Here is a 144,179-nt window from a genome sequence, read left to right as displayed (position 1 = left end):
GAAACATAACCCAAAAATCCTTTGTCTCTTCTAATAGTAAGCAATATTTTTCCGCCAAATCTTTGTCTCCGCCTTTTCCTATGTGCATATGGTAATGAAATTTCCATCCTAATATCTTTTTCGCATTTGTTTCTCTTGTGAACGTTGTAAAGTTCTATACCGTCTCCCTTAATTATCTTGTATCTTGTTCCTTCACCTCACCTTGGGTCTCCCCGTTTTCCTTCTTCCTGATACTTCGCAGCTTTACAATTTGCTTTCACACATAATCGTCAATTCATCCATTTACATCTGCCAGTCGTCTCAGTCTTCCGTATTGAAAAAATCTTGTTCAAGGATCCCTCTTTAACAATAACAGTTAAATTATATAAGTACCTAGTATTTATATATACTCGAAGTTTATTCAGCACAAAGTATGTGTTCCTATACAATGTCCGACCTTTGTAAGTGTTCAATGACTTCTGGTTGCAAATAATTGTATTTTTTAGACCACTTTTTTGATACTCCCGGACAACACAATACACGATACCTTGCGACAACTTTTTCCAAAGAAACTTTGCAATACGTTTGTGGCGATTACGTATTTAATTATATTCTACAGTGTAAATTTTATAATATTAGCATAATTTCTTGAATATTTCGTGTATTAAATAGGTTTGTTAAACATTTCCAATTTTTGTGTTACTGTAAATTAGTTAGTCATATCTGGATTATCTTAAGTGTGGAGATAAATAATTTCCAAACTTTACAATCAGTAATTCCAATGATCAAAAAATACGATAATTACATTTGTATTGCTGTCTACGTTAACATTCACACACTTTTAATATGATGTTAATATGGAAACGGACGCGTGAGCCAGGATTTGAGGAATGTCTGGGGTTTAGATTAGAGTTGTCATAAAGAGTACAAATGGATGTCAATTGTATTTAATTGTCGTTTCGGAACAAAATTAGTAATTTTGCTAATATAGACCTAAATAAATACGTTAAACACCTCAGGTAAAAGTCAAAAGGAGTATTGAACTTATCTGAATTACATAATATGGTATATTATAAAACAATTTGGGGACCGTTATTTTGACTTAAAAAAATACTTAAAATTATGTTAGAACTAAAAATTACAGTTCAAATTACTTTTATTGGCAAAGGAAATTAAATTTTTGAAAGCATATTAAAGGTTTCCTGGCTAATGTTCTTTTTGATCATTCTCCCACAAAGCAAAGTTTTTCTGAGCACTGTACTATATATTACTACGTATTTAAATTATTATTTTCACAATGAAGGAGACTTGGCAAGGAATGCAATTCTGATTTTTAATTTAATTACTTTAAAGTAATAATAGTAATGGCCAAATCATATTTGTCAATATATTTCTGTAAAAGTCTACTTATTATTACACTAATAATCACAGAAAATTAATATTAATGTTACAGGTATAGTTCAATGAATACTTTTATTTAAATCAATTGTATGGTGGAGTTTACAACATTATTTTTTTAAATATATTTAGATTAAACTACCTTTCTATTTTGCTTCTGGTACAGATGTGGCAAAATTTCGATTACGGTTTTATACTACTGGGGTTAAATTATAAATAGTAAAATGTGATTACACAATACAAATAGTAATTTCCACTTACGAGCTCACCAATCTTAGAAAGTAGTTATGTACTTTATAAATTATATAGAAAACATGCGATGCTGTTAATATTACTTAGTATGTAGTATGTATGTACTATATTGTATATTGTATGTATATTATGATTTAGTATGTATATTGACATTACATATACAAAAATAACGATTTCGTAATTTATAACTTATGAATGTAAACATCTAAGCAAAAATCGTGTAAGAGCATGTGAGTTTTTGAAATTAAAATTTTGAGAATTATGGAACTGTTAAAAAGCGAATACAACGAAAACTATTAATAAAATTCTGAATTAATTTAGTCCAGATCATTATGGCGTTTTATTTTCTTTTGTTTGTTTCGGATGCTCCATATAATATGGGATCAATAAAATATAACCTAATCGATATGAAATTTTGTTTTAGTATTTAACTGCCCTATTTCTTTGCATTTCGTTAGATTTTAATTATTTACAATCATGAGAAATTATGTCTTCTTTTAGTTAGTGAAAAGAATATAGGTCTCAAATGTTGTTCAATATCTAACCTGGAACATATCTTCTGAATTATAATTTGACAGATTTTTACTCAAAGAATTATAAGTATTAATATTTAATTTAAGTATTATTTCGGTTTTAGTATTTGTTTTACCTGATAAAAGGATGGCCCAACTTAAATGTATTATTATTATTATTATTATTATTATTATTATTATTATTATTATTATTATTATTATTATTATTACTATGTTACTATTATTATTGCGAATCTCATATGAGGCTTCTACTCCCATTACGAAATAAATCATATTGTCTACAAACCACAAAACCAGTACAATGGGTTTAAACTCTTCCTTTCTCAGACTTCCTATTATATCTACAGCTTCTCATCGAAAATTGGATTAACCTCCTCAGCGGATTCGTACAGCATACTGCATATTGTACATAAGTATGATTTAGGGATACTCATTGATTTAGTCGATATAAAATTATAATTATTGTTCATCAATATTTATTTTAGACCTTTAAGGCCCTTTATAATGAAAACTTTAAAAATATATCATCTACATATAATTTTCAAAATGTACACTATAAAGTACATTTTTTGCTGTAGCATTTATATATAGAGAAATGACCAATTTCAGAACGCTGTACTAAATTTTCCATAAGAAATCACTTTTCGCGGAATTCACAGAAAGAAATTCTTTTTTGTTTAGACACAAATGTATTTCGTATTCTTGACAAAGAAAGTGAGACCTGAATTTTCCGTATGCTTGATATTTGCAATGGGTTAGTTCATCCTGACTATCATGAGTAGGATGATGCTCTATTTTCTCTACTTTCACACTTCGTCAGTGAACTTTGTGGTGGACAAACACCATGTGACTGGATTTTCTCGGGGATCTCCCCTTTTCTCCCACTTTTCAATCGACCAATTTCTCCATTTCTCATCATCACCGTCTGCTTTAACCTAGCCGGCATATTTGTGGGACGTAAAATTGAAAGATTTATTTTTTTTATTTTTACGTGTGTTGAAACCAGAATCCAACAAAAAAATACCCTGCACGGAATTGAACTTCTGTAGGTAAAATTTACACTATGGTGTGCACGGCTATTGTCAAATATGTTTTAACGCAAACAAAAATAATATGAGTGTTATTTGACACATACCATTCAAAATTAGTATTCCGCAATACACAAACGAGCAATTGTTTATTTTGTCATTCCTGTTTATTCAATAAAAACACAGTTTAGAACACAAGGATTGTACAATTTGCACAAAGAGCAGACCGTACCACATTAGTAGTTCAATGACTGACAATAAGTTGTAACACTGTCTATGCACTATCTTCAATGAACACCAAAAACTGCAATTAAATGTGCACAAATGCATTGGGGTGACTGTTGAGTGGTTTTCATTGTTAAAACCTATAGTTGAAAACTATGTACAGTGTACTGTACATTTTCCTTCAGTGAGTGTCAAAAGACAAATTAAATTTGGCACGGAGAAGTTAAAATTAAATCTTATAGGTCAACAACTGTGAGATATAGGGAGAAAGGTGAGGTTTTGCTTATATGGATTCAACATCTCAACAATATATTCCATTTTGCTCAATAATTAAGGTGGAAGTTATAGTTGAAATAATGGTTCCATAACATATCAGAAAGCTGTTATAGTTCCAGAATGAGGCAAGAAATCTAATTTCCTCTTTAAATGTTAAGAATCATCTTAAATATTCAGATATATGTGAAGTACTTTAAAATGCTTTTAGTGTGTGCTGACTTATTTTTGTGTTTAGTAGTTTGCGCTAGATTTGTAACAAAGAAAAGAAATCACGCACTTTTCCATTGAGACTAAAGAAAACAGTCCTCTTCTTGTCTTGAGCATATAGCACTTCTAGAAGCTTTTTATAAATGAAAATGATATGTGCATACTTTATTTCGATTTCTGGACATTGAAAAATATAATTAATACCACATATTTTCTTACCAAAATTCCTTAAGTTGCATATATCTAGCACCGTCTACATTAATATTTCTTGCATTAATTCCAAGTTTGATTGGATATTTATAATATGTAAGATTAAATTCTGGTATAAATAATGGATCCAATGGACCAATCTCGTGCTCTTCGTCACCTACGTAATTGGAGAAAGAAATAAAATAATTGTAATTAATTATTGCATTTAAATGATATCAATATCTAAAGAACGTATTTTTATTTTGTCCCCTTGAAACTTATACCAAGAGTGTTATTTCGAAAGATGTGTAAAAGAATTATGCACAGAAGTATACTGTAACTTACCTCTGTCAAACACCAGGTAGTACAGAATGACTTAAACGAACCGCTATCAATTACTGTAGAGATATGTAGTTGTACGTAATCTTCTTTGCCCCTTGTAACTTAAAAACGAAGCACTTCTGTACTAGAACAATGTTCTGAATTAAAGATCTCCGACCAAACATAATAATCCCTGTAGTCGACACCCTTATCATTTTTAACGAATTGTTTGTAGGACCAAGGTAGTGTGTCCCCAAAAATTATACAACTACAGGCTCGTGGCGTGTTACTTAATAAGATATATTTTGGTTCAGAGATGCTTCCTTAAACATAAAGGTATCCTTTCTTACATTGACTTTTCCCAATCTCTCAGTGCGGCTTGACAATTTCCTATCGAAATATGGCGTCAGGAGTTGCATATAGATGAGGTATCAACCAGAGCTCTAAAATCTTACCAATATGGAGGTTGCTGTTAAAATTGCCTTGGATAGGGACTAAATGATTTTGTACCTTGTAGCAAATGGTGCTTCACACAATTGTACTGACCATTTCCCTCACTGGGAACCCCACCATCATACTATGAAGTTCAATAATACAAGCTGGTAGACTGCGCTCACCACGGCATCGTCGTATGCGCATACGGACATCAGTGTGCGATAGATAGAAACGGGACTCGTCCTAAAACACCACATTTGCCACCCGGCATGATGATCTTCGCATGATCATATCTACCCATTGCATTTCTGGTTTTCTGTCAAGGAAGTTGTCGCAGTAGCATGCGAGTGAGACTTCACCAAATGACGTCAAACAGTTGAATCAGACATAGAAATCCAGTAATAGTCCACGTGCATTGATGCAACACTGTTTATACAGCCTTCCGGTCCCCAATGTACACCCGGATAAGTTGCCTGTCATTCCGTGGGGTGGTCACATTCTGTGATCTACTTAAGGTCATGGCTCTGTTGGATTCTCATGTGCCCACTGCTTCAAGAAACGCATCACTATCGTCTCAGCATGCCCTATACGAGCACCAATTTGGCTGTTAGACAAACCCACTTCCTACTAACTGATCATTCAAAATCTCCTCTACGTTTATTGCGCTCTTTGATGTTCACCAGGTATACTTCACTTGGCTACTGGGGTGTCGCAGGAAACAGCGGATAGTAGTTAATCTAAGTAGAAACACGTAGGAAAGTGCCAGTATGCCTTGTCGAAGAAGTGCTATGCAAATAATTGTAACATAGGAGATAATCACTCTGAAGGAAAGCTCGAAAACAAAAAGATGTATTATACGGGAACATGTCCTTTATAGGTCGCATACTTGCACAGATGTTATGATGTACCACTACGATCAAAGACGCTTACTAACCGTGGACGCCATCCATCTGAATTTTTAATCACTTCCTCTTGCAACATTCTCACACATATTACCAAGGTACTGATTTGTAAGAGCCATTCGTCATATATATGTTATCACCATGGAACACTTTGTGTATATATATGGGTGTGTGTATGAATGTGTGACTGTGTGTGTTTTTGTGGTATTGCAATTTTGACACGCTATTGTTGAACGTTTCCTCGATTCAGAAGAATCAGACCATGTGTTCACTTAGAGGTACATCGATTGATAACCAGACAAAGATTTACCATTTAAACAAGAAATGCGTCTTTGTGACTAGTTACACATATCTTGTACCACTTCGAACATAGTACAATTGTTTTCTTAGATATCATCGTTTCTTAAACTCAAGGTCAAGACACATTTCTTGTTGTATTTATTGTTTCATGTGTAATCTTTCGATTTTCATCATATTTACTTAAAATTTGAATTTAAAGAACATAACCTGTATAACGATAGATTATTGTGTAAACAAACTTTGAGTTACGTCCTCTTTACTTCAAACTTACCTCTACAAGTTGTGTAACGATTAAGTTTTGTTTAGAGAGGTCTGTGTTCCGTTCTCTTCGTTAAGAATTTATGTTTAAGCTCTGTACGCTATGAAAGTTTGATTTTTGCTTAGAAACCAATTTGATATTTCGAGCTATGTTCAACAATATGATTTTTTGCAATATAGACCATAAATTTCATTGTCAGCAGGACCGTAACTTGTGGGAGACAGGGGGAAAACTGCCCTCTAGAATAGCTTCCCATCGTTTATGGGGGGCCGATTTTAAGACAAATTTTCTTACTCCATATACGATACGAACACGAAATCATAAATGAAGTATCAAACGGGTTCACTATATTATATATACAAAACAGCACACAAAAGGTAAATAAATCAAAATTCAATTGTGGGCTAATTTCGATATATATTAGGGGCGCTTAAAATATTTACTCCTACGGCTTTGAGATTTGACAAATTTTCTGAGAGCCAGAATAGCAATTTGCATTCCCATTAGAGTTTTTAGAGCCATCTGTTGAAATCAGCCATATTCCAAAATCTATTTCTGACGCATTTCAAATTTTCAGTTCACAGGCTAACTTGTGTTGTGCTTTTATTTGAGTCTAAGTCATTCATTTCTCAATTACGTACTACAATTTTACTTTTACCCTTCATATATATATATCAGAATGTATGGGGTTGACAATATGCATTCAGTGATGTTGCGTAAAATAACATAAAAGATGCATATGAACCTACAAGAAAAATGGCGCATAATTTCGTAGCAAGTGCTGTCAACAAACTCGATAAATTCGTCGCCACACACCAGGAACGAAGTTTGGAGCTTGTGCGCCATAATCACTTAAAGAAAGTCACAACTACACATAGGCAGTCCATGAATTTTGAATCCATGCAAGGTTTAAGTCATATAAATTCTCAAAAGGTCATAAATAAATTGATTCTTGAAAAATATGCATAACGAAAACATTGATGCCAATAAGCAATAAATGTCTGCGGCGCTCGATATCAAAATTAGAAGTAGGATAGAGAGAGTAATGGAGAGAATGACTACACCAGGAAGGACAAATAATCATTTCACGCTGCATAGAATTCTCGTTTTAGATAGAAAAGGGAAAGTCGAAAGGTAGTACTGGTGATCAGAATATCATTAAAGGAATATGATTTGATCAAAATCATCACTCACAATGTCATTGAAGAGCGCAGTAACTTATCAAACAACAATAAATACAACCTACAATGTAGGCAATTCCCTTGTCCCATTGGCTTTTCTACTCTTTGAAGTGTAAGCACATGCTATTACTACACGACTAAAAAATTGCAAATATGTTACTTGAGTTGATATTCGCATGTCTCTCCCATCAGCAAGACTATTAAAGCCACCTAGGTCTGACTTAATGTGAAATTCAAACCACATGTTCTATTATCGGAAATATAATTCTGGTTTTCTAGACCAAAGATGCGTACGCTTTCGGGAAGTAATAAAGTATAATTTATATACTAAAAAGCATATAAATTAACCTATAAACCGAGCATTCACTAATTACTTGAACTTTGCTGTGACTTTCTCTCTTTGTGTTTGTATTCTAAGGCCATACCTCATTAATTCGCTCAACTTAATAATGTCTTTAAATGAGAGTTCCCATCCTGCCTGAATTGTAAAAAAAAAAAAAAAAAAAAAAAAAATCTCCAAAGCATTATTAACTGTTATAATTCATGTTACCACCTATAACGTGGTCCACGTGTACCATGAGATTATTTATGTTATTTTGCCGAAATGATCAGTTGTTCCTCCAGGTATAATCTGTGTGGCGTGACTAACGAGGAAACGGTCTCAAGTGTAAACAACCAATTTGGCTGGGAACCGGATATGTGTTACGGGAGACCAAAGTATTTTGGCATTTGGGCCCATACGTAGAAATTTCCGAAATAAGGGGCCCTAAAGTGCCCCCACATGCTATAACTAGGAAGCGAATGACGTTACTTGTGCACAACCGATTTGGCTGAGGTCCGGATATGTGTTACGGGAGAGCAAAGTAGGAAACATGTAGTTTGGCGTTTGGGCCCATACGCAGAAATTTCCGAAATACGGGGCCCCAAAGTGCCCCTACATGCCATAACTAGGAAGCGAATAACGTTATTTGTACATAACCGATTCGGCTGGGGTCCGGATATGTGTTATGGGAGACCAAAGTAGGAGACACGGATTTTGGCGTTTGGGCCCATACGCAGAAATTTCCGAAATACGGGGCCCCAAAGTGCCCCCATATGCTATAACTAGGAAGCGAATGACGTTACTTGTACACAACCGATTTGGCTGGGGTCCGCATATGTGTTACGGGAGACCAAAGTAGGAGACACGTATTTTGGCGTTTGGACTCATACGCAGAAATTTCGGAAATACGGGCCTCAAAGTGCCCCTACATGCTATAACTAGGAAGCGAATGACTTTACTTGTACACAACCGATTTGCCTGAGGTCCGAATATGGCTATTATAAGCCCAAGTCGAACAGATGTAGTTTTTTTTTTCAACCGAACCTGACAGGCCGACAAATTTTACTTCCGCCACACTGCCCGGTATCCTGACCACACACGCCGTATCAATTAAATATTAATGTTCTCTCTCTTGCACAAAAGTGTTAGGCCCAGTTTCCACACATCCTAGCCATAGAAATACAGGCGAAAATCGCAAACATTCTTTTGCTCCGTTGACACCCTCGTGGTCAGCAGATCCACCCTCGACGGCTCGTGCCAGCTGAACATTTGTTCAGAATTGCATGGGTACTAAATATGCCAACTTCATGGCCTTGTTGAGAATCTAGCAATATGGGACCATGTATATTCGACGTTCCTTTTTCTGGGACCTAAAAACAAACACAAGTCACATACTTTTGCATATATATTAACATCTTATTCCAAGCCAAGCCAACATTCCGTACCAGTAACGTTATTCGCTTCCTAGTTATAGCATGTAGGGGAAATTTACGGCCCCGTATTTCGGAAATTTCTATGTATGGGCCCAAACTCAAAATAATTTGGTCTCCCGTAACACATATCCGGACCCCAGCTAAATCGGTTGTGTACAAGTAACGTCATTCGCTTCCTAGTTATGGCATGTAGGGGCACTTTGGGACCCCGTATTTCGGAAATTTCTGCGTTTGGGCCCAAACGCCAAACTACATGTTTCCTACTTTGGTCTCCCGTAACACATATCCGGACCCCAGCCAAATCAGTTGTGTACAAGTAACGTCATTCGCTTCCTAGTTATAGCATGTGGGAACACTTTGGGTTCCCCGTATTTCTGAAATTTCTGCGTATGGGCCCAAACGCTAGAATACGTGTGTCCTAATTTGGTCTCCCGTAACACATATCCGGACTCCAGCCAAATCGGTTGTGTACAAGTAACGTCATTCGCTTCCTAGTTATGGCATGTGGGGGCACTTTGGGGCCCCGTATTTCGGAAATTTCTGCGTATGGGCCCAAACGCCAAAACACGTGTCTCCTACTTTGGTCTCCCGTAACATATATAAAGACCCCAGCCAAATCGGTTGTTTACACTTGAGACCGTTTCCTAGTAAGATATACTACGACAATATTCTGTCAAAATAGTAGACGTTTTTCCCAGTGTTGTTAGTTATCCAAGCAAAGTTTCTATATGGTATATGCATTCTGTCACTACTAGCGATATTGTGTTATTGTCACATTATTCCCTGCCGACTGCAATTAAGGTTTCACTTGGCATTCCCAGTAAACTCTTCAAGTCTGACTGCATTCTTAACTTCAGAAAATAATGTACACTTCAAAACTGTCACTTTTAGGATAGTCTAACCGTATATTTTTTTACAGAGTTATGATTTACTTGTTCCATTGTTTCTTGTGTTCGAATACTGCTTGTTGTGATGAATTTTCCCACTGTTATCTGAAACTAAGCAAAATTGTTAAGGTGTTTCTATTATTCTAATAGTTGTATAATTCAACTTTGATGTAAACTCTTTACCGACGAAATGCAATTTTAATCGGATATACTTTAACGAGCAAGAGTTTAATGCAACCTGTAAAAATATTATAAATTAACTGTGATTTTACTAGCGAATTGTTTGGTGTTTCTATAGTGGTTTAATTTATCTACGTCTTCTGCGAACATTTTAATAATCTTGTATAACGTTGCAAGGAAAGAAATTATGTTACATTAATTACAAAACGAAGGTGGGCAAAGCAGATGCCTCACAGTACCCTTAAATTAGAGAAGGTTAACTTAAAGCTTGGAAAGTTATGAAGTACATTGTATTTATAATAGATCGATAGGACTAATACAAGATTTCAATGTATACCATATTTATACTTACCGTTAAGCGTGTTCTTAGCAAAGTCACGGATCATTTGTTTCACGCAGTTATTGAGGTCCGAATCATCTCTGTAACATGGTGTAAGCCACGAAGCTAAATCCATGAAAGCAAACACAATTAATGTATAATTGTTATCAACATATAAGTATATACACAATAGATTAAATTACTTTTTGTAATTGTATTTGATACAACAAAAAAACAGTTATGGTTTCTGTGGATGTTTCATTTTCGGTTTCTACAAAATAAATGAAAGAAATAATGCTAGACAATCAAGAACTACTCAAAAATAAACAACCAGTATTTCACAGAGATTTCTTTTCGATATGATATGAGCATCTCTCATAGGATGTTGTGTTGAATACAGGATTTCCATTTACGTTTGTTTACATTCTGCAGAAATCCAAATTGCTGCTTCTTTTGTTATTTAGAAACTATAATAATCCAGGATATTTATCTAACCTCTTGGTTGTAATTGCTTTACAATGTGGTCTAGAATATTTCCCTCTTATCAGAAACATATTATGTTGAATATATTTACCAGTCACTTACTTTCTTGGTTTTATTATTGTTCCTGGTAATTACTAGTCTTACTCAGAGACAATCGTCATTCCTTTTCTGCTTCGTTGCTGGATATTCATGATTATATTACTGATATCTAAAGTTTGTTCCTTGATAGACTCATCCTATCAATGTGCAACTTAAGTACAGCCAGAATTTTTATAATGTTCAAAGTTTCAATATTTCCGAACATATAGGGCATTTGATGCCAGTCTACTGGAGGTATAGTACTACAAGTCAAATTATCATTTAATATTTCAATCATCTAATTCATCAAGATAATACACCTACTGTATAAATGTAAAACTAAACTAGTTAACTTGATACTCTTATACTTCGAATAGATGGTTAATAGAGAAGAAGGGTCATATTCGTGGCAAATTGAAGTCTCTCCTTTAACCAAAAAGACTCAATTCAGCATATCTTACCTTTTATGATCTGTGAAAATCGGTATTTAAATCGGTCATTGTACAAATATTGAATGATTTTCGTCTTTGACGGTACATTCTGGATGCTATGAATATATATTTTCTTGTAACATTGAACCGATTGCTGGAAAACTTGGTCGTTATCTAATGTTCTTTTATTCTATGTTGAAAATGTTGAAACCGAAATAGTAAATTGGAACCGTTTTCAATTGAAAGAGAGACATAATAAGAGAGATTTAAAAAGCCATTCTGGAAACCTGAATCGATTTGGAAAAAAACGCATTTCGATATCTCTTAACGTTTTTATCACTAAATGTTTTTGTTAAAACCATACGTAGTATCATACACGTTCTGTTCTGATAGAGTCATTACATAGTAATATTTTTTTGGAGACGCTGAATTGATTAGAAAAAGGTTCCCGAAATATACTGTTGTTTTCGTGTTCCTTAAAGTGAACTGTTGACATAAGAAATGTCTAATTTGAACCACTTCTTGATTGACAAAATGGCTAACGGAAGAAATGATATCTATTCTTGGACGGATAAATCGTCTTCAACAAGTTCTCTATATCTCTTGCCGCGTTTGTTCTAATATTTGTCGAGATAAGGAGAGATGGAAGTGTAAATTCCTCTTATAAGACTATTGAAAGTTTTTCCTTGAATAGTTTGGAATTCTAATGGTGGTAATAATAATAATAATAATAATAATAATAATAATAATAATAATAATAATAATAATAATAATAATAATAATAATAATAATAATTAGTGAATATATTTTGACATTGCAAACATACTTCCGACTATGCTAATACAATACTCAAGCTTCAAGTAAAGCATGTACGTACAACTGCTGGTAGCAATAGAGTAATAGCATCAGATAGAACATGTTTCTCTGACGCTGAATCAGTGTCCAAAACACATTACTTTGTATTACTAATTTTGCTCTACGTCAAGAAAAACTGAAATCAAAACCGTTTATATCATCCACTTACGGTATGAATAGCCGGATTAAGGAGAAGATAGAACATATTCTTAGAATCCTGAATCGATTGTATATAACTGAACTGCTTCCCGACATCTTTAGCAGTTTTTGTTTTCAAAAAAACTGAAATCATTATTTCTACCAAATTGAACCACTTCTTGTAAAACTAAATTTTCGGATTTTGATTATATATACATATATATACTTGAGACCCTGTATCATTCCAGCAGCCGTTTGCCGCTTATTTTAACAATTTTTGTTCTATGTCGATAAATTTTGGATCTATAAACGGTAAGTTTGAAACGCATATGATTTGAAGAGAGGGTTGACGGAAACACTGAAACATATTCTTGACAACCTGAATCGATACCACAAACAACATCTCGACATCTCTTACCGTTTTTGTATAGGAGGTAATATTGATATAATATTGATGATCTTGTAAATTATATAGTAAATTCAATTTATAAACTATGCAATCGATTTGGATATTACTTTGGATACGAAACTATTGTTTCGTAAATGTCTTCAGCTCATTGCTTCTAAACCTAAGAGAAACAGACACTTATTAAATGCCAGTGTAGATACTTTACTCCCTTAATACTTGTAATGTTCAATTCCCATGTAATGTGCTTCTTCACTTTGAATATGTAACTATTATATGAAGTTGTAAATCAAAGTGTTTTGCGATCCCAACTTCCGAATACATGGAATATGATAATATAAGCTTAGATATATACACGCAGACTTAAGCTTATTAACCCTTAATAATCGCCGAAGTCTTTTCTATATAAAATTATATTTAGGTTTTATTTAGATTATTTTATTTCGTTTAGAGTTCCTTACTGTGGTACCGGGAAATTTACGCCTTTTCTAGGTAATAGGTTATTTTCAAAATCTTCGATTTATAACTATATAGACGCAATTAATAAATTACATTCCACTTTAGATCTATTCCAGGATTAATTTTCTATCAATTCTTCAAATTTTTAAAACATTGTAATCTCGTTACGATTCGGTGCTTTTAATATGTGTATATCTTTGTATTGCTGTCTGTTGGTCGATGGTGTCAAATTCAAGTTACAAAATGTTACAAATGGTGGGGAAAGAAGCAATATATCATTAGGGGCATAAACAGTGCAACAGCATGCGGTCCCAAAAAGCTTAGAGAAACTAATGCCTGAATGACACATTGGTTGCTGAAATAGAGCGGTAGGGACACTGTGCAAGGAATTCCTCGAAGCAGAATGTGTACTGACTGACGGGTGGAAAATGGATGCACAAAACGAAAAACGGTCAACGATGCATGTGCCATACATAACCCGAACAACCTATTGTGGTCAGTGGCTCTCCTGCTGTGGCCAAGGGGAACTTGCCCCAACAGGAAACTTGTTCTCTGAAAGAAACAAAAACGTGTACTAAAGTACATTGGTAATGTGCGAAAGGTGTTACCTAACCATAATGCAGTATGCCCTTCCGCTCCCCTGACCACCGCTGTCAATGCTCAGGATTTTTTGTGAATATTCTCTAATTTTTTTTTCGTTTGTGAGTCAGTGCCATGAGAAAATCGGTTCCTACCGGTCCGACGTGGCAATACGTCGAGAGTTGTACTTTAAGACTAACTTGCGTCTATGTAATACTGTATTCCGTGCGAAATGGTTGGTAAAAGTAACTGGGAAGGTCATTTAATATTTTTACCATCCCGACCTTAACTTGGAGGAAATAAGAGACACCTTGTGGCAGGATGATTGGACCAGAAATTTCACCCTTCCGAATGCAATCACAATCAGACCCAAAAGAGATGCGGAACTACAACAACAAAGTAAAATACATCCACCCTCATCGTGTTACGAAAAATGACACTGAGCAGTCTACTACCGCGGCACACGGATTCGCTGCATTCCGTTACGAAAATTATAGTTCATTCTTAGTGCTTCGTAAACATTTGTGTAAAACAGTGTTACGAATTGTTGTTCTAAACGCTTACGTGTTATTCAGGATTCCATGCCACAAGGGCCCGGACAAAAGGGAGGACAGAAAGGCCCGAGTCAAAACGGCCCCGCGTCAAAAGGGCTCCGGTCAAAACGACTCCGCGACAAAAGAGCCCGAGTCAAAAGGGCCTCACGCCAAAAGAGCCCCGCGTCAAAAAGCCCCAGCGAAAAAAGTCTTGAGTGTAAAGGGCCCGGGTAGAAATGGTCCCACGGCCAGAAAACCTGAAATCAAAACAGGAGTGGAAATCAAAGATGCACGAGGGGATAGTGCCACCTTAGAAAATAGAAGTGACTGTCCAACGGAAGGAAGAATATCAGTTGTTATAAGAGACGAAAAGGAAACTTGAATGGTGATCTTAATTTTGTTTGGTTGCTGTTTGTTCTGTAACAATCCCTATTGCTTAAGTCGGTTCTCGATGAAAGTTTGCTTTCAACCGCTTCTCTCTGAGTTTGTAGACGTGCGAGACTCGAGTTTGATTCCCGGCAATATCTCATGTGGTTCGAATTCCACGTTAATCAGTAGATCCACATCTTATACAGCCTCGCTGCTGAAAGGGACGCTAAAGTGAAAATCATATCGTATCATGTCTCTGAGTTTGTATGCTCGAGACATAGCCCAATCAGAGTGTCTATTAATGACAGTTCTCTTAGTTCTAAAATTCAATTTCTGCCCCTGAATCAGAGTAGAAAAAAGACGTATTATATGAATAATATTATCTTGAAAACGTTTCTTTAATTTTGTTGTAAGAATATACACATTTATCTCAATACAGGGTTAGTCAAAAGTATTTGGACAGAACACTAATAACGGCACGAATGGACGGAGGAAAATGAAATGTTGCTATTGGTATTATTGATAAAACTGCATTGTCTTGGAGTGTGATCACCGCGGAAGCCATTTTGAATTACACTATATTGCAGATCGCACATTTTTAATGGAAAAGTTATGATTTTACACTTCAGTTTATGCTTTATATTTCCGCTAATGAGAATGTGAACTCATTTTTGACATATTATAATTTGTTTATGAGACAGGGTGTTTGAAATATGTATTTAATAGAAAAAAGTATCATGACAGGGCAGTAACAAAGAGACAAATGGACGAAGGAAAAGTAAATGCAACAGGTTGGTATTTATATTAAAATTGAGTTAAATGATCATGGCACCCAGCTTGAATTCCGCATATTATACACCACAAAATACTTTCAAATAGACAGGGGTACTTGTGTCACATAGATTTAAGCTATAATCTTGCTACAAACCATAATCTGAATTAAGGATGCACACGAGACACGATTTGAGGCTGACTCATCTAAAACAATGTACTGTAAATATGATGCCTCGAATTGAAAAATGTGCAGTTCTCTACTGGAAGAGCTTTGTCTCGACTCGAATTTTCTCAGGAAAATTCTGTCTCTATTCGTCTCGTGTGGATCCCTATCTGAGTCGACTTTTGGCCGACCTCTATTCATTTACGCAATAGTGTGTGTGCTAAGTTTCACATTTGTTTCGAGTAGAAGAAAGTATTTAGACAAGCAACTAATAAATAGTACTTCATTGTGTTCTTAACGTTTCTGTTCGTTTGCTTGCGTTTGCAAAATATTGAGAAGTTACCACATATATATAAAATATTTCAATAGTAAGTATATTTCTGATTAATTGTTACTCTACGACTATAAAGCAATAGAATGCTTTTAATGTGCAGTTTCGAATATTTGGTAGAGCTCAACAACTTCGTTCAAATAGTAGTGGGTTATAACGTTGTATTTTTCTGATCAGTGTATTGTACCATGTAGAGTTAATACGGGAAGGACATAATGGTAGAATTGCTAGAAATAGACCATGTATTACCCAAATTAAGAAATATAGGATACTTAAATTTTCTAGAGCTTTTGCAAATAAACCTGGAAACTGATGGGAATGTGTTTTATCGACGAATTTAAGTTAAACCTGCATGAATATGATGGTAGAATTATAGTTTCTCGACAAGTAAATACAGAAATAAATGTCTTGAACTTCAAGCCTACTTCAAAATACAGAGAAGGAAATGTAATGGTTTGGATTATATATGTTCACCAGACGTTGGAGAGTTAGTGTGTATTGATGGGATTCTGGTAAAAGAAAAATACTTTAACGTTCTTAGAAGAACTTCTAATTTTATCAAGATATTGATCCCAAACAAAGTATATATTGTAAAGAAAAGACTGCTTTACAACTGCCCAAAACTGCGCGAAACCCCAGCCCAAAGCGCCGGCTTTTATCCCATTGAGAATCTTTGGAAGAAGTTGCAACGTAAGATCAATATATACGGGTTAATGTGAAAGAAGGTTTCAGAAAAGCATAACGTACAGATTGGAACAATCCACACTACACCACGAAAATTGTAACAACGATGCCGAAATGCTTAAAGAAAGTTATACATCGTTGTGTGTTTGCTACTAAATACTAACTGTATTAACCTGGAGGTATAAAATAATTTTAGAGGACATTTTGTAGTAGTTTGTTTAATAATATCTGAATATTTATGTGATCAACAGTGTCCACATACCCATTCAATGTAGTTTTTGCAACAACACCATTGCAACATTTGCTTTTCGTCCGCCACATTATTATTTTATTGCCCTGATACTTTCGTCTACTACACTAATGTCAAACATAGCACATATTCCTCGTAAGAGAATGATGATTGGTAAAGAAAGAATCATTTTCTCGTTTGTGGAAAAATTCAATCCTAAATTGATGTGCTAAACATACTCTTTTCAATTTAAAAATATTATGTGATATTCAATATGGCGGAATCCAAGATGGCTGTCATTATGTACACGCCCTCACTCAGTACAGTTTTCGCATCAACACATCTGCAACCTTTTACTTTTCAACGTCTACGTGTCTCTTTGCCTGTCCAGATACTTTGGTCTACTAAATACAAATGCCAAACGTAGCACCCTATCTTGGAAACGAATGACGATAGATTTTTAAAGAAAGAGTTCTTTTTCTCATCTGCGGGAACATTCTAGCCTAAATTGGTGTGTCAAACCCACCTCTTTCCATTCAAAAATATTGTGTGATATCAAATATCGCTGAATCTAAAGTATTTGCCATGAAGTCCATACACCATTCAATGTGTTTTCGCATGAATGCCCTTCTGCAATATTTACTTTTCCTCCGTCCAAGCGTATTGTTATTACTAGTCAACAGTAACATTTTTACTAACCCTATATTTTTTCCACATGTGTGTTCTTTCAACACAAGTAAACAGGGATGTCCTCGTAATATTTTCATCTAATAAATATTTTTATACTTCTGAAATTTTGCAGGCTATACCTCAGATTTCTTCACGTGGGACCTTTTTGTCCCGGCGCCCTTATGACGGGGGCTCTTCTGACCAGGGTCCTTTGACTCACGCCCTTATGACTGGGACCCTTTTGAGTACGACCTTTCTGTCCTGGCCCTTTTGTTCGGGCCCTTCTGGCGTGACACCGGTTATAGGATAGGAAGACATCATATACAGAGGTACAACAGTTATTTAATGCTACATTTTCCGAACGTAACCCAATTTCGAAGTCAACTGCCTAAGAGACCATTCAATGTTTTGCAGAAAGGCAGCATATGCGACCCGGAAGGCCGACATAATGTAGCAATTTAGCATTTTCTTAGAATTTACAATCTTTTGTGGAAATTCCGCATTCATTGATAACCAGAGTTGCTAACAAGCTAGGTGTTTCCCAGAGTTCAGCGCAATGAATTTTTGGACGCTATGGGCTTTATGTAAAGTCATTCTGAAGTACCATACTAAAGAGTTCGATTATAATATGTTTCCTGCAATAGTCAAACCTTTAGTATGACGCTCATCATACGTCAAAACGATTCTGCATAAGGCGGTATAAGTTTAAACCCTAGGAGAATGCGTTTAGTGAATGAAATAACTGAAGACGACTTTGATCACCGCATTGAATTTTGCGAAGTAATGATACGAAATATCGATGACAACAATATTGTCGTAAATGACATGGTATTCTCTGGTAACTTTCAGACTTTCAGTTTAACGTTCCAATTTATTCCCTTTAGGATGACGATGATTAAAACAGGTGAATGATGATGAAAGAACGGGTGAGATAAAAGGAAAACGAGGGTATTCCGGGAAAACTCACGGATACAATATTGTCCACCACAAACTTAGTTGGCCGGGAATCGAATCAGTAGTCCTACAAACCAGAGCTCAGCGTTCTACCAGTGAACCACCGTGTCCCTCCCTCCGGTATTCTTTGATGAAGCGATATTTACCTTATATGGTCTGGTGAACCGAAAAAATTATCAGTATTGGAGCGATGGAAACACACATTAATGGGATGTTATTTCCAAGAACAGAAGTGCAGAATCTACTGACAGAAATAAACTACAATCTTAAACTACAATCTTAATAATATTGGACTACAAAGAGGAAATACAAATATATTGAGATTATTATTACTATTATTATTATTATTATTATTATTATCGAATTGAAAATTCAATGGTGCATCTGAAATCAGGTAAAAGATCAGAGAAAAACACGTATAGGAAACAAGCGGTAAGAAATGTGTGAAGTATTAAGGGCTTGCGTTGAGGGTACAAGCTAAACATGATTGAGAGCCACTGATATACGATATTGCATTGAGGACGACTTAGTACTTACGAAAAGTACTTACTTAACATGAATCCTCACAAAGAAAAATCTTTATATCTTGTCGATTAAATTTATATATATATATATATATATATATATATATATATATATATATATATATATGTGTGTGTGTGTGTGTATGTGTATATGTGTGTGAGTGATTTGCGTCTAAAAGGGCCAATGTCACTTTTTGCAAAAAAATGAGATGTTCGTCAAATTTTAACGCCTGTAAATGAATATTTTCTTTTGCAAGAAAAGCAATTGTTAATATGAATAGTATATATACTCCGAACTACTTCGTGTTGACATTAGTCCATTTAGTCCCAAGTCGCATATATATAAAGTGTGTGAACTTACATTGAAAAATTCTGACTACTTTTATCTGTTTTCAAATTCCTTCAACTTATATTTGACATAAGATTATTATCATTTTTGCTTAACTTTGCAAATGCCAAATACGATTGACATTTGTCTCAAACTGCTTACGCGGATTGCAAATTAAAATTGTGAGCCAAACCAGGAAGCTAGTTCTCTAAACGTCTTTGAACATACTTCTGTACAATAGTACGTACTCGAGTTGCAGTTACTCTGTATTTTTCTGCCGGTGGCCAATACTTGTCTAGCAACTTCTATTAATTTGACCAACAGAGTGCTCCTTTAACCGTGTATATTCAACGATAACCGTTTCCGATAAGATAAAATTCGTTCGCCATATCATTTTATGATAAAATTACGCGCATCTCTTTACTGTAATAATAATAATAATAACACAATTTCAATATCAATTACGTAAACAATACGTTCGAGTAAAGAAAAAATAAATGTCACGCTGGGATTCGAACCCGGGTCACTGAAATGACAGTTCTCTGCTTTCACACTTGACACAAAGATGAGAAAATAAACTAGTAGCTAAACTAAACAATATTTCTACACGTGTTGATGCAATTCAAAGAATGCGAAATTAATGTCTGCCGGTTTTTACAGTGAGTCTAGAGTCTAGAAGTTACAGTGAGGAAGAATTGCTCTAATGTAAATCGGGACCAGTTACAAACGATGAAGAAGCCTCATTATGAAGAACGCTTCGCGATATTTTCCTCATTGACGAAGGTCTATATCATTCGTTTTTGAGTTACAGAAGGAAACCTTGAGTAAGTCATTGTGGCACTCATAAGGTACGTCTCCTTGTACGAGTATTAGTACGAGTATTTGTCTATAGTCTTCGTGCAATGCTTTCAACTAGCTAATAGTTTAGGTGGAAGATGAAGTGAAGAGGTAGGTAAGTGTTTAGCCCATTGAACTTCTATTCGGCGGACCCGCGTCCAAATCATGGTCAGGTTCTAACTTTTTCAAATATTTCAATTTCAATTTCAATACATACTCAGTGTGACAAGCAATATTTTCTCTCCTCCAGAAAAAGAAACATGTTGTAATTACGAGAATTGGAGAAGGTCTCTCAATGAAGGCAATCATTTACTAACTTATTTCCAGCAGTTGTTCTAGATTTGATATTTTCATCTACTTTCAAGCATTTTCTGATTAATTTGTGATCAGTGTTTTATTTTTTGAATATAGAGTATATAGTGAAATAATACATTACATACACAACAATATTGAGATTAACATATGATGTTCATTGGACAACACGCTCTGAATCACACAAGTTCATCTCAGAATGGGGAAATGTTTTGTGTGTCATCTACTCACAATTTTACTTGCATAAAGACTGGACTCTGTGCTTCCAACTGCTGTCAGTGCCGAGAAAAGTTCCCCTTAAATTGGGTTGCATCTGTCTAGGCTTTCTCACAACTGCAAATTACCTGGACCCCAAGTTATGGAATTAGAGCACTTAGGGGGGAGATACTTTTTGGTTGGGTGATCAAAGATTTTCCTAACATGAGTAACTCTCTCTGCTGTTGATCTAAGATATTCCAAGTAATTTTTCCTCCTTCTTTTTCTTTCCTTCTTTCCTTTTATTTCCTACTCCCGAATTTTGCGCCACTTTACTTCGGCAGCAAGGACCGTTGCCCCTTCTCACCCGCAACAAGACACGGCACTTATCAATACCTACCTGCAAAACTTTTCTCTGTTCACATCAATCGTAACTGGGCTGTCGTAATAAATTTGACTAACACTGTATACAGATCCACATGTACGTTCTTTCACCACAAATCAGGTGGTGTCCACTGAATACTGTTAATCTAATTAGCATTTTTATATTTCTCATGCTTTCAGGCTATATCTCAGGCTTTTTTGACGTGGGGACCCTTTATCGCGGGGTCCGTTTGATTCGGGCCCTTTTTGCGCAGGGCATTTTTGACTCGGGCTCTTTTTGCGCATGGCATTTTTGACTCTCGCCCTTTTGCAGGGGCTTTTTTAACGCAGGGCCCTTTCGACTCGGGCCTTTATGACTGGGGTCTTTTGATGCAGGGCCTTTTTGACTCGGGCATTTATGACCGGGGCTCTTTTGATGCGGGGCCCTTTTGACGCGTGGCCGTTTTGACTCGGGCCTTCTGACGTAACGCCGTTATTTTTCAAAACATATTATGATCCAAACTGGCAAATCCTATTTCGACAAACCTTCGTGTCGCTGCTTGCGCTTGAGTTCCGCTAGGGTCCCTTAACGTAAGGTCAGGTGTTATGAATGAGTGCATGTTATACTAGAGAGCTAGCCCAGTGTTAAATTTCCTGCGAATTATTCTTGTTCCAGCTTCAAATAACGATTTGGGGTATATGGTTTAATTGAGCCAAGTAATACAGGTGTTGTATTAGAGTGTTCCAGTGGTGAAGTAAATTTATATTTTTCCGTGTATAATATACGGATGTAGTAATAAAGTACTGAATCTGTAAGAGGAAGTCACGTTTCCAGTTGTTAGGAAGTGTAAAACAAAGAAAAAGCAGACTACTTCACCCAAGAGCTTGCTTATATGCATATCATACTTGTATGGCGATACACTTCAAATAACCGTGCAACAAGTCGTTTTCATTACTCTCGGTTTCCAAATAGGTGGTACTTTCAAATACTTAAATAATTGCTTTACGTCTGTTCGGTGTGTACGTGGTCAAAAGACAGTAGCAGTATTTACGAACTTGTGGGTTGAACTGTGGAGTGCTTATTCATCGGGAATATATTCTACTGGGACACTGTCCTTGCTCCTTATATCTGATATTACTATATTTGTGGGTTTTCATGTTTGACGTTAGGTATATTGACCAGTATCAATTGTCCGTAGAATGCGTGCGGCTTGACACTTATGTCACGAAAATAGATGAAGATATAGTCAGGTGTACTGGGTCATATTTTCACTATTATGCTTTGTCAAAGTGAATATTAAAATTTACATCACAACTTGTGGGTTTCTGCAACATTTTCCTCCATCGTTTATCGGAGGATAAACCAATACAGCGTAGTCTGCTCTTCGCACAGGTATTCGTAGAATGCTGCTTTTAGATACGACTGTCTCTGTTCCCCTTTTACCACCTATGATAATTATGTTCATTTCTCTTACCGTACTGCTATATTCTGTAGTATAAACCGAAGTTTTCGCGGCCAAGGTTCTCGCTCTGTAATGTTTTCGGCCAAACTCATTGGCATTGACAGTGGTTTTCTAGGAGTGTGATAGGAAGGGTTTTGGTTGGGTAACATATTGCTCACATTATCAATTTTCTTCAGTATATTGTTTTTCGTTCCGAAAACTAGTTTCACTTTACGTCAACGTTCCCTACTGATTACGCTCGGTAGTTCCGGTTGTATATTGTACGTGAGTAGATTGGGACACTTGCTGCCGTTTTTGGAACCGATTTCGGATTTTTTTTGTAACAAGATGTAGTAACTTTTGTTGTCTTCTATGACCCTGTTTCGAATGGTAAAATAAGAGTGTGGGGTATGTACTCGTTCTCTTTTATGACTACTTTTTTAACCCTTATGTAACATAGCAGAGACTACTTACATATATTTTCGCAATACCCCTATATAATGTAGCAGAGCGGATAAAATAGTATCGCTTTTTCAACCCTTATGTAAATAGCAAAAATGACATAACACAATGAAAAGAGATTACAACCAATATCTAATACAGCAGAGAATACAGAATACTATCAACCAGTTGCAGGGGTGTACTCCTGCGCTTTAATCAGCCTCTATGTCACATACAACAAACTAAACAAGCATTCTTCAAGTACTACATGCCCCAAAAGTACTGACAATCCGGGTAGAAGGTCAAGTATTTAAACCCGAATAACTTGTAAACAGAGCCCCGTATTGAGATATCATTTTCACATTCAGCAATAGGTCATATCAATTACTACATATCTGAAAAGTACTGACCATCGAGGTCCTACGTAAAATGTTTAAACCCGAATAATTGGTAAAAACAGCAACTATTGAGATACTGTTTTCACAATTGGCAATAGGGTATCAACTACTGCATGTCCCAAAAGTACTGACTATCGAGGTTAGAGGTCAAATATTTGTAAACGGAGCAAGGCACTGAGATGCTGTTTTCAGGTTTAAAATTAGGTCTTCAAGTACAACATGTCCCAAAAGTACCTACCATCGAGGTCAAAGGTCAAATGAATTATAAACGGAGCAACGTACTGAGATATGTTTCCACATTTAGAAATATCTCCTCAAATACTACATGTCCGAAAAGTGTTGACCGTCAAGGCCAAAGGTCAAATATTTAATATTTTGTATTGCACTTTTTAAATAATATATATATATATATATATATATATATATATATATATATATATATATATATATATATATCACGTTTCAAGAATTTATTTTTTAAATTTTTGTTTAAATTTTCAGATTTTTCAAAATGTTAAGGGTTCATCATTATACTATTTTTCAGAAAAGTGTAGTTAAGATTCTATAGTTTCATTGGAATGGAAACATTTATCATAGTATCCGAATCAAATCACTATTATAAATAGTTAAAGGATAAAGGCACTTTAACCAACATCGAAACAAATCCTCGTGCAGAAGGCGAAAATCCTCTTTTATAGATTGAAAAATCGATATGAGAGTTATTTGAGATTTAATGAGAAATATGCTACCACATCATCGTTTGGGTGTTACCTTTATGAATCAGAACCTTCCCGATGAAGCTTTCTATTTATCGTTTAGAGAAGATAGCAACAAAAATACAGATAATGTGCGCGGACCCTAGAGACGATGGATCAATTCAAAACATCTTTTTTGTACCAGGACAGTTTTGTTGTATATTTTGGTAAGGTCAGAGTAAAACAGAATTTCATCCAGCATGTCTGCATACATTAAACAAAATAGTTGTCTTGTTATGATTAAAGTAATGATATTTACTCTTTGGCTTATGCAATTATTGATGCGGTAGGGTTACTAGAAAATATAGAAAAGGTGAAACGAGATATAGGAATTACAACCAGAGACCAAGAATTATGTTTAATATGGCTGATGACTTATGTCGAGCTAGTTAACGGTAAATCTAGTTAACGATGCTGGAATGCCGGAAATGAGAAACATTCGGGATAACAAGTTACAAATTAACGGTAAATTATGAACAATCTGTTGAGAAAATATTTTATGAAGATTATGGACAGGGTAAATGTATCGATATGTTATATATTGAGAAACACTTCCATGTTATTACCAACCTAACAACAGTATTGTTATGCAGTTATTATTGTGAAGAGAGTCATAAGAAATATAATACAAAAGGCAGCATGTAATTGAATGTAAGGCCCTTTGAGCTAAATGCCAGTACAATCCACGTGCACCATAACAGAAAATGTAATTTACTGAGAAGATTGTAATCGATGTTTCTATGGGGGTCAGTGTTATGATAATCGCAAGTCATCTTTAATATGCAACACTTAAAAAAATATGTAATTAATGGTTACACGCATGTATGGTTAAAAGAGGGCAGAACCCTCATGCCTCTGGTGAGTAGTTCTGTGTTATTTGCTGCAACATGACGCCACCAAAACATCTCTGTTACATACTGCATAGTAGTGTATCTATTATTAAAAAATTGTTATTAATATTCTACGATTTAGAGTGTCGCCAGTTGAGGAAATTACACCGGTAAAATCAGAGCATGAGCCTAATTTGTTTTTTTGTCAGCAGAGATGTAATAATTGCTACAATAATGCGAGGCGACAGTGTCGTGTATGCAGTAGACCCCAGCAAATATTTTATGGTGATGATTGTGTACAACAGTTTTTAGATTATTTAGACCTATTGTTAATAAAATAGTCTGTATTGCACATACTGCCAAGGGCTACGATGCGCAGTTTACTTTGCGTGGAATGATGCTTGAAAAAATTGGATATCCCCGTAAATATACAAGGGTGTACAACTCATTAAATGGAGTGTTTTATCTGAAATTTATTGCTAGTTTCAGTTTCTTACAATGGCTTTAAATAAATTAATGCGTTCATTTTGAGTTTAACGTCCCGTTCACCAGCTAGGCTATATGAGACGTGGACCTACTGATTAACGTGGAATCCGAACCACATGAAGTCCCAGCGGGATTCGAACCCGGGTCTCCCATGCCAGAGGCGCGTACGCTAACCGCTTAGCCACGAAGGAGCTCTTAAATAAATTAAGCGATGCATTTGATTTACATGTAGCTAAGGGGCACTTCTTCCAATTTTTTAACAGTAAAGTTAACCAAAACTATTGTGGTACTCTACCCGACATTAGATATTGCAATATAAGTTCTATGAAAATGAAGGAGAAGGAAAAGTTTGAAAAATGGTACAAAGAAGAGAAATAGAGACTTTGCGATACAGGGTTTAATTATAAGAAATTATTAGTGAAATATTTTGTTGATGATGTATATGTACTCCACGATGATTGCATAAAGTTTACGACCGAATTTCAAGCTACATCTAATATAAATCCGTTTTTTGAATCAATAAGTAATCTTAGTGCATGTAATTTTCTGTTTAGGAAAAAGCTTATTAAGTCCAACACCATAAGTATTATTCCATTTGAAGAGTATGGATGGAGGGATACACAATCGGCTGGTTCCACTCAGTGATTAGTACACGACGCGAATACGTTAAATATGGATACTCAACATGAAGGTAACGGGCACGAAGCAGTAGTAAAAGGTGGATATAAGATAGATGGGGATATAACTTTAAATGGTAACGAACATGCGTGGGAATATCAGTGGTGTCTATTCCACGGATGCCCGCACGGTTACACTAAAGGTCAAAATATTCATGTTTACAACGATCCTTGAAGCACTTTCAACCTGCGCTACGAGAGTAGATGTGCTAAAATACCGCGGTTGAAAGAGCATGGGTACGTAGTACACGAGATGTGGGATTGTCAGTGGAGCCGTTTTCTCAAAGAACACCCAGACGCAAATGATACAGTGAGAACCCACCCTATGGCTAAAAGTGTCCGATTAGATCACGAAGTGCATTGTATAAGGAAAGTTGATGCATCAAAGAAGAATCCTGTGGATCATCCGGAAAGGTTTGTTGCGAATAGCGAGTGTCCTCACATTTCCGCGTTTGAGAGTATAATGAGGTGTACGGTATTACCACCAAATATTTTATACACCCTGTTTTACCCTATCCTAGTATATTATTTCCTCTACCCAGAACATGCACAGACACCTTAAATAACGCAGATGAAAAATGTACTCACACGAATGAGGAGATTGCTCTGACTGATGTTTGGATTGTGAATTAGTTGAGAAAGGCTGTCGAGAATGGTTACAAAGTATTGGAGAAACATGAGGTGAAACATGAGATTACTAGAGTAAGGAAAAATCTGGAGAAGAATATAGAACTACGTCTAGCTACCGAACTAGTCAGAATAAAAGGTTTTGGTTATATACAACAGAAGATATTGCAGTTGTGCATCATGCTCATTATCCGACTAATTTACAAAACACAATAATGGACATTTATAGGGATATTGAAAAACCACAACATGTAGGTGATACTATAGCTCCATAGCCGTATATATTATAAATACTAATACTAAAGTGTAGCTGCTAGTAATGTGCAAATCTTTGGAAATCCCCGTTACGTTACTGACTAACGTAAACAATTTAATCAAATTATTACTGATTTGAGAGATAGTGCAGGGAATCCACTTCTTTTCCAATATGATAATGTACATGTAAAATTAGGTTTACGCAACACGTGAATAATAATAATAAGTTATTATAACACTAATTAGTGAGAAAGTTTCAAATTTCTGTGTGAGTGTACGAAATATGAATTTGATTTTTATTTGCGGGTTACCCACTCACACAAGTATTATAGATAATAAAATAGTTCCACATAAGTCATTGGCTTTAACATCTGATAACTCACTAATAGTTATTGTTCCAGGTCGTGGTAATGATTACATTGATTTTTACAACAGAATGTTATATAGTAAAGGTAGAATTACTAAAACAAATTATTCTAATTTAACATCACCTGATAAGACATTTGGTCATATAAATGATTTTCCCAAAGCAATTTTCAGCGAAGTGCGAGGTGCAATATTGACCCACGATCCACTATCCCACTCAGAAAACTCGACGCACTTGACCCACCGACCCAAATCAACTCTGATTTGATGGTGGGATACTTGGTTCGTTCCCAAAACAAGTAACCTTCAGGTGGACAATAACGTGCTCGTTTGCTTTCTCGGGAAACTCCAATTTCCTCACACTTTCTCCTTCCACTAATTTGTCCATCATAGTTCACTTCCTTTAATCATGGTCTCCCTTAACCTAACAGGCATAATAGTGGAACATTAAACGCAAAGATCACGAAATATCATAAGCGTTAATACAGTATGTCAGAAGTGCTTGAAGAGTTGCAACGAAAATTTGTGTAGGGACAATACTCAAAAAAACAAAGGAACTCGTGTTTTTTATTTTCTGCGGAAAATAGGTTCTACGGGAGAAAACACCCAAGAGTTTGAAATTTGACACCCGAAGCAAACGACACTGTGCACAGATATTCTAGATTCGAAAAAAGGGAATATGTGTTTCATGTTTTCCTAGAAAAAGCGTTTGGGTGGGCGCGGACTCCGTAAAACCTTTGATCATCAATTATCAAACTTCCTAATAACAGTGTGTCAGAAGTGCCTAAAGGTCATGAAGAGTTGCAACCAAACTTTGTGTAGAGCCAATACGCAAACATGAAACGAATATTTGTTTATTTTTTTCAATTTTCTGCGGAAAAACTGTTTTAGAGTGCAAAACCCCCACCAAAGATTGTGCAAGTTGATGCCCTAAAGGCAAGAAGAAGTGGACTGAAGTAAATGTAACTGTGCACAGATATTGTATACGTAAAATAAGGAAATATGTTGTTTCGTACTTTCCTTAAAACAGTTGGGTGGGGCGCATACCCTTCCAAACTTTTGATTACGAATTAGCAGAAGGGCTAATAAGTATACGTCAGAAGTGACTAAAGAATATGGAAGATTGCAACGAAACTTTTGTAGGGGCAATACGCAAAATGTAAACGAACATGTATTTTTAATTTGTGTGGAGAAACGGTGTTGGGGCCAAAGCCTCGTCCGACAAAAGCGTTATCGTAGAAGTGCAGGAAGGAGGAATCGAAGCAAATGAAATTGTGTGCAGATATTGTACATGTAAAATTAATTCAATTCATGTTTCTCAATTGTTCCCATCCGATTTGCTTCAAATTTGGCACATCAAAAGTAAATAGAAAATAAATAGACAGTGGTTTTCTTTGTGTGGCAATTGCTCGTTTGCATTTGTGTTTGTACCACTGTAGAGTGTGCAATGTTCAGTCTTTAAACTTGTACTTTTATGGGCAGAAGTGGACACACCCGAAATTCACTGTATTGATATCAATTTTATATCATCTATCTCTTGGTAAAAGTTCACTATTTTAACAGTAGCCCTATTTTTCCTTCCTATGGCTTATTTTATGGTATTTCAGGGGGAACCTTTAACCCTTACAATGTTTATCCTCTTAAACAAAAACAAGTGTCGATTTCTGTTTACTCTTGGTGTGTCAAATTTGAAGCAAATCGGAAGGGGACAATTGGAGAACACGAATTGATTTATTTTACATACACAATATCTACAAACAATTTCATTCGCCTCGATCCACTCCTTTCTCTATTTCTACGATTATATTTACCTTTTAAGGAGGAAGTCTTGGGCCCAACACTGCTTCACCACACAAAATAAAAACACATGTTCGCTTACTTTTTCCGTATTGTCCCTACCAAATCTTCGTTACAATTCTCCATATCCTTTAGGCACTTCTGACATAGTTATTAGCACTTTTGATAATTCGTACTCAAAGGTTTGGAAGGGTTTTTGCTCCACCCTACTTTTTTTAAGGAAAATGCGAAACACATATTCCCTCATCTTACCTATACAATATCTGTGCAAATCTACATTCACTTCTGTCCACCTCTTCTGTCTTTACGCCATAATTTTTCACAATGTTTGGTCTGGGCGTTTGCACTCTAAAACTGTTTCTCCATGGAAAACAAAAAAGAACAAACAAAAAAAAATAATCATTTCCATTTTGCGTATAGGAACTAAATGCAGGTTTTTGATTTTTTGCAGTTTGCGATTGTCCAAACCTATTGGTGTATGTATTGTGTATTCTAGTAATAGAAGAAGAAAATTATCACTTTGTTGGAATTAAAGAAGAAAATTGAAGAAGCAGCTGATGTTAAATTAATATCATGGCAATCAAGTTGGAACAAAACGAGCCCTGCGGGGCATCTAACCGGTTCCTACTACTACTACTATTACTGTATGGATTCGTGTAGCAAAAGTGCACGCGTAACGTAAGTAAATATCGTTTTTGAGTATTATTTATTCTGTTTTGTTGAAAAAGTCTTGCGAAGATTTAAAAAAAATGTAAAAATAAAAAATATAATTGGCCCGGGTTTTAACCTTCACCAAAAGCAATTATAATTAGTAGTCGATTGCGCTAGTACAATCGTTCACGAAGACCGCCAGTAACAGCGCCTGGATTTCTTCTATATTTTCGCTGCGTGGCGAGAAACGGACACCCAACCAGAACCGCGTATTTAGCTCCTATGAGTAGGGTCGACCGTGATTTAAAAATATCCTTCTGAACACTGGTGAATTTCTCTACGGTTTATTTTCAACGCCTCCATCATCCCTTCCTTTTTCATTTGTTTGTGTTTAGTTACCTCAGATGAGTATTCCTAAGTAAAAAAAAGAATAGTAGGCATCATTTGAATATTGATAATCGTAATTACAATAATATAAATACTCGTAAAACTTATACAACTACTTGGCTTTTAAGCAGGCAGCGACCACCTTCCCCTACGAGATTAGAAATGAAAAAAAAAGGAAGGATGAAACAAAATAGAATGAGGAAAGGAAGGATCAGCGTTAAAAATAAAAACGTACAAGAAGCTTTTGTTTACTCTTTCTTATATGAAAATTTGTATTACTTGCAATACGTGGTGCCGAGTTGAGCGAGATATCCTGGAAAAGTCAGGGAATTTGAAATTTCTAGAAAGTTTCAGAATTCTCAGAATTTCTGCTACTAGTCAGAAAGATTTTGAAGCTTCCGAAAGCATAGTGCCTTTGTGAAACTGCCTGAACATTTTTATCATAATTTTTCGTCACCGCAGTATCAAATATGTTATTTCAAAAAGAATTTTCTACTGGTCCTTTAACCCTGCTACTACCGGAATTTTTTCATTACACTGAATACCGTTGGGGTCACTGGTGACCCCATTTCATTTATTGAAGAAACACAGTCTTCTTTGTTTAAAAAACATTTAATGGTGCCCAATTTTACATCCTATCGTGTTTGTTTATACATTGTTATTAACTTAGCTTTTATGGTCACGTAATATGCTTAATGTGTTGATAAATTGATAACATAGTGCAATTATATAAATTAAGTACAGGTATGCACATAGGAAAACTTATAACTGAATTTTCCAATCTAATTGCCTATTTTAGACATACAATTCGATTCTAAAACAGTTCTCTAACTTTTTGTTTACCTGCGAAGTAAAGTTTTTTAGGTTCAGGAAATTTTTATCTCCAAGAAACAAACTACTCACAAAATAACTTCTACTGTAGAAAATTATACTGTCGTTTTAGTCGTTGTTACATTTTTTTACAATGAATAGCTGAGTGTTGCTTATACACGTATGTTTCGCATCTTTGCATATGTCTTACATAACATACTGCTCATAGAAATGACAACGACCACGTTTTCGATATTTATTGGCTTCTGAAGATATACACGGGAACTCTGAACACCGAAGTCGTTTTTGTGTAGTTAGAGACTTAGTTACTTCAAGAAAAAATATTATCCGTCTGTAATTACTTCTGCTGTTCCATTCAGGTTTGATGAAAACGTTGAGAGCACTGAAGCTAATAACGGAGGGGTCAGCGTCCTCAAAATGAAACTAATTGTTTCTCAATATTAATGTTACCCGCTATATATGCGTCCTGTAACATACTTCCACATGCATCAAAAGCGTCTCTAATTGGAAATAACTTGTCCGAACTATGATTTTTGCCTCGCTGTTGAGTGTCATTGAACCGGAAACATCGAGATATCTGTGTAAATCTATTTCTCCACATTGGGTTGTTGGAAATAGCCTGTCATCTTCTTTATTCCACAAATGCATTCATTGTGTGCTTTTTATACTTCCGCCAGTATAAGAAGCAATATGAAACACTGAAGTTCACCCTTATCAACATACGTCCATTTATATCCATATGTAATACAGCATTCCTTGTTTGTCCATTTCAAAATAGTTTCAAGAATATTGGGTCTCATAAAGTGCTCGAAAGGAGATTGAACCGTATCCACATTCCTGATACTATGACGTGTAAGCCCTGTTTCCAGTATTGATAATATTGCGAAATGGAGTCTTAGAGACGGAAACTGAGTCCTGAGAAGTCCTTAGTGGATTACTATTGTAGATTTATTGTCCATTCTTGAACTTGAAAAGAAAATGCGGATTCATAAGATAAAAGAAAGGGAAAATCAACATTGCAATAACATAAGATGACTAACAGAAATCAGAATCAAAATCAAAACAAGGATAGAAATATGTTTACCATCGTAGTTGATCGTGCTCATTAGGAAAATTTTAGTGGATTATTCAGAAACACAACATTGAATAATATGCCGCGGTGGCTCATTGGTAGCACCTTCATCTCTGGTGCCTGAGATTCCTGGTTCAATCTCAGCTCGCGCCAAGTGTAATTCGTGGTGAATAAACACAGTATGCACGGGTTTTCTTGGGGTTCAACCGTTTTCTCCCACTTTCTTCTATCAGCCATTTCATTTATTCTCATTATCGTCGTCACCTTTATCCTAGGTGGAATAACCGTGGACTCTTTTCCAATTCCTTTTCCTACAATATTGTATAAGGATGGGAAAAAGGAAATAACGAAAAGGGGAATCATATTATCAAATAAAAGAACAGTTCCGAAAAGTGTCTTTCATGAAAGTTCAGAAAACTAATAAATCAGGACAAGAAATACAGCAGATATTGCAAGGCTACGATTTCAACTAGGAACTATGTCTCATTATTTTCAGGACCCCGCTGGATCTACAGGTTAGCACACTCACCTTCGACCCAGGGCCGGGTTCTATTCCCGGTATGAGTACAGTTGAAGGAAGAAATTGGTTCGGATTCCCCTACACTCAGGATGCCTACTTCTTCTTTACACAGCATAATCGAGTGACGTCAAACTCAAAACAAAACAAATCATTATTTTAGATTTTTGTACTACATGAAAGTATATCGGACTGTATTTTACCATTTCCATAAAATAATAAAATCAATTGACAACAATGATTGACAAAAATACAAATGCAACAAAAGTAGAAGTCCATTAGAATATATTTACTTGTAGTGCAGTTGTTGAGGTATCATTTTTGCTTCTTTCAAGCATACACTCATCTTCAGAATCTAGATATGAATCTGAATCATATTCATCTATATCATTATAGTCCAAAATTTCATCTATTTCACAATCGTCACTAGATGAAACATCACTTGCAGGATCTTCTGGCGAAAAGTCAGAATCAGGGGTTTCTTCATGCAATTTTTTTTCTACGCCTTCGCAAGATAGATTTTTGATGCCATGGTGTTTCTCATACATTCGAGAAAACAATTGAAGAGTGACTTGTGTCAAATTTCACTCCGAATAATCAGTGGCATGTATCGGAAAAATACAAAAGTTATTAATAATTGCTGGGGTCCTATATGACCCCAATAAGGAAATCTTAAAATGAACACTGCTTACGGATGTTAAAAAGACGAAGTTAAATATCCTCTTTTCTTGCTTCCTGCCTGTCGGGGTGGAAAAATCTGTATTCTTAACAAGCTAATGAAAACTAAGTTGCAGCTGGTTGACGAAACGTGGGCGTTGGTAGGTGGCCAAACAGATAGTTTTGGATTGTTGACCACAAAGGATGTGATCACGTGAATCAATAAAATGGATTAGAAGCAATAAAAAATTTTATACAGGGTTTTTATCTATTATTCTTATGTAGTCTACACCAGCGAACTTTTATTGTTTTAAGAGTGCTTCCTAGTTTCAACTCGGGAGTGAACTGACGCTTTCAATACTTACAACGCCGTACAATGGACTGATCAATAGAAATAAATGATCAATGAACTGCAGCTAACTTAAGCAAAACTTTTTGAATATGATAGGCTTTAATGAAATACACCTTTTAAAAAACGCAAGTTTTAAGTTCATTTTTTGTGAATTTTAGGGCTATTTTACAAGAATTTTAGTATCATTTTATGTCACTTTTTAGAAAATTTTAAGTCAACAAGATCCGGGCCCTGGTGATGACCATAGTGTTTCATGTCACGAATCTACCCTCAGTTTCACAAAATCCTGGCTACATGCCTGTTTCAAGACACACATCCCATTAGGTTTAAGAGGAGCTAACTACTGAAAAAAGTACATTTTTGAATCACTAATATATATATATATATATAAAGTTTATGTAACCATGTGTGCCAGATCAACATGAAATGACTTTTGGTATATAGTTACGATTCAACCCAAAGTGCGATGTTATAATATCACTTTCATTATATTAATATTTATGGGGAAGTGGGGACCTGAATTTTTGTGAAAAAATTAGTTTCTCACAGGCCGTTAAACTTACAGAGCTGAAATTCAGTATATTAACTATTTATTAAAAATAAACAGAACGTCACATAGCATGTTTTAAAGTTATTCTTTATGGAGACAATTCCTATGTATGCAAAATTGAGAATGGGTTGGCTTGTAAAAAGAACTCAATACAAACTCAAATTCAAACTCTGATTAGTTAGAATTTTAAAACACGATGTTATTAAAAGTATAAACTCTTTAGTCAGTAAAGAAAATGCCATGGATCTTGTGTCGGAGTTGATGACGATGTGTTTTGGTGGGTGGTGAGTCGATGGGCAGTGGTTCAAAGTGGGTCATGGTGGGTGGTGGCTCATGGTGGGTTGTGGGTCACGTTGGGAGGTGGAACCAAGTTATTCATTGACCCACTTCATCACTGCCTTAGATATATCAGTGCTCGCGGTCCCGTGTTCGATTCCCGGGGGATGGTACTTTGAAATTGTATGTACTCGATGTATCAGTGTTCGTGACCCTGTCGTTCAAGGTTACTGAAAACAACTGTAAGACAAGTATTAGTAAGTATAATAGAGACAAAATAAAGAGATACTTTCGGTGAATCACAAAAGAAATTGGTCTGATGCATCAGATTCCAGTTAAGGGGTCGAATTACACTTAAAACCAATTTCCTCCTTCATACCCTTGCGTGTTTGTATGTCAGTTTTTGTTTTTTTTTAATTTAAATTAAAATTTCTCGACTATAGTATTTCATAATGACCGAAATCCGTGTGAGTCGTCGTTTTCGTAAACGTGTGCAATTTGCTACATACTCTTTTTTACTTTTATTTAGCAGAACAGTCTTAGCGTAGTGGCGCGAGTATTCGTTTCGTAATGCATGGGTCCTGGGTTCGATTGCCGCTGCGGTAAATTGTTTTTAATAAACTGCAATATTCATAATTCGGATGTGTCATGAAATGAAAAATACTCAATTATTTTCGGCCTTACAAGTTAGTGTGGAAACGGCTTTCATACTGTAGGAGAACGTAACGTGATTAGCAACCAATTTATGAATACAGAAGGATCATTCTTAGCGACTAGTATAGGTCATAAATGTGTCTGAAACGATAAAAGGTTTGCTGCAAAAATACCTACACAGAAGATAATAAATTCAATGAGTTCCGAAATACAAAGTAAGTAATAAGCGTATAAGATTTAGTCTACAAAGCAATTGTTACTTAAAGAATGGACATACAATATTTCAAGAATAGAGACGAAACGAGAAACGTTTACGATATTTTTCATCTCGTCTCAATTCTCATCCCCAAAGCGAGACGATAATTTTTTGTTAACCCTGTCCCGTCTCGAATGTACAGTGGTAATTCTCGTCTGAGTTTTATTGTCTTGTTTTAGAAACGAAATGAGAAATTCTTCTTCTCTTGAGTAACAATAAACCATATCAAAGTATTCTTGCCAAATATCGCGTTCCTTGTTGTAATGTTGTGCCCTGAGTGATAATAAGCTGCTAAGTTTTAATCTTCTTTTAGATAATAATAATTATTATTAATTTATTATTATTAATAATTTTGTCATTCCTAAAGATTTCATAGTTCAATTATTGAAATATCCGAGTATTCAAGAATCTGAAGATAATAGAAGATGTGTCATCGCTGATCAATCTCCACCGAAAATTCTAAAGTAAAAAAATGTACTGGTCGTTCGTAGATAAGAGTTGATTACCTTGGACATGCGCATCGATTAATGAACCACAATTACTTCCCAGTAATTGATTCGCCTTTAGTTAGTTTACTAGAAGAATATACGCGCCGTATTTCATTTAACAAAACTGAGTTTTGTATGTTGTTTTTAAAAAATCTGAAATCTTGATAATTTAGTGAATACAGTGATATAATACCCTCCGATTTCTCAATTACATATCCCTAGTTTTGAATTTGACTACGAAAATTTTACAAGTCACTGTTGTGAGTGAACAGAAAAGCATCTTTATTTAGTTGCGCCGAAACTAAGTAACGCTTTAGGTAAGTGCTTAGCGTGTGGTTTTCTAAACTGGTGATCGAGTTCGAGTCTCCCCCTCGCCATTTACAACTTTTTAAAATGTTTCATTTATAAGGCTGAGCTCTAGTTGGATGCTGCTGAATGAAAGATAATCTCCAGTAGAGAAATTCAGTGATGATGTAAAATGAAAATAAAGGAAGCAAAATGAATAAAGAAAACGAGTTGCAGAGTTAATTCTGTTAATGATTCAATATTTGATATTAACCGTTAATTTCGTGCAATTTTAAATTGTTGTTTATTGACACTATATTATCCTTTCCCCCTTGTCTCTCAATGTGTAAATTTTCTCAAATAATATTCAAATTAAGAACCTTCAGATATTTACAACATAAGGTGAAATACGCTTAGTACGGATAGGATATCCAACTCGTTTAAATATTATCGAATTTTGCATTTTTAATATTTACAATTACATCACTGCATACCAATATTTAGCAGTTTCAAAAGTCATTTAACGAATAATGAGATCGGACAAGTTCTTCTTTCGAAGTAATATTACGTATCAATCAGTGCCGCCGGAACCTAATAGCTCAGGTCCTGTTAGACAAGCAAAATTGTCATTAGATGCTAGCTTCTTGACCTGAATGATCCATACATACTTTAATTGATTTGTAGGTAGGTCTACTGTTAATAGTTTAAAACTCAGCGCAAGGCTTTGTGTTTACTTAAAAGAATAACCTAGTAAATATACCACATAATCTATCCGCATATTATTTGATACGCATATATGTATAGTCATTTGAAGTGAGTTAACTTGTTTACATCCCTCACTTGAGTTAATTATAAGATTATTTAAGTCCCCTGACTGTTATCTTCTCCTCTAGTGTCCGTATATCTTTTTCTGATATTGTCCTGTTTAATGTGAGTACAAACATCCAAAGACTCCCTTTTGTAATTTCGTCAGCCAGCGTTTCGCTCTACTTCTGCACAGAAATACTCCTGACGATGTGTGATTTTAACAGGTGGGGGCAATTTCACACTGCTGTGCTACCTACTACCTACTACCAATTTCACACTGCTGTGCTACATAGTAACACATGGGTATCTACGTACTGATTGTATGTATTAAAGGGAGCCACACTTTTGATGTAACAATGTAGGTACTGCGAAACTTAGTAGCAAACTCCTTTCTTTCATTTCAATATAATGCCTAACACATTTCATAGCGTTATTAGTGTTTTTAAACAAATCGATGTTAAACTTACAAAAGCGAAGTTTCTGAGATTTGTTAAGATTTTCTTAAATGTTCGATGAATATGAGTAAGGAATCAGCAATAGCAACTGAAGAATATTTTTTTTAAAAAAAAGTGTTGCATAGTGTTATCACTTAAAAGTCAGAATTTCAGATACAACACTTTGTCAAACAGTTGACGAAGATATATATATATATATATATATATATATATATATATATATATATATATATATATATATATATATATATATATGATTATAGATATTGTGTATTTGGATATTAATTTTTCATTTTTAAGCACTGATACATTTTGCATATTTCTTTTATTATTTGTGTTTTTTTTATTTTGTGTATAAGCAGTTTATTTGGCGCACTTCTGGGTGTTGTTACGCTGTACTCATGTGACCTTACCGAAGTAAGCACGGACAGTCGCATAGAGTAAGGCGATTCCAGACGAGAAATCACCCAACGTTTTGTTTAATTAACTTGTGAAACTGAAGCAGAGAGAGACAAACAATAGTTCACTAAATTCATCAGAATATTGCAGAGAACATATAACATAAAGCTTTCATTCACTTGGAAAATTACTTACTTGCCACGAAATAGCAGATTGAAAAAATTGATCATTAAGAAATATATCATTAAGTTCTCCATTCGGGTTAAATGATAAGCTATTATGAACGAATATATCTTTATAGGGATTAAATAAACCAACGAATGTACAAAAATTTACAAATCTTGAACATTGGAGTCTTATCCACCACAAACATATGCTTCTAATGAGACTTACACCTTCCATTTAAACGTCCTCAGAGTCACAGAAATCCATTTTTTTTCTATCCTCCTATTTAGTATTAATTCGTAGAACAACCTTATATCAATGTTGTAATCAAATTTCTATTAATAACAAGAGCGAAATATCACAACTCATTACGAAATCTGCTCAAACTCGTCGTAATAATGTGGATTTCTTTTAGTTTCCAAATCTACACTAGATATATTTTACCCTTGCTATCACCAACTTCAGTATGAAGCGGCCTTACACATATTTCACATACCTGGTTGGTATAGTTCGTCTACCAACCACTTGGCGGCGCTGATTAACCCTTTAACAAAACAAAACTAAGACGCAACTCTAATACTATTCTCGTTATTTTTTTAAATTTTACATATATAAAGTTACGATACGTAACAGTGCCAAGCTATTCTCGAGGATAAACTGGTTTAAAATAACTAAATTAAATTATTACTATTATTACTCCGATTACCCTCACTTGGTTTTCCATTATTGCACATCTGTACCACAATTGTGTTTTATTTTAATCTAAAATAGGAGGGAAAAGAAAACAAGAATACACGATACGCAGTACTCATTCGATCTTCATAAAGTTTGGTGTGAACTAGGAGCGTTGAGCTAGAATTTGCTTATATTATGCTCGAGGACACTTATTAATAAAGTATTTCTGTAGGGAATTGTTACTATTGCTTCAGTCATCGAACTAAATGTATATTGTGATTCAATTAATTCTAAGGTTATCATCTTGAATAGATGGCAGACGAAGAGCAATCTTTTCTTTGTTTTTGGCTTGTTTCTTGATTAATGTTAGGAACAGTGCTAACCGACTGTATTAGCTTCAACGAGAATACCGTTTCTTATCAAATATAATTTTTAGACTACAAGTCTATTTTCAAGGAAACCACTTTGAATTGTCAGTTGTGTCGTAATATTGAAATTATTATTCAAATTCAAACTGTCGTAATATTGAAATTTGAAATTTCTATAGTGCTTTAAATATTAAAAGCGACTTTTCATGTATAACTAACTAAAGAACTATGTCCTATGGAACCCGGATGTCCAATGTCTCATTCACAAAACTCTCTACTGACTTCTATCTTTTCTATCCGTTTTCTACTTTGACTTCTTATTTTTGAGACTTGTATCTAAATATTATCCTCTGCCCTGCCCCTAGGTCTCCTAATAGCCGTTTTCAGATTGGTATTCCTGTTAAGACTTTGGAAGCGTTCCTAATTTCTTCCAACCTCGCTACACTACCTGCCCACCTGAGCTCCCTAGACCTGATGATATTATATATAATCTCCTCGAATTTACTATAGTAAATAAGGCTATTTTTAAAACGTAAAAACTGATTGCAATTTAGTCCGTTCTTCTTCATATTATTCGTAAGGACGGTAATCAGCGTTATACCAAAAACGTTTGTAAGAAACATATGGCTCTTCTCATACGATGTTATTTTAAGTAAAAAAGAAGACATGGTGACATAAATGTGACCAAAATGAGAGGATTAATGTTCAGATGCGATGAAATCTCCCATCTACTTTAGATAAAACTCTGACAATAATAACCACATCTTACGGAGATTTTGTACAACGGAAATTATAGCATTTCTACTTTCATTTCTGTTTTAAAGACCGACGAATCACAACATTTCAAAGGAAGAGAGATTTCCTCGATAGTCAAGAACTAGAAGTGTCGTGGATTTCACCTTTGATAATGAATATAGCTGGTTACTGTAGCTAAGTGGTAGAGCAATTACTTATAATGTGAGTGATCTATAGTTCGATCTCCAGCTAAGTAAGTTTGTGGTGGACAACATCTTGGATTTGTCCTTTTCTCAGGATTATGCAGTTCGCTCCTATCAAGCATAATCGTGAAACATGAAACTTAAAATATAGATCCATCATTAGTTGATGAATGATTGCAATTAATGAAAACAATTTCTCAAAATTCCAATAGAAGTTACAGTTCTCAGGTATTTTGAAATACATTTTTTTTTATTAAAGTGACCAACATTTTCTGAGAATGGTGGGTCCGAGAAATAAATCTAAAACTTAAATTTCACCGGAAATTTTCTGCTCTTTGAAATTGGTCCAGCTCATTACCTTTCTCAAGTTAACCATCTTCGTAAGTTAACTAAAATTCGAATAAGTGTGGCTCGTTGCCCGTCAGTTTTCCAAAACAGGTTAAATCAGTACAATTTTTTTATGTGAAAGAGAGAGAAAATTACAAACATGGAACGAAGAGAAAACCTAGTACTAAGTTTATAATTATGAATATCTAATGCGATTGGCCTACAAGCACAGCTCGTATTGCTTTGTACACATGCAAAATATTATACTATACAGCTCTTCATATTCAGTGATATTTGTCACTGAATTACAAGTTATATATATATATATATATATATATATATATATATATATATATATATAATGATGGAGTGAAATTTTGGAGAAGCAAATAACTAATTTAAGATAAGACAAATAATTAGATGAATAAATATTAAATATTATTTTTTGAAATGATGCAATGATGACAGCAAGGATGAAGCTTATTGTAGTTAACGTTCTAAATTTATGAACATTCTGAACTGAAACGTAACTTCAACCGGGAGATAATAAACATCTTACCATTATTAAAATTAGATATTCCCAGGGCGACGATTAGGTGATAAGAGGGGACAGTTAACTAGCACATTTTGAAGAGATTCCGTAATATTTATGGTTTTATTTAGAAATGTAAAGTTTTTTATATGAATTACTAGTTCATAGAAAAATAGTGTTATATAATATTTGCCATTGAATATAATATTGCTTATTTTTATTTCTGTGGAATTAAGAAAGGTACAGGGAATACAGTTTTAATTGCAATTTAAACCAATAAATATTGCAATTTCGTATTTCCTTAAATGTCGTAGGACATGCGTTTAGTATTTATTGTCTTTCACTTTCTAAGAGTGATAGCGCATTTTTAATGACACATGTGGAATTAAAAATACAAGTTGTTCATTAATCCTTAGTTTCAATACAACTTGTTCAAAGCAAGTCTCATAATTCCATACTATGATTAATATTACAAATTATATTTATTTGTTTCGCAAATATCTTATTAAATAATATGTTCACGCAACTTTCCAAACAGAATTTTAAGATATTCATGAGCAAGGAATCAAATCTCTTCTTACACTTTCGTTATTTAAGACTACAAAGGGCTGATATCTACTTGCGTTGCTCTTGTCAATTTACTTAACAAAATATGAAGTACGATATGTAGTATTTTAACTGAAAAAGATAGTATCGTATAAGTTATACAACGTTTCGTCTAACAAATTATTAGAGTCAGCTAGAAAACTAACATTGGTATAGAAATATTCAGATTATGTCTAGCTCACCCCACTTTTAACGTCCAATCGACGCCACTGTATGCTTAAAAGAGTGTATAAATTCTACTTGTGCTTAAAATAATAATTTGGTAAACTTTAGTGAAAGATTTATTCAATAGAGGATATTATGTATATCTGTTTCGGGTATATGTAAATAACAGTACTATAAAATCATAAACCATTCATGATTGAAATTATTTTCTATTGCTTAAAAGACAGTCCAATCGGTAGAAAAATATCATTAAAATTAATATTATATTACTTACGTCTCGGCAATGCTGGTGCCATAGGTATTATCAAACACGTAGTCAGTAAAATGCAAAATAATTGTTGCATCGTGATATGTGTTTTCACTACGAAAATTCTCTTCTTATAAATAGGTTTCAGAAAAAAAGTGGTCGTCATAATAAAGTTCGTGATCCCAGCTTTAATTTGGGGAACCCCCTTCTTTTGTACATTAGATAGGTTGAACTAATGATTTACGCAATCTCGAATGTTATAAAAAATATTTTTAAAAAAGACAAAAAAAGAAAAAGTTTATGCTTCCAAGGTTCGCTCGTAAGAAATTCGCAAAACCAGTTTTTCGAGTTACATAACGTATCTTCAACGTTTGTGTTATAATTGTTATACTGAAGGCTGCTGCTTTTATTATACTTCTGTAGCTTGAGGTGATGTGTAATTTACACTATTTTCTGTGAAATTTCAAAGTATCATTTAACTTTTCTACAACAAAAGTTAATATGCACTTTGCTGTAATAAAACTGGCTGAGATATAACCTTAAAAATCACAAAACACAATAGTTTTATTTTTAAAATAAATCCTCATGTTCTTTTTCTGTCGGTTTTTTTTCTATTTTCTTATGTTCATGCTCGTGCTACTAAGAAATGTGATCTCCCATCTCAATTGTTCTCTATTGAGTAGTATTAATACTCCAGGTTTAATCTTCATATCTAAACAGTGGCTATTTTCAAAACATGCACATAGATGAAACAGTTTTCCTTTCTAATTAAGAGAAAACGTGTATGTAATATTCTACAATAGAATTAGAACCTTACGTTAGTTTTGATTGTTTAGTTTGAAGAGACGAAAAAAAAATACGTTTAACTATGTACCATTTCTCAAGAGTTTCCACTAAAAGTTCATTTCGTTCCCAAGTGTATAACAAAATTACATTTTCAAAATACAAACTATTTATCAGTTATCATTTAATGATTATGGGTTGCCCTTAAAAACACATAAGTGATAAATTTGGAAAAAAAAATATTATGTGGAAATGGATCAAGTTAGTTGGAAAAGATTAGAGAGTCCTTAGAAATTTAAGGGATACAATTTTACCACCCACTAGAGATGCAAAAATCGGGATTTGTTGGAAGAAAATTTTTATTTTTACTTCAATAATTTTAGCTTTCTCGCCCTTTAATTGTTTTCTTATTAGAATTCATTTTCTTTCTTCTGGTGCATTGCACAATTAAAACCACCTTCGAAACACCCATTACCTGTACGTTCTACAGTATAATCAATCCGGTACATGCGCTCCGACTACGTGAGTGTTTCGAGACTCCGGCAAACACGCAAATAATCCTGTGGGTGCAGGACACCCACAAAAGTCTTAGTCTGTACCCAAGTTTGAACTCATTTTTCTTGCGTTTAAGTCAGTCGTTCTACCGCAGCCCCAATATATCCCTACAGTACCGGTATATTTTACTTTATCACAGCAGATATTTAAGACACTGTTCATAAAAGATTTTAACTAAAAATTATTGAATCAAATATCCGAACTTCCCCGAAGACATATACGCTAACACGTCCCACCATTGATATGCAGCAGTATAAATTTTGGATAATCGGCGTCGTTGGTCCGGTTGTATTCAGAATTCTGCTAACCTGGTCTCCATGAAGCACAAGCTTTGCCATTGAAGTTGATGTACGTTTTAGCCTTTAATAAGAGCTCAAATTGTCCCTTAGGTTAATTGATTGATTGATTGATTACGAAATAATGGGGAAGGTTAGTAGCTTGGTTATCTGCTCCTTTAGCAATACGGTCAATAGTCAACAGATGGAGCGCATTCAAAGTCAAAATACATCTTCAAGTGTAGTTTAAAGGTAAGTTCTACAAATAAAACCTTACATATACTTCTAATTGTTTTCACTTTGTTTCAGCCATTACTGATTATATTTATAATTTTCCATTAGTTTTTGGTCAAAAATATTTGCAATTCTTATTATGAAATATATCACAAACCCATCACTAGCTACGTAAGCACTCGAGAGTTGAAATACTATTTAATTACGTAACCTGTATAATACTGGTAATAAATAAGTTTAACTTTGCAAATCTCAATAAGTTAATTATTCATCTGCCATTTATATACTATTATAATTTATTTGCAGGTAGTAAAATGACTGAATGAAAGGAAGGGAAGTGTTTGCTTAATTCGTTTCGAATCCCCATACATATCTTTAAAGGTACGTTGACCTTCTCGTGCCTACGTATATGCATTAATGGGCGAAAAGTGCGAAATTTCAGATTGCGAGTTCCCGTTTTGAGAACATCGAACGTGTAAGCCTATCTTAGTGCACTAAGAATATATGAACTTGATCAGACTTACGCAACCACGAACATATGGGCATTTATTATATTTCTACAAGTTGTTTGATACATTTCACATAATTTAAAATATCAAACAATAACAAGGATTTAAACAGACTGACGTTTTTCTTCATATTATGGCTGCCATTTCAACACTAAGCACGTTTCTTCATGTTTTTAAATCTTTGGACCAAATATCAAATTCAAGTTATCTTGTTCCATATTGAGAAAATGTTAATATTTTCAGAGATTTCAATATCAAATATGCATATTCCGTGAGTTTCACTGAAATTTTTATACAAGCAAAACAGTTACTCATAAGTCTATGGATTGCCTATATGTGATGTCTAACATTACAATTCACTCAATGATTTGTGTCTTCTCAAACCTCTGATTGTGATATTTATCTTCATATTTAAATTTAAAGCAGAAACGTCTTGGAAACATGTATTTTTATCGTTAACCATAGTTTATGGTTAACCATATGGCTAACCATATCGTTAACCACATCATTAACCGTTTCTATAGGATTATGCAAACACCTGTTTCTACAATACAGTTTACATTTTAGAATGACAGAAAGGATAACAGAATTGAAATAGATAATAATTTCCTAAGATGTTCTCTAAATATTGATTTCAATAATTTCGAAAAACGAATGACTAATTTTTAGTGTAAATTCTGTTAGTCTGAAAGTAAACGTAAATACATTACTAATTTATAAAATTGGTAAATTAAATTAACTTCAGTGTATCATTATTTATCCTTTAGAAGTACATAGAATGAGTTTATTTGTTCAATACTAAGTGACTGTAAAACACACAAGCACCGCTGACAAACAAATAATTTTGTGGTTAAGAAGTATTCATAATGGTCACGCATTGAGAGATATACGGTTATGTTTCAAGCATGTCCAATGGTCCATCCATTAATTCGTTACTCGGCATAGTAACTCTTGATCAAAAGCGATGGCCAAAACTATCAACATCGTACACTAACGAAAAGATAGGTAGAACAATTATTGTTATAAAGTTTGTTAAAGGAGTCGTTTCGTTAATATTAACGAGTAACGTCGTATTTCACAATGTTAATCAATAGCAAATATCATCTATTATTATTATTATTATTATTATTATTATTATTATTATTATTATTATTATTATTATTATTATTATTATTATTATAAGTATTCTGCCCTTAAACAGGTTCTGGGACTAAATAGTTGCTGATTTTTCCAGTCGTAGATTTAGACCTGGAGCTGTTTTTTGCACGTTTCTCGATTCTCGGCTGCCTCTTTTAACTCCCAACATTTTCTTCTGTTCTTATTCTTCCTATTTCTCCGTTTGCTTTCCTTCTATAGCGGTATGAAGGAGACATTTTCATCGCAAGATGTATCCAATCCAATTAGACTTCCTACTAAGGATGCTGGCTGGATGTGACCTCTTCTCTCCTATCTGATTTTAAATATCTTCGTTTGTTGCTCTCTCTCTGTTCATTTTATCTTGTCCGTCGTCCTCCGACACCACATTCCAAAGCTCTCTAAATATGTCATTTCTATATTCAGTAATGTCCAAGTCTTTGTACCATACAGTCCAATGCTTCATATATAGCACTTGACCAACTTCTTTGTAAGTCCAAATTGAGCCTGCTGGTTAAGAGTGATAGCTGAAAGCTTCTTGTTGAAAGCTTCTTTCGCTATGGCAATTCTTGACCTCATCTCTTTCGTTCAGTAAGCGTTTCGCTTCCAAATTCTTCCCAGATACTTGAAATCCTCGACTTCTTCAAGTTTCCTTTCTTTTACTTTGGCCCGTAATGGCGCATTTCCACTAGATATTCTCGTAACGTTCCACTTTTTGACGTTGATTTAGATTTCATGTAGCTTTCCGGTGTCAACTGTTTTGTCAAGCATCTTCTGTAGTTCTTAATTGGTTCCAGTTATAATAACAGTATCGTCTGCCTTCCTGAGCTTGTTAATGATCCTGAAATCCTCTCTATATAAGAAAATTTCCGATTTTTTTTTTTTTTTTTGAAAATTCTATAGCTAGACCGAATATGTTGGCTGGATGGTTATTTCAATCAGTCTGTATACGTCGTAAATGATAACTTATGTCACTGTACCCCATACATGCAGGTGTCTTTGTTGCTGCATATATACGTACTCTTCATCAAACATATTAGGACTGTAGTTAATTATTCAAAGGCGTTTTTCACAATATTGTATTATTCGCAAAATAAAATAATTGTGCTGTATTGTTCCATTTACATGTATTATTCAGGAATAATTGCTTTTGAGTTATAACGAAACGCAAATATTAATTAATGTTATTTATATCGGACAAGAAATGCGGAATTATTGTTTTTTGGCACTTGTTCTTGTATCCAGTTGTACAATAAACTTATCAAACGGAATATTACTGGAAACTGTCGGAGTGAATTTGCTAAGGAGCTTCTCGTAGAAATTACTCATTTGCTTGAACTGATATATGGAGGTCATTTCTCACACAAAGAAAGATTCCACCATCAAAGAAGAACGAACCTTAAATACATACTATATACTTAAAATCTATTCAATATTGAGAAATATTGAAATTTAGCCCTTCAAATGTGTTAATTTGGGAATTATTTCAATATGTATGTATGTATATAGTATATATTGTTTCTCAACAGAATTCGAGAGGTGATCCTTACATTTATATAAATTTATAAACTAACCTGGAGAAGGAGTGTACAGCAGAGGTTCCTCACGGCGCTATAACTTGATGAAAATTGGTGGAAAAAAATTCACCAAAGTAGAAAGCAAACTATTAGATTAAGGTCAATTACGTTTAGTAGTAGATTTTACTGATGCATAATTGGACGAGATGCAGTGGCGGCACAATAGTGACACAAAGACACTGAATATTTTCAGGTGTATTTTATCCGGAATTAAAAATAATAAAAATAAACCAAATAAAATATTTTGACAAAATACTCATATATGGAATCTCTAATTTGAAATGCTCTTGGGATATTTTACTATCTTGCTAAGGCGTTTGTCCACTGCTCTCTTTGGAGATACATTAAAATGGACCAGTTAGGACATCTAATCTATATGTACCTATACCACATCAACGATGTAGCAAGCCATCGAAAAGGATTTTAAGAAAAGAAGAGAAAAAAGCAAGTAAATGTTACAGTTTATATGTATTTTTGTATACATTGGTAATATAACTCAAATTATCCACTAAAGTTTACAGTAGCATTTTTCTTAATCTTTTCAAAAAAAATATCTTACGAAATTCCAAGTAGCAACATTCTGATATTATAACATGTCTAATTTTGTTATTTGCGTTTCTTCCGGATCCATTCTTCTACTGGCAACTTGAGAGTGAATCTGTTAATGACTTCTTTTGCAAATCGGTTGAAGTTATCTTCCAGTGGCTCTGAAAATTCTCTGTAATATGACTCCCAGTTTCGGTTGAATGACTCAACTATAACACCCTCTGTAATTATACATTTATGTTATACACAAATAAGCATAAATGTAACTAAAGACAAACAAATTAGTGCCTACTTTTTCTCGGACGTTTTCTTTTAACAAATAAGCTTATTTTATTAAGCAATATTTTTCTATGAAACCTCAGTTTGCATTAATTTTCATGAATAACTTAATTATATTCATACGTGGCCATCATCAGAGTTATAGAGAACTATTACACATTTAATTGTTTCAATGATATCAGAGGAACACATCGTATACTACTTATATTTGTAAAGACTCCTTGTAATTCAAGCGCTTAGAGGGTAAAGGTGTTATGTAACAAATGTTATGTTGGAGAAAATTGACTGTCACAAGTACGTCTGTTAATACGTATACCCTTTCATCGCTTCCAACTCTCTTCATTAGGACGAGAACTCACTGAATGACATCTTATATAGCAAGACTAATTTAGAATACGTGAATGAACACCTAGAATGCAACGGTTCGAAAAGTGTAACATAACACGTTTATCCTCTAAGCTCGTGAATTATCTCCTTTCTGACTCCTATAACTACATATAGTTATGTTCATCAATTTTTATGGTTTCACAGGTACCTGGAAAGATGCAAGGTAACTTATTTATAATAATTTTCCAACCATTAATATTCCAACTGTTTCACTTTAATTATTGTGACATAAATAAAAATGTGACTTTAAGAAAAGCGCACCTATAAATTGCAAGATATGTAACGTCCAATTATTAACCGCAAACTTAATCCCATATGACTGTCAACATATTCTAGAATGAAACTAAAAGAAAAGCATTTTGCAAAAAAGCACATTTACCGTAATCTAAGGTATATTCTACTTGTTTATGTGAATAGTTTGTAAAACATTTGCTCTGTTTCAAAACCTGGAGTACTTCAGATTTTCCCTCTATGGCTTAGTCCTAACTAAAGACTGGCATATGTTCTTTGTATAAGCCTTCGCAACTTTAATTAAGTCACCTTCTCTCGGGAAACATTATTATACAAACGAAAAATGTAAAATGTCGCACCTGAGAGCAAAGTTTTGAGTATGTACACTTTTAGTTATTAGCGACTCGGGGGAGATACTTTGATCCAATTATAAGTAGAATCTCATGCGGAAAGGATTCTACGTGGAGTTGTGTAAACGTGTTTTTGTTTCATTTCATATATTTTGAAATTTCAAAATCTTAAGCTTTCCTGTAAAGGACTGAAGGGCAAATATGTCATTCCTAATATAATTCCGTGTACGTTACCTATTTCTGAAAGGGAGAAATTTGCTTAACTCACGATAAACACACATCTTGTTTCGTATGGCAATTAAAACTAAATTCGCTTCTATACAAAAAGTTTCAGGGGAGGAAACTTAATTCCAACTATTTAAATAATCTGCCAACCTAATTCACCGACAAATATGAGAGATTTCTTTGTTGAAAAATATGAGAATTATAGAGTATTCGTAATTTAGGATTTAGTAATATCAGGTTCTCTAAAAAAATATCAATCTTTGGAGGTGAACATTGAGATGACATTTTAGGAAATGAAAATAAACCTTTATATTTGTTGACCATTTTTTTGCAATTTTCCTAACATTACAATTATTAGGTCCGTATACAACTTCTGTTGTTTCAGCTCTTTCTGAAAATTGGAACGCATATTTTTTGCATGCATCTTTTGAAATTAAGTTATCATCATTCGAAGCATTATACAGAGATCATAGAACGTTCTAGCAGCAGAGTCAGAAAACATGATGAATGAAATGAAACCTCAATGACAACTTTAAATTTTTGAGAATTCGATAAAATATATGCTCTTGGAGTCTCTAATTTGACAACTTCCTTCCGTTGTGTATACAGACCGAAGGAAATAATTTTCTTACCCTCCAGATGAGCACTTTATGAAATCTTACCAGCAAAGTACGGCAACGGTGCAGCATGTTTTGGTATCCTGTCATTACTAATTCACAACTGAGAGGACATTCGCGCTCTCGAATATCAACCTTGGAACTTTGATCCAATACCAGCGCTACTGTGGATTTTCACTCATATATGAAATGTTAATAAATTATTATCAAGTATTTTTCTGTCACGAAATTACTATAAATATTAGCTGCAGAGTTTTAATGTTTATTTTTAAGCATTAATTTATATGGAACCAAAGCAAATGATTCAAGTTTCAATCTACATATTCATATAACGAACGTATTACACATTATTCACTTAAAAGTCAGTAAGAGAACCTTCATAACGCCCGGACAGAAATGAAATGAAATCTTTGAGTTTTACGTCCCACGGTTATGCCGGTTAGGCTAAAGGAGACGGTGAAGATGAGTAATGAATGAAATGGTGGAATGAAGAAAGTGGGAGGAAACGGGAGAACCCCGAGAAAACCCACGCACACGGTGTTTGTCCACCACAAAGTTCACTTGGCGGGGGCTGGGATAGAACCCGGGACCCCTAGCACCAGAGGTGAAACTCCCGGACAGGTGGACTAGTAGTAAAATAGCAGAAAAAGCGAAATTTACAAAAGTGAAAGGTACAAGAATTGCATCCGTGCAAGGAAGATATGGCGTTTCTTTGCTCACTATAGTTTGGAAGTAATGAAGAGAAAACCAGTTACAAGAAAAGAGAAAGTAGAAAAGGAAACTTTGTTATGTTTACATAAAACACACAAAGAAGTACAAAACGTAATGCGAAAATATCAGCTTCGTCAAGCAATAGCTATTAGCATTCATTAATAGTTGAGTAGTATATGAATTAACGTTGAAAAGTAAAGCCCTTTGAATGCATTACTGAAACCACGAAATACAGGGTGAGTCAAAAGTCCTTGTACACCTGCATATGTTTGCAAATCGACGGGAAAAGTAAAAAGTGATAATGGGAACAGAGGTTTGATGAGGGGCCGCAACTTTTGGAGTGTACCAGTATTTCATTTATGACCACCATCTTGAAATCCGCCTTATTGGATTCAAGTCATTTTTTAAAAAAAATGGGAAGGGGTATATGACACATCAAATAACACTACCTTGAGCTCAGGAATTTAGTGGTGTAATTTGTTTTTTTTTTATCTTGTACAGTTTAGTTTAGAAGTTATTAATGTTCAAAGATGGGAAATTACCTTGATACTGAATGCTACAACACATGTTCTACGTGTTGTCAATTACGTGCAATGCACAACTGTAGTCGCCGCAACCACTCTGACTGCACACGGAGGAGAATGTCTCCTGAAATTTGGTCAAAGGCTTGTTGGATGCGTTCCTCCAGGTTTCTCAAATCTCGGATTGCCTCAGCATACACTATCTGCTTAAGATGTACCCATAGATAAAAATCAATTGGCGTTAAGTCACGGGATCTGGTAGGCCACTCCACAGGACCACGGCGACCAATTCACTTCCTTGGCAGTTGTTCATCCAACCATTCACGGACACCAAGTCCATAGTATGGAGGGGCTCCATCGTGCTGAAAATAACATGGGAAAATGCCGTCAGCGTTCAGTGTGGCAGGGAACAGAAGGACCTAAAGCAGCATCAGATATTGTGGTGCAGTCAAGGTATAGTAAATGAAAAATGGCCCAATGATGCGGGTGTCCCATCTGACACACCATAGCGTCACCTTCGCTGGGTTATGTTCTCGACTCGGGTCAACCCAGTTCGGATTTGCGTCACACCAATATCGACAATTATGTCGACTAACCTCCCCGTTCAGAGTGAAATACGCCTCGTCGCTGAACAGTATGCCCTTGGCAAACGCAGGATCCAGTTCGTGTAACCTCCCCGTTCAGAGTGAAATACGCCTCGTCGCTGAACAGTATGCCCTTGGCAAACGCAGGATCCAGTTCGTGTTGTTCAGTAGCTCACATGCAGAACTCCAACTGGCGATCAGGGTCATCCTCGTTCAGTTTATGTTACACGTGAAGCTTGTAGGGATGCCGCTGATTGGCGTGCAATATCCGGAAACGTAGGATTGGCTTATTGCACATGCTAGGGACACACGACGGGTGCTTCGTTTAGGACCTTTCACAAAAGCGCCGTTGAAGTTTCCTCATTAGTGGCAGTCTTTGGTCGTCCACTACGTGCCCTATATTGAACAGAGCCCGTCTTTCGGAATTTGGTGATCACATGAGCCAACGTGCTGTGCGATACCGGTTCTCTGTCTGGGTGCCGTCTGTTGTAGGCAACCGCTATTGTTCGGTAGCTGTGTTCCCCTGATATAAGGATGATTTCGACCTTCTGTTCACGTGTCAGACCCATTTTAGATCACCTGGAACAAAGAGAGAACTGGGTCAGTATCAAGGTAATTTCCCACTTTTGAGCATTAATAACTTCAAAACGGTACGAGAAAAAAATAAAATACACCACTAAATTCCTGAGATCAAGCAAGTCTTATTTTATGTATCATACACCCCCTTCATATTAAAAAAATGACTTGAATCCAAAATGGCGGATTTCAAGATGGCGGCCATGAATGACATACACTCCAAAAGTTGCGGCCCCTCATCAAATCTCTATTCCCATCATCACTTTCTACTTTTCCCGTCGATTTTCAAACTTATGCAGGTTTCCAAGGACTTTTGTATATGGTTTCTTCATGGGTGTGCATTGCAAAAGCATTCCATTGGAACTGAAATGTAATTTTACAAATATTAATAATACTAGTAGATAATATTTTTGTGTATAAATATGTGTTAATTATATATCAAATACATTGTAATTTTTGAAAATAATCATATGATTTAATGCTAGAAGAATAGTAATGGAGAGCAAGGTGACAGATGAAAATTGTTTTTGGTATACAAAAATCGTATGTGAAAATCAAGAACTAAACTGGTGAAGTTAGGGTTCATTAATACTCCTCAATTCCTGCAAGTGATCAACCAATAATATAGAAGTCTATACGACGATTATAAGATCTAAGCATCTCAAAGGATTAACACCAGAGAAACCAAAACTCTTGAACTAATTGTCATCTACATAATGTCAATTTTCTTTTAAAGATTATAATGTGTTCTATCTTAACATCAGTATATACGTGACCCTCTGCCAATTGCTCGGCAATTCGAAAGGCTTTTTCTCTTGACGATTTGTATATCGAAGCTATAAATGTTATATTCATACGAGTAACACATCGGTATTAGATAATTCTTATGTAGGACTATCTAGAAGAAGGTAGTTGGTAACTGTAGATAACTACAGAAAGAGGAAGAACACAACACAAAAATTAATAGAACTCAATTTTTTGCAGTATGAATTATGTCTCGTATCGAAAACGTATCCGTATCTCATTTTGCCTTCAATATCTTGGCCAGATGAAAACAATAAAAATTACAATATGTTAAAGATATTCAGTATATTGTGCACTTACATGATATCTGGTTTAGATTAATATTAAAGTTCCGAAATTGGTTAGTCAGTTTGTTTGGTATTCTGTCAGTGTACTGACATTGTATTAGTTGTTCGTCCACAATATTACGTGGAATCTGAACTACGTGAGTAATTACCAGCAATACAAAAAGGCAGTATGTTAACCACATAGGTACTACGTTCCTAAGTATGATCATCGAATAAATAATACATCAAATTTATTAACTGTATATATTAGGAGAAAAGCTGGTAACTACTACGTGCGTATAAGTAGCACAGTCACATCGAGATTATGTGCACAGAAAAACCTGACACTAACATACTTATAGCAACTTGTGATTCATTTGTTCGACACATACCTATTTATCAGTCCGATTCTCATTTCTCTGAGTATGTGTAATTGCCTAGTTACATCAAAATACAATCAGTAACCTAAGTAACGTTTCTTAGGTAGTGTTCTTCTTTGCTTCTTTACTCACTATGGATCAACATCACAAGCAAATTGAACTCTTCTTCATTATGACTAGAGTATACACTGATATCTCAAGTCATTCCAATAAGTGATTTTTGGTGTTAAAATGTTGTGCTAAGTTGAGATAAAATGAACTAGTCATATATTTTCTAGACAAGACGTCACGACACAACCGTAGATGTGACGAATTAATATTTTCTTCCGTTTCTTGCAGTTAACTATAGCTTGCAAGTGTAATGCAATTTCCGTGCAAATATGTTTCGAAATGATTGTTTATAATAAACTAATTTTAAAATTATTTAAAAGGGGAATATTATAAATAGATGTTTTGTACTTATATCTGTAATATTGTCACTTCACAAGTAAGGACAAGATTTATTATATCGTAGCTAAGAACTCATTGACAAAAAAAAAACTCTTGGTAAACTTAGAAATTTGCTGATGATCATGAAAGAAATGAAATACTTAAGTTTTATGCTCAAGGGTGACGCCAGCTAATCTAAGGGAGACGGTGATGATGAGAAAGGAAGGAAATGGTGGAGTGACGAAACTGGGAGGAATGGAGAGAAAGCAAAGAAAACTCACGTACACGGTGTTTGTCCAACACGAAATCCATTTCGCGCGAACTTGAATTGAACTAAAACACCGTGCACCAGAAGTAAATTCTTTAACACTAAGCTACCACATCCCGGCAGGTAATCATGTATAGAGATAATTCTAACATCAACACATTATAATCATTATCAAATATGTAGGTTTTATGTAGAGTAAAATTCGTTAAGGTATTTTAGCTCGCGTTATAATGCTTCGTATCCTTAAATTATATCAACGTTATTGTCATCATGGTTATTCCGTTGCAATCGTGAAGTTTTTATGCACCCAAAACTCTTTAGTTCACCTTTCGTCTTCAAATACTATGTTTGTATTTTAATATTTTCAATTAACTGATTCCTTTAATCACCTCCCAATTCTCCTTCAATTCACCTTGTAACACTATTCTTCTAACAACTTCCAAGAGATTGAATAAACATTTCCGCTCATTGCAGAAATCGATGTCGCGTCCCAGGTTGCATCGCAGACTTCTTATTGACTACAATATTGCACCTAATCCTACGATTGACAACGTCTGTTAGTTGACTGAAAAGATTCACTAATGTTCGAAAAAATGCCAACCGATATACTGCAAGACTTTGTAAATGTTATGTTTAAGAAAAGAGTTTGATTAATACAATTTTATTAAATAACACTGCTGCAGTAGCTGTTCGTGGTGAACGTGCATTCTTGAGGTTATATGACCTCATACTGTAACATTTATTTTCATTCTGAAAACGAAATACCGTTGGATATTAATAAGGAATAAACAAGTGCATTGTCTTATACTAACAAATGTGTCACATCTAAGTAGAATTTTAAATTGCGTCATTTTCTGTACTATATTGTTTCTTTTTTTTAGATTTTGAAATATAAGACGTATTTTTGTATGTTATAAAAATGGTAAACGAAGTAGGAAAACGAAATTGAACTCGATTCGTAATGAAAAGTCTTGTGTTTTAACTTGTAAAAGCACCGATTCTACTACGCTAATTATGATGCATTTTTGGTAGCTGACGCTTACAGTAACGTTTTCAAACTTAGACATCTCTTTGAAGATTAATATAACTGTCAACATTCCCTACAAAGTCGTACTTACAAAGGGCATTACATCCTATTGGCAATACAGAAATTACAAAATGATATAGGCATTCATAAAATTCTGACACGAAATTTCAACTCCTCAATTTACAAGAAATGGGACAAAACGGATTGGAATAATTATCAAGCAATCATACAAAATCCTCCAAAACATTCTGTTGTCAAAATATACCTCTTATATAATATTGGAGATTACCAGTGCATCTTTAAACCAAAACGATTAACTATCATAAAATATTTAGTACCAGTGAAATGGACGAAAAGAAATGTGAGTAAATCTCCCTGTTTCATAAACTAGTTATTTATTTTCAAAGACCCTGTAACTTGGTTAGAACGTAAAAATTGTACATCACTCTTACTGAATTTGTTGTATAAATCAAAGTCGTTAGATATCGCAAAATGTATTTAGATTATCCCCAACTAAAGTTAAGGCAGAAATATACTTGCCCAATAGCTTTAATAGCGAGACGGGAATTAGTTATGGAGATACATTTTCGACTTATTTATTATTTTTTCTGGAGTACGCTATAAAGCAAACCTAACATAAGAACAAGCACCTGGAATTGAATTGCACATACTAGGCTATATTTTGAGCCTGCTATGCAAATCTGACATGAATTTTAATAATCCAAGAACAATTAAAATAAATGATCATTTTGAACATGTTAAGGGATATAATTTATATGGGGGGAAAATTAAATGCTTAGAAATTTACCGTGATCCTAATACTGTAAGTTATGGAAGCGTTGTTATATCAAGTAATATTTGCGACAAGTGTATATTTTCAAATATCTTGGGACAATATTAATAGACAAAATAACCGAAAGAAATGCGCAAAGAAATTAAATGCAGACGGAAAACAACTAATTCGTACTATTGCTCTGACCAAACCCTTTTTTCTTCTCAAATTCTGAAGAATTTGAAACTTATACTGTATAGAACGGTAATTAAGCCAATTGTGTTTTATGATTGTGAAACGTGTTGCTTACTTTGAAACAATAACGCATATTGAAATTATTTGAGCATAAAATAATGAGTCGAAAATTCGTAAATAATCGATATGGAAATGGATGATGGCAGAAACTTCATAAAGGGAAACTGCGTGGAATATTACGTTTACCAAACTTTCTTAGAATTGTAAAGTTTAGGAAGCTCAAGGAGGTAGGTTATGTAGCGAGAATAAACGAAGGAACAAACATTTAAACCATTAGATGGAAATCTACTTAGATATGGACATTTGGATATGCCTCGACATAAGTAAGATGAGAACATTTTATGGATCTCAGAAAAAGTGTAATAAAAAGTAAAAACTGCACTCAATTCGCTTAGGGCAGAATTCAGTGGTAGGGAGTCTTTGTCAGAGCGTGATTCAACCTCCTTATTCCTAGGAAGTACAGATAGTTAGTTGTTACTTAGGTTTAGCATTTAAGTAAACTTTAATAATTTCCTTGATATTAGTTCAAAATATTATTAAAACGTGAAATGTATATATACTGTATGGTTGTGAAAAGTCAGCGGCTCCACACAAATGACGTTACTATTACACAACCTTTTTTACTTAAACTCTTTAATAAGTTTGTAATCACATTTCCATATCATTTCATTGAATAGTATAAGAGTTAAAAAATAGTGTTACTCTTTTGTGACGCGTGGGAAAAATACAGGATTCCGTACAACGTAAAAGAATATGAAAAGAGATATAGATGTAATTTCTTTTTCTGTTGTTATGCAATTATATTTTGTTATAATAGTGATTCGACGATGTGAGTCAGTTGTCATACCAACGGAATATAAATAATGCATCCATCTCTTGAAATATATATGTACAATTTTCAAAAGTGCATATATGTTTAACTTGTTAAGTACTACAATAAAAAGGTAATATCTTAATGCAGTGTGAAAAATGGATATTGATATATCAGTAGCCTTGTTTACATAAATATGCGAACTGTGGTCGTTATAAAAATTGGTGATTTATCGCCTCAGAATTTTAGGAGATTTATGTGAAGTTAACTAAACAATTTCCTAGATAATAAACTCCAGGATTGCAGATTGATTTTAAGGCTACGTAGTGATTTTCCTAAAAACATGAAAACGAAGAATACTTTATTAAGGAGTGGCAGAAAAAATTTCAGAAATATCAAAATGAGTCTTCCTAGTTTTGAAAATACAACTGAATGAAATGGTAATACGGAGATGAACTACTGTGACCTAGCTGACCTAATTAAACAACAAACCGAACAAATTACTCAGCAGATGGGACAATTAACACAAGAACTGAAGCAAAATTTTGGTGAGTGAATGAAACAACAAATGGAACAAATGTATGAGCAGATGGAGCAAATAAAGCAAAATCTTCGAGAACAAATGAAACAACTCAACAGTAAAATTGACTGTAACAGTTAACATTTATTAGAACATATTAATCACACAAATTAACAATCGAACAAAGTGACCTTAAAATGGAACAGGTTATAATGAGGTATACCGAGGTGCCAAATTCCGTTGAAGTAATAGAAACTATAGTTATTGAACACACCAATCAAATACGTGAACCTGCACTTTCCGCAGAAAATAAAGAGAAATGTGAGTGTGGAAAATGGATATTGATATATCAGTAGCCTTGGTTATATAAATATACGAACTGTGGTCGTTATATCCGAAAAAAAAAATCGTGTATTGACTAAACATTTCTTTCTAGTGGAGAAGTATTGCCGAAACCAAGGAAAGTTTTGTAGTGCTATTTCACATATTCTTTATCGTACACAACGAATCAAGAGTATAGAAGTAATGCGCTGAATTTAAGCGTGGTCGTACATGTGACGATGATGCTGAACGTTCATTTCGATTAATAACTTTTTGCAATCGCAAACGAGAAGTGAAAGAACTGTGCGAAAGCTAGAAACAATTGCAAATGCTAATGCTGCAATATTGCGTAGCCCGAACGATACGCTCATCAATTTTGCCAATGCTATATATGTTCTACCGCTTATTCAGGAGAATACAGCACGAAATTATCCACTTTAACCCTTATAAGTTGCAAAGTATTCATGAAATTAATCCTGGCAATTGCGTTTCACGAAAATAGTTTGCATAATCATGTGTAATCTGCTTCGTGAAAATCCAGAAATGTTGCATACCATGATAATGTCAAAACAATTCGGATTCTGAGTTATTTGGCATTGTCAATAAGAGGAAGTAAGTTACTGCGTTGGTATAAATCTACATGAACTGCACATTAAGAGGTTGTCTTACTCTTGTGTCACAGTACGGTGTGATGTTTCGCTCCGATTATTGGGTTTTATTATTTTGAGAACGAGAGAGATGCACTTGTAATTGTCAACAATGAAAGCTATCTAAGGATGCGGTGAAACTTCAAGAATATGGCCAATTATGGTTTCAACAAAACAGACCGGAACTGCATACTGGAGGAGTTGCATGGTTTGTTGTGGTAAACTTTCCCAGGGAGAGTAATTTCTCATTATTGTACCAACCCCTGTTCGTTAGGGACACCGGCCTCAAATGTACAGATTTCTTGCTTTGCGGCACCTTAAGCAGGAAGTGTTCTGAACAAGGTGTTCCACGTTGGAGTACATCAGAAATATCATAACGTAATAGCATGTGAGTTAAAAGTGACCACACTGTTCCTATAAAATTTGTATTGCTCATTTTACATCATAAGCACTTTTACCTTATTACTTACTTAGTAGAAATAGTAAACTTGTAACGACGAAACTCAAACAAGCCTTCGGTTCATATAAAATCTATGTAACAACTAAGGCTACAAAAACCTTCATAAAACACTTCTTATTGCATTAATATTTTCGCTTTTTTATTATGACACCTAATTTTTAAAATAAATACACACCTCAAAGATCATGCGTACAATCTTTTACAAGATGATATTCGAATTATTTCTTATTGATACTTTTTGTTGCTATGACAACAAATATTAATACAAAGACAGTAACGTATAATATCAACTAATCAATTATATTTTATATCATTTTTCTATATATATTTCTTTTTCCTTTTCTTTAAAAGCTTATAGATCAGACGAAAGCACATCCTACCCTAAAATGTTGAAATAGAAAATACAAAAAAACAAGTAAAAATACACGTATCGTTGTACACTCGACTAGAAATACACCAATCCCAACGTTTCTAACCTTGGGAAAGTCTCCTGGAACGCATATTCGTTGATTGCGCAAAGACATACTATCATATTTTCCGAAATATGTTATGGTTTGTAAAATGAATTTAAGTTTCCGAAACAAAACAATCTACTAAGAATAGGTCGGGAGAGTGGACTGAATGGGTAACAACGGAAGTTTGGTGATTTCCAAAAAGTATCAGATTAGAAATAACTCGTGAGTGGCGCGGCATGGAGGAAGATCCAAATCATGTTTCCCTGCACTTCAAACCTCTTTTTGCGCATATCCTCAAAAGAGCTAAATATGCATATACAGCTGTTTGTTTGTCACCTGACTGCGTCTTCAACATTTATGATGGACAGTGCCTTTCAAATTAAGAAACACATTCAAAATCACCTAGATCTTTCACACAGCCAATTCGTGGTAGAACATGAATGATTTGAAAAGCAATAAAAATGTCCCTGTAAAGGTTTCGCCAAGTTTGTAACTTTACTGTCACTTTGTACTGCTGTCACTTTGCGTTTTATTGTCAGTTTGTCACTAATCTGAAGAGTCTCTACTGCACATGCTAAGTAATATGAAGAAGGTGACATAGCAGGAAATCCATATTTGTAAAATATATGATGCTGCGTGAGTAAAAAGTGATTTGAAGAACAACACCGTGAAGCAGTAGATACAGGCTATACCATCTAGTGTTAGTAAGCAGAGGACAGTCAGCAAAACATAGTTGAGAGGAAGATAATTCTGAAGTAGGAAAGATGTGTGGATATAGATGTATTCATAGCTTCCGGAAAAGATGTCAGTGAACGAAAATTCCCATCCTTCAAGTTTTTGGTTTGGTTGTGTAAAGAGTTTATAGAACCGCGCTTTGCCAACAGACAGTTTGGGCGTATGACTCTGATGGGTCGAACAGTCACATCCCACATTACACTGACGAGAACACTGGAGACTGTTGCATAACGTTCTTTGTACCCACAAAAGGTTACACTTCATCTGCCAGGGCGGAATACTTTCCACGGAAACTATTGTTAAGGCTTCCGCTGACTGCATAGTACAGTTATGAGGTACTGTAATGGAATCACTATCGTGGCGCTTGTAAAGTGAATGAAAGGACGTTTTCTTAAAATATGCATTTTGCTTCTATCTGTAGCATCACGATAGCCTCATTTGATGTTATCAAGACGTCCTGTGCACAAGAATTTGTAGAGTTTGCATTTTGCATTCTTACGTCAGTCTGGCACTGGCTTTTATGGTGTTGTGTGTCAGTGGAATTCCTGTTTTAAAGTCATCTACACATTGATGGAAATTAAACAGTCAACTGTATAAGAGTAGCTGGAGCCGATTTTAATATTCTTTTTGTTGATGCTGTTTGTGACTATTTGCCAGCAAAATAACTAGGATCTGATGCTGGACGTACCGTACACAGTGTAATTGGTTTCATTGACCTGTAGGTTACCAAATTTCTCGCCCCTTAAACTCATCCGGTTGATGGGTACACAATTCATCTCACGGTTACACACTCTGGAAATATAGTTAGTGAACCGATTATTATGTCGAACCTTAATGTCGTAACGTCACATCTCTGACTCTTTCGATATCTCATCGTGTTGCAACCATTGTAGCCACTATGGTGTGCCTCCAATCTACTATTTATCTGTATCAGCTGCACTATCAACAAGATAACATCCCCGCAGCGAATGCTAGATTTAATCCGTTCTTACGTTTGGAAACATGTTGTTGACTACCAGCCTCAGATTTTGTTTTCTCTTTTTTGTTGTCTTATTTTTAATGTCGAAATGTTTATATGGTCGCCACATATTATACTTTTGTTGAAACTTCTCTATTCAGAATTACTGTAAACTATAACGATTTAAACATTTTATTGATTATGCATTGTATTCCAACTAAGCTACATATAACAGAAAATTGTGAGACAGTGACGTGGCTTCATTTCAAAATGGCTTTTAAGGTTCTTGCTAGTTTTCGTATTTGTTTATTTTTTATATATTTTATATAAGTCTACTTACTGAGAAGGCTGTCTCGTCCATATACTGCATCGTGATGAATAAACAAGCCGCCAAATTTTGGTTTGAAATTGGCTTGATCTACTCTTAAATATGTTGTTTCATTCTTATTCACAGGACGTAAGTGAACTTTCAGTGGAGAATAGACATTACCTGTGTTGAAGTAGAAAATTAAAGTACATCTTAAAGTGGTAGAGTATTGCAAAAATTCAGTAAAATACTTCTGATAATTTCAAGTTTTAAATTCAATCTGTCTTGAAATTCAATTAAATTTGTTAAAAGAAAGGAAAATGCAATTTCATTCTGATTCATGACGTAATATTGCGTTACATATAACTGTTGTCTGATACATACATTTCTGGATAATGATCTAACCATTTTAATAGAAACATACAATTTGATAGAAAAACATATAGCAATATTGAAATTAAGTTTATTAGTTTGCTTTTACAGTATTATCTTTATATTTGTACTAAGGTTTATTTGTGATGAGAATCGCGTCTAAACTACAGTACTTTAAAAGAATATTTGATAAAAACACTTTATATATAATAATTTGTGTCGTCATATTTTTCAACAAGAAATTCATAATTTACAGAAAAGTTCAAGGTACGCATGTAAAATTAAAGGGAAAACTTCCAACAACAAATGAAGCCAATTATACTACAAGGATCAGCAACATGTAGAAATCGAAATTAAAAAGTTGTAACAGTAAAATAAATAAAGCTTTAAAGGATCGAAATTTGGAAGTGTAGAAATTCGAAAAACCGTTGAAAAATAAAAATACTGTCAATGTTTATTTTCAGAAGAAACACAGACTATATAATTTTTGAAGTTGGTAAATATTTTGTTCTAATATTTGCTATAGTTCTTACATTTCTTTTCTCTATAAGTATATTTACATTTGAGTTATCTGATACATAATTTCTTAAAATAATATAAATTGCGATTTGTTTCATGGTATTATGGTAATTACATCAATATACTTCATAGTATTTTTCTACTGCATCTCTGAAAATTAAGTATTAGTACAGAACAAGAATTAGACACTTTTTATTTGAAACATTTAACCATATTGCGTGTTTCTTCGACAAAAACTCTTTCACTCTTCCGACAAAAAAATCATAATTGAATATTTAGCGTAGTAGCTTTAAAGTGTTTATAGATGTTAAAGATGTGGAGAAAAGTATTATGAGAAATTCAAAACCACAGATGGAAAAAAAGGAAGAATGATGTATAACACTCCAGTTACTTCCTGATATGCTTTAGTATATTGTGTATTTTCCATACTCATTTATAGTCAATGTGAGCAACCCAATCCAGTTATCCATTTGAGAAACTTACCCCACATGTAATATTTCAAAACCCACTATGTAGTGGTTGTTTAGGGGAACAGCTTAAGTTTAATGGGTTCAATAGTATTTCGATGAAAATATACATCATTTCCAGCCCAAGTTATAATTTAATTTTAGGTTTCTTTAGTTTGCATTTGATTTTGATTTGAGTTAATGTAGCAGTAATGCTATATGTAACATGGATTCACGGCCTAACATATGATCTGAACCGCATGAGCTAGAGGCAGGAATCGAGCTTGCTTCCCTAATCCATAAGAGCGTACGCTAATTGCTTACCAATGAGAGAACTCTTTCTTCAATATCCGTAGCGATATTTATGTTTATCAAAGCTGTTAAAGAAATGTTGCTATCGGTAAGTCATTGATTCTTAAATGTGATCCGCGGCTATTATAATGTTGTGTTAGTTTATTTGAAAGCAAGATCGTTTATTTTAATACAGGATTTAAAGCAAGATCGTTTACAAAGGGATCTTTCAAAACATGGTAAAAATGCCATGCTACATTTCTAACCATTCGTTGTTACTGCTTCTATTCACATAATGTGTACGAGTTCTTCTAAAATGGCACAGCTCGAGAACATTGCTTTAGATTCTGTTTCATTATGTTTCTAATTGATTTGTTCGCATATGATTTTCGTATTGATGTTTCACGTATTTTTAAGCTCAACCTACCTCTTACACTCTCATTTACCTTTCCAATTTAGCTGATTTACATTAGCAAAGAGTCTTTCATTTCTTTTTTACTTTCTACTTGCCTTTTACCTATTACTTAAAATAATTAAGCAATATTTTTATTATGTTTAAATCTCCTAAATCAAATTTACCCCAACGCAGAGTATATCCTTGCTCATTGCTGAGATTATCAATACTTGAAGAGCATTTGACTAAAAAAATATTTTTTTTCATGCAATTATTTACAAATCCAACCACTAGTGTAAGATCAAAATATTTAAGCAAGTCCCCAAGTCATGTTTTCCTTTCAAATTAGGAATAGTTCCCTTTATATTGTTTATTATTTTTCTTAATTATTATTGGTTTTATCCTTAAACTTGGTCATCCCATGTCCCAATGTTTTCAATTCACATGATTAAAGGTTTGATATTCGGTAGGAATATAGATTAGGTCTTTGTAATTATTAGCGTAATCAGCATTATTCATATATTATTACTATTGTCTCTGTTATTACATAATTTAGATATCCTCTATCTTTCTCTTGCATAATATACCTGTATTTAATAATAACTGAAAAGAACAACTGTCAAATATGGACATTTTGTCCAATATCTTCTTTATGATTCCCGAATTTTTTTCAGTGTAGCATGAGTAGAGTGGGGTCACTTGGCGCAGTTTTTTTCCTACTGCGCATGCGCAAACCCTTCACGCTGATTGGTCGGCGAAGGCCACGCCCCCCTGCCACGCCCCTTCGCGCTTATTGGCCGGCCACGCCCCTTGACGCTGATTGGCTGGCGCAGGTCACGCCCCTTGACGCCGATTGGTCACGCTCTTTTACGACCTCCGATTGGATGGCATCGGACCCCGCCCCGTACGCGCCGATTGGCTGGCAGCGGACCCCGCCCCTTTGACGCCGATTGGCGGACCACGCGCACGGTCTGCGCAGATCGGTCGACGCCGGATCACCGCACCTGCCACATGCCACATAAGATTCGTTCCCTTTTATGAGCACTTTACGAACACATAGCAGAGGAGATATCACATAAGAGTACATAACATAACAATGGTGAACTCGTTCCCTTTTATGAGCATATTTTTCAACCCCTATTTTAACATAGGAGATAACACATAAGATTACGAACACATACAAGAGAAGATAACACATAACACTACGTAACACACAGCAGAACAGATAATACATAGCACAGCTAATAAAAGAACATGGCATATTTTCCAACCCTTATTTTAATTTAACAGAAATTACACTGAGACTATGAACACACAGCAGAGCATAAGAGTACGTAACATAACAAGGGTGAACTCGTTTAAACCAATATTTTAACATAGCAGAAATTACATAGCACAGCTAATAAAAGAACATGGCCTATTTTCCAACCCTTATTTTAAGATAACAGAAATTACACTGATACATGAACACACAACAGAGCATAAGAGTACGTAACACACAAGGGTCTATTCATTCTCTTTTATGAGCATATTTTCCAACCCCTATTTCAACATGACAGAGACTACGAAACATGGCGGACATAGCACAGCTAATAAAAGAACATGGTTTATTTCAGAAATTACACTAAGAGTACGTAAGACACAAAAACCTCCATTTTAGGGGTGTATTCATTCTCTTTTATGAGCATATTTTCCAACCCCTATTTCAACATGACAGAGACTACGAAACATGGCGGACATAGCAGAGGGGGTGTATTCATTTTCTCCACCCCTAATTGAACATAGCAGAAATTACACTGAGAGTACGTAACACACAAAAACCTCCATTTTAGGGGTGGACTCGTTCTCTTTTATAATTACTTTTCCAACCCCTATTTTACCATAGCAGATTTTTAACCCCTATTTTAAGACAATGAATACCTATGTAACATAGCGATTCGATACGCTCTTTGAACCGATTTGGATGAAACTCAGCATATGTGGGTTTTCGACCATGCTGAGTACGAATATCATACTTATTTTTACCTGGGTCCTTTAGTTTATGTGGCATAAGCCCTTTCTATGACAATTTGAACCGATTTGGATGAAACTCGACATATAGGGGTTTTCGAGCATGCTGAGTACGAATATCATACTTATTTTTACCTGGGTCCTATAGTTTATGTGACATATGCCCTTTCTATGACAATTTTAACCGATTTGGGTGAAATTCGGCATATGGGGGTTTCCAACCATGCTGATTACGAATATCATATCTATTTCTACCTGGGTGTTATAGTTTGTGGGATACGCCATTGGTATGACACTTAAAACCCAATCACTCATAAACGAAGCAACATATTGAGGTGGTGTTTCCACATTTAGCAAGAGATCATCAACTACTACATGTCCCAAAATTAGTGGCCATCGAGGTCAAACGTCAAAGTACTTAAAACCTAATCACTCGGAAACGAAGCAACGTATTGAGGTGGTGTTTCCACATTTAGTAATTGGTCATCAAATACTACAAGTTTAAAAAATAATGGTCATCAAGGTCAAAGGTCAACATACTTAAAACCTAATAACTCGAAAACGGAGCCACATATTGAGATGCTGTTTCCACATTTAGTAATTGGTCATCAGGTACTACAAGTTCCAAAATTAGTGGTCATCGAGGTCAAAGGTCAAAATACTTAAAACCCAATCACTCGTAAACTGCGCCACATATTGAGGTGGTGTTTCCAAATCTAGTAATTGGTCATCAGGTACTACAAGTTCCAAAATAATGGCCATCGAGGTCAAAGGTCAACATACTTAAAACCTAATAACACGTAAACGGAGCCACATATTGAGATGGTGTTTCCAAGTCTGGTAATTGGTCATCAGGTACTACAAGTTCCAAAATAGTGGCCATCGAGGTCAAAGGTCAACATACTTAAAACCTAATCACTCGTAAACGGAGCCACATATTGAGATGGTGTTTCCAAGTCTGGTAACTGATCACCAGGTACTACAAGTTCCAAAATAGTGGCCATCGAGGTCAAAGGTCAACCTACTTAAAACCTAATAACACGAAAACGGAGCCCCATATTGTGATGGTGTTTCCAAGTCTGGTAATTGGTCATCAGGTACTACAAGTTCCAAAATAGTGGCCATCGAGGTCAAAGGTCAACATACTTAAAAATAATAACATGAAAACGGGGCCACATATTGAGTTGGTGTTTCCAAATCTAGTAATAGGTCATCAGGTACTACAAGTTCCAAAATAATGGCCATCGAGGTCAAAGGTCAACATACTTAAAACCTAATCACTCGAAAACGGAGCCACATATTGAGATGCCGTTTCCAAATCTAGTAATTGGTCATCAGGTACTACAAGATCCAAAATAATGATCATCGAGGTCAAAGGTCAACCTACTTAAAACCTAATAACTCGAAAACGGAGCCACATATTGAGATGCTGTTTCCAAATCTAGTAATTGGTTGTCAGGTACTACGCGTTTCAAAATAACGATCATCGAAGTCAAAGGTCAACATACTTAAAACCTAATCACTCGAAAACGTTGCCACATATTGAGATGCTGTTTCCAAATCTAGTAATTGGTCATCAGGTACTACGTGTTCCAAAATAACGATCGTCGAAGTCAAAGGTCAACATACTTAAAACCTAATGACTCGAGTACTGAGCCACACATTGAGATGGTGTTTTCAAATCTAGTAATAGGTCATCAGGTACTACAAGTTCCAAAATAATGACCATCGAGGTCAAAGGTCAACATACTTAAAACCTAATAACACGAAAACTGAGCCACATATTGAGGTGCTGTTTCCACATTTAGTAATCGGTCACCAAAGACCACATGCTTCAAAAGTATCAACCATCGAGGTCAAAGGTCAAACTCGAAAACGGAGCCAAATATTGAGGTGGTGTTTCCACATTTAGTAATAGTTCATCAATCACTGCAAGTTCCAAAATAATGACCATCGAGAGCTCGTAAACGGAGCAACGGATAAATTTTGTACAAAGCAGAAAAAGTGAAGGAGGAATAAATTTGAGTGGCCTATTGAATTTTGCACCAACGAGCAATCTAATCTGTAACTAGCTCAGAATTTCTGTACCTGTTTGGGTTATTCCAAATAAACGAAAAAAATAATTTGGATGGACTAACGAAAAAGAAAGCAAAGATATGCCATTTTAACCAGCTGAGAAGTTAAAGAAACGAAGGGAACCTACCCAATTTTCTATCAACGAGAAATGCCATTTCAACTACCTCAGAGTTTATGTCTTCTTGACTAATTAAATAAACGAAGGAATATTGTACCAATGAAAAATGCCATTTTTTCTAGACCATGTTCTAATATTTAAACAAACGAAGGGGTGAATTTGAGTGACCTATTCAATTTTGCTCCAATGAGAAATAACGTCCTATTTTAAATAAACAAACAAACGGATAAATTTAACCGGCTCAGAAGTGCACTATTTAAACAAACGAAGGTCTCTTGAGCGAGATTTCCAATTTTGTAGCAAGAAGGACTATTTTCTAACTTACTCAAATTTGGATGGAGTGTTTAGTTTTGTTCGAACCAGAAAAAATTGATTGGATTATTTCCTTATGTACCAACTGGAAAAAGTGAAGGGCCATTAATCAAATAAACGAAGGAATAAATTTGGGTGTTCTACAGAAGGAAACGGGGAAGGGCCATTTTATTTAATTTTGTAATACTCAAAATATACAAAGATATAAATTTGTGTGACCCGTTCAGTTTTGTTGGCTTTTTTAGAAAGACCATTTTATCTTTTGTATTCAGATTATCCGGCTACTTTTTGTGCTCTACAAATAAACAGAGGAAAAGCAAAGAGAGACCATTTTGTAACGAAGAAACAAATTTGAAGGAGGTTCATTTTAACTAATCCTGCTGCGAGTAGTTCAATTAGTACATAGTAAAAAATAAAACAATATGGCATTATTGCGACTTTCATTTTCGAATACATACGGATTAAGCCACTATGGTAAAAAATACTACTCTCTCCTTGTGCTTATTTCGAGCAGACTTAAGAGGACCAAGCATTAGAAACCCGCTAGTAGGGTGTCGATTCAGTAAACTCTACATCTAGTAAAAGAAAACGAATAGATAATTTTGAGACAGTTCCATATGGGTAAATACAGTATTAGTAGAAACGATAGTTTTTAATTAAGTAGAGATAAGGAGAGAGTGAAAAAAATGGAAAATTAAATTTTAAATCGTTATTATTATTATTTTAGAGGTCAAAAGGAAGAATAAATGAATGTGAGTGGCATATGTACGGAATTTAGTTTTTTACTGGGCAAAAAAAAATTGAATGGAATATTTTATTTTGTACGAGCTGGGAATTTAGTGTTGTACCATTGTATCAATTTAAGTATTTTGTACTATTTAGCACCACCGAGAAGGTGTAGAATATTTAGTTTTGTACCAAGCAGAAATTTGTTGGCTTCTTTATTTTGTATTAACGACTAAAACCTTTAACACATACTTGGTTGTGTGCATTACAATGGCCGAAGTTTTTCATTTCCCTGTGGTACAACGTAATGGTCGCCCCGCTTATTCTAGGTCTACAGTTAGATATTTTCGATTGGATAATGGTATAAAGCCACGTTTTGTTGAGCACAATGCCCACTATAACGATGTGGTAGACAATTATTTGATGGATAGATATTTGTTTAATAGCCGCTATAACAAATGGTATATGATAGAATTTGTTAAGCATTTATCGCAGGTAGATATTAAGATAGACTTTTTGTCGTTGGTTACTCGTTTAACTGCACACAGTTCTCTTTTCCAATCAGCTACCTTTTTTGCCATGAAAACTAAGGGTAATAGTTATACTGTGACAGCTTTATTTCGCTATGGGGGAACGCAGGACACTTTGGATGAGTTATTAAAGTTTTGGAATCATGTGTGCGAGTTCAGGCCAAGTATCCAGATTGCAGATTTACTTGGTTGCTTTACACGATGTGGTAAAACTGGCCTTTTTGCGGTATCTCCTGATACCTATCTGTTGGACCTCGCGGGAATGGGAAACTTGGTGAAAAAGAATAACAAATGGTTTTTCTCACAATAAAGCTATATATACAGAATAATCCATTATGGCAAAAAAAATACTACTTTCTCCTTATGCTTAGTTGGAGTAGACTTCGATACATTGTGTAAGAATTTCCAATTAATAGTGGTATTGCACTGTCTGTAATAGTGCAGTTTATTGTAGTCTACCAGCAATAATGATCTCTAAGAGAGTTAGTGGCGAACCAATTACACAGCCATTCTGCGAACACATTTATAAGACCATATTCTGCTACTCAAACAAACGAAGGAAAAAACCTATTCACTTTTATACCACCTTTTAGTTTTGTACCATCCACAAAAAGGGAAGAAGGACCATTATAACAAGCTCACTATTTTATACCATTTTGTATTATTCTATTTCATTTTTGTAACAATCAGAGGAAAAGTGAAGATGATACATTTTATACCTTTGTGGTGTTACATTTTGTATATTTTTGCGTCATCCAGAGAACAATTTAAATTGCCTCTCCCGTCACTATATGGGTATTGACGTGTGTTTAGCGAATTAGGTTTACAAAATACTAACTGCGCCGCTAAAGTCCAAAGTTTCCCGGTCACTAACTAAATTGCGTCATAATTCAATTATAACTTAATCCATAGCAATTAGCGTACTAAAGAAAACTGATGAAGGACGAATCATAACAGCATGCATGACCATTTTTGATCACAACAGAAGGAATCATATCAAAGTAAGAATCAGCTCATCAAGGAAAACAAAAGTTTCATGTGGGGTCAGTGTTCATTTACAGAATTAAATAATTGTTTATCTTTCTCTAAAAACATTTCTACTATTTTGTTGATATAATAATCACACTCTGTAATGTATTCATATACCAGATTAAATTTTTTCTCCAAAGTATAAGTGTTCTTAATATTACAACCTTTAAAATGCTTCTTTATATAACGTTTATAGATTTTTTCTTTCATTTCACGTTTAATTAAGATCGTCCACACCTTTTGCAATAATTCGTAATCATACTGCAGCAAACAGTTGTGATCTTTTTCATTCTCATTATGTTTAGAACATGCTTCACATAATAATACTGAATTTGGTGTATACTCATTAAATAATTGTATAACACATGTATGACTAATACTTTCACTAGTACATCCGCACTCATTAGCTTCCAGTTCAAAACAGGTAATATTTGAAACACTGTCATCATCACTTTCCGGGAGTATTTCATCATTATATCTATTATAGCGTCTAAAATAATACACTTCTTCTATTTCCTGTGTTGGATATATGATTCTCACTTTATCACGTAATTCATCTGGCAAATCGGGGTCAGACGGGTGAATTAACAGTATAGGTTTTTCGTTTTCACGCTGAATTTCTTTTTCTCTAGGAGAAACATAAACAACTTCCATGCTAGTCATTTTTCTGCTCTTCAGCAAAAACAAATCAAGTGTGACACATCTACTTATATACCTACAATAAAAGCATTCTATGCATTCTCCGTGTTTAATAATATGTTTCAAGGCAATGCAAAATAATTCGTTAATTAAACGTCATGATGTATGTTCTATTATTTCCAAATATACTCCATAAACTTATATTCCATTATAATAAAATACATAAATTCAAAAATATATAATGGTCTTTTTGGACTTAATAAGTATCATATAATTTACCTTAGACGAGGAAAGAAAGTTTAAAAAATAATTGAATCGTTGAGCAATAGGCAGTTCCTTTGCAATACAAGTGTTCCACTCTTTATAGATGGTGTGGAACATGAAACTTTTGTTTTCCTTGATGAGCTGATTCTTACTTTGATATGATTCCTTCTGTTGTGATCAAAAATGGTCATGCATGCTGTTATGATTCGTCCTTCATCAGTTTTCTTTAGTACGCTAATTGCTATGGATTAAGTTATAATTGAATTATGACACAATTTAGTTAGTGACCGGGAAACTTTGGACTTTAGCGGCGCAGTTAGTATTTTGTAAACCTAATTCGCTAAACACACGTCAATACCCATATAGTGACGGGAGAGGCAATTTAAATTGTTCTCTGGATGACGCAAAAATATACAAAATGTAACACCACAAAGGTATAAAATGTATCATCTTCACTTTTCCTCTGATTGTTACAAAAATGAAATAGAATAATACAAAATGGTATAAAAATAGTGAGCTTGTTATAATGGTCCTTCTTTCCTTTTTGTGGATGGTACAAAACTAAAAGGTGGTATAAAAGTGAATAGGTTTTTTCCTTCGTTTGTTTGAGTAGCAGAATATGGTCTTATAAATGTGTTCGCAGAATGGCTGTGTAATTGGTTCGCCACTAACTCTCTTAGAGATCATTATTGCTGAAAGACTACAATAAACTGCACTATTACAGACAGTGCAATACCACTATTAATTGGAAATTCTTACACAATGTATCGAAGTCTACTCCAACTAAGCATAAGGAGAAAGTAGTATTTTTTTGCCATAATGGATTATTCTGTATGTATAGCTTTATTGTGAGAAAAACCATTTGTTATTCTTTTTCACCAAGTTTCCAAATACCGCGAGGTCCAACAGATAGGTATCAGGAGATACCGCAAAAAGGCCAGTTTTACCACATCGTGTAAAGCAACCAAGTAAATCTGCAATCTGGATACTTGGCCTGAACTCGCACACATGATTCCAAAACTTTAATAACTCATCCAAAGTGTCCTGCGTTCCCCCATAGCGAAATAAAGCTGTCACAGTATAACTATTACCCTTAGTTTTTATGGCAAAAAAGGTAGCTGATTGGAAAAGAGAACTGTGTGCAGTTAAACGAGTAACCAACGACAAAAAGTCTATCTTAATATCTACCTGCGATAAATGCTTAACAAATTCTATCATATACCATTTGTTATAGCGGCTATTAAACAAATATCTATCCATCAAATAATTGTCTACCACATCGTTATAGTGGGCATTGTGCTCAACAAAACGTGGCTTTATACCATTATCCAATCGAAAATATCTAACTGTAGACCTAGAATAAGCGGGGCGACCATTACGTTGTACCACAGGGAAATGAAAAACTTCGGCCATTGTAATGCACACAACCAAGTATGTGTTAAAGGTTTTAGTCGTTAATACAAAATAAAGAAGCCAACAAATTTCTGCTTGGTACAAAACTAAATATTCTACACCTTCTCGGTGGTGCTAAATAGTACAAAATACTTAAATTGATACAATGGTACAACACTAAATTCCCAGCTCGTACAAAATAAAATATTCCATTCAATTTTTTTTTGCCCAGTAAAAAACTAAATTCCGTACATATGCCACTCACATTCATTTATTCTTCCTTTTGACCTCTAAAATAATAATAATAACGATTTAAAATTTAATTTTCCATTTTTTTCACTCTCTCCTTATCTCTACTTAATTAAAAACTATCGTTTCTACTAATACTGTATTTACCCATATGGAACTGTCTCAAAATTATCTATTCGTTTTCTTTTACTAGATGTAGAGTTTACTGAATCGACACCCTACTAGCGGGTTTCTAATGCTTGGTCCTCTTAAGTCTGCTCGAAATAAGCACAAGGAGAGAGTAGTATTTTTTGCCATAGTGGCTTAATCCGTATGTATTCGAAAATGAAAGTCGCAATAATGCCATATTGTTTTATTTTTTACTATGTACTAATTGAACTACTCGCAGCAGGATTAGTTAAAATGAACCTCCTTCAAATTTGTTTCTTCGTTACAAAAGGCACATAAAATGGTCTCTCTTTGCTTTTCCTCTGTTTATTTGTAGAGCACAAAAAGTAGCCGGATAATCTGAATACAAAAGATAAAATGGTCTTTCTAAAAAAGCCAACAAAACTGAACGGGTCACACAAATTTATATCTTTGTATATTTTGAGTATTACAAAATTAAATAAAATGGCCCTTCCCCGTTTTCTTCTGTAGAACACCCAAATTTATTCCTTCGTTTATTTGATTAATGGCCCTTCACTTTTTCCAGTTGGTACATAAGGAAATAATCCAATCAATTTTTTCTGGTTCGAACAAAACTAAACACTCCATCCAAATTTGAGTTAGTTAGAAAATAGTCCTTCTTGCTACAAAATTGGAAATCTCGCTCAAGAGACCTTCGTTTGTTTAAATAGTGCACTTCTGAGCCGGTTAAATTTATCCGTTTGTTTGTTTATTTAAAATAGGACGTTATTTCTCATTGGAGCAAAATTGAATAGGTCACTCAAATTCACCCCTTCGTTTGTTTAAATATTAGAACATGGTCTAGAAAAAAATGGCATTTATCATTGGTACAATATTCCTTCGTTTATCTAATTAGTCAAGAAGACATAAACTCTGAGGTAGTTGAAATGGCATTTCTCGTTGATAGAAAATTGAGTAGGTTCCCTTTGTTTCTTTAACTTCTCAGCTGGTTAAAATGGCATATCTTTGCTTTCTTTTTCGTTAGTCCATCCAAATTATTTTTTTCGTTTATTTGGAATAACCTAAACAGGTACAGAAATTCTGAGCTAGTTACAGATTAGATTGCTCGTTGGTGCAAAATTCAATAGGCCACTCAAATTTATTCCTCCTTCACTTTTTCTGCTTTGTACAAAATTTATCCGTTGCTCCGTTTACGAACTCTCGATGGTCATTACTTTGGAACTTGCAGTGATTGATGAACTATTACTAAATGTGGAAACACCACCTCAATATTTGGCTCCGTTTTCGAGTTTGACCTTTGACCTCGATGGTTGATACTTTTGAGACATGTGGTCTTTGTTGACCGATTACTAAATGTGGAAACAGCACCTCAATATGTGGCTCAGTTTTCGTGTTATTAGGTTTTAAGTATGTTGACCTTTGACCTCGATGGCCACTATTTTGGAACTTGTAGTACCTGATGACCAATTACCAGACTTGGAAACACCATCTCAATATGTGGCTCCGTTTTCGAGTGATTAGGTTTTAAGTATGTTGACCTTTGACCTCGATGGCCATTATTTTGGAACTTGTAGTACCTGATGACCGATTACTAGATTTGGAAACACCATCTCAATATGTGGCCCCGTTTTCATGTTATTAGGTTTTAAGTATGTTGACCTTTGACCTCGATGGCCACTATTTTGGAACTTGTAGTACCTGATGACCAATTACCAGACTTGGAAACACCATCTCAATATGGGTCTCCGTTTTCGTGTTATTAGGTTTTAAGTAGGTTGACCTTTGACCTCGATGGCCACTATTTTGGAACTTGTAGTACCTGATGACCTATTACTAGATTTGGAAACAACATCTCAATATGTGGCCCCGTTTTCATGTTATTAGGTTTTAAGTATGTTGACCTTTGACCTCGATGGCCACTATTTTGGAACTTGTAGTACCTGATGACCAATTACCAGACTTGGAAACACCATCTCAATATGTGGCTCCGTTTACGAGTGATTAGGTTTTAAGTATGTTGACCTTTGACCTCGATGGCCATTATTTTGGAACTTGTAGTACCTGATGACCAATTACTAGATTTGGAAACACCACCTCAATATGTGGCGCAGTTTACGAGTGATTGGGTTTTAAGTATTTTGACCTTTGACCTCGATGAACACTAGTTTTGGAACTTGTAGTACCTGATGACCAATTACTAAATGTGGAAACAGCATCTCAATATGTGGCTCCGTTTTCGAATTATTAGGTTTTATGTATGTTGACCTTTGACCTCGATGACCATTATTTTTTAAACTTGTAGTATTTGATGACCAATTACTAAATGTGGAAACACCACCTCAATACGTTGCTTCGTTTCCGAGTGATTAGGTTTTAAGTACTTTGACGTTTGACCTCGATGGCCACTAATTTTGGGACATGTAGTAGTTGATGATCTCTTGCTAAATGTGGAAACACCACCTCAATATGTTGCTTCGTTTATGAGTGATTGGGTTTTAAGTGTCATACCAAGGGCGTATCCCACAAACTATAACACCCAGGTAGAAATAGATATGATATTCGTAATCAGCATGTCCGAAAACCCCCATATGCCGAGTTTCATCCAAATTGGATAAAATTGTCATAGGAAGGGCGTATCCCACATAAACTATAAGACCTAGGTAAAAATAAATATGATATTCGTAATCAGCATGGTTGGAAACCCCCATATGCCGAATTTCACCCAAATCGGTTAAAATTGTCATAGAAAGGGCATATGTCACATAAACTATAGGACCCAGGTAAAAATAAGTATGATATTCGTACTCAGCATGCTCGAAAACCCCTATATGTCGAGTTTCATCCAAATCGGTTCAAATTGTCATAGAAAGGGCTTATGCCACATAAACTAAAGGACCCAGGTAAAAATAAGTATGATATTCGTACTCAGCATGGTCGAAAACCCACATATGCTGAGTTTCATCCAAATCGGTTCAAAGAGCGTATCGAATCGCTATGTTACATAGGTATTCATTGTCTTAAAATAGGGGTTGAAAAATCTGCTATGGTAAAATAGGGGTTGGAAAAGTAACTATAAAAGAGAACGAGTCCACCCCTAAAATGGAGGTTTTTGTGTGTTACGTACTCTCAGTGTAATTTCTGCTATGTTCAATTAGGGGTGGAGAAAATGAATACACCCCCTCTGCTATGTCCGCCATGTTTCGTAGTCTCTGTCATGTTGAAATAGGGGTTGGAAAATATGCTCATAAAAGAGAATGAATACACCCTTGTGTGTTACGTACTCTTATGCTCTGTTGTGTGTTCATGTATCAGTGTAATTTCTGTTATCTTAAAATAAGGGTTGGAAAATAGGCCATGTTCTTTTATTAGCTGTGCTATGTAATTTCTGCTATGTTAAAATAGGGGTTTAAACGAGTTCACCCTTGTTATGTTACGTACTCTTATGCTCTGCTGTGTGTTCATAGTCTCAGTGTAATTTCTGTTAAATTAAAATAAGGGTTGGAAAATATGCCATGTTCTTTTATTAGCTTTGCTATGTATTATCTGTTCTGCTGTGTGTTACGTAGTGTTATGTGTTATCTTCTCTTGTATGTGTTCGTAATCTTATGTGTTATCTCCTATGTTAAAATAGGGGTTGAAAAATATGCTCATAAAAGGGAATGAGTTCACCATTGTTATGTTATGTACTCTTATGTGATATCTCCTCTGCTATGTGTTCGTAAAGTGCTCATAAAAGGGAACGAATCTTATGTGGCATGTGGCAGGTGCGGTGATCCGGCGTCGACCGATCTGCGCAGACCGTGTGCGTGGTCCGCCAATCGGCGTCACGGGGGCGGGGTCCGCTGCCAGAGAATCGGGAGGGGGTCCCGCGCCAGCCAATCGGCTCGTACGGGGCGGGGTCCGCTGCCAGCCAATCGGAGGTCGTAAAAGAGCGTGACCAATCGGCGTCAAGGGGCGTGGTCGACGCCAGCCAATCAGCGTCAAGGGGCGTGGCAGAGGGCGTGGCCTGCACCGACCAATCAACGTGAATTGGCGTGGTCAGCCAATCAGCGTCAGTTGCGTGGCCGGGTCACGTGACCTGCGCCAGCCAATCAGCGTCAAGGGTTTGCGCATGCGCAGTAGGAAAAAAAAACTGCGCCAAGTGACCCCACTCTACTAGCGTGGTTCTTATAACACATGTTTATATTCTTCTTCTCGCCTGTGGATTATATTCATTCCATTATTATCTCTGAAATATTTTGCTTTTCAAATCATTCATTACATTTAAATTAATTTTATAGATTATCTTTTCTTGCTAGTAAACAAGAGAAAACATTGAAATAATTTAATATTACTTATAATATTATATATGTCTGACATTATGAATTTTAAATTATTATTCATTTCAGTTATTACTTAAGTCTGGTGTTGAACGTTTAGTGACTTACGTATCAGAAGACGCTTATGGCGATTATATAAATTTACAAATTGGAGACAGTATTCGGTTATACCTCAAAATAAATGTATAGATATGAGGGGCCGTTAAGATATCACGCAACGTCATGCTGGTCAAATATTTATCCCCTAAGATACTATCGTCAGAATTCGTAATCCCGAATTGAGCTCGTCTCATTCACTTTGTCCCGAAACGCATTTTTCATTTTGCTTTTTTTCGTCAGTCTCACTTTTTTGAGAATTAAAACGTAAGAGTGGAAAGAATCAATCATGTTCCAATTCACAAGAAAGACGACAAAACTGACTGTAATAATTATATAGGCATTTCTCTTCTGCCAACATCATATAAAATTCTGTCAAATATTCTATTAGCAAGATTGCTCCCATACGCAGATGAAATTATTGAAGATTATCAGTGCGGGTTTAGACGAAATCGATCAACTATCGACAAAATTTTTACCATTCGCCAAATACTCGAAAAAAAGTGGGAATATAGTACGCCGGTACATCAACGATTTTAGAAAGACGTACGACTCGGTTAGGAGAGAAACATTATACAACGTCCTTACAAAACTTGGAATACCGAGAAAACTAATTAGATTAATTAAGATATGTTTAAATGAATCCCAAAGTAAAGTCCGGGTAGGAAAATTTTTGTCCACGAGCTTTCACGTCGAAAATGGCCTGAAACAAGGAGATGCGTTGTCGCCATTATTATTTAGCTTTGTTTTGGAACACGCTATAAGGAAAATCAAAGATAGCAAACCAGGGCCTAGAGTTGAACTGTATTCACCAGGTTATGGCATATGCTGATGATGTAAATTTAATAGGGGATGATAAGAGAAGATGAGAACGAAATGCAGATATCATATTAAGCGCTTGCAGAGACATGGGTTTAGAAGTAAACGCAGATAAAACTAAATGCATTTGAAGTGAGTCGGGTCCGTAATAAAGTAAATTATGAATGGGTTAAAATATTAAATAATACTTTTGATAAAGTGGATAGTTTCAAATATCTGCGATCAATATGAAAAGAGGAAAATCATATTCACGAAGAAATTAAATGTCGACTAAAAGCAGGGAATTCGTGTTACTGTTTGCTTCAGAATCTCTTGTCGTCGCGAATTCTGTCGAGGAATTTGAAGCTTAAAATATGCAAAATTATAATCATGCCTGTTGTTCTGTATGGTTAAGAAACATGGTCGCTTACTCTGAAGTAAAAACATAGACTGAAAGTATTTGAGAATAAAATCCTGAGACGAATATTCGGACCCAAGTAGAACTTGAATAGGGAATGGCGGAAACTTCATAACGAGGAACTTCATAATTTATAATTTTTACCAAACAATGTTAGAGTCGTCAAGTCTAGGAGGCTTAGGTGGGCAGGTCATGTAACTAGAATGGAAGAAAGTAGAAACGCTTTCAAAATCTTAACTGGAAGACAAGCAGGAAAACGAAAGACCTAGGCGCAGATGGGAGGACAATATTAAGATGGATCTCGCGGAGATTGGAATACAAACTAGAAACTGGATGCAGTTAGCTAAGGATAGAAGTCAGTGGAGAGCTTTTGTGAACGCGGCATTGAACCTCCGGGTTCCATAGGCCAGAGAGTTAGTTAAAAACTAATTTTAATGGCAGAGGTTTCTGTTTTAAAATGTTTATATTATGAATTATTTAGTTCCCTTTTTCTTGAAAACTGAAAGTGTTAGAAAGTGGAAGTAACGTAATAATAATTAACCCAATAACTATGTTTAATTAAACACTGTTATCTTTCGATATTGAGTACTATAGCTTCCCAATGAGATTGCACGCATTCTTTTAGATCTCATGGATTGGCAAGGTGTAACTAACTGCCGGGAGATGCAGGTGAAACAAGAACTAGAAACCTGATATCGACATCTTCTTCCGGGATCCAGGATTCTTCCTCTATTCGAAGTTCGGCAGTGTCGACGGTGTAAACAGATTCTATCTCGTATTCAACGTGGCTGCACATGTGAAGAAGCAAGGACATCTCGTTTGCGAACAACATTTTAACATTTTTTCTGGACTTCAGTTTTCCCCGTTTCAAATACTTATCGTGCAAAATGAGCGGCAAAATGAGAAAAGACTCTTCAGAATTATTCAATTGAATGTTTTCTGTATGCTTTCTTCAAACTGTTTCAAATCCAAGAAGTAAAATATAAGAGATGACCGTCCAACGAATTTGATATTAAATATTTTCGTTTGTTCTCGAAATCGTGGATCGTTTTCGGTAAACATTATTTCACGGAAAGCAGATTTTTCTGTTTCACTTGCAAAAGTCATTGGAACAATAGGGTTCCTAATAGAAAGATTTTCAATCACATGATAAGAATTTGCGATAAGTGTGGGAACGCGAGGGTATTTGTAAGTTGTGTTTACGATCGCTAACAACAAACTCGAGAGAAGCTTCGTGTCCCGTAAATGCTATGAGGTAATATCCCTAAACCGGAGTTCCATTGTATTGTAATACACGCAGTATTCATCAATAGTCATTCTGTTGTCTATTGCTTCTACATGAGAAATGTTACAAAGGCTATATGTTTTCAATTTCCAAAAACAAAAGAAGCATTTATTTGTTACGCAAAAGGAAAAAAAAAACAAAACAATTATTTTTATACGATTCCATAAACAACCTTAGAATAAATTTATAAAATACAGGAAACAATACATGAGTCACTTAAATCCCGTTCTCACCCTTGTCACTATTTGTAACACAAATCCAAAACACTCCTCATTACCATGTTACGTAATATGCGGACGACCCTTATGTAGAAGTTACTTTTGTGAGGTAATAGCTTTTTCATTTATTTATTAATTAATCTATCTTTAAAATGCTGCAATAGCAATTAAGAGTGCTATTTTTGTCCCAATGCTGGCGATCATCCAGCAAGCGTTAGAAGGCTGCTCCTTCTGTGCAGTAATAGATATAAATGTATTATTGGAGGTCTATAATTTTCGATGGGCTAAGGGATGTTCGTAGAGCTGGAGTAGAATTTTCTAATTTAGTTTCATTAAAATGGATTTAGGCTGTATATTACTGGTTTACTATTTAATTTTTATCTTTTATCTGAAACAGGAGAGAAGAGAATGAAGAATGAAAATGAGAAACATGTGCACTGTAACAACACAACACATAGGTAATGGTTGGTGTGACAAGTGAGAGCTATCTTCTTTCCAGAGGCGACTCTATACGTAATGAAGACAAAATGGGTGCCCTGTTAAGACATGATGATCTTACTGTGCAGTAAATGATGGTGCTATGTATGGAGGAACTATGAATGTTCAAAATGCTGCATTAAGATTTACCGAGCTCCAACTTATAAATTTAGCTTTTAAACCTTTGATTTGCGGTTATTTGTGATTTTACGCTTATAACAAAGACAAATATTTTTTAAAAGGTGTACTTTAAATAAATTACTTACAGAGATATTTTCAAAAAGTTGATCATTTTAAAATTATGGTTCAAGGCCTTTGCATTTTAATAAGCCTTCTCCGAAATAATGAATTGTGCTGAGATCTTTGGAGTTTTTTAAACTATACGTTTGTGGACTTTTGATGTTTGTGGCAAATCCTATCGACAGTGAGATCTCGGAGACTACAGGGTCTATAAAGATGGAGTTTTCACTGATCGAGTGCAAATTTTGCGTAGATTGTCCACTTCTAACTCAATATTTTTTTAATAAAACATGGGCATTATTTATTTATTATATGTTTAAGGGTACAATGGAAGTGTTGAAATTAAAAAAAAAAAGCTGAAGCATCATGTCCTACCTATTATACATTCCAACACTATATAATTGTATATAGGGGCTGCATATCTCCCATGTACTTGTTTCATGACCAAATTATAATGAAAAACGAAGGGTAACCATTTCTCCATATAAGTTGAATCTTTATTGTTTGGAATGTTTTGCACAATGAACACCATATATCACTGCCATTATAATTGATTGTCTATGTAATGCATTAGCTTATTTTAAAATGTATAAAACTCGAGAGAAGCTTCGTGTCCCGTAAATGCTATGAGGTAATATTCCTAAACCCGAGTTCCATTGTAATCCTGCCTTCTGTTCCGTATGATTGCGAAATATAGTATCTTGCTCGGAACGAAGAATATAGATTGAAAGTATTTGAGAACAAGATCCTGAGACGAATATTCGGACCCAAGAGAAACGGGAATAGGGAATGGTGGAATCTTCATAACAAGGAACTATATAATTTATACGGTTTATTCAAAATCGTTATTGTCATGGAATCTAGGAGGCTCAGGTGGGCAGGTTATGTAGCCAGGATGGAAGAAAGAACGAACGCTTTCAAAATCTTAACTGGAAGACAGGCAGGAGAACGAAAGACCTAGGTGCAGATGGTAGGACAATATTAAGATAAATTTCGCAGAAATAGAAATAAAAATTAGAAACTGGATCCAATTGGCAAGGATATAAGTCACTGGAGAGCTTTTGCGAACACGGCATTGATCCTCCGTGTTCCATAGACCATAGAGTTACTTAGTTTTTGTATTTGCTTATTGCATACTACATGCAAGAAGAAAGAAAACACCGGTCATACATGAATTAAAAACTGCAACCGGAAGTAGACTCAAATCTTGCAAACGGTACGAGATATTGAAAAAGTAATAGAAAAAAAATATCCCCTTTACTGTATCTCTGTATCCCCTTTACTGTATTTTTACCAAGATTTCTTTCACTTGTGTCTGCAAAGTGACATGTACAGATGTGAGGAATAACAAGGAGATTCATGCTCATATATGAATGATGCGCTGTGTAAAGAGCACAGGTTCAGCTAGTAATAATAATAGTATATAATATATTTGATGCATAGTCGAATTGAATTGAACAAAATGTTCAGGAGAGTCGAGTCAATACTCAAAATACTTAACCATAAGGACAATTTACATGACGCAATGGTACAATTTGCAATGAAAATGTAGGAAGAACTAGAAACATAGAGGGAATAGACAAAACAAATAACAGCTACTGAATTATAATTCAAAAATAAAATTTGTGATAAATCTTTAATATTCTGCCCAAAATATGAAAAATATTTATAAAGGTTCATATATTTTTTTTTATTTTAAATGCGGAAAAAGAAACTGAAAACATATACTTTAAACGTTTATTCCTACCATAGGTTATTGTAACCCTAATCAAGTTAGAGAGTTTTGAACATTGTATCTCAGAGAGGATATAAATATTGAAACGAGTTAAGTTTGTTCTTAGAGCACGTACAGAAAACATGGAGAAGTGTAGACAATATTATGACAGAATGAGTAAATCAAAGTCTTGTTTTATTTTCTGCAAGAAAAAACATAATTAAAAAATCAAATAGAACGGAGTATACTGAAGAAAATTGTTCAAGAAAGATGTATCACTTGGTATGGAAAAGAAAAGTTGGCAATCAATGGTAATAAATTCAATATTAATACGCTAATGCTATTAAGATTTATTACATATACAAGCTCTTGGTATGAATTTTCTGATTTAAGAAAAATACATATAAGTAATGTTTAATCTACGTTTAAGAAATTTCAGAATAATCTACCAATGTCATATGAATGGTATGATATTGCGTTACAAAATGACACACTTAAAATATACACTAAAAGATACAATACAATTGATATCACTAGCCTGCAATGGTTCTGTTTTTCAACATTTATTATGGATTCCTATGTATCTTGGTGTGCTTAATCCAAAAAGGACCTTAGTTTGTTTCCATCACGCCAGGCTTGTTTGCAAATGCCAATGTACCAAACATGTATAAATATCACAAATATTCGACTTAATGGTGTAGTTGCGTAATCGATACTATCTTAAAATCACCACACATGACCCATTGATGATCGTGATACTTCATTTTCTAAAGAACAAATAATAAATTTGCGTAACGTACTTGCAAGTGTACAGAATGTCCCATACAAATTAACGCAAACCTTTTTTCGTTGTCAAGCAGGCAAACTTTTAGGTTTCGTTTCTACGAATAAATTAATAGTGTCCAATCAGTGCTTTCGTACGGAATGTTAAATGTCTGAAACAGTCCACTCACATCATTACAGAATGCTAAGTCTCCTTCTTTCGACAGATCTGAAAGAAATTGTTGTTCTCTGTGCCTGAACTAGGGCAACGAAGTGAAAGTTGGTAGCAAATTCTTTTCTTCTGGCCTGGAACGAAGTAGTTCTGCCCCCTGTTTGGTGAGATGTAAGTCGCGAATTTCATCGTTCAGTTAAGTTCCTATTATGTGTTTGTTTGTTTTTCAGACGTGCCAGGTTCGAAAGAGTCGTTGTCCTCGTCGGTGATTTCATTTTCGGAACTATCTACCTTAGGCAAACGTTCTGGTTCTACTAGCACGGACACGTCTGGAATATGAGGGACAAGTCATGACGCCGATGGCAGTTTGGAGAGACAATGTTCCTTTTAGTCTTGATATTGAAACCGTTAACATTGGTTGAACAAACGTCACAATCAGTAGTGTGGCTAGCTCGCACCACCCCATCGGAACGCAAAATCAGAAAGCCTTTTGATCTCCCGTTAACCACCGTCTTAGTCTTTCAACACATGTATAGTTAACATTGTGTGGTGCCCAAGTTTTGTTTAGATGTCCTGTTTTTATAATGAAATACGCGAGATACACGGTTGCACTAGCACTAACAGTTGTAGTGTGCACCAAGTTTAATGATGCAAGTGTTGCACCTGCTACTTTACGTTGCAAACGATTAGTTGTTATCATAAACAAACGGATGGCATCATTTCCTATGTCCTGATATCTGTCCATACGTTTCATGCTTGTGAGGCTTTTAGACATAGAACACTTTGAGACACTTACGATTTGTAAACAATCCTCACGTGATGGACAAAAACAAAGGCCATGTTTTGATTAACCCCAAAAAGATACATAGGAATCCATCGTCCAATGTTGCAAAACATGACATAACCGAAATAATGTAGGCCTGTGTAATGTTTCTTCCTTCGTCGATGAAGAAAAAAGTAAACTTTTAAATAACTTTACAAAATGAAAAAAAAATTGTGCACTAACGTAATATGAATATTATTACAATATTAATGCAAGGAAATAACCTCTTATTCTGTATGTCTGCTGGAGAAGAGCGATGAAAGCGTACAGTCAATAAGATTAAAAGTGTTGAATGAAACATAAATGTACAGATATAAAAATAACCTCACCGAAGATAAAGTTAACAATTTTCTTCAACTATCTAACCAGAAAACCTTTGCCCAAAACGTATTAGACCTGGCAGTGAACTTCCTTGCAAATTTTATGTTTAATAACTTTATGTACTTACTAGCAGTAACATTAAAACGGCCCCTTGCTGAGAGTGGAATGGCACTAACATTACCATTAGCTGTCACATATCCTTCCAACAATATACGCGGTGCTTTTAGATTAACTTCTATATGTGTTTCTAGAGAATCTTCTACAACAATCCTAGAAAAAATACAATAATGATATAATGTAACTCAACTACATTTCCATTTCCAAATTTAAATGGTTTTATTTATATATTTGAAAGTATATTACACATCTTATATTCGACTTTGCAAGGCAAAATATCATTACTCCTAACATTACAGTATAAGCACAAGAACATTTACAAAGTTGATAAATTTCCAAATAAATAAGAAAGAACTGAAGTTTCACGTTCATACTAAGAACTTCTAGTATTCAGAATATGTTTACAATTACAAAATTCCAGTGTTCGGTATCTAACGTTTACAAAACGTTGACATGTTTTCAAAAAAAATATTTTGTAAAGGATTCTACTCTTGTTGTTTTCCCTCGTATCCAGCACAATGATGTCCAACTGAAGAAGTCGCGGGGGCTCAGTGGTAGAGTGTACACCTCTGGTGCTTGGGTCCCGGGTTCTATCCCAGTCTTCGCCAAGTGAACTTTGTGCTGGACAAACACCGTGTGCGTGGGTTTTCTCGGGATTGTCCCGTTTCCTTCCACTTTCTTCATTCCACCCTTGTATTCATAATTCATCATCAGCGTCTCCTTTAGCCTAACCGGCATAACCGTGGGACAAAAAACTCAAAGATTTCATTTCATTTTGAAGAAGTCGCCCAATGGGTTCTAAAAAAATGAAATCAAATGAAATGAAATCTTAAGTTTACAGTCTGTGCGTCCCACGATTATGCCGGCTAGGCTAAAGGAGATAGTGGTTATGAGAAGTTAATGAAATCGTGGAATGAAGAAAGTGGGATGAACCGGAAGAACCACTAGATAACGCACGCACACGGTGATTGTCCACCAGAAAGTTCACTTGTCGGGAGCTGGGATAGAACCCAGGACCTCACGCACCACAGGTGAGCGTAATACCACTGATCCACCACGGTGCCTGGTTCGTTACAACGTTGGGCAAACCTGACTTAGAGACAGAGACCATATTCATTCCTTTTCTTTTTACTTTTGTATATATGTTATTTTACTTATATACAGCAGAGAGTGTTTGGGTATAAATCTCGGACGATGCTTACCTGAATTTTATCTCACGTTAATCTGTATGTACAAGTTTGAAATATCCTGAAAGACACTAAGATTCAACACAACCTACTAACCTACGTAAATGATTGTTTACAGTTTTGATCAGAAGCGAAATTGCATCCATATTTTTCATTCTGTGTTTACCGTTTCTTTTTCTTGAGTGATACTTACTAATTCTGTTATGCAGAATGTGTGCATAGTGCAAAAATTTCAAACATCTTGTGCAATTATTTTAAACAATGAATATTTTATAATTGGTATATTTGTGTTTAATAGTGAAAATAATAAACAAACTTAATTTGCATTTTGCTGATAACAAAAAGATTTTAATTATTTCGAGTGCTGAATCAATTTTATTTCTTCCACATAATTTGTCTGAATATGAATCCAATAAAATTATATCAAAACTCAATCATTTGTATCAACCGAAACACTTGACACTTTCTAAAGAGAAAACAAGATTCCTTTTAAAAGTTGTTAATAGTGCATTCGGAGGCTAACTCAATGTATTCAATATATTCTATATCTCTATATTTTGGTATTGCTGATAGTTTTGGTATTGCTCGTAAATTACTGCGTATTGTATATATGGAAAGTTTGAATTTAACCATTTTCCCTCTTCAGTATAGAGTATTCGAACTGACGCCCTTTGGATCTGTATTCTAGCGCCTTAACCATTACACCAAGATCATTGCTTGGAAAGAGTTCAGTTGTTCGCATATTGACTTGCATTTGTATTTCGTTCCCTCTGCGATAATTTTTACTCTTTTTTCTCTGTTTACCAGTTCTTTTTGGATTTCTCTCTCGGTGCCGTTCTTTATTTACACCATGCAGTATTCGTTCTCATAGCTTTTGGTCCACTTCAATGTCTTATTCAGATGTAGCTTTTCTCCTTTCCCCTCACTACACATTTGATTGATTTAATTATCATATTCTTCATTTTTTTTAGTACAAGAGTACCAGACTCAAACGAATGTCAGGAAAGTAAATGTACACCTGTTTTTTGAGTCTGGTATTCCTGTGCTCCATCCATGGAGAATATGAGATTAAAATCAATCAAATGTTTACTGAAGGGCAAGACGAAAAGTCTAATCTGAATAAGACATTGCAGAGGAGAACAAGCTGTGAATACGAATAGTGCATAGTGTAAATAAGGTACCACACCAAAAGAGAAAGCCAAAATAGCTGCTAAACGGAGAAAAAAGAGTAAAAATTATCGAAGTGAAAACATAAAATACAAATACCAGGAAATACACCGACAACTAAACATTTACCAAGCAATCATCTTGGTGTAGTGGTTAAGGTACTGATATACAAATGCAAAGGAATCCCTTGCAAGGAGATTTTTTTTAAATTTTTGTTAATAATGCATACGCTCATTAGAGATGGTAAACGAGATCGTATTTAGTCTTTCGTAGCAATTATTATTGGTAACGTTTAGTACTGATAATAATTATTGTCTTTGCATATTGCTTTGTTCTTCTCTTCTTTTCTAAAGAGAATAATATCCGAACAAATGCCACTAAAATTCCTCTTATTTTGAATGTAACCGCCATTTGCAATTACTAAAGATTAAAAATTGAACGTTCCGACGTAGCTGCAAGAAGTAAAAAAAGTGGAAGTCGAGGAGTTCGAACCCATACTCATGGTCATTAAAAATACAATCACAACCTGCCTTCAACCTCTCGACCATGATTTTTACGATGGGGGTTTCTGTTTGGAGGTTACGATGGAGGGAGAAGGGTGTGAGGCACTTTTTCCGATCATCACCCTCTGAGCCAAGAAACGCTTTCATTTCGAAAGTTTTTCTCTCTCTGTGTGTGTGTATCTAGCTATCTGTATATATACAGCGATTTTTGTGAATACTATAACCACCGTAATTTTCAACAGATTGAGTCCAAACGTGGCACAAATATTAATTGTTGAAATGTCTTGAACGAATTCGTTAGCTAGAATAACCATATGAAAATGTTCAAATGGCGCCCCTTAAAACTCTTAAAAAGTACCAAGGGAACCAAATTTTGCACATAAATAGGTATTCACAATGTTTGTGTAACGTTTCCTATTTTACTGAAATATTTGTGTCTAGGGACTTATCCTCTTTTATTGAAATATGGTACCCGATTAATCACCTAAAGAGGGTTCACGCTCTTTCGTCAAGGTCAGGATTTTTTGAAGGGGGTTGGATATTTTCCTATTGGAACGAGATGGTTGTTAGTGATGATTTAAAGTTACACATTGAAAGTAAAATAACTTGTGAAAAGTGTTATTTGAAAGAATAATATAATAATTGTGCTAACACAGACAACTGTAAATCAAGTATTTCGAGTTCGGGAGCGTGAATGGCGAGGAGTGTTACTTCAATTGATTTTTAGTAACACATTGTGGTGAGTGATAGTGATAATTATTAAGTGATTATTATTGCAAATAGTGATAGGTAACAATTGTGGTAAGTAAAATAATAATAATAATAATTATTATTATTATATTATTACTAATAATAACAATAATAGGTGTTGTTTCTGCCAACGCAATATCTTCCTCAATTCTTCATCAAACGTACTGATTGAAACGAAATATATTACCGGTAAGATATTAACAATTTATATCGAGAGAACGGGAAATGGTAGAGTGAATGGAGCAACGTTAAACAGTATGCACACATAGTACTCATAAAAATAAGCGATTTCAATGCAAAATGAACGAAGAGGCACTGTCATGGGTAGTGATGGGGCCACAGCAGAGCCCCCTTTAAGCAAAATGTCGATTACATATCGAGAGAACAGGAGATGATACTGGGATGAGACCAACGTTGGACACCGTGGATCCATAAGGCGCATCGAAAAAAATTGTGAGGGGGCGATAGCGTAGAAAAGAGAAGATCGATAATTCGTAGGAAGAATAATAATAGACAGTTACCTTAACTGTGAAGGACGACGAAAAATACGAAAAAAGTGACTATATGTAGTGAAAGGAAACAATACTTCCTCTCAAATGGATTAAAAAATCAAACCAAGACATATTGAAAGTCGGGTGACCGGCGCGAAAAGCCAGTGCTTTGTCCACTCACCCACTCTGTCATTGGGGATTACAGCCACTCCATTTACAGCTATCACTTTTGTGGGTTGTTCCGCCTTTGCTGAAAGTCGTCAATGTTCTTGCATGTAGTCGTTAAACCTACATGCTTTGTAATACATGAGGTATTTAGACCTACATGCGTTTCATATAATGTAATAAAAGGGCCATGCTGGGAATAATAAACATAATATTGCTTGGACCAAACGGAAACTACTGTCATAAGAAGAAATATTTATCTACGGGGCATGCGCAGTAACATAATTCAGAATAGTTACTGTTTAGTTCACTAAACGAAGAAAGGGGTATAGAAAGCAAAAATGTCGCGTCAAAGAGGTCGACCAGAGTTGACTGAGGCGGAAGCAGATGTGTAGTAACTTTGGTTAAATTGATAATTCGTTCTGTATTCTGTAGTAGATGGTATCACAATTTTACGGGAAAGCAGAGAAAGACTTACTAAGCCTGTCATATAGAAAGCTTTACTAACCCGATCATATAGACACAAATATATGTAACTGTGAGTACTGCAACTTGGATTTAATGAAAGCCGTTTAGACATTCAGTAATTTTCAGGGTTGTGTATTCACTAAAATATAAGAAACGATACAATTCTTCATAATTCAGCTTCCAGTAGCTAGATACATGTAATTTCTGGTTAGATGTGGAATATTCTGTTGGGTTTTAATACATAACGTATTCCAGGATACAAAATGCGTTGCATTACTTTTTTGTTTATAGACAGCTATTAGTTTAATGTTCTGAAAGGTTGTGGCTAAACTAGGGATGGCCAATTCCGGAATTTTTACCTTCCGGAGTCCCGAAAGTAAAACCAGGAATATTCCGGAATTCTCAAAATTCCGGAAGTCGGAAAATATCAGCTTTTGAAACAATTTTGGAATTCTGAAAAATACGGATTTTAGAAATTTTCCATTTCGTAAACATTTCATAATTCGGAAAAATCCGGAAGTTTTCAGAATTCCGATATTTTTGTGAATTCTGGAACTTTCTAAATTCTGGATTCTATCTGAATTCCGGAATTTTTGTGAATTCCGGTATTATATTAAATTCCATAATTTTCCGAAATCCGGAAATAGAAATTTCCGCTTCCAGAAAATGAATTTAATATAATATGTATCATGGCGGACATAAGTCTCTGGTCAGGTAACGGAGACTGCTTTGAAAGAAATGCAGAGTATGAGAATGAAATCTGTTATATTTGTAATTTCGTGTGGAGAAGTAACAAACTTGTGAACAAAAAGCTTAAGAACATCTCAAGTCATTAATATAAACCTTGCTGCAGATTATTCACTTATATCATCATAAAAGAAATACGAAAGACGTTTAGAATCGAAGAAGTATAACATACAACTTTGCATGCAGAGGCAAAGAAACCTAACGTAATCAGACTAAAGACGAATCGTTTAACGCGTAGTGATCGCTGTTCAGTAGTCAAGACGCTTGACCAGTAATCTGGAGGTACTTCTTTCGAATCCACGTCGGGCATTGTTTTAAGATACTTTAGGATTTTTAATAGCGATTGATCGGCAATCAAATACATTTTATTATATTGAGATATTTGGATACTTGAACTATCAAATCTTCAGGAATAGTAATAGTAATAATAATTATTATTATTTTTATCTCGTTGAAGATTAAAAGCTAGGAGCTAATTATCGCTCAGGAAATACCATTATACGCACAAAGGTGACATTTGGAAAGAATATTTCGGTTTTGTTTAATGTTGGCCACGAGAAGAGGAATTTCTCATCTCGTCTCTAAAACAAACAAAATAACATCAAAATTAACATTTCACATTCGAAACAGGACAAGGCTAAGTAAAATTATCGTTTCGCTTTGGAGATGGGAATCGAGACGAGACGAAAAGTGTCGTAAACATTTCTCGTCTTGTCCCGATTCTCGAAAAAGTGTATGTCTATTCTTTAAGTAACAATTGCTCTGTAGACTGAATCTTATATTCTATTTTGTTACTTTGTATTTCAGAGGTCATTGAATTATGGTCTGTGGAGGTATTTTTGTAGCAAAGCTTTTATAATTATCTCTGCATACCCTAAAAATTAGTTTATTATATGGCTTATTATTGCGTGGTATTGAGTTATTTTTATTACAGTTATTTTCCTTAAAATATACAGTAGAATACTTTCCACATGAAACTTTAGTGGAACGCTCTAGTTTAAAATTTTGGTATTTGCAGAGATGCACCTGGAATGTAGGGAACTCCTCCCCCGAAACCTCTACTTTTAAGTAAATTTTGTCAAACTTTCAATTATTATTATTATTATTATTATTATTGTTGTTGTTGTTGTTGATCTTACTGAATTGTTGTTAATTTAATGGTCCACTTTGTTCGATCCAGCTCCTGCCTAGTAGGCATTGTGATGCACAAACACCATGTGTGTAGGTTTTGTATTGGTTCCCCTTCCTCCCACCTTCTTTACACCAAAATTTCTTTCTTTCTCATCATCGGCTTCTTCTGTAGCTTAACCGTCACAAAAATTACTTTCAAAATTCTTAGGGTACTTGTGAGTTCAGTAACCCTACATTCTTCATGCAATTTGCCTGTAAATATTCCGTTTAACATTTAGCTAATTGTAGGGACATACGAAGAAGATATGTCGTGATGATTTTGACACTTCTCTCTAATCCCGACAATTTGTAACTTTTGCCTAACGCTAGGGGAGATTTTATATATTTTAATACAATATGGCATCGTGCGGAATTTATCTTCTATATTATTATTATTATTATTATTATTATTATTATTATTATTATTATTATTGTTATTATTATTATTATTACGGATTATTTGAGACCTCAATATTACGTCCTATTAACATGTAAAAAACAAGCTGAAGTTAAGAAAAATAAAAAGACAATTGGATGCAAAAGAAGGGGAGAAAGATATCAGCTCCTGGACAATACGATAATAGAACTTTCGGATGCCTTAACAGAAACGAAGTAGAATTGGTCTTCATCACAATAAAAAGTAAAAGACTTTGGATTATCGATGAGTTATGTTGATATTTAGCATAATAGCATACACATATAAGAAAGAAAAGTTCCTATTAGAAAGTTTGGTTGAACAGATATATGGAACGTGTTGGAAATAGTAAAGAAATATGTTATTATTATTATTTCTAGTAAGAGTGAAAGAACTTAGAAACAATTGCACAATGAAACAGTAATGTTTCAGACACATTTATGACTCATACATAATAATAATAATAATAATAATAATAATAATAATAATAATAATAATAATAATAATAATAATAATAATAATAAGAAGAAGAAGAAGAAGAAGAAGAAGAAGAAGAAGAATTGAGTTAAAAGTTTTAAATGTGCCCTAAAACTTGGCAAAGCTTACCTAAAAGTTGAGGTTTCGGGGAAGGAGTTCCGTACATTTAAGACACACCTCTGCAAATACCAAAATTTTAAACTGAAGCGTTCCACTGAAGTTTCATGTGGAAAGTATTCCACTGTATGTTTTAAGGGAAATAACTGTAATAAATATAGCTCAATATCACGCAATAGTAAGCCATAAAATAAACTAATTTTTAGTGTATGCAGAGGTAATTATAAAAGCTTTGCTACAAAAACACTTACACAAACAATAATTCTATGAGCTCTGAAATACAAAGTAACAAAATAGCCCATAAGATTCAGTCTATAGAGCAATTGTTACTTAAAGAATGGAAATACACTTTTTCGAAAATCGGGACAAGACACTTTTCGTCTCGTCTCGATTCTCATCTCCAAAGCGAGACAATAATTTTAGTTAACTTGTCCTGTTTCGAATGTGAAATGTTAATTCTGATGTTATTTTGTTTGTTTTTGAGACGAGATGAGAAATCCCTCTTCTCGTGGTCAACATTAACAAAACTGAAATATTCTTTCCAAATGTCATCTTTCTTTTTATAATGGTATTTCCTTAGTGATTCTTAGCTCCTAGCTTTTAATCTTAAACGAGATAATAATAATAATAATAATAATTATTATTATTATTCCGGAAGATTTGATAGTTCAAGTATTGAAACATCCGAGTATCCAAATATCTCAATATAAGAAAACGTATTTTATTCCCGATCAATCGCCATCAAAAATCCTAAAGTATCATAAAACAATGCCCGAAGTGGATTCGAAAGAAGTACCTCCAGATTACTGGTCAAGCGCCTTGACAACAGAACCGCTATGACTCCGGGGTAAATGATTCGTCTTTAGTATGTTTACGTTAGGTTTCTTTGCCTCCGCCTGCAAAGTTGTATGTTATATTTCTTCGACTCAAAACGTCTTTCGTATTTCTTTTAAGATAACATAAAGTGAATAACCTTGGGCATACGTTATATTGATAACTTGAGTTGTTCTTAAACCTTTCGCTCACAAGTTTGTTTTTCCTCCACACGAAACTACACATATGACAGATTTGACTCTCATACTCTGCATTTGTTTCAAAGCTGTCACTATTGCCTGGTCAAAGACATATGTCCGCCACGATACATATTAACCAAGAAAAAATAATTTTCCCGAAGCGGAACATTCACTTTCCGGATTTCGAAAAATTATGGAAGTCCGTAAAATACCAGAATTTAGAGAAAATCCGGAACTCGGAAACAATCCGGAATTTAGAAAATTCCGCAATTTAGAAAAATCCAGAAATTTTAGGGTTTTTGCGAATTTCGGAATGTTTGCGTAATCAGAAATTTCTAAACGCCGGATTTTTACGAATTACGCACTTTTTACCAAATCTAATTTTTCTCAATTCCGGAATTTATCCGTTTTTTTTTTATTTTGGGAGTCCGGAAAGTAAGAATTCCGGTATTGGCCATCCCTAGTTTACCCACAACCTTTAAGAACACTAAACTAATAGCTGTCTATAAACAAACAAGTAATGCAAAGCATTTTGTAACCTGCAATACGTTATGTATTAAAACCCGACAGAAGATTCCACATCTAACCAGAAATTACATGTATGTAGCTACTGGAAGCTGACGTATGAAGAATTGTATTGTGTGTTATATTTTAGTTGATATACAATCCTGAAAACCACTGAATGTCTAAACGGCTTTCATTAAATCCAACTTGTTTTACTTACAGTTACATCCATTTGTGCCTATATGATCGGGTTAGTAAAGCTTTCTATATGACAGGCTTAGTAAGTCTTTCACTGCTTTCCCGTAAAATTGTGATACGATCTACTACAGGATACAGAACGAATTATCAATTTAACCAAAGTTACTACACATCTGCTTCCGCCTCAGTCAACTCTGGTCGACCTCTTTGACGCGACATTTCTGCTTTCTATACCCCTTTCTTCGTTTAGTGAACTAAACAGTAACCATTCTGAATTATGCTACTGCGCATGCATCGTAGATAAATATGTCTGAAGCCAATAGTTTCCGTTTTGTCCAAGGAATGTTCATTTTCTTATTCCTAGCATGACCCTTTTATTACATTATATGAAAAGCATGTAGTCCTAAATATCTCCTATATTATGTGGCATGAAAGTTTAACTACTACGTGTAAAAACATTGTCGACTTCGAGCAAAGTATCATAGTATACAATCGTATACAATAGCACACAATCTAGTGAAGTGATAGTTGTTAATGCAGGGCTTGTAATCCCTAACGAAGCAGTGGGTGAATGGACAAAGCACTGGCTTTTCGCGCCGTCCACCCGAGTTCGAATCTATCTTGGCTTGAGTTTTTGTCCATTTGAGAGAAAGTATTATTTCTTTTCCTTACAGGTAGTCACTCTTTTCGAATTTTTCGTTGTCCTTCACAGTTAAAGTAACTGTCTATTCTTATTCTTTCTATGAATGACGGATCCTCTCTTTGGTTTCATGTCAAACATTTACACGTAATGAAACGACGTTCTTGATAATAATAATAGCAATATTAAATAATATTAGGTAATTCTTGCGTTTATTTCGCACAATATAATTTTATATTATCGTGTGGAAATAAGTAAGTCTGGCTGGTTCCCCTTCATAATTTTTTCGCTGCGTCTTATGAGTCTACGGTGTCCAACGTTGGTCCCATCAAACTATCATCTCCTGTTCTAGCGATATGTTATCGAGATTTTGCTTAAAGAGGGCTCTGCTGTAGCCCCTTCACTCCCCATGACAATGCCTCTTCGTTCATTTTGCATTGAAATCGCTTATTGTTCTGAGTACTATATGTGCATAATGTTTAAGGTTGCTCCCATCACTCTACCATTTCCCGTTCTCTCGATATAAATTGTTAATATTTTGCCTGTAATACATGGCGTTTCAATCATTACGTTTGATGAAGAACTGAGAAACATATTGCGTTGCAAGAAACAACACCTATTATTATTATTATTATTATTATTATTATTATTATTATTATTATTTTACATACCAGTATTTGCAATGGAATGTGTTACTAAAAATCAAATAAATAACATTCCTCGCCATTCACGCTCCCCAACTCGAAATACATGATTTACAATTCTCCGTGTATAATAAAAGTAGAAAGCACTTTTATTATATTATTCTTTCTAATAACACGTTTCACAAGTCATTTTACTTTCAATGTGTAATTTCACATCATCACTAACAATCATCTTGTACCGATAGGAAAATATCCCCACTGCAAAAAAGAAAGCCTGACCGTAGCGAAATTGGGTGAACCTTCCTTAGGTGATTAATCGTGTCCAATATTTCAATAAAAAAGTCCCTGCACACAAATATTTTAGTAAAACAGGAACATTTTCATCTGATTATTCTGGCTAACGAGCTCATTCAAGATATTGCAGTAATTACGTTTGTTCCAAGTTTGGTCTCAATCCGTTGAAAATTACGGTGGTTATGGCATTCACAAAAAGCGTTATATATATATATATATATGTAGATACATAGATAGACAGAGAGAGAGAGAGAAAGGGAAAAAGTGCCTCGCACCTGTGATGCGTCAGAGCTAAACCAGACCTCTTTGCAAAAAGTATTGACCAGCCTAACCAAAACACAAGCTTCCCAGTCAGTGGCGTATTTACGATTTTGTTTCGGGGAGGGCTTTGCTAAGTTTCGGGGGGGGGTTCATGAAAATTGGAAAATTGTGCAAGATATTTCATATACTTTACTATAGTAAGTAAGATTTCGGGGGGGGATTAAGCCCGGAAGACACCCCTAAATACGCCACTGCTCGCAGTACTGAACGTAGAAATCGTTGTCGAGAGGTTTAAAGCATGTTGTGATTGTTTTTTTTTAATGCCCATGAATATGGGTTGGAACCCCTTCACTTCCATTTTTTTCCTATTATTTTACTTTTTGCAGCTACGTCGGAACATTCAATTTTTATTCTATACTAACTGCAATTGGCGTTCACATTCAAAATAAGAGGAATTTTGGCGGCATTTTTCGGATATTCTTCTCTTTCGAAAGGAAGACAAGAACAAAAGCAATATGCAAAGACAAAAATTATTATCAGTACTAAACGTTACCAATAATAATTCCTACGAAACACTAAATACGATTTCTTTTACCATCTCGTATGAGATGTATACATTATTAACAAAAATATTATAAACTCTCCTTGCAGGGGATTTGAACTGACGTACTTTGCATTCGTAAGCCAGTACCTTAACTACTACAACCAGATCATTCCTTGGTAGACGTTCAGTTGTCGGCATATTTGCCTATATTTGTCTTTTATGTTCCCACTGTGCAATTTTTACTCTTTTTTCTCAGTTTAACAGATGTTTCTGACTTTCTCTTTCGGTATGATCTTTTATTTACACTGTGCATTATTCGTATTCACAGCTTGTGCCCCTCTACAATATCTTATTCACATTAGACTTTTCTTCTTGTCCCTCAGCAAACATTTGATTGATTTAATTCTCATACTAACCATTGATGACGCGCAGAAATGCCAGACTCAAAAAACAGGTGTACATTTACTTTCCTGACAGACTGTACATTAGGGTGTACGGAAATAACAATTTTCTCGAAATCTTGTTACTCTTAGCGGCCATTTTTGGCAAAATGTGTTTAATATAAAACAAAAAAAATCAAATCCATACCTTAATACTTTTGAGCTGCAGCCAATGGCTTGAAATTCGTAACAAAATTGTGAAATCGTAAATTGTTAAAACAGTAATTGAGATATTTATTAATTTACACAGTATATTCTTCGTAATAATGGCTTTCCAAATAGTCCACATATAATGAGGAAAGAAATTTAAAATCGTAAGTTCGTCTTTATCATTTGCTGTCATCGCCTTGTTTTGGTGGAAAAATCGATAAACTTATAATATTTGTGTGGCAGCTGAGTCACCTCCAACTCAATTATCTAAACAAACGGTCTGGTCTTACTCAGACGTAACAACCAGATTGAGGTGAGTTTTCACATTTGAGTGTTGGACTTCAGCTAGTTTAATATCGTTGACACGTGATACTCTTTTCTTGCTAGACTCTATTGTTTACAACCTGTGGCTTTCTCCATATACGTTGTGAGTGCGCAATTTTCTTGCTTGCATCATCATGGAGTTGGAGAATAAGACTCGATTACGGACAGAGGACATGGAAACCTTATTAACGATGTTATTGGGTCTACAGAAGAGTTCAGTTGTGTCCAACTGCCTACAATAAAAAGTCTACTGAATTAATTTGTATGGAAAGGGGAAAAAAAGAAGAGGAAGTCCAGTTGTAGAAAAGGTCCATCAGCTAACGACATTGCTTAATAGTTGCCTCTAAAATAATTCAACTTTAGAAGTCATTTATATGTCGAAAAGCTACTACTTTATGTCAACAACGAATTGTAGCCTTAGTTCTTCAGTATCACGAAAAAGGTTCGTCAGTTCCTTAAAACCAGTAAAAATAACAAACCCTACATGTGATACTAAAATAATGCAATATCAATAATTCGCCAAAGCAACTTTATTTGATATTGTTTGGTGTAATTGACCTGATCAACTAGTTCATTCTAAATGTGCAAAAGAAAGTAGAGTGTTAAAGTTAGAAGTACCATTTCGCGGCATATCTTTACATCAAAACTTGTTGTTGTAGGCTCTGATGAAATGCCAATTAATACTAGGAGAAACTCTACATTCACCTCCAATATTGAAAATCATTTATTAAAACCACTCAAAGAATAATTTTCTGTTGCATATAAAATGAATTTTCACTTAGACAGCTAATCCATGAAATCGGTGAAACAGACTACGGAGACAATTCGTATAAACAAATGGGACTTATTTTACGAAACTGCGAATCCTGATCACTTGTAGATTTTGAACTTGTAACTGTTTCGTTGGGTCATTGTTCTTCAAGTTTGAATAGCCAAAATCTTGGAAAGCTACATCAGGCAAGATGGGTGACATCTTCTAATAGAGTTTTACTCCTTTACAACGGAACGGAAAATCCGTGAACATAGTTCAAGATTATGATTTCCTACATAATGAATGTTTATGCTACTGTAAGGTACTGTATTAAATGCAAATCATCGTGCACATAAGGAGCTAAATATTTATGGAAAGTTATGTCATTTCCTAGATTTATGGATTCAAATACTAAATCAATCATAGATCCAGTGATAATAAGAAATGCATGGTTTAGTCATCCCACGAATTTATATCTGGCAATGATTTGTGAGAGAATGCACAAAAGTTTCTGAAGTCAAATCAGACGCTAAAACCTACATTAACATGATAAAGAGCCTAAAAATTGTCGACGTGTGTCTTGATGGAGCCAATATTAACAAAACACCTAAGCAAAGATGAGCTGCAACATAACATAAAAATTTCAGCAGTTGCCAGTGAAGAAATAACAAATTTTCACTGCCACACTCAAGCAATAGAGCGCATGACAACATCAGCGGCAGAAGAGGCTAGTTCTGTACGTGGTGTAGACGATCATTGTGAATTTATTTTGCCAACTTTAAAATCTCGGGAGGGAATACTACAGTTCACAAAGAAATCATAAGACACATTTAAAATGAGTAACTGAACGTGAATATTAGATAGCATTTGAGAAAGAGTAATTTTCAAATGCAAAGATAAGTCCAGGTGTGGGGGGAGCGCGGAACTTCAACTGAAGCCACCTCTTGGTGGTGAGTTGTGGTTATTTTGAATGTAATAAATTTACTTGTGAAAAAGGTAGCAGATGCAGGAACTTCAATGTTGAATCTTAGATCGTTTTCTGCAACTTTTAAAATGTTATATTATTTCTAAATATATAAAAAGTTAAACACCTTTCATATTATTGATTTTGAATCCATTGCGTCTGATATCTGACAGAAAAATCACTAACATCTTTAAATATTTTACAGGATTTTTACAAATTAAATTAATGTACAAGATATTGAGACTTTTCCCCCCATAAGTGATAGGGATGGCGGCAACTTAAATAGTTGAAGCAGAGTCTTGAAATATTTTTACATTAAATTCGGACTGTTAGGAGAATAATTATTACTACGTAAGTGGAACATAGTATAAAGTTATAACTATTTTGATTACTGTCTTAAAAAATCTAAGATTTCATAATTTTCAAAAAATTTCAAACCAATGGCGACACCTCAAAATATTGAGGTATCGACTAGAAATTTTTCCTGTGTTTCATTAAACTATATTTGGCCAAAAATGTCCACTAAGGATAAAAAGATTCCGAAAAAATGTTTTTTCGATACACCCTGTTGTACATTTACTTCATTCATAGACTGTACTTCTTTCACATATGTGCTGCGTCGCTTCAAATGGTAACGCTTATTCCATACCATAAATAAAATCCATTCCACTTAAGAAATCTTATTTTTAAAATATCTGCATAGTGCTATCACTCGCCTAACGGAGATCGGGTCATTTTTACCCATAAATCATTTACCTTAACTTTTATCCTATTTTTCATCCTTTTTCCGGTCATCGGCTTTAATCTATGTACAATGCAGTAACATTTCCATTATCCTAGCATTCCTTATTTGTCAACCACAAGTAAACAATCCTTTGTCTGGGTCTTAAATGACCTGTCTTCGCTGATTACCTGAACGATATTTTAATTCTTTTGTCTACCTCACACCATCCGACTTGTTGCAACTTTTATAATTCTGGATGATAATTTCTACTCTTTAATCATTCCCTTAGTACGCTCCACCACCAGTAGTCAAGACGCTTGACCAGTAATCTGGAGGTACTTCTTTCGAATCCACGTCGGGCATTGTTTTAAGATACTTTAGGATTTTTAATAGCGATTGATCGGCAATCAAATACATTTTATTATATTGAGATATTTGGATACTTGAACTATCAAATCTTCAGGAATAGTAATAGTAATAATAATTATTATTATTTTTATCTCGTTGAAGATTAAAAGCTAGGAGCTAATTATCGCTCAGGAAATACCATTATACGCACAAAGGTGACATTTGGAAAGAATATTTCGGTTTTGTTTAATGTTGGCCACGAGAAGAGGAATTTCTCATCTCGTCTCTAAAACAAACAAAATAACATCAAAATTAACATTTCACATTCGAAACAGGACAAGGCTAAGTAAAATTATCGTTTCGCTTTGGAGATGGGAATCGAGACGAGACGAAAAGTGTCGTAAACATTTCTCGTCTTGTCCCGATTCTCGAAAAAGTGTATGTCTATTCTTTAAGTAACAATTGCTCTGTAGACTGAATCTTATATTCTATTTTGTTACTTTGTATTTCAGAGGTCATTGAATTATGGTCTGTGGAGGTATTTTTGTAGCAAAGCTTTTATAATTATCTCTGCATACCCTAAAAATTAGTTTATTATATGGCTTATTATTGCGTGGTATTGAGTTATTTTTATTACAGTTATTTTCCTTAAAATATACAGTAGAATACTTTCCACATGAAACTTTAGTGGAACGCTCTAGTTTAAAATTTTGGTATTTGCAGAGGTGCACCTGGAATGTAGGGAACTCCTCCCCCGAAACCTCTACTTTTAAGTAAATTTTGTCAAACTTTCAATTATTATTATTATTATTATTATTATTATTGTTGTTGTTGTTGTTGATCTTACTGAATTGTTGTTAATTTAATGGTCCACTTTGTTCGATCCAGCTCCTGCCTAGTAGGCATTGTGATGCACAAACACCATGTGTGTAGGTTTTGTATTGGTTCCCCTTCCTCCCACCTTCTTTACACCAAAATTTCTTTCTTTCTCATCATCGGCTTCTTCTGTAGCTTAACCGTCACAAAAATTACTTTCAAAATTCTTAGGGTACTTGTGAGTTCAGTAACCCTACATTCTTCATGCAATTTGCCTGTAAATATTCCGTTTAACATTTAGCTAATTGTAGGGACATACGAAGAAGATATGTCGTGATGATTTTGACACTTCTCTCTAATCCCGACAATTTGTAACTTTTGCCTAACGCTAGGGGAGATTTTATATATTTTAATACAATATGGCATCGTGCGGAATTTATCTTCTATATTATTATTATTATTATTATTATTATTATTATTATTATTATTATTATTATTATTATTATTATTATTATTATTATTATTGTTATTATTATTATTATTACGGATTATTTGAGACCTCAATATTACGTCCTATTAACATGTAAAAAACAAGCTGAAGTTAAGAAAAATAAAAAGACAATTGGATGCAAAAGAAGGGGAGAAAGATATCAGCTCCTGGACAATACGATAATAGAACTTTCGGGTGCCTTAACAGAAACGAAGTAGAATTGGTCTTCATCACAATAAAAAGTAAAAGACTTTGGATTATCGATGAGTTATATTGATATTTAGCATAATAGCATACACATATAAGAAAGAAAAGTTCCTATTAGAAAGTTTGGTTGAACAGATATATGGAACGTGTTGGAAATAGTAAAGAAATATGTTATTATTATTATTTCTAGTAAGAGTGAAAGAACTTAGAAACAATTGCACAATGAAACAGTAATGTTTCAGACACATTTATGACTCATACATAATAATAATAATAATAATAATAATAATAATAATAATAATAATAATAATAATAATAATAATAATAATAAGAAGAAGAAGAAGAAGAAGAAGAAGAAGAAGAAGAAGAATTGAGTTAAAAGTTTTAAATGTGCCCTAAAACTTGGCAAAGCTTACCTAAAAGTTGAGGTTTCGGGGAAGGAGTTCCGTACATTTAAGACACACCTCTGCAAATACCAAAATTTTAAACTGAAGCGTTCCACTGAAGTTTCATGTGGAAAGTATTCCACTGTATGTTTTAAGGGAAATAACTGTAATAAATATAGCTCAATATCACGCAATAGTAAGCCATAAAATAAACTAATTTTTAGTGTATGCAGAGGTAATTATAAAAGCTTTGCTACAAAAACACTTACACAAACAATAATTCTATGAGCTCTGAAATACAAAGTAACAAAATAGCCCATAAGATTCAGTCTATAGAGCAATTGTTACTTAAAGAATGGAAATACACTTTTTCGAAAATCGGGACAAGACACTTTTCGTCTCGTCTCGATTCTCATCTCCAAAGCGAGACAATAATTTTAGTTAACTTGTCCTGTTTCGAATGTGAAATGTTAATTCTGATGTTATTTTGTTTGTTTTTGAGACGAGATGAGAAATCCCTCTTCTCGTGGTCAACATTAACAAAACTGAAATATTCTTTCCAAATGTCATCTTTCTTTTTATAATGGTATTTCCTTAGTGATTCTTAGCTCCTAGCTTTTAATCTTAAACGAGATAATAATAATAATAATTATTATTATTATTATTATTCCGGAAGATTTGATAGTTCAAGTATTGAAACATCCGAGTATCCAAATATCTCAATATAAGAAAACGTATTTTATTCCCGATCAATCGCCATCAAAAATCCTAAAGTATCATAAAACAATGCCCGAAGTGGATTCGAAAGAAGAACCTCCAGATTACTGGTCAAGCGCCTTGACAACAGAACCGCTATGACTCCGGGGTAAATGATTCGTCTTTAGTATGTTTACGTTAGGTTTCTTTGCCTCCGCCTGCAAAGTTGTATGTTATATTTCTTCGACTCAAAACGTCTTTCGTATTTCTTTTAAGATAACATAAAGTGAATAACCTTGGGCATACGTTATATTGATAACTTGAGTTGTTCTTAAACCTTTCGCTCACAAGTTTGTTTTTCCTCCACACGAAACTACACATATGACAGATTTGACTCTCATACTCTGCATTTGTTTCAAAGCTGTCACTATTGCCTGGTCAAAGACATATGTCCGCCACGATACATATTAACCAAGAAAAAATAATTTTCCCGAAGCGGAACATTCACTTTCCGGATTTCGAAAAATTATGGAAGTCCGTAAAATACCAGAATTTAGAGAAAATCCGGAACTCGGAAACAATCCGGAATTTAGAAAATTCCGCAATTTAGAAAAATCCAGAAATTTTAGGGTTTTTGCGAATTTCGGAATGTTTGCGTAATCAGAAATTTCTAAACGCCGGATTTTTACGAATTACGCACTTTTTACCAAATCTAATTTTTCTCAATTCCGGAATTTATCCGTTTTTTTTTATTTTGGGAGTCCGGAAAGTAAGAATTCCGGTATTGGCCATCCCTAGTTTACCCACAACCTTTAAGAACACTAAACTAATAGCTGTCTATAAACAAACAAGTAATGCAAAGCATTTTGTAACCTGCAATACGTTATGTATTAAAACCCGACAGAAGATTCCACATCTAACCAGAAATTACATGTATGTAGCTACTGGAAGCTGACGTATGAAGAATTGTATTGTGTGTTATATTTTAGTTGATATACAATCCTGAAAACCACTGAATGTCTAAACGGCTTTCATTAAATCCAACTTGTTTTACTTACAGTTACATCCATTTGTGCCTATATGATCGGGTTAGTAAAGCTTTCTATATGACAGGCTTAGTAAGTCTTTCACTGCTTTCCCGTAAAATTGTGATACGATCTACTACAGGATACAGAACGAATTATCAATTTAACCAAAGTTACTACACATCTGCTTCCGCCTCAGTCAACTCTGGTCGACCTCTTTGACGCGACATTTCTGCTTTCTATACCCCTTTCTTCGTTTAGTGAACTAAACAGTAACCATTCTGAATTATGCTACTGCGCATGCATCGTAGATAAATATGTCTGAAGCCAATAGTTTCCGTTTTGTCCAAGGAATGTTCATTTTCTTATTCCTAGCATGACCCTTTTATTACATTATATGAAAAGCATGTAGTCCTAAATATCTCCTATATTATGTGGCATGAAAGTTTAACTACTACGTGTAAAAACATTGTCGACTTCGAGCAAAGTATCATAGTATACAATCGTATACAATAGCACACAATCTAGTGAAGTGATAGTTGTTAATGCAGGGCTTGTAATCCCTAACGAAGCAGTGGGTGAATGGACAAAGCACTGGCTTTTCGCGCCGTCCACCCGAGTTCGAATCTATCTTGGCTTGAGTTTTTGTCCATTTGAGAGAAAGTATTATTTCTTTTCCTTACAGGTAGTCACTCTTTTCGAATTTTTCGTTGTCCTTCACAGTTAAAGTAACTGTCTATTCTTATTCTTTCTATGAATGACGGATCCTCTCTTTGGTTTCATGTCAAACATTTACACGTAATGAAACGACGTTCTTGATAATAATAATAGCAATATTAAATAATATTAGGTAATTCTTGCGTTTATTTCGCACAATATAATTTTATATTATCGTGTGGAAATAAGTAAGTCTGGCTGGTTCCCCTTCATAATTTTTTCGCTGCGTCTTATGAGTCTACGGTGTCCAACGTTGGTCCCATCAAACTATCATCTCCTGTTCTAGCGATATGTTATCGAGATTTTGCTTAAAGAGGGCTCTGCTGTAGCCCCTTCACTCCCCATGACAATGCCTCTTCGTTCATTTTGCATTGAAATCGCTTATTGTTCTGAGTACTATATGTGCATAATGTTTAAGGTTGCTCCCATCACTCTACCATTTCCCGTTCTCTCGATATAAATTGTTAATATTTTGCCTGTAATACATGGCGTTTCAATCATTACGTTTGATGAAGAACTGAGAAACATATTGCGTTGCAAGAAACAACACCTATTATTATTATTATTATTATTATTATTATTATTATTATTATTATTATTATTATTATTTTACATACCAGTATTTGCAATGGAATGTGTTACTAAAAATCAAATAAATAACATTCCTCGCCATTCACGCTCCCCAACTCGAAATACATGATTTACAATTCTCCGTGTATAATAAAAGTAGAAAGCACTTTTATTATATTATTCTTTCTAATAACACGTTTCACAAGTCATTTTACTTTCAATGTGTAATTTCACATCATCACTAACAATCATCTTGTACCGATAGGAAAATATCCCCACTGCAAAAAAGAAAGCCTGACCGTAGCGAAATTGGGTGAACCTTCCTTAGGTGATTAATCGTGTCCAATATTTCAATAAAAAAGTCCCTGCACACAAATATTTTAGTAAAACAGGAACATTTTCATCTGATTATTCTGGCTAACGAGCTCATTCAAGATATTGCAGTAATTACGTTTGTTCCAAGTTTGGTCTCAATCCGTTGAAAATTACGGTGGTTATGGCATTCACAAAAAGCGTTATATATATATATATATATATATATATATATATATATATATATATATATATATATATATATATATGTAGATACATAGATAGACAGAGAGAGAGAGAGAAAGGGAAAAAGTGCCTCGCACCTGTGATGCGTCAGAGCTAAACCAGACCTCTTTGCAAAAAGTATTGACCAGCCTAACCAAAACACAAGCCTCCCAGTCAGTGGCGTATTTACGATTTTGTTTCGGGGAGGGCTTTGCTAAGTTTCGGGGGGGGGGGGTTTCATGAAAATTGGAAAATTGTGCAAGATATTTCATATACTTTACTATAGTAAGTAAGATTTCGGGGGGGGATTAAGCCCGGAAGACACCCCTAAATACGCCACTGCTCGCAGTACTGAACGTAGAAATCGTTGTCGAGAGGTTTAAAGCATGTTGTGATTGTTTTTTTTTAATGCCCATGAATATGGGTTGGAACCCCTTCACTTCCATTTTTTTCCTATTATTTTACTTTTTGCAGCTACGTCGGAACATTCAATTTTTATTCTATACTAACTGCAATTGGCGTTCACATTCAAAATAAGAGGAATATTGGCGGCATTTTTCGGATATTCTTCTCTTTCGAAAGGAAGACAAGAACAAAAGCAATATGCAAAGACAAAAATTATTATCAGTACTAAACGTTACCAATAATAATTCCTACGAAACACTAAATACGATTTCTTTTACCATCTCGTATGAGATGTATACATTATTAACAAAAATATTATAAACTCTCCTTGCAGGGGATTTGAACTGACGTACTTTGCATTCGTAAGCCAGTACCTTAACTACTACAACCAGATCATTCCTTGGTAGACGTTCAGTTGTCGGCATATTTGCCTATATTTGTCTTTTATGTTCCCACTGTGCAATTTTTACTCTTTTTTCTCAGTTTAACAGATGTTTCTGACTTTCTCTTTCGGTATGATCTTTTATTTACACTGTGCATTATTCGTATTCACAGCTTGTGCCCCTCTACAATATCTTATTCACATTAGACTTTTCTTCTTGTCCCTCAGCAAACATTTGATTGATTTAATTCTCATACTAACCATTGATGACGCGCAGAAATGCCAGACTCAAAAAACAGGTGTACATTTACTTTCCTGACAGACTGTACATTAGGGTGTACGGAAATAACAATTTTCTCGAAATCTTGTTACTCTTAGCGGCCATTTTTGGCAAAATGTGTTTAATATAAAACAAAAAAAATCAAATCCATACCTTAATACTTTTGAGCTGCAGCCAATGGCTTGAAATTCGTAACAAAATTGTGAAATCGTAAATTGTTAAAACAGTAATTGAGATATTTATTAATTTACACAGTATATTCTTCGTAATAATGGCTTTCCAAATAGTCCACATATAATGAGGAAAGAAATTTAAAATCGTAAGTTCGTCTTTATCATTTGCTGTCATCGCCTTGTTTTGGTGGAAAAATCGATAAACTTATAATATTTGTGTGGCAGCTGAGTCACCTCCAACTCAATTATCTAAACAAACGGTCTGGTCTTACTCAGACGTAACAACCAGATTGAGGTGAGTTTTCACATTTGAGTGTTGGACTTCAGCTAGTTTAATATCGTTGACACGTGATACTCTTTTCTTGCTAGACTCTATTGTTTACAACCTGTGGCTTTCTCCATATACGTTGTGAGTGCGCAATTTTCTTGCTTGCATCATCATGGAGTTGGAGAATAAGACTCGATTACGGACAGAGGACATGGAAACCTTATTAACGATGTTATTGGGTCTACAGAAGAGTTCAGTTGTGTCCAACTGCCTACAATAAAAAGTCTACTGAATTAATTTGTATGGAAAGGGGAAAAAAAGAAGAGGAAGTCCAGTTGTAGAAAAGGTCCATCAGCTAACGACATTGCTTAATAGTTGCCTCTAAAATAATTCAACTTTAGAAGTCATTTATATGTCGAAAAGCTACTACTTTATGTCAACAACGAATTGTAGCCTTAGTTCTTCAGTATCACGAAAAAGGTTCGTCAGTTCCTTAAAACCAGTAAAAATAACAAACCCTACATGTGATACTAAAATAATGCAATATCAATAATTCGCCAAAGCAACTTTATTTGATATTGTTTGGTGTAATTGACCTGATCAACTAGTTCATTCTAAATGTGCAAAAGAAAGTAGAGTGTTAAAGTTAGAAGTACCATTTCGCGGCATATCTTTACATCAAAACTTGTTGTTGTAGGCTCTGATGAAATGCCAATTAATACTAGGAGAAACTCTACATTCACCTCCAATATTGAAAATCATTTATTAAAACCACTCAAAGAATAATTTTCTGTTGCATATAAAATGAATTTTCACTTAGACAGCTAATCCATGAAATCGGTGAAACAGACTACGGAGACAATTCGTATAAACAAATGGGACTTATTTTACGAAACTGCGAATCCTGATCACTTGTAGATTTTGAACTTGTAACTGTTTCGTTGGGTCATTGTTCTTCAAGTTTGAATAGCCAAAATCTTGGAAAGCTACATCAGGCAAGATGGGTGACATCTTCTAATAGAGTTTTACTCCTTTACAACGGAACGGAAAATCCGTGAACATAGTTCAAGATTATGATTTCCTACATAATGAATGTTTATGCTACTGTAAGGTACTGTATTAAATGCAAATCATCGTGCACATAAGGAGCTAAATATTTATGGAAAGTTATGTCATTTCCTAGATTTATGGATTCAAATACTAAATCAATCATAGATCCAGTGATAATAAGAAATGCATGGTTTAGTCATCCCACGAATTTATATCTGGCAATGATTTGTGAGAGAATGCACAAAAGTTTCTGAAGTCAAATCAGACGCTAAAACCTACATTAACATGATAAAGAGCCTAAAAATTGTCGACGTGTGTCTTGATGGAGCCAATATTAACAAAACACCTAAGCAAAGATGAGCTGCAACATAACATAAAAATTTCAGCAGTTGCCAGTGAAGAAATAACAAATTTTCACTGCCACACTCAAGCAATAGAGCGCATGACAACATCAGCGGCAGAAGAGGCTAGTTCTGTACGTGGTGTAGACGATCATTGTGAATTTATTTTGCCAACTTTAAAATCTCGGGAGGGAATACTACAGTTCACAAAGAAATCATAAGACACATTTAAAATGAGTAACTGAACGTGAATATTAGATAGCATTTGAGAAAGAGTAATTTTCAAATGCAAAGATAAGTCCAGGTGTGGGGGGAGCGCGGAACTTCAACTGAAGCCACCTCTTGGTGGTGAGTTGTAGGTTATTTTGAATGTAATAAATTTACTTGTGAAAAAGGTAGCAGATGCAGGAACTTCAATGTTGAATCTTAGATCGTTTTCTGCAACTTTTAAAATGTTATATTATTTCTAAATATATAAAAAGTTAAACACCTTTCATATTATTGATTTTTAATCCATTGCGTCTGATATCTGACAGAAAAATCACTAACATCTTTAAATATTTTACAGGATTTTTACAAATTAAATTAATGTACAAGATATTGAGACTTTTCCCCCCATAAGTGATAGGGATGGCGGCAACTTAAATAGTTGAAGCAGAGTCTTGAAATATTTTTACATTAAATTCGGACTGTTAGGAGAATAATTATTACTACGTAAGTGGAACATAGTATAAAGTTATAACTATTTTGATTACTGTCTTAAAAAATCTAAGATTTCATAATTTTCAAAAAATTTCAAACCAATGGCGACACCTCAAAATATTGAGGTATCGACTAGAAATTTTTCCTGTGTTTCATTAAACTATATTTGGCCAAAAATGTCCACTAAGGATAAAAAGATTCCGAAAAAATGTTTTTTCGATACACCCTGTTGTACATTTACTTCATTCATAGACTGTACTTCTTTCACATATGTGCTGCGTCGCTTCAAATGGTAACGCTTATTCCATACCATAAATAAAATCCATTCCACTTAAGAAATCTTATTTTTAAAATATCTGCATAGTGCTATCACTCGCCTAACGGAGATCGGGTCATTTTTACCCATAAATCATTTACCTTAACTTTTATCCTATTTTTCATCCTTTTTCCGGTCATCGGCTTTAATCTATGTACAATGCAGTAACATTTCCATTATCCTAGCATTCCTTATTTGTCAACCACAAGTAAACAATCCTTTGTCTGGGTCTTAAATGACCTGTCTTCGCTGATTACCTGAACGATATTTTAATTCTTTTGTCTACCTCACACCATCCGACTTGTTGCAACTTTTATAATTCTGGATGATAATTTCTACTCTTTAATCATTCCCTTAGTACGCTCCACCACCTCAACAGTGTTGCTAGGTGGCAAAAAGTTCCCACAAAACGGGAAATTCATATCAGTGGTGAGAATGCGGGATATTTCATTACAAGTATGTAGGATTCGAGATAATTTTCTTGAAAATATGTACCAATGAAAACGTATGGCACAACTTGTTTGAATATACATCATATCTGGGTGTATTTGTGTGCATTATTTATTTACGGGAAACGTTGAGTCATATTTTAAAATTTCATGTCTACAGACGGGGAATTTCCCTTTACAGAACAGTTACCAGTGACTGCCGGAGTAAATATCAAACATTTAGGTCTAATTTTACTAGTGCAGACGAAAATTATAAATAAACTGTGTATGTTTGTTCTCTGTGTGGTAATAATGTCCGAACAAATGTTTTCGAAAACTTCAGATGTGATATTTTATGAACTGATTAGACAAGAAGAAGAATTTGCTGAAGCTATCATAGTCTGGGTTCTGGCTACCCGCCGCTCCAATTTTAACCTTCTAGATCCACCACTGAAGGTCAATATGATAATCACTAATATCAAGCTTTAAATTAATTGGAAATCTAATAATAATACTATGTTACCCTTTAAAAAATAATTAAAATATTGATCGGTCATAAATGGCCCTATCAACCTCAAAGCGTTATTTCTAGTATCTTCGCTGGACGAGTGTTAATGAATTGTCCCTTTGGAGAAATTCACAATGCCTTCGTTTCTGGAATTTTCTACTTATGCGTGCACACACAAAAAAAGAGTTCACAATATTGTACTGAAAACACATTTAAAGTTTTTGCGCATTATTTCTTATTACATGTTTGTCAGGCTCCATGTACTTGAATGACATTCAATGCTGACTATAAAACAATAACTTCTATAGGTTAAGGTTTAACGTTACTCCAGTAATGCAGCATAATTTCATTGAATAAACACTACAGATAAAGAAACCAACAAGTAAGCTACAGAGAAGTGTAGCTGAGTTTGCAGTTTGAAACATGTTAAAACTTAACTAGTGTGTGGATATCTGCTTCGCAACTGGTGTGATATGGGTCATTTTGACAAAACCATTTTTTAAGCTAAACATACTAAATATAAAAGACGAACAATGTGAAACATTTTTTTAATGTTTATTCACACATTTCGAGACATTTCTGTCATTTATTGTAGGAAAATATACTAAAGCTGGGTTTATACTTGCAAAATAGCGAATTTTAGCATTATATTTGTTTTGTTATTCGAAAAGTATTGTTTATAAAAAAGTAAGATTTTCTTTAATTATGTTCTAAACATATCTTCAATACAGACATTTACAAGGGACATATTCGAACTGTAGCAGGTAGATATTTATGAAAACTGGAACCCCGAATAAATGTGGATCACTAATCGTCGTGGTTATAGTCCCTCACTGCTGAAATGCCTTGTTTATCCGCTACCTATAATATATACTGTATATACCAAGCAGTGACCGGGTGAAAGTGTGTCGTATTACCCCCAAAACGCTGGGAAAAGACAAAAAATGAAAAATGTGTGAGGTAACCTGATACCTACGGGAGGGGGACACCTGACCAAGATTACGGCAGTACTTTCACACAAGCAGGGATGCCATCCCAACCCAAACTTATAGTTTTTCAAATAGAACTTATAACATTAAAACAAGTGGCATAAAACATAAAGGAAAATAAGCAAAAGGTAGATTATCACTTTTTCCAAGTAAGAGAGATATGGGGCAGTAAAGTTGAGAAATGATGAGGTCCCTAGAAAGAACGAACAAATATATAACAACAAGAAGACTGCAGAAACAACAAATGTGCACTGGGGAGTAAACTACAGCATGCATAGCATACAGTGAGTAATGGGTTTGATACCTGAATCACCCCAAAAGAGCATATGTTAGAGTAGTGCTAGATAGAAGAAGTCCCATGTGACATGAAGCGGGCATGTGAACAGCAAGTCTTCCTGTAGCGCAGCAATTGCAATGTGTTTGTGTGGAATAAAAATCTTCAAGCGTTCCCTAGATATACAAAAAGGAGCTGCCTTGGGGCTTCAACACTTCATGAAATCCTGCATGCCTTCCAAATTACAGAAAATACGGTGTAGAGCTTGAAAAGATTACAGAAAAGCTGTGGCATGAAAAGTAACAAATATGTTAAAAGAAAGCCCATCAGAATCGATACGCAAAGATTAATGACCATCGATAGATGTCAGTCGAGAGTATATTCAACGGTAGCATGTAAGACAATGATGAAGATAAAACACACTTCATTCATGTTACCAATAATATGCAGGCACAAAATATTTTAACATAATACACCAATATATACAACAGAAAAGCCACAGATAATATGTTAAAGCACATACATTTCTCGCTCCAACTGCACACTTGACGCGACATCAGGCCAATTAGTAACCGGATTCTGCGCATGCTTTGGTTTACTCCCTACTGTATATTTGTCCCTTTTGTAGTCTTGGTGTTGTTGTACATTTGTTCGTTTCGCTGTAGATACCTTATAATTTCTCAACTTGACAGCCTCATATCTCCCTTATTTGGCAATACTGATAACCCGTTCTATTTAAAAAGCATCTGATTATCCTGATTATCTTCACCCTCATAAACATAACTTTCAAATTCACTAATATCCGAATAAGTTTCAACCAACAGTGTCCCTCATATGTCTTTGCCACTTAGTACAGCAAGCATTTTGGCGTCAAGTGCATGCCATATTCAGAATATGTAATGTCCACAATCATATACTATACCCGGCACACACCTCGGTCGAAACAGAAAGGTTAATAAAATGATAGAGTTCAAAAATCTATCAAATGGTAGAATGCGCGGGGAAAAAAAATTGTAGCATTAATCATAAGGTAAGGGTCTTGAAGACCCGAGCACGCTATAACTACCCAACTGGATGATTCACGCTTTCAGTGACAACTGTTTCTCACAGAACAATGCCAAGAATTCACCTACTGCTTGGTACAACCATCTACCGTGAACAATAAAAAATATGCATCCAAAGTTTTACTCGTTACAGCGGTCTGACCCGCACCACACTAGTTAAGGGTTAAAACTATCTTCCGTTAGTTTTGCTACAGTACGTAATTTATGAATGGCTGTCAACATGGTGTTCGTTTTTATTATATGTAACTACATATTTAGATACGTAAAACTGTCCTACCTTTACTAACATGTGAATGAAATATAAATATATCCATGAAGTATGTCGTTAGAAAACACAAAATTGACTTACTGAAAATCTTCAGCCTCTGCATATCTACCTCCATGAAAACTAAGTGATTTCGCATTCAATTCAATGAATATAGGGTGTTTCTTATATGGTACGTAACCATCAGACACAAACAGCGGATCCAGTGGACCAAATCCAAATTCGTCATCTCCTGTAAATTTGATCATTAACCTTATTTCCGTAATCTTACATTATTACATTATTTTATATTACATTTTCGTTAATAATAATATTGTTTTAATCTTAATCGATAATTTAAGCAGAATTCTTCACCAAATATGAATAAGGCAAAATTAGCCGCTTATAAATATACGCTAGAATAAGGCTCTACTATTTAGATTGCACTTGAGAGCAAACAAATGAGGAAACTTTTAGGTTATATAGCATTTTATTACACATTCGTGCTTATGTTATATATGTATTCTTTTGCAATTACCATGTAACCTTTGAAGTAACTCTGCGAATTTTAGGTTAAACATTGAATTTTATTCGAATAGATCACCGAATAGTATTCTTCTCAATCGTACCAGCATCTCATCAACAATAGGCAATAAATGGAACCCACAGATCCGGTAAGCTGCAATTTCTTAACCTCGAAGAGAGCTAGGTTCTTTCCTGAAGCATGTTAGGAGATGAAGTAACAAATCTATCTTCTATTCACATAAGTAAGAACGTTGAGTTTATGAATATTTTAACTTCCCAAAGATTATCATCATCTTGTATCCAACGAAACACACTATTATTCCTAACTCAAATTTGTTGAGACGCTTCTTCCCTTGTGACAGGTTTCATCTCTATTTGTAATAACGTCAGAAACAGACGCCATAAAATTTCCTAATTTGTCTCCAACACTACTAATGAATATCGTATCGCTTCAGTGTTCGTCGTTTCTGACATAGTAAAAATAGAAGATTAAATTACAAGTTGAAAAATTACAAATGTTTCACAGACTTCATTACTCTATGGAAATTGAGAAGAAAAATGAATGGCGTTCCGTGACATATACTACAGCCAAATTAAGATTCCGAACAGTCCTACTCTGATGAAAGGAATATTATTTCCATGTGCACAATAGTATTCTTTTAATATTTGGAAGTAAGAAGCATTGTATTCTTATTTTAGTTTCAAAGACACTTTAAATAAACCAATTCTTGCTCTATATCATAAATAAAATGTATATATGGAATATCAAAAACAATATCAATTTCCGACGATAGAGGAATTTCATAGTCTAAAGTTGTAGATTGAACGAAAATGGTTACATTTGGACTTAGCATTACGAGAAGATCGGATTGCCTTCATGGTAATATTGAAAGATAATTTCCGTTTCCTTTCAAGAGGGAGATTCACTAAAATTAAAACACAACGCTCAGATTGCATTGGGCTTTGGAGAAACTGTTGTTTATAGTGATTACTTGAAACTTGATGTTCGTGGAATGAAAAAAGTCTATCACCCGCTCAACACCTTGAAGAAATATTTTGATACTAATGAAGAAATACTTAATATACCTACTTGTTCACCTTTTAAAAGTCAAGTTGGTTTCCAATTGAAACAAGTGGCACACACACTACATAACCTTCGTATATTAACCTGTATTTGAGTATTTATTTGAATTTCTGTTTACAACGCATATTCACCTGTAATGGCTACATATTCGTAATCTTCATTATTATATCTTGCAATTTCTAGTGGGAGCTTTACGTTGTGATATGTGGCTCCAGTTGTCAGTAACTTTTCATTCTCGAAAAGTAAAATCTCTCATTTTTTTTCCTCGTGATTATAAAGACAAGCGATTTCGAAAATGGACAGTACTAAACAAGAAAAGTCAATAACATTTGAAATATGAATTCGTAATTTGATTTATGTTCGATTTTTCAATACGTAAGGATATGCCGCTATTGTTGTATGAATAGTAGTACGATTTTTAATCTCAGTGTCCATGCACTAAGAACAACTGGAAGTAATTTTATAAAATTATCGATATATTACATTAAGTTGCAATAAGAAATTACTGTTAAGCCATTTTCAATATCCTTACGTTCGCATAATACAACTAGAAACACTGTCTTACATCAAAACACGACAATTTTTAGAAAGTTACGATGTCATAACAGTAGTATGTCACATGAACGGTGAGCTAATTGGATATCCCATTAACTTAGCTACATGCCAACTGAAACTTCGAGCATAGTGCTGCTATAGTCCGAGAAAGAGTGTGCTGCTTTACGGTATTTTGTGATAATTCAATTACGCATTTAATATTTTCATTAAAATTTACAATTGTGCATGTGTTCAGGGTATGTAATGGTAATGATTACTTGTTGAAGCTTGATATTCGTGATAGTGTGCATGTATATACGGTATGTATACAAGGGAATGGAGATTGGATACATTCCTTGCAAGGGAATATTGTACAAGTGCTTTGTAAAGTATTCAACTATGCGAGCAGGTTGTCGCAAATCGCTAGTTTCTGAGTAATTTGCAAATTTTTGATTTCTCTGAAATTTGTCTGCTAACGAGAGGTGCAGGACAAACTTTTACCCTCACTCACCTCAACATATTGTAGGACAATGGAATTTTATATATGTATTTCTGTATACCTAATTAGAACATGTATTAATGTTCGGCTCATAACTCGGCACCGCTGCTGTGTTATAGTTCCAAACGTGAAGTAAGATGTAGTGATCCAAAATTCATCACTGCGCCTCAGAAAGCAGCGCGGCAACATCGTAGAAATTTTTGCCTCTAGAAAATGAATGCATAGTTTAGAAGAGGTTGAATGATGATAGTGTGTTGTCAAGAGAAAACAGTCTAACGTTAACGAGGAAGATTATGACGGATTTCATACATAGGGTTCTGCATTTCTCTGCCCAAGATTGGGGCAGTGAACGTGCGCGTTCTTTTCCAGGAAGCTGACACCTTTTGTCAGCATGCTAGGCTCTGGGATTTCACAGAGTATCTCAATGCACGCAGCAGTGATGTATAATATATCCTGGTAATTGTGGTATCCTTTGCCAGAAAAGTAAGTAGTAATACCCCATGTTGATCTTGTTTTCTTCACTTCCCCCGGTGAAAGTCGGGATGGTACCATCTAAAACGGCACATTCAGTTCTTTCCAAAATCCTAGAACCACCTATAGGACCGATGTGATCCCAGAGCTGGAGATCCAAACCCTTCCTTTAGTACACCTTGGCATAAATACATGCATAAAAAATTAGTAAAACGAATGACAGCGTGCCGACGTTCCATCACCACAGGTAGTCTGTGTTGAACTCTGAGTGAGGCAAAATGGTGATCACGTTTATTTGTGATCAGCATGAATTATTACTACGTGTTTTGCAGGCAAAGAGTACCACCATAATCAGGATATATTATACCCCACTGCTGCGTGCGTTTTGAGATTCTGTGAGATCCCAGAAATGGTCGTGCTGGAAAAAATTGGTTCGCCTCCTGCAGAACAACGTACATGTCCACTGCCCCAATCTTGGCCAGACAGATTCCCGACCCTGGGTATGAAATCCGTAATAGTCACTTTTTCTCTTCACCGCAAGCCTCTTCAACCTCTTCAACCTCTTCTTAATTCAACCTCCTCTCAAACAATATTTATTTCCGAGGGATAATCACTTCTGCGACTTTGCATTCTGCTTTCTGGAGTGCAGAAATTGATTTTGGACCACCATTCCATACTTCATATTCGGACCTATAACACAGCAATTGTGCATGGTTATGAGCTGTACATTACCACATTATCTTAATATGTATGCAGGATGACACACGAAAAATGTCTTCACTCTATGTTATGTAGAAGTTGATAACGGTAAAAGGTTCTCGTGTTCCTCTTGTTAGCTGGCAAATTTCCTAGAAATCAGGCACGTACAAGTTACGCAGAAACTATAGATTTACGGCCCCGATTATATACATGGAAATGTCCCAATGTACTCGTAGAATACTCCCTTGTCAGATATGTATAAAATTACAAGGCACCCTTTATTTATGAGAGATATTATTGCCTACGCACATTTTTAATTCTGTTTATAATAACATATCAGATTTAAATATCAGAAAATCAGACTGCATTATTTTTGACTTTAGAATATGAGATACATCAATGAACAACATTCTTTAGTATTAATGATTTATTTTTGTATATAGATGTAATTGCGTAGCCTACTAGACGACTTCATAACAGGCTTTCAATATTTCTCCAATCACAATTGTACTGAGTTATGTTTTATTTTACAGTCATTTAAAGTTGGCGCAGGCTCTTGTTCTTACTATCACGCGGGAAATAAATACTTCTCTTACAAAGCGTTTCAATTGCTTTACGTTTTCAAAAGATCAAGTGCCTTTTGCTTAGTTTGTCTTACGTACAGCAATTACACGTGGAAAGATTTAGTGAAACACAACTTATGCACTAATTGCAATCCCAAAGAGCCACAAGTGACTGAACTCTTAATCAAATCTTATAGATATAATCTCTCGGGGTCATATCAGGTTTATTTTCTTCTGTTGTCGATTGACGAATTCGACGAAATATCAATTCGACACTTACGATGATAATCTAAAATGCGCCAACTACTAAGCCACATGCCATCATTGATTATTATTATATTATTTGAAGTTTTTAAATGAAAATTACCCTGCTTTAGCTTATTGGATACCAGTACGGTTCCGATGCCAATAGCAATTACGTTTTACTACAATATACGCCGATGCCACACTGAAGACTACAATATTTCTGCCCTTTTTACATACACAACAGACACATAACCAAATTACTCAGATAAAAGTATCTAATATTTTACAAAGCTCCCGAGAACGTACTACTAAAAATGAGTGCCTGAGAGTGAGAAGGGGCCATGCCACACAACCAGAAATTTTGATGTAGATGCAGTTCCTGTTGGTGCTGCTAACAATTTTTTCCAATTACCCGATTGATATTTGAAGGCAAAAAAGCCATTGCCCAATAACAATAACCATCCGTTATGCATTTTGCACTTAGTCTAATAAATCTTCATTTTTCTCAAAACTATTTGTTTGTGGCATAGCCTCTTCTCACTCTCAATCACTCTAATGGGAATTATAGATTAGCATCCATTGACAATCATAAAATAAATGTTTACTTAAAAGAGCCATAATGTACAAAGTAAAATCTAAAGCCACAATTATATGAAAATCAAATTCGTCAACAAAGTACGTATTTTCTATATAGAAACCCAATGTAGAAATTTATATTTTTTTCTTTTTGGTGTACATTGTCTTCAAATTGTTAGCAAATTATCATCAACGAAAGTTTCTTTGACTGCAAAAGTATACATTGGATCTTTATTGGTACGGTATAGCAAAATACTATAGTTCTTTACATTGATCTATATACTAAATACATACCATCCATAGAACGCTCTACTGTAACACGAAGCATCTCTTTCATGCAGTTCTTAAAATCAGGTTCATCTCTGTAGCATGGGCTGAGTCATGAAGCTGAATGGTAAAAGGAAACAAAAATATTACATTAAGTTTTTAAAGGATGACATATAGATACCAAATGAATAGATGTTTCTGAAGAGAATATATTCCATTTCTACAAGTTTGTAGCCTGATCTTATTACCACGTATTAAAATGATTTAGAATGTGTTACAAAGAATTGTTTTATACAATGAAAGCTTTGTAACTTTCATAACGTCATGATGTGTGGCCTAAATTTGAACAAATGTCTTTCTTTAGTCTCAAGTTTTGGATAAAATGAAGGTTTATAAAATTAGTGCTTGAAAGATTTTATCTCTTTCACTACATCCTCAAGTGCTACACATTAGCATTAAAATGATGATGTTAACTTAAGATAAGTTTAATAGAAGTTAATGGTCCCTACACGAGTACTATTTTTAAGTATTATTTCAAGAGCAAGTATTTGGTGTTATAGAAGTAGGTGAAAGTACGATGGAACACGGAAATAGGAACGACACAATATTAGTTTATTTACATATGCCATCGGCGTTTGATGATTTTAATACCTGAGGTAGTACATTAAACAGACGCCATTTGCATACATAACACTAGGGAGCGATTTTCAGGTTTCAAATCTTGAATAATCTGATAGGTACTTTGATACTACAATTGAAGGGGTAAGCGTAAAAGTGGCCTAACCCATATTTTTTTTAAAAAAATGGAGAAAAATCAAACTTAAACACATGTGACTTTTGTACAATATACCCAAAGCAACCACAAGTGGTTGAATGTGTCATACATTGTGCATTTCTATATATAGTACAAAAAATGAACGTGTTTAAGTTTAATTTGATTGTTCTCCATATTTAAAAATGTGGGTCAGACCACTGTTGCTCTCGCCCCTCAATTGCAAGCGTACTTTTCTAAACAAAAGTTTCATTTCTATCCGAAGATGAGAGGGCCGTAATGGGCAAGATTTTTCTTGTGCCCAGGGATGTTTTAAATTTTATTCAGCTTAAACTTGTAAAATGGATGGAGGCTGAAAACTATCTATTGACGTTATATACGTTCACGGGGTTCTGTTAAGGCAATATAATGATGAATTGTTATAGGTACGGACTGGTAGAGAGTGCTGCTTTTTAACTATGTGGTCTGCATAATAAGATGAAGTTATGTGCAGGATATATATGGATGGCTGTAGTGGATACTGCACTCAGAATGATAGCTCTTTATGGCAATGGTCCATTCGTATATAGCAAAGACCTGGATAGTGGTAGGTAAGAGTATCGTGGCAAAACTATATATATATATATATATATATATATATATATATATATATATATATATATATATATATATATCCAGTATACCATTTCCAATTCAGCGTGCCAGAATGATGTGGGTTTTTCTGTAGTGTGATGTAAATTATATAGATGGAGCAGCCGAAATGATTTTAAAGGATTGCTGGGTACACAAAGATTTTAAATGTAAGTAGTACTAGTTGAGACCCACGTAATGAATTTAAGATTACGAAGAGGGTCAAACGTAGGAATATATTAGCTTCTAGAGTAGTTGCTTCATATGCGTTTTTTTTTCAGTCAAGATGTTTGGCGAAGATTACAAATAGCTACCTAAGATTGTTTTGAAGAGGTGTTGGATACTAAAAAGGAGCTTAACGATTCGTATTATGACTGTTAGGATATTTATTCCGTTACGGTTCAAAACGAGTCATTTATTTCGGTTTTAATTAAAATTGAGACTTGGTTTGAGACATCCCGTAATCAGTTATTTCAAGGATTGCTCTATGGGTTTATTAAGTAGTTCGACAGACTGCCCCTTGCGCAAGGTAAACATCATTATAAGCACAATACCATGTATACAGTAGAGCCAGATGTCAAGGCATATCGGCAACATAAATAATAAATAATATAGGTGAAAGAATATATATTTGTGATACACCGGAGCTGAATGGAAAGATTCGAGACTCTGATACGTTCATTTGAATGGAAGCCTTGTGCTGATAGAGACAATTGACCATTATTTGTATGAAATAGAGAAACAGTAGATTTTAAAATGAGGGAGTAAAGATTTAAGTTATATATTTTCATTCGTTACTTTACCCAAGATACACTTTTACAAAAGTAACTTAAGTTCCCAGTAATTATAAGGTTTAATCTACTATGTGCCACATGTTTTAAGTGTTCTATAATCTGAAAAAAATATAGTGGTCCAAGTGCAATAATAAAAAATACAGAAAACTACAAATTATACAGTCTTCAATACAAATTATAGTCTTCGTTTCTTCACTATTACTTTGAAAAGATATGAGTTTTGGCTTGAACACTTTTTGAACCTATGTTTTGGACATATACTTCTTGTAATTAGAGTACGTTAACCCTACACTAGCCTGCCAGCTAGAATTAAAATTAAAATATTACTAACTCCAGTTCTGCTCTTTAGAACGAACCATCATCTTCCTGTAAAGTTATTCATACTAAAATGCACGAAAAAGTAATTTATTCGACGACCTGGAGACAAATTAATGCCCACTAATAAATGAAATAACAAACAATACAAGGAAAATTACAGAAATAATAAACGTACTGTGTAATAATTTAGCCATACAACTTCAAATTACGCTTAAAATATTCATAACAATCTTCATTGAGTTGCCACATTAATTAATAATAATATCAATACATTTCTATACTTGCCATACAAAGTACAAATACGATATAGGGAAACAATGTAGCGAACATTCTTTCAAGATTAGGCAGTTGTACACCCCGCATCAAAAAATTGCGACATCTAACGCCGTGCAGTTAGGCCAGTATACGCCGTGGATATTTCTTATCTCACAATCGTGTCAGAGGAGAAACCCCATCTCTCTCCTCCTTTCTTCTCTCTCATACTAAAATTAGCTAACAACATGAACGCAATTCTAATTTCAAACTACACATGTATTAGTTTACATAGAATAAAATAACAAAACCGAGACGAAACAAGATTCATAAATTAATGTAGGGAGAAACTGAAACACACCCAATGAAGAACTGAAACCATAGTATGCCTATTACAGAGAGATTCAGAAATGAGACAGAGAAAGATTGAGTGAAGGGGAGAAAGAAGAAAATGAAAGGGGACAACAGATAAAAAAGTTCAATCCAAACGTGTTAAGAGAAGAACCTAACACTATAAAGTTCCGTTTCCAGAAATCCAACAGTAGGTAGCGTTCGGCATGTCCTCCATTTTAGACTACTAATGCAAACTGAAAAAAAGAAAAATGAAACGAAAAGAAAAAGAAAGTGTAAATTGATTGAATGCTATTTTACTGCTATACTTATATCAAAAATACTCTATATTAAAAGTCCGAACTGTATCATAATGAAAATTGATATTATAAGATGAAAACAAATTTTGTGTGGAACTAGCATACATAAAATTTTGTTTTCAAATAACCAAATAGGTTACCGTTTTCTAGTCTTTTCCGAAGATTTATCTCTTCCGAACATCCAGTATCGATTTCATCTCTTGCGAATATAACGTAATTTACACAGATAGAATAAACACGCTACAGTTCAACCGGATCATCATGTCAGTCTGATTATGTTGGTTAGGTAATAGATCACCACTAAGTCGAGGATTCAAACCCGTAGTGACCCGGTAATTCGACTGAGACTCGGTAACTCAGAGGATAAAGAAGAGATTTTACTGATTTCCTTGCGTTTAAACAGTATTTCTGTGAGAGATGACCAGGATTGGTGATGCTATCGCCATAGCCCTAAAATTAGACAACACTTACAGTTAAGCCGGGATGTCGGGAGTTCTGACCTCCAGGACACACCTCTACAACTACGAAAATTTTGAACGAAAGCATTCCACTATAGTTTTATGTAGAAGGTATTCTAGTGTACGTTTTAAGGAAAATAACTGCAATACAAATAGCTGAATATCACGGAACAGTAAGGCATATAATAAGCTAACTTTTAGTATATGCAGAAGTAATTATAGTAGCTTTGCAACAAACATACCCACACAGAACATAATACATTCTATGAGCTCCGAAAGAATGGGCATACACTATTCCGAGAATCGAGATAAAACGAGAAATGTTTACGATACTTTTCTTCTTTTCTCGATTCTCATCTTCAAAGCGAGACGGTAGTTTGAGTTAGCCTTGTCCCGTCTCGAATCTAAAATGTTAATTGTCGTCTCAATTTTCTTAGTTTTGTTTTAGAAACGAGATGAGAAATTCCTCTTCTCGTGGGCAATACTAAACAAAACCAAAATATTCTACCCAAATATCACGTTTCTGGTTTAATGTTATGACCTGAGTGATAATAAATTATTGTTATTAGTTTATTATTATTATTATTATTATTATTATTATTATTATTATTATTATTACTATTATTATTATTATTAAAGTTTTGATAGTTAAGTATTGAAACATCCCAGTACTCAAATATCTGAAGATAATAGAACATGTGTCAACGCTGATCTATCGCCACCGAAAATTCTATAGTAAAAAATTTATTGGTCGTTCGTTCATCAGAGTTGTTTACCTTCAGATTACTGGTCAAGCACCTTGACCACTGGACCACAATTAATACCCAGTAATGGATTCCTCTTTAGTTTGTTTACGAGTATAATATAGGTGTCGTATTTCGTTCAAAATAAAGGTGTTTTGTATTTTGTTTTTTAAAAAATCTGAAATGTTAATAATTCAGTGAATACAACGAGATAATACCCTCAATTACATATTCCTGTGTTTTGAATTTGCTTACTGTTTTGAGCGACCAGAAGAGGCTCTTTATTTAATCGCACGAAAATAAGTAACGCTTAAGTGAGTGGTTAGCATAGTGGTTTTCCAAACCGATGATATTTTTAGTTCGAGTCTCTCCCTCGTCGTTAATATCTTTTAAAATGTTTTGTTTACAAGGCCGAGCTCCAGTTGGATGCTGCTAAATGAAAGGTAATCTCCAGTGGAGAAATTCAGTGATGATGTAATCCTGAAAATAAAGAAAGAAAAATAAATGGATAAAACGAGTTACAGAGTTAATTCTGTTAATGATTCTATGACTGATATTGATTTCGTGCATTTTAAAATTGTTCTTTATTGACACTATATTTTAATTTTTTCTCCTTGTGTCTCAATGTGTAAATTTTCACACATATTATTCACATCAAGAACCTTCAGTTTTATTTACAAGCTAAGGTGAAATACGCTTAGTACGGATAGGTTCTCCAACTCGTTTGAATGTTATGGAATTTTGCATTTTTAATATTTACAAATAAATTACTTCATACCAATGTTTAGCAGTTTCAACGTCATTTATCGAATAATGAAATCGGACAATTTCTTCTTTCAAAGTAATATTACATATTAATAAGTAGCGACGAAACCTAGGAGCTCAGGCCCTGTTAGACACCCAAAATTTTCATTGGATGCTGGATTCTTCCTCTGAATGTTCTACTTACATTTTAATTGATTTGCAGGTAGGACTATTGCTAATAGTTTCAAAACTCAGCGCAAGGTTTTGTGTTTACTTAAAAAATAATGTAGTACATAACGCATAATCTATCCGTATATTATTTGATACATATATATGCATAGTCATTTGAAGTAAGTTATCTTGTTTATAATCCCGCATTTTAGTTAATTATTAGATTATTTAAGTTCCCCGATTGTTATCTCTACGGTGTCTTTGGTGTCCGTATATTTGTTATGGTATTGTGCTCTTTACTGTGAGTACAAGTATCCAAAGACTACCTTTTGTCATTTCGTCAGCCAGCATTTCTCCTCAATCCTGCGCAAAAACACACTTTACGGTTTGTTCTTTTAACAAGTGTGGCAACTTCATGTTGCTGTTCTAGTTGCTCTACGAATCGTAATTCATCTTGGCGCAGGCGTTAGGTGGGTTGCCTATCACATGGACTCTGCACATCAAGAATTTCTGTGGCCCACTGTACACATGAGTGCTATATGCAGACCTGCTTTCAGGGAAAGTCAGAGTTTTTGAAAGGGAACGTAACTCTTAATAATAATAATAATAATAATAATAATAATAATAATAATAATAATAATAATAATAATAATAATAATAATAATAATAATTAATATTATTATTATTATTACTAATACTCTTATTATATTGTGTGGGAGGCCCGCATGTCTTCTACGCTAGTGGTATCCCTTATTCTGTGTTTTTTTCACTCTTTCCCTTATTTTTTGGATGTTTGGTTTTGTGCTCTTAATATTTATATTAAACCTTTACATTACGTAACATTTTTTTCTTTTTTCAAGAGCTTTTCTTTGAAAGAGGGGAGAAACTGCTTTCCTCTGATATATATTTCTTTCCATTTATCTTGATTGGACTTCTGAAGTACAATCATTATTTTGTAACTTTCTATGTCATCCATTGCTCTTATTCGAAATTCGGGTTTGGTGCAACAACTTTCTAATTCTCAACCACCCTAACGTCTCTGTTTTGGGTTGCCTACTATAGCAGAAAAAGGAGAAATGCAGGTGGTAATGTACTTTCGGAGTTGTCCATAAAGAGGACTAATGAAACAAAATAGAAAAGGTAGTGAACACAAGCGATTTAGATACACCTAGCTATTCAGAAGATTTTGATAATGATGCAACGTGCATGTATTGTAATGACTTGTACTAAAATTCTATATCTAGTGAAGAATGGATCAAATGCCTGCACTATCAACAATATTCCCACGAAACGTTTTCTCGATTCAAACAAGATAACTGTGATGTTCTTACCTGGAATTTTCTAAATAAGATAAAGAAACCTAATAAAGGCTATGGCAGTTCGACTTCTCATCGACATTTCTTCAGTTTATTTTGTTTTGAAGTGTAACTTTGGTCGTATTTCCATGTATATATTCTTAAACGTTAAACCCTAAATAATAAGAAAAACGAAGACTCTTATTATAATATGTAGTAAATTAGCAAAATATTATGAATACTTTTCTTTATTTTACATACTTTTTATTATTATCCTGTTTTATTCTACCGCTATGCTAAAACGGCATACTTTGACCTAAATTCTAAAAATAGCAGTATCATGTAGAAAATATTTTTTCGACTACGAAACATTTGCAAACTAAAGTACCCATAGCTCTCGATAAGCTGGCTAAGTGTCAATGCAATGAGTTGTTTTCGAAGCGAGATATTTCAGATCTTACACTAACTATCCCGATTTGATCAACTTTCCCCTACTATGATACGCATAAGATCGATAGCTATAAAATCAAGCACATAGATATGTATACTCATTAAGAAAGATGTTAATATTATGACAACATCAGGAATTAGATTTCGGTAAAATATGAACCACACCAAATATTTCAGTGTAATGAGAATTGATAGTTATTTTTGAGACTCTCTAACAAGGTTTGAATTTCTAGATTGTCCATAATATTCTAGTACGTGAAGATATAATCTATGTATCCAAAGAATTCATAGTTAAGTGCTTTGACTGGATGAAAATATATGATGGAAAAACGAAGGTGGGACCTCACAAATAAATGAGCTTGATGCTATACTAAGAAGATAGAGCACTAGAAAATTCGGAATAGTGACTATTCGATAAAAGAAGCTTTCACTAACACCTATTGCTGTATATGTGTAAGCTTATTAAACAGATTGGGAGTCGTGCCAGAATAAGTGATATTTCAGATGGTAAGAGGAGAGATGTGGCACGAGCGAAGTTTCTTTAATTACAAAGAATGCAATTTTTGTTATTAAAGAAGTCGAGTAAAGAGCAAAATGAAAATGAAATGAAATTTTGAGTTTTACGTCCCACGGTTATGCCGGTGAGGCTAAAGGAGACGGTGATAATGAGTAATGAATGAAATGGTGGAATGAAGAAAGTGGGAGGAAACGGGAGAACCCCGAGAAAACCCACGCACACGATGTTTGTCCACCACAAAGTTCACTTGGTAGGAGCAGGGTTTGAACCCGAGACCCCTAGAACCAGAGGTGAACGCTCTACCACTAAGCCACCGCGGCCCTGAGTAAAGAGCAAATGGCAGCTTAAGACTTATCATATATTAAGGAAATGTAAGTTATAAACCATACCCATATTTAGTATACAAATGTATGTAGAAGTAGTCACACTATTGCATTTGAAACTGAACTCTATTTTTGGAGTAGGTGAAATGGAAAAAAAACTTGCAGTATGATCTGTTTTAGAACATGGTTGCCATTAAAATAATGAATGTTCTGCAAACAAATACCAAAGGACTCCAATAGTTTTAACTGAATTGCCAATTAACTGGCGATTTTCGCGTGTCAGTGGAACTGACCAGCACAAGTTCTAGCTTAGCTGCATTAAGTAAAGTCTTAACTTTACATTTGTATGTACACCTAGCGTGACATTTAAAACATCGGTCGTAATGCGGTGGTATCTGAAGAGCTTTGCACCTTTCTGTAGGGTGTTCAAGTGAATGGTAGCCATATTTGTTAGCATTTGGCAACTCAGTAGATTCTAGTATAGTAAGATGAAAGTTAGCAAGTATGGTCTTACTGCTGTCATAAGTAGGATAAATGTAAGTTTCTTTATATGTTAGACATTTTTAAAAAAAAACTGTCTGTATTTTTTCTAATTGTTTACGATGTTTTATGTGAGTCGGATTCCAAATCGTAGAAGCATACTCTAACTTTGAGCAAACATATGCATTGTAACACTTCTGTAATGTTGAACAGTTCTTAAATTCTTTTCCCGTTCTAATTATGAATCGTAATAGCTTGAATGCTTCACTTGTTATATTTAGAATGTGACTGTCAAACGTTAACTTAGCATCAAATGTAACACTAAGATCTTTAACTGAGTCATGCCTATTTTACTATATATTTATTAATTTCATAATCAAATTGACGAGGTGATTTGCTCCTTAAACAATGATCCAATGATCCGAGAGCACTGCCACAATCCACACCATAAGAGTGAAGGATCTTAGGGCTCAACTCTGACAAATATGGTAGAAAATGAAAAGCAGAGTTTGATGAAGTTCAAAAGCCAAGTTCTCTCTAAAGAACACATTGTTTTAATCTTTAAGCGATAGAATCGTTCTAACAAGAACATATTCTAATAGTTGGTCATCGTAGGTACAGTGAATAACACAATAGAGAATAGACTTTTTGGTTACGTATGCAGAAATATATTTCTTACGGAATTGGAATAGGGTTGTAAGTATACATGGTTAATCTTTATTCACAAATTTATAAAGGATCATATGTCTATATCTTGTCCGAGAATAAACGATGATGTGTGTTATGCGTGAAATTATGCAATTAATACGTAGATCTGCAAGATGATTTGTCATTTCTGAAAAGTAGATATATTCACATGTAAGACATGTAGGTAAAGAAGTTAGAGGTAGTAACCGAGTCCAGTAACATGTTGCTCCAACATGCAGATATTTTCATAACATGAGGCAGAAACATCCCTCTAGTTGCTATTTCCAAGAGTGAGGACGGGACGGAGAAAGGTGTCATGTAACACTTCAACTTTCAAGCCTCAATTTGTGCGTGTTAGATGCCGCAATCAACTTAAACATATGATAGTCTTAGCTGTTTGATTTATTAGGTGGCACTACAGTAGAGCTTTGACTCGAAGACCACGCCTAGGTAAGTAGTATTAGGGACAGGGCGTATATGGAACCCATCAAGAGTTACTTGGAAGTTACTGGGGGAGTTACTTTATGTTGCTAAATGCCATCTCTTGCACTACTTGATGTAATTATCATGAGTTGGGTTAAAAGAGAATTAAGTTAATAGTTTAATTGTTAGCGAGATAAAACCTATTATTGATATGTTGATTATTATTATTTTGTGTGGTATATTTGTGTATTATGTGGGACTGAAGGGGTGTCAGATAAGAAAAGAATATTTAATAAAAGGTTGATTTCCCAACCTGAGAATCTCCAGTAAGCAGAAAAGCAGGTAAAAATAGAGTATTGTTGACGGTGTAATAATCAATATAGTTTGTATGAAAAGAGTAGAGTAGCCTCAAAAAGCAACGAGGGGAAGTAAATATTTGTAGTTTTTTTTTAAATAAGCCGTAATGCCAAACTTTATTTAAAGCCTATTCTAAATTCATGAGAATATGGAAATAACAGTGTAATATACGATGCTGGACGTAATAGCTGAACTTTTACGTACGAGGAAAGCACTTAAAGTAGTACGCAAGAATCTGCATGTGTTTCATATCGTAGGAAGGGTCACACCGAGTACTCCTTACGTGTGGAATATTTCGCTTTAATGCGATCTATAGGAGCGTGGTGAACATTTGAAATTCACAACAAGGTACGCTCGGGAACATAAGAAAATCGTCGAGAAAATACGAAGCTCTGACGTAATTGTTTTGAAACGTAGTGTATATAGGTTTAAAAGGTAGCTGAATATCAAACGTTACAAATCAAAATTACGGATCGAACATGGCGGACACAAATTAGGAAAAAAGGTATGGATCTGAGATTCGGTATATAGAGATATTCGACGTCGCTTTGTATGAATTGGATACGAAAATGCAAAATTCGAAATGGCGGACAAAACGCAAAACAATGCTATTTAACTGGAAACGGGTAGGAAGAGGCTTTCTTGGACGCTGAGTACGTAATCAATGTTAGAAATGCAAAATCTAATATGACGGATCCAATATGGAGGAAGAAAAGCGCAAAAATTAGTACGAGACGGACACATCTGATTGTAGCTTGATAGCTATAAATCGTTCCTCACTACATCCTAACTCTTGAACATATTCCCTCGAGCAATGCCCTTCATATTAGGAAAAACTCAGCATATAGGAGGGACATGTAATTCGACTGACTTATAACATTAAACTTCCTTACACTACAAGACTTGCATATATATATTTCGATTCTCCAAAACGGCACATCATCTCGCAGAACAACATCTTGGTTACATTATTTCACACATACAAATAGGTCATCGGTTATTCTTGGAGGAAGTGTAGACTGATGTTTTTACCGACACTGCATATTGGTACAAATATCCATCCTTAAATATCTTCTAGGGACCGCGGTGGCTCAGTGGCAGAGCGTTCACCTTTGGTACTTGGGGTCCCGGGTTCGATCCCAGCCCCCACCAAGTGAACTTTGTGGTAGACAAACACCGTGTGCGTGGGTTTTCTCGAGGGTGTCCCGTTTCCTCCCACTTTCATCATTCATAACCGGCATAACCGTGGGAAGTAAAACTCAAAGCTTTCATTTCATTTCTTAAATATCTTCTTTCACTACTTATCCAAAATGTCTGATGTATGGGAAATTCATGCCATCTACTTCATTAATGATTGTATTACCAACATATTTCTATATCACGAAAGAAATCATCATTATTGAATAGGGTTTGATCTTCTTTTTAGATTTTTTGGGTAAGAAAATTTAACTCTGCATCTATCTGGCTCGCAAGCTATGTTTGTGACATCTTATCAATTTGTCTCATACCTCGTCATGATTGCTATTAATATTACTTATCTTATGCATTTTGTTCTGTATCACATCAACACATTTAAACTGTTCATTAATATACCCGCAATTATGTTCTACATTTTCGTTTATTATTATTATGTACATGTAATTTCTTATGTTCAGTATTCCAAATTTATATGCACTTTCACCCTTTCACAATGTCTTATAATCAATGAGATTCAGTGAAATATAACAAAGAAAGTGAAATCATCTAATGGCTGCGAGTAGGTGTATCATTCTAGCAAATGTATTTATAAATTGGTAAATAAAGATATCCAGTATATACACTTACAACCCTATTACAATTCAGTAATAGGTTGGATAGAAAAAACTATTTTTAGTTTCAGAGTTGGTATACCGCGGAAACGTTGTGGTTAGTGATGACTTGGGAAAAAATGTCTAAATCAGTTAATGTCTTCCGATCGCGCAAAGTGTCTGCAATTTTTTTTAGAAAAAAGAAAAACTTAATTTTCCCATACTCTTTATTTTAAAAAATACTCTCGTATCTATTACGTTATAGTGATAAAACGGAAAAAACATGCCTTATTTAAAATAAAAACAGTTGTTTTATGATTTTGGAGAATATCTTCCGCTCCAAAGCACATGTTCTTAAAAAACATATGTTGCTCGTATTTTCTTTATAAAAAAAATATAAATTATAAAATACGATATTTTAATGCCCTATAGTGCTGACGTAATAACATGCGTTCTAATATGGTTTATAATGTTTAATTTTTTAATGAGAGAATTACAAAGTTTTGACATATAGGTTCCAAATGCAACACAAATATACAGCTCTTCGCTTGCTTTTATATATAAAAACAACCATGAATTCACCACGAGGAGGTGGCTGCACTTCGAGCTCCACCCGCACCCATCCCATCCACCCAGCCTTAAAAGGTGTGTACTATTTAAAAATATTTACATATTTGCATTCGTTTTTTTTTAAAGACTTACAAAATTGAAACGACTTTATAGTTAGATTTTGTTCTGAAATCAGGCATCAAAGATCTGGATTTCAACGTTGCTCTGATCTGGCCATCTCTTCATTTGGATCCGCATACTTTGAGCGAACCTTCTGTAACTAGCTCTACACACCGCTCCACGGCTTGCGTATGTCAGGGGAACTTCTTGATATCCCATCCGGTATTTCACCTCGTTGAATGAAGGGGGGATGTCGTCGTTTGAAACTTTTTGAAGAAAAGGTGGAGAAGCATACTTGGCTTCACTACAGTCAATAATGTCAATGTAATCTGAGGCTTCAAAATTTGCAGTTGGAGTAAGAAAGGTTATAATGGTTTTTCCTTTCGAATCAGACTGCCAGGCTTTCAACATATAAGATCTGACATATATATCTGACCTTTACTCAAAAAAATTCTGTCAACTTCTGGAATTACACAATCTATTGGTTGAAAATCTATCACTGGCAGTTTCTCACACCCGCTTAGATTCTTTCCAATTGGTCCAGAAAATGTTGTGGGGCCAACTGTTCCTCCATCCAAATGTTGAAAAAGATAACGGAAAGGTAATTTATTAAAATGGAATAGGCAAATAGCACATTCCAGACGTCGAAAAACATGAATCTCAAGATGACGAATAACACCATTTTTCCAGACAGTATTTGTACTAGTACCATCACAACCGATTATATCCAAAGCGTCCACTGACATTCCTTGTTCATTAAGGCAACACAAAATGAAGAATGCAATGTCTTTAGCAGATCCAGAGCTCGCCGACCCATGCTCAATGTATACAGAACCAGGTTCTTTGATGAGCGAGTAATGGTCCTGATGAATAGTACGACGAAATTGTTTGGATTCAATCTTATCTATAACCAAGGTGTCATCCTTTCCTCCATCAAAATAAATACCACGCAGTTTATCTAAATCATTTTCATTATCATTTTGCAAGTTACTTCTAATTGTGCTCGTTTAATTTTATACCTTTCAATAATCATAGACGTGTCTGCTTTGGCTATTATACCAAAGTCTTCTAGCACAGTGGACGTTATAGCAGAACCTGCACTGTCACTGACTCTATATCAATCGTAGGTTAATGCTGTAGCTCCTAGTTTAATTCTTATATGACATGGAGATGGAGATTCCTTTTTCTCAGAGTCATTTGATTTGTAGTCAGGTTCAATTTCAGAACATTTCGGCTGAACAATTTGGCTCTTCTTCAAGTAAACAATCAGGGTTATCTCTATTTGCTCCAAGCATTGCTCGGGCTTGCTTTCATGTTCCAAGCACCGTGACATCACAGATTCCGCACCACCATAACGGGTGGCTAACAAAAACTGGCAGCTTATAAATACCTTTATTTCCAAAGATTTTCCGCCCTATTTGTTGCCACATTGGGAAGCGTTGGGCGACGAACGTAGCACTGCCTGTAGCGTGCTTAGCAACAGACAAGTTATCATATGATAATACTGATTTTCCTGTGCCCATTGTTGATCTCCGTTGAAAGTTTGTTTCAAAATTATTAAAGAGAATTAACAAAAGAGAGGTATTTCTGTGAAATTCGTGCGCTGCGCGCGATCGGAAGATACGCCCTAAACACATAAAACATGTATTTTTCTTATTAAATATTACTAGTTCTAATGTTTTATCACTATAGCATTAAAAATACGAGAGTATTTTGTTTTCATAAAAAGTACGAAAACATTACATTTTTCGTGCTTTTTAAAATTTTTCAGACGCTTTGCGCGATCGGAAGATATTAACCGATTTATCTCGTTTTGGTTTATTTTTCAAGTTCATTAACCACAACTTTTCCGCAGTATAGCAACTCGGAAACTAAAGAAAAGATTTTTTTCGATCCACCCTACATATGTTAGTGCAAATTTTATCAACATACTTATTCTCTCTTTTGTTAGTTACTGAACCTGAAAAGATTAGGCCTTGCAATATGTGCTTATGAGAACAGTTACGTGCTTAGAGGCTTAAAAAATGTTTTCACTTTAGAAAGGTTATTTGAATTTCGAAATATTCGGCTGGGATTCCGGTCTAGAATCCTTCAGTCTCATATCGGATTCTGACAATAGTCCCGGATTATCAAATCTTGTTCAACCAAATCCTATACAAATAGTCCCTCAGGGTCGCAGAAAACAAAACCGCGAACTAGAAGCTGAATTGTGCGGCTAGTACAGACTACCACCACTGCTCCTACAACTTATGGCACATATGTACCTAAGAAATTACGAATTCGTTTCAGATCTACCTCTGGCTAGCAAATAATAGAGAAAAACAGCTTATAGCAACAGTAGATTCTACTACCCCTAATAGTGTCACCAGTATGACTTGTGCACTCACATCTGCTGAAAATCTAACTATGCTACATGAAGAAACAGTATATAGCTTTTTTTAAATCATTACTATCCAAAATATAACACAAGACTATTTTTGAACTAGTATACCAGTTAAGAATATTTCTAGTACAGAAATACGAGAAATGAAGCTGACACCCTGGGCATAATCCTGAAAACTACTAATCGAAACTTTGTTATCCACGTTTGCAATAAGGCTCCGTATATTTTCCCACAAGTATCGGAAATATAGGAAAGATAACAACTTTAAGTTCAGCCGAAGCAAAACATCATCTCCATCCTGCCGTCCTCCAATGGTATTGCAAGTTATTCGAGACATAAAACCTGATTTCAATGATGATGAAATTTACTTTTAATTGTGAATCCTTGTATTCGAATCAAGAACAGTCAGCATTCAACAAACTTAGTTTGTGTTCTTAGTGATGAACAACAGTTGATCAAAATACTTCCCCTTCCCAGCATAAATATATACCAGCATCTTTACAAGGTTGAATCATCTGGGAAAACCAGCATTTCCCAGTGTTATATGCTAGAAATGTCAATAATGATTCAAATGCAACGTCTGAGAGGAAAAGAATACAAATGTGGCTACTATTAACTTGGACATTTTGGGAAAAGCTGCTAAAATCTTAAGGAATCATCAAAGTGTGTCCGATGAATTGAATGTCTCGCAACATGTAGCTACAAATATAAAGCTAAGACCCAACTTGATGCAGCTAAGGCAGAACTTGTGCCGGTTTGTTCAATTGGCACTCCAACAGGGTCACTTTCCTGCAACCCAATTCAAACTCCTGAAGGTCTTCCTTACTATGTCTTTAGAGAATGCTCATTCCATTAATAGCAACCATATTCTAAATTAGGTCATGCATTCAGCAAAACTACTCTTTAGTTTACAACTTCATGCTATCTAATTCGGACCTGTAGTTCAATTACAAATCCAACAAATTAAAGTCTACATTTAATATAGCTACTTCAACATACATTTTTATACTAAATATTATTATTGTTTATAACTTACTTTTTTCTTAACGTGTTATTATTTGAGATATCACGTGCTTTCTACACAACTTCCTCAAAAAGACCAATTTGTATCCTTTGTTCGTACATGCTTCGTACATGACCCACTTTTCATCACCTGTCAAAACCCTGTCACAAAATGACTCCTGCCTCAGACGAGACACGAAAGAAACAAAGGTGTCTGCTCGCATTGCCTTCTAACCGAGAGTCAAATTATGTGGGACCCACTGACCGAACTTCTAGTGCGTCCCACGATGTTAGAGGTGATTCCGAATGGTTTATCCACTCACAATGAATTGTAGTCGCATTTCCTCAATTGCTGCATGAAGATTTTCGTTTTGTACATGTATTGGTTTTCCGACACGTGGTGAGTCTTCGAGTATTTCGTCACCGCCCTTTAACTTGTTAAACCACCGCTGCACTGGAGTAGTCACTACATCCTCTCCAAAGACCTGGCATATCTTCCACACCAGTGCAGAGAGGTTTGACCTCAGTATGAACTCGTATATCATACATGCCCTTATGACGTACTGTCCTTCCGCAAGTTCCTGATGTAACTAAACTGCCACAACCAGGTAGTATGTTGGATATACTCACACCATCATCTGACCTTCCCCTTATTTCCATTCGCGCTTAACTCACGGCGTGAGGGACAATTTAATACAGACCTCCACAAAAAGCGACAGAACGTTCTTGGTTACCTTTGTAGAAAATATGAGTTTTAACTCATATTTTTCTCAAAAATGAGTAAGACGATTAAATTGTAGCTAATTCCTTTGTATTAGATAGAAGAGAACGGAAGCGAAATAAAAGAAATCAAAACCTTTTGAAGAAGGTATTGAAATTCGAGAATGTGATTAAAATTTTCAACGTAATAAATTAGTCTATCTCTCTATTTTCAGTTATTAGGCCTAATAATCGCGTTACAAGAATACGAGATACAAGTTACCATATAAATACCTACCTTTTAATTTAGATAAGATAAACATTCTGCGTTTTCTATCAACACTTGAATGAAAGACTTAAGAATTTATTGAACTAAACTTTTTTTAAAATTTTATGCCCACATCGCCAAGCAAAATACAACTGTTTTGTGAGGAATCAGAAATGTCTGATCCTCCAAGTTCTGATGCAGACATATCTGACCTTTTTACATATTCTATGACCTATTTGCAAGATATTCAAGCAGTCCCTCCATGACGTCTTGAACATCTGAACTGGGTTAAGATTTTTTGCAATAGAGGAAACAGCAAATATATAAATAAGTTTCCACAAATAAATCATAAGAAATCACTTTTGTTATTATACTCTGTATGCATATTTAGCAAGAAACAGGTTTCACAGAGTTGTTTGTCAGTGTTCAATGATCACGATATGCCTCAGGGGATATGCTTAAAGTTGTTTTAAATATTATTTTCATTATTTAACTTTAACATTAATTTTTTTTTGTTCCTATGGTTATTTAAATTTCTCGTTTTATGGTAAAATGTTTGAATATTTGCAGAATTCTTCAAAGTTGTGTTTCTAAGAATGGTAAATTTACCAAGAATTTTATAAATATAGATGTTTGTGTTTATTTACTGTCATAAGAGTCAACAAGACCAAAATAAGTAAATGATATCTTATGACGATATGAAATATAATTATACCAAAGAGTAAAATGTGAAAATATAAAAAGAATAATATATTTACTTTTATCTTAAACTATAGCATTTACACTTAATTTGATTAGGCTCTTAAAATGTACTCTAATAGATTTTTTCATTTTCATTTTATTTATAACTTATACATTAAAGCACAGTCGCAATTACATTCATATCTAATGATGACTCAGGATTATGTAAAAAGCTGTTGCCCGCGAGATATTTTTCAATATGATACCTATAAATCTTCGCCAAATTAACCAATTTTACATGTTCTTTCCTATTATAGAAGAATCATTTCTCTGAATGTAAGAATCTAAGTTTTCACTACTCCACTACACCCGGTAACATCAAGTTTGACCTAATTACTTTTTCAAGTCGAAACACAAAACTAAATGTAAGCAAATCTTGAATTCAATACTCACCAGTACAAATTCACCTAATATGAAATTGTAGTGGTATTACTGGCAATAAATGATAATTATGTATTTGTTAATATATAAATATATTTGAAAGTATGTATGAAATAACTTAGGCAAAATTGTATAACTAGATAGTCTGGTACGAAGGAATAATAAAGAAACGAAAAACAGTTTGGATAAATCTCAAGCCGTTCTTATAATCTACTAAATGATGAAAAGAATATGGTGGCTTTATGGTAGAACGATCACTCTGTTGTAAGTTGTCCTTGTTTCGATCCCAGGCATCACTGAGGTTATAGTAGAGAACATCATGTTCATGGGTTTTTCTCAAAGTTCTAGTTTTTCTTACATTTTCATTTCCCAATTCTTTCATAATAATCCACTTTCATTAATCATCCGTCTCTTTTAACCTAACGGGCCTAATCATGGAGCGTTGAAGTACATAACGTAATCCGAAATCTCCAAGGAACACTAAAGGTTAATGAGATACAGTGATACACTTCATCAAGGTGCAAGTTTATGTTCATTTCTGCGATTCTAGGTCGTTTTGAGTTTCATAATATGACAACTAAGGCCACAACTCTTCGCCGGTTTTCAAATGATCTTTTTGAGGTAATTCCTAATACTTGTTAGAACATTGAAAGTTTTCATTCCTTAGCTTGTAGCGAGAAAATTGAAGTTTTACTTATATGTATTTTCTCAGGAATTGCCACCCCACTATTAGATTTAACGTCACTCATAATCACAAGTAATCCATTGTCCTTTATTTTCTATTTGTTTACACTTGAAAAGATCTACATATATGTAGGTGTATACTCAGGAATGGGTTTTCAAATTTTCTGTAATTTTAGTAATGCAACCGTTCAATCCGTTTGTCACCTTATTCGATCTTATAGTATTATCGCACTGATTTCACACTATTCTATAAGAAAGAAATTAAATACGTTTAATAAGATCATTCTCAATGGTTAACGACGCAAATGTACGATAATCTCAATTAATGATTTGTAAATCTGACTTCAGCACACACACGCACAAAGTAATTTTGAAAATCGTTAAATGAGGTAAGTACGTTTGCCAATTTTAAGAAATAAATACATATACAACAAAATTTGGTTAAGATATATTTCGAAACATGAATCTCTGCGCGCATAATCCTATGTGCAAGTTACTAATCCAAGATGATGGTTGGCGTCTTTTACATCTCTTACAACATTTCTTTATCATAGTTGAGTCAATGATGTTCGCAAGGTGATAAGATGTGAGTTTTCAGCATAATATTATGATAAAGAAATGTTTACTAAATTAAGATACTTACACAGAAATGAATATTTTCCTGTAAGTATCTGACATAGAGTTCTTGAACCACCTTTGACGAAATTCTGCGTATGCAATCTTTATAGTTAAGATGGTGTGGAATCTGGGTTACACTACTTCACTACCTACATACGACAATGTCACTTATACTCATCCACTCATGTTTCAGCTTTGTTGAAAAGGAAATCTGTAGGCTATCGCATTTGACCTGTTTCTCGTAGCAGGAATGAAAAATATCGAATGCTTCATGTTTTGGCAAACGACATAGTTCAGCACCTCTTTGGTCTGCTTTATGATGTTCTCATAATCTTAATAAACAAAGTAGTTGGATTAATTCTATTCCTTAATTCTTTCTGCAAATATTCTGGGAATAGTGACAATAACATTCTTGGATTTCATTTGTATAATTAGTTAAATTTAAACTGAAATAGAGAGATAGTTCTTTCACCGATTAACACATTTAGTAGACGCCATAGCAATTCACTCTTATTAATGGACTCTAGCATTACGTAGGATATAAGATATTACGTTGTTTCTCTCTGCGGAGCAAAACTATGTACCATTAGTAAAGCTGTAGAAAATGCTTTTACAAATATTAATGTGTGTAACTCAAGCACTGATGTGATAAGTGTAAAAATATCACCCATACAAATGTCTAAAATAATACCCAAAACTACTAACGTATATGAGTTCAAAAAAGCCATTTTATTCAACAACGTTCACCTAATAAAAGCAGTAACTCTGTATCAACATTTTGATTGATATATTCGTAGTAATGAGGTAATAAAGACATCATCACGAAGTAAAACATAAAGCCTAGCTGAACCCAGAAAATAAACTTAAAATGGATTGTTTCTACGAAAAAATACTTTGCGCTACACAATAAGATTCAATACTTATAGTTTTCAACTTTCACTTGATTATACCCAATAACCAAAAGTAAAATGACTCAATTTTTATCAGGTTGAAAGAATGAGCGAAACAATCTTGCTTTATTTTAAACAAAAGCGGATTGAAGGATATTACTTGCAGATTACACTCCGTACGCACAATAGTACACATTAATTTTGTCCTAATTTTATTTTGGAATAAGCAATAACTTAAAATTTATCTGTTTAATTTTTTATATTCAGTAACCAAGAGCCAGAGGGGGGAACATTTCACAACTCTAATAATCATAAAACTGTATAGCAAGCTATAATCAGTAATTCTGTGCAGTATTAGTCTTCGATTTTCAATATATAAACCAATATTGCCTTGCTTGTTTAATTCGATAAGAAAAACAAACATTGAAGTATCTCCCATGTCCCATTATAAGACCCTTTGACTTTTTAAAAATGTATTTATAACACGCTTTTAAGTCCTATCATATGTTCACTTTTCAACAACCACTACCAAGAGAAACGAACCCATCTACCAAATTTTTAACAATTAAATTAAATAACTCAGTTTTCTACAAAAGTACAGAAAATTCCTTTCTTTCTTAATATACAATGACTTTTCAGCTCTTGTGTTAATATTTTATTTTCTATCTTTCTTCTCCCTTGAAGTGACATAACTGCGTTAAGTTGCGTAAGAATCAGGAGCGAAATTTAATCAATACTTACGTAGTGACATTGTGAATGATGACTGAATTGTCAAACCAAATAAACCAACTAGATTCACAAGAATCCATGCCATCCTATTACCGCTTCAACCACGTTAAGAGGCAAATATATTTTGGTCACCTTGAGAGTTATATCAACGACTTCCGAAATCTCTTAATATATACTGACAGTTGAAATATAGAAATTACAGAATAATTATTGTTGAAGGTCATAGATGAGAATGCGTAAAACCAGTTTCAAGTATGCTTTTTCTGTTTTCATTTTATGGATTTAAAAAACATCTTGTTCTAACGCAAAAGAAAATTCACTTGTTGCTTCCTTTTAGACTTATCGGTATTACATACTTCAGAAGAGACAGTGTCATCGGTTATGAAATACAAAATTACACATATATCGTAAAACATAAAACTTCTTTAGCTTGTTAAAGTGCACAATATATATTCTGACACAGTTGTCGTCAACGTAGTTTAAAGGAACTGAAACTACATTTTCAGGGTATTCAACTTATGGACAATTAATATTCATTGTTTCTTAGAACATAAATTGTAAAAAACAAAATGAAATCTTTAAGTTTTACGTCCCACGGTAATGCCGGTTAGGCTAAATGAGACCGTGATAATAAGTAATGATTGAAAATGGTGGAATGAAGAAAGTGGGAGGAAACGGGGTAACCCCGAGAAAACTCACGCACACGGTGTTCGTCCACCACAAAGTTCACTTGGCGGGGGATGGGATCGAACCCGGGACCCCAAGAGAACATAAATTGTATTATTTTGAAATGCAATTTTCTCTCAGGAATTAATCGGAAACATATATATATATATATATATATATATATATATATGATTTGCTTTGAACAAATTGCCAGAGTGATAATTGTGAAACAGCAACAGTTTAGTGAGTATTGTTTACTAAATAAATACCTAGATTTTTAAGTACCATAAAGCAATTTGTGCTGAAACTGTAAATATCAACCCATTTGAAATCATCCACTGAAAGCTGAAGAAGATTATAAAATAATAAATATTTTGTACTAAATTTAGAAAGATAGAAACAAGTATTCTTACATTGTTATAGATGTTCAATTTTCTCTTGAGGCCACATTTTACATAGACACGACAACACACTTTAATTTTTCCAAAGATTTCTAATAAAAAATGTAACTACGTTATTTTTGAGGATAATAGTTTCTTTAAAACGTGGTGAATTTGCAATATGTTGTGTCAAGCGCACATTAAGTCTATTACGAAACAAATAGCCTTAAAAATGTTAAAAAGGTGAATTTGGAAAAAAAGAAATTATTATTTTTGAAATAAGATAATAATGTAAAGAAACATTAGCACTCACAATTATTTTTTTCTGGACAAAGGCTTAATTGTATACGTCTTTCTAAGAATGTTTAATAACTAACAGTATCATTATCGTTGAGATTGTTCGTAATCCACTATATTCAACTTCAAATATCTTAAAAGAGGCACAATTGAAAAATCTAAATTTTCACAAAACAATTACTGTTTCCATACAAAACGTGGATAAAATTTTGATCAATAAGACCTGAACATATATAACTTATCTTTCTGTGGTGTAGCGGAATTCAGTTTATTATGCTACTAACCATATATGAGTCAGAGATATAATTGAAAGGCTATGTTCATCTGTCACGCTCTCTAACTATCTGTTTGCACATTGAAGATTTAAGAGATCTAGAAAAAAGTTATTTCAAATAACTCACTATCTCAAGAATAGGTTCCATATCTAAAGATAACTCAAACGACATTCAAACGATTCATTCAGATTCAGATTCATTCAGATCATTCCAAAAAAAAAGTGAAAAAATTACCGTTTCTGGTTTGAAGCTTGTTCTCACTCTAACGAAAATGCTAACATGTAGCGAGATGAACAGAAAGCTGCATAGAAAATAGAGGAAATCGAAAAAAAACTCAGAGAATTTGAGAATGCCGGAAACAGTCAGGTACTTTTGTTAGGCGCAGGGTAATTTCGATTTTCTAAATGGTATTTAAAAACAATCAGGTGCGGTAGAATGTAACTTTCTTATAATTAGAAACTTTACAAACGTATCCGCGTTTTCTACGAACACTGTATAACACAACTAGGTTCGGCAGTTGTGGGCATCATCTTTTCATTCACCTGTGTACTAGATTATCGTATTGATGAATTATAAACTATGTAAATTTGCGAAATCTGTTACCAAGCTATGTATAATTATATTTTCTAACGTCCAAACTTTCATATTTTTCTTTCCATTAGATTTCGTCTTATAGGATGTCTGCTTTTCATCATCATATACATTTTCATCATCTTGTACTCAGTGAAGTTAGCTTACCAAGGAAAGAAAGGATTTTGAAATACAGTTACTCGACTATTAGTTTCTGAATTTTCGTAGAAATGTATTTTAATGAACAAATAGGTTCATTTCGGAAGTTGTTATAAGTTACTCGAACATAATTGATAAAATTTAATATATGTGTGAAAACGTCTGGCCAATTCTCTCTGGATAGCCGTATTAACTTAATCTGACTTTTGACCTCGAAATATAGTACACATTTACAGGAACTGAAGTGTTTCTTCTGCTTCGTTCTTGTAATTCAAAATTCATTTAACCATATATATCTATATATATATATATATATATATATATATATATATATATATATATGTGTGTGTGTGTGTGTGTGTGTGTGTGTTTACCCAAGCTTATACATTTCTATTTATTTAATTGTCATGATTGATTTCATATAATAAAACTGGTTATCTTTGATTTATTTTTTGATTCAAATTTCAATGGATGATCCTAATACAAACTTTACGTTTCAGCAAAGTAATGGTGGAATAATTGATATAAGTCGATTATTAGTTTGAGTTAATCTTGTAAAACTACGACAAAGATAACAAATTGATTTTTAATATTTCTAAGAGCTCTGCATAAATTTTAAGGATATTTCAGTACCCTGTGCTAAATACTCTAGCAGAGAGGCTCAGAAATTTATCCAGTGAAGTTTTGTTTTTCATTGGATTGAAAATAGCAATGTTTCTTAGCGAGCCATTGCGATTTGTTCATGTATTCTGCTGCATATTAAACGTGTCAGGGAAAAGAAGATAGTTTCTGGTTCTCTGAGCTATAAGATTGTATCAGTATTTGTTAACAAACACTTTTAGAAATTAAATTGCAACCAACGTTCCATTCAACCGACTTCTTTGCTGCACTATATCTGATAATGAAAATGGTGCAAAATAAGGTCGTAGTACCGGAATTTTTTTTGGCTATATGTACAGTACACTAATTCATGTTGAAAATAAAACAATCTCTTTTCGAAGGCCATTGACATGGCTTTGCTTCGCCTATTGCGCCTAAAAACTGAATACAGGAGCTGCGTTTCTGAAAAAAAAGTCAACTATTTTATGGACTTGCATTAAATATCATTTTTACATGGCAACACACCATGAACTTTGTAAATTCTTAGCAACAATGTTTAAATGTGATGCATACTGCAAATATACACAAGGATTCACTCGCAAGAAATCAGTTTTCTGCAACTGAATATTGCTTTTCATCATCATATACATTTTTATTTTAAACTTTCGGCATTTTCTTTTGTTATTACACAAACATTTTACATATTTCAACATAGGTCATGATTTTGGAACTATCTTCGTAGACCACGCTTACATTTGTTTGAGGTGTCAGGACTTTATCGTTCTTGGTTCAAAAGATATAGGCAATCGAACTATGGTTTGCGCAACTTTACGGACACACTGTATTTCCTGCTCCACGATTCCCGACCAAAATTTCAACTGAAACCAGTAAATTATTGCTACTATCCAGCCTATACGCTGTATTTCTTTATTAATTATCAACTTTTTTTTTATTATTTCAAGCTTAAAATATATGGTAGAATAATTTTGCGTTTTGTGCTGTATGGTTGTGCTGCACGGTTGCACATCATGTTCGCTTACTTTGAGGGAAGAATGCAGAGTAAAAAGGATATTTAAAAATAAAATTCTAAGATTAATTTTGATAAAAAAAAGAACTGTAATGGTGAATGGCAAAAACGTCATAATTTATATCGTTTACTTAACATCATTCGTTTGTTTATGTCTATTCTGTAGCGTTTTGTGTCAACACAAAACAAACATTTATAATTAGTTTCTGGTATCCACATCATTGACATTCTTATCTATAATGATATTATTATTATTATTATTATTATTATTATTATTATTATTATTATTATTATTATTATTATTATTATTATTATTATTATTATTATTAGGGTGGGTGCGCTATATATGGAATACGTTCCTAATTTGAAATACCAGACTATTTCGTCTACTATGTGCTACCGCCGAGAGGACTTTATGTAAACTTGTACACAGTGACACCCTCAGTCTGCGCATGAGTGGTTTGCTGCCGAACGATAACAAAACATTTTCTTTTGTTGCAGAATATTTTTCTGAAGAACTTGAGTTTTTCGGACGTACCCTTCCAAGCTGCTGAATGTACGCAAAAAGGCATGTATTATATTTGAGTTTGTGATGTTTAGATTACATATATAGTGTACCATAAGGGCATAAAGATTCAGTACACTGAGAATCACGTAAAAGTGTGTAGGAAGAGAACTATCCA

General features: G+C 34.4%; 1 protein-coding gene across 1 annotated transcript; it reads right to left on the bottom strand.

Annotated features, from left to right (window-relative positions):
- Positions 1 to 47,624: 47,624 nt before the first annotated feature.
- Positions 47,625 to 118,719, bottom strand: LOC145691970 (protein takeout-like). Its single transcript, XM_081767268.1, has 5 exons — positions 118,635 to 118,719; positions 113,249 to 113,396; positions 84,830 to 84,972; positions 61,597 to 61,746; positions 47,625 to 47,888 (listed from the first exon to the last, which is right to left on the bottom strand). Exons 1-5 carry the CDS (start codon positions 118,675 to 118,677, stop codon positions 47,728 to 47,730), a joined length of 645 nt encoding a protein of 214 aa, XP_081623394.1. The 5' UTR covers positions 118,678 to 118,719; the 3' UTR covers positions 47,625 to 47,727.
- Between the last annotated feature and the right edge of the window lie 25,460 nt (positions 118,720 to 144,179).

This window comes from Thermobia domestica, chromosome 8 (assembly GCF_964235325.1).
Source record: "Thermobia domestica chromosome 8, izTheDome1.hap1.1, whole genome shotgun sequence".
In the NCBI taxonomy this organism is placed as follows: domain Eukaryota; kingdom Metazoa; phylum Arthropoda; class Insecta; order Zygentoma; family Lepismatidae; genus Thermobia; species Thermobia domestica.
Note: the sequence above shows the minus strand (reverse complement) of the source record. Positions and strands in the feature narration are given on the sequence as shown.

What these genes read in the sequence shown, in the direction of transcription:
- LOC145691970 (XM_081767268.1), bottom strand. Translation starts at nt 118,677, where the DNA reads ATGAAAGAGATGCTTCGTGTTACAGTAGAGCGTTCTATGGATG. An exon ending in CCGTTTTAATGTTACTGCTA is followed by an intron (nt 61,747 to 84,829) that starts GTAAGTACATAA and finishes ACTTCAACACAG; the next exon opens with GTAATGTCTATTCTCCACTG. An exon ending in TGGACGAGACAGCCTTCTCA is followed by an intron (nt 47,889 to 61,596) that starts GTAAGTAGACTT and finishes GTATAATTACAG; the next exon opens with AGGGTGTTATAGTTGAGTCA.